Source organism: Hermetia illucens, chromosome 2 (genome assembly GCF_905115235.1).
Source record: "Hermetia illucens chromosome 2, iHerIll2.2.curated.20191125, whole genome shotgun sequence".
NCBI classification, from domain to species: domain Eukaryota; kingdom Metazoa; phylum Arthropoda; class Insecta; order Diptera; family Stratiomyidae; genus Hermetia; species Hermetia illucens.
This window is the reverse complement of record NC_051850.1, coordinates 80,023,530-80,149,230: the sequence shown is the minus strand read 5'-3', so window position 1 is coordinate 80,149,230 and position 125,701 is coordinate 80,023,530. Positions and strand designations below refer to the sequence as shown.

The 125,701-nt window shown below is 42.6% G+C and overlaps 2 protein-coding genes across 2 annotated transcripts; both read left to right on the top strand.

Annotated features, from left to right (window-relative positions):
* The first annotated feature begins 15,626 nt into the window (after nt 1-15,626).
* Nucleotides 15,627-18,389, top strand: LOC119648480. The gene has a single exon (XM_038050243.1). It carries the CDS (start codon nt 15,627-15,629, stop codon nt 18,387-18,389), a length of 2,763 nt encoding a protein of 920 aa, XP_037906171.1.
* A 24,850-nt stretch (nt 18,390-43,239) lies between these two features.
* On the top strand, nt 43,240-124,350 carry LOC119648068 (succinyl-CoA:3-ketoacid-coenzyme A transferase, mitochondrial). The gene is made up of 9 exons (XM_038049542.1): nt 43,240-43,472; nt 43,626-43,824; nt 43,877-44,050; nt 88,035-88,247; nt 88,304-88,612; nt 88,663-88,766; nt 123,645-123,818; nt 123,873-124,043; nt 124,107-124,350. The coding sequence occupies exons 1-9, from the start codon at nt 43,410-43,412 to the stop codon at nt 124,251-124,253; spliced, it is 1,554 nt and encodes a 517-aa protein (XP_037905470.1). The 5' UTR covers nt 43,240-43,409; the 3' UTR covers nt 124,254-124,350.
* Nucleotides 124,351-125,701: the final 1,351 nt, after the last annotated feature.

The following is a 125,701-nucleotide window of genomic DNA, read 5'->3' as shown; positions in this document are numbered from 1 at the left end:
TGGCTCAAAAAGTTGCGGTAGCGGGTTACTTAGTCCGTATGGGTGAGGATGATCCAACTCGGAAAGTCTATAATGGCAATATCTATGGTAGGAAAATAAGACGAGGCAGGCCCTAAAGTGTGGACATGGATTTTTTCGACAGGTTAAACTTTGCAATATGTTTGGCTCTGACAGGAAAAATTTGTTGTGTTTAGCAGCCACCTGCCATTATGGAAAGCTTGTTCTCAGTTTTTGAAAGCAGCAGTGATACTGACAGCCTAATTGCCGGTTCCGGTCCGGGCATGGGGGAAGTTGAAACTATCTTTGCCAACGTATTCGAGATTTCATTTCTCTCTATACCACATTGACCGACCGACCGAAATCAACCCAGCTTATTTGGGTTTAATATTCCTGAACGATCAAGGGACTGCTCAACGCTCTCCAAAAACCCCAATTTAAGTTTTTATTCGAGAGGTAGACACTTGCTTCAGAACTCTGTTCTGTTTTTCAACCATCGGTGTAGAAGACGTCAGTATATCCTGCACGCATTATTCCGCTTCGTTCCAGTTTTCTCTTAGTTTCAAGATAACTTCTTATTTTCTACTAAACAGATGTATTCGAGAATCAGAAGACCTTGCGAAGTCCCCATAGATCTAATCAAATTAGTCTATGAGCTGCTCTGATAGCAGCGCTCTGAACAAAGATTGCAAATTGAATAATGCATTTTGAGCTGTACTGGGTGTGCTCATGGCACCGGTAATACCCAGACACACAGTTATTTGCATTTGCAGTGTAGCTAGTTTATAGCGAAAGCTCTTTTATTTCACCTTAACACACCACACTACGGATGCATAAGCAAATGATCAAATGATAGCATTATATATCCACATTACTATCTGAGGCCTAAGTCCCTATGCCGAGGCAAAGTTTCGCTTATGAAGCCCATAAGTTGTGAGAGTTCGTTTCATCTTTACCTCTTCATGTTTATTCCAAAGAAACTTCTTGACTAAAATAACTCGCAGATATTTCACTTCTTGGGAGAGTTGAAGGTTTCCTTCTTTTTGGTTTATATGGTAATATCAGTGGGCATTTATTTGGATTTACTAAAAGTCCATGCCTGAGGCACCAATTCTCAATGAAATCAACAGCGCGTTCTGTATTTCTACACATCGTTGAGATCTCAACCAACAACTACACAGACACGTCGTCAGCATAAGCTTGAGGGTGTATTGGCAGATTTTTCAGTTCGCATAGTAGTGAGTCGATTAATATACTCCACATAAGTGGCGATAGCACACCCCCTTGAGGGCAGCCTTTCGTCGTTTCCGTTGTAGGGTACTTCAGCACAGAGCAGTCTCTGCATTAGCATAGATCCACTTAATTAAAGCTCCATCAACACCATGCCCTCTGGCGGCTTCGCGCACCATGAAACGCCCGTTGAATTTCCACAAACACTCCCATCGTAACTTCTCTTAAAGATCCATGTAAGTCGTATAAAAACATTTACAACAGCTTTTTTCTTCAGTCTTTGCCCCGTTTCGAAATGATTTTGCTTGGTCAAAATTTTCAAATGACCATCCAGCGCATCATCGTTGTTGGTCGTAAGCGTAAGCGGTTCATCAACCGAAATACTTGACTTTGGAGTGACGATGCTCAAATAAAGGTCCGTGAAAAGAAACGCCTGTACCACTAGTTTTTCTACGATAAAACACACGCCAATTTGCAAATTTATAAGAATGCCAACCGAAAAGCGAAGAAGGCGATTCCAAAGATTTCTACGATAAACTGGACACTCGGGATGGCGCAATAGATCTATATCGACTTGTCAAAAGTCGACATGAACGCGCTCAGGATATCGAACATTTCTGTTGCGTTAATGACAAGAATGGAACTTCGCTTACCGACCGAGCCTCGAAGCATAGATGCCGAGAATATTTCGAGCAGATTTCAACTAAAGAATTTCTACGAGCGTTACCGATATTTGAAGCAATTCAACCTGTCAGTGTCACTGAAGTCGTGGAAGCAATGAAACGAATGAAATCGGGGAAAGCAACAGGACCTGACGAAATCGCATCTGAGCTTTAAAAAGCGAAGAGCTGGGTCAACAATGTGGCTCAGCGAATTCTTCAATCGAACTACTGAGGAAGGTAGCACACTATCTGAGAGTGAAAAAGTATGTTCCAATATGGAAAAAGAAATGTAGTTCAGCAAAATCTTCAAATTGCCGCTCGATTAAAATGACTGTGAATTAAGCCGGGTTTGACTACTGATGCAATACACGCTGCGCGGTTACTCATCAAGAAACAGCGTGGGGAATATCACCCTCTTTATGGTACATTGCATTTCTGGATCTGGAAGAAGCGTTTGACCACGTGCCACACTAATTAGATGAATTACAGATACCAGATGGGTATGCTCTACGATAACACCTAGTGCCAGAAGAGATCGTGTGCTGAGTTCAATTACTTTACCACGATCCGAAAAGCAAGGTTAGAAGTGTGCCGGGCACAGTTAGATACTAGACAGCTACCTCACTCCCCCTTGCCCCTCAAGGGGGGAAATCAGTGCGAGTACACACGATTTCAAATTGTTTTGCCCTTGAGCATGAGCGAGATGTACCGAAAACCCGATCAGCTGTGTTTGACATACCGCCCGGACTTACCAATGTATTGGTGAGATTGGCAAGTTTTTGCTTATGTATAAGTGAATACGTGAAAAAGCTTTTTGCTATATGCGTGAGCACGCCGTAGTACCAGAATAGCAAAAGCTCACCGATCTCTCTCTTACCAATACGATTTGACGAAGATTATGCATTTTCCTTGTTTAGCGTCTCTGATGTGTACAGATAAGCTTCTACAAGCACATTTGCAAGTGGGGTAATTTTTGTAAGGGTACTGCCTATAGTAGATCTACTGTGGTGCCGGGTTTATCAAAATTGCTTCGTGTCTCTCTCGGTGTACATCAAGGAAGCGGCCTCTCACCATTCCTCTTTGTTATTCGAAATAAATTTCGAATGCCGCGAATCCTGCCGCGCCACTCATGTTTGTGTTTCGTGCGTCATATTTTGAAACATTGTTTGTATTTCCTTTCCAGCTGCTATTAAGTTTGTTCCATAATTGCTATAGATGGCTTTAAATTTTCCTCGTCTGGATAAAAATCGTTTTCCCGCTGCTATGCATGCCGACGTGAGCTCGCTGACTAACTTCAGGTGTATAGCTTTCGTCGTAATGTGCGAATTGGCAGTCTTTGCTCCCCAACCGTTTGACCTGGCTCTGCAAAATCCAACCTGGTTTCCCAAAATGTTCGATTTAGTAGCACTCTGGAGGATGGTAAGCTTCCCATCAATTGAGCTTGTGGTTGTGCGTTACTTTTGTAACAAGTGATGCATTTATGGATGCAACGTTTCACCATTTTCTGCGCATTTAAAATCCAATATTCTTGCCGTAGATTCGATAATATTAGCTGTGAAGTTCCATGTAAAGTTTGATCATGAGCATCCCGACAAAGATCTTAGTAAAATCGCATTTACCGTCCAATATAACGGGATGTTTGCTGATTTTGTCGACATTCTGTAGTCTTTCGCCCACTCTGAGGATACCGTAAGAAAATTGAATGCCCACTCTGAGGATACCGCGTGCCTGCCCTTTCTTCAATCTTTGAATCTCGGGTGAGAACGATCGGTTTTGGGCTATCCTAACGCACGCACTTCTGGCCGCCTGTAGTTCGTTCGCGGTTAGATATTCACATGATCGATAACCTTTGGCCCTAGGAAGAAGTCGTCCGCCATATGCAATTATCCGAATCTGCCTGGTATAGTTGGGGAACTTGTCGATCAGTATAGTTTTTGTTCGTTTGCTAATGAAGTGTGCAAGGTTGTTCTTTTCTCCAGTTCCGTGGGTTCGGTGCAACTCACTTTTGGGAAGTTGACAGTATCAGATATGAGAATCTTTGGGCCATCCCGCCATAACCCAAATGTGTTGAGCTATGATGGTGATAATCCTCGTGTGGCGCAGATACCATTCATGCTGGTTGCATGAATTTCACTTACTGGATCGGCAACGTAAGTCTTCCATCGAGTTGGATGGTCGGCCTACCAAGAGAGTACAATCGTTGAATCTGTCTAATAATGGGTGGCAGTATTAGTCCAACTGGCAACTGAAGTTTTAACTTGGTTCATCAGTTTGACCAGCAATACGGCGCTGTGGTTCTGGTGTGGCTTCCAATACGTCTAGATAATCTTGCAGGCATTCGTTGTATTCTCGAAGCATTTATGGATTGCTTGGCATTCTCTTTTCGTGCACTTCGTATTTCAGAATTGCAGACTTACTCGATGTGGCCAGGTTTGTCCTTGGGCCAGCCTTGAATGGGAGCTGCACTTCGAATCGTCCGTCTTCCAATCATTTGGTGGTTGCTTGATAGTGAGCTTCATATTTTTCTTCTTCATTACTGAGTTTCTCCCTGGAAACTATCTCTTCCTGAATCCAGAATTGCTCTAGTATTTTGTCCAAATCGTTCATATTTACAAAACTGATGCTAATATTGTCTCCTGGTGAAGCTGTTATCGGACCAGAGATAATACATCCGATCTTTGTTTTTTGTGGTGTTGGAGTTCCGTGAATAATTCCGTCCAATAGAATATCCCCGCGCCAATCGATTCTGCTCTTCGTCCTGTAATCTGGGTCAACTAGGTGTGCGCGGGTCAGCAAAATGTCCATCCTTGCGTATCGTCACAGAAGGAAGAAGCTTCGTGATTGTATCAATGATCAATGCGATGACCTATTTCACCATTTGATCACTTTTCTTTCATGGTTATTAGTACTTGTCCTCTACATTTCCTGGTTATAATTCCAATTCCCGTTATGGTCACTGAGGCGGGTTCCCGTTTCAACCCCAATGAATTCGCCACGTATTCTGTAATGAAGGAATTTTGGGAGCCTTGGCCAGTTACAATTGCGCAGTTTAATGAAGTCGCCCTTGACATTGCGCAGCTCAATTATTGCGGTTGCCAATAGCACCCTCCACATGTTTTCCAGAATCACGAGGTGGCTCTTGTAATGATCAGAATGATTCGTGTTTGACTATGTTGGAGCTTCAGACTTGTCAGTAGTCATAGGATGCAGCATAGAATGGTGTTTCTTTCCACCTTCGATCTGCATTCGTACACTCGATGCGTATGATTGCAGTTGAAAGACAAGTTGCTTGTTTTAACGAATTCTCTCCGCTTGTCTAGGGTGTAACCTTGGAAAGTCGGGCACTTGTATAGCCTGAGGCCCGATTTACACAATGTGCACTTTTCTTGTTCATTATGGGTAACAGAATGTGTCCCCACTTTGCTGGATTTTTTAGAGGAGGTACACGTGTTCACTTCTTCAAAGACGTGGTACTGGATTTCCGGAAATTCTAGGAACGCCTCTAACTCAAGCACGTCCGTTGTGGGGCCAATTTTGCGTTGCCATTCTGATCTGTACTCTGGATCAAGCTTGTTTTGCAGAATGAACATCATGATTGCGTCGAATGGGGCGATTTCCAGGTCTTGGAAATTCGTGATGATCCCGTTGGTCATATCGATCATTCTTTTGATGCCTTCGGCGTTTACCGCAGTTTTCATATTCCAAAACTGGGCCAAAGGTGACTGGGCAATAACGCACTTGTTGTCGTATCTCTCTGTCAAGAGATCCCAAGCTGCGAAATAGTTGGCATCCGACATATTAAGATGCTTAATTTGCTGCGACATGTCTCCTTTTACAGATGCCCGAAGATACTGTAGTTTCTGTACCCCGGACAGTCTGCCGTTGTTGTGGACAAGAGATTTGATGAGATCTCTGAATGAAATTCAATCTGAGCAAGTTCCATCGAACGTTGGAACCTTAGTCCCTTCCATCTGCTGAATCGCTGGCGTGCCCCGCTCGCCTCTTGAATTCCAAAAACCTTTAGGCAAATTCGATGCTTTATGCCTCAGCTTGTTCGTATTCGGTTATATACTGCTGCAAAAGTTCGTTGGTTTGAGCCAAGTTCTGTTTGGCTGAAAGATGGTTATCTCCGCGATGGAGTACTTCCAGCTTTGTTTGAAAGTAAAGCTCGCTGTGTCGAGTCTTGGCATCCTTTTTAAAGTTCCGTATGATCTTGAGGAACTCCTCCAAATTGTGTTTTTGAAGGGCATTGGCCGAATGCGTTCCGCTGCTGATTGGCATCACGCTGCTCTCACGGCCAAAACGGTTGCAGAATGACATGTTCTGTTGAAACCTCTAAGCGCGTAGTTACAACTTTGGTTTGATGTGCTGCAGAAGTTCCTGCTTCACGAAATGCTGCTATCCTTCCAGCTAGTTCCAATAGTGTCAACGAAGTGGTGTGTTGAAAATCCTAAGTCGTTTTTAGGATTTGCTAAGAACTTCCAATGATCCACTGAAAATGAGTCGATCCTAATGCAGAAGTTCGCAATGTAGCGTAAAAATTCTATTTCTCCAAAATGCCGGATCCAGCTCGACGGACCGAAAAATATATTGGATATCGAAGTGAAACAAAAATCCTTGGGATATTTGCTTAAGGCTCTTAGGTCATAACAAAGATTACCGACCCTTGGGACGGGTAATGGGGCTAGTAAAAACTAGTAATGGAAAACACCGCGGATTGATTATGACTAGCCTACTTTATTCGTTCCCATTTAGTTCATGCCTTTATTTTGCATTGAAACTCGATGTGGATCAATTCTTTTGATTTATATAATATAAAATGTTCGATAATCTGTTTCTCGAACAGGCACAATTACTGTTATTGGCTGTGACTTGCCCAGAACTCAACGATTTAAGTATCTTGGGTCAATGCTATTAGGTAATGGAGAATTGCGTTATGAAATTGCTTCACGCATTAACGCAACCTGGATGAAGTGGCATTCCACAACTGGTGTTTTTTGTGATCGACGTATCAAAGAATGTCTCAGATCTAAAGTTTACCGCATATAGCCCTCTACAGTTTTGAGTTCTGGTCGACTATAAAAGACAGTGGACGGAGTCTTGCGGTAATCGAGACGAAGATGCTGCGTCGGACTAGTGACCTGACACATTTTGATCACATCTGAAATGAGAATATCCGCGATCGACATGGGGTTGTACCGATCGTGGTAAAATTACGAGAGAGGCGTCTTCGGTGGTATGATTATGTAATTCGCGCTATCGATAATTCACTTGCCAAGATTGATCTGAACATTGAAGTCGAAGCGAACAAAAGCAGGTCGAAATAACTGTGGCTTGATACTTTTGATGGTGATTTAAACCCTGGTGACTGCATCTAGATCAGGCCTTTGATTGAAAAAAACGGCACAACCGATCAGGACGAGTCAACCTCGCGGACGGAAAACTCTCAAAGCCATCAGTCGGTAAACCGAGTTCATCTGCTTCCTTTTCTGAGAGTTTACAAGTGCTTCTGCTCACACAGCTGACGAGTAAAGTACCAACTTCAACTGTCACTGTGTTATTTTTCCTGCGGTTCATTATTAAGATTGCTTTCGTTTTCGCGAAGCTCAGCCCGGCTCTTCCTAGTCAGGGCCACAGTTAGATACTAGACAGCTACCTCACTCCCCCTTGCCCCGCAAGGGGGGAAATCAGTGCGAGTACACACGATTTCAAATTGTTTTGCCCTTGAGCATGAGCGAGATGTACCGAAAACCCGATCAGCTGTGTTTGACATACCGCCCGGACTTGCCAATGTATTGGTGAGATTGGCAAGTTTTTGCTTATGTATAAGTGAACACGTGAAACAACTTTTTGCTATATGGGTGAGCACGCCGTAGTACCAGAATAGCAAAAGTTCACCGATCTCTCTCTTACCAATACGATTTGACGAAGATTATGCCTTTTCTTTGTTTAACGTCTCTGATGTGTACAGATAAACTTCTGCAAGCACATTTGCAAGTGGGGTCATTTTTGTAAGGGTACTGCCTATAGTATATCTACTGTGGTCAGGGCTTTACCGCTCTCATTGTTTCCGTAACATATACCCCTACAACTTCTGGATGTTTTGATGTAATAACCACAGCTAGGTCATCAGCAAAGCCGACAACCGTAGTGTTCTCTGTGACGGGAGGAGCGAGCATCCCATTATACATGATATTCCACAACAGGGAACAAGTACCGATCTCTATAATACTCCGGCTGTGACAATGTGCTCTATGGGGACCTCATCCGTCCTCTACCAGAGAGTTCTCTCTGAGAGGTAATATTCCACCAGATTTGCTACCCGGGGACACTTATGTCAGCCAACACCTCTCTAATTCTGTTCCAGTTGGCCGAGATGAATGTGTTTTCTACATTCAGCCGAGCAAACTACCCACCAAGGAAGAGAATATTTCGAGGAGAACACGTCCCCTCACATTCGTTGTCTGGCTGCATATCTGGTCATGTCTCATGCATTATGGTCGGCCAACGTCCTCTTGCACGCAAAACCAGAGCGACAAGCATCTGCTCATACTCGGTAAGTGTAGCCCTGGGGTGAGCATAGCAACTGTAGATATGGATGCCATCCACTTGCGCTCTGATGAAGTCATTTTCCGGGTGCTCCATTATTTCCTTGAAGGCTTGTCCTTCACAGGCCCATAGTACTGCTTGACCCGTTTGGTCTTTGACGCAAATGCTACCACCGTTGTTTCGATATGGTTCACTAATTATGGCCACATCGGTATTTTTCTCGCGGTACTGGGACCGTCTAATGCGGCTCTCCTTAGTTGGTGTCTGTCTTCTATCATCTGAGAATGACCGCATGACCCTTCACCTCGTTTGGAAATGATAATCACCTCCAGTGTTATCTTCCTCCTATCGTTTCTTTTTTGGATGCCACCTTTCTCCAGGCTTCCGCACCCGCCTTTAGAGATCCGCTTCCTTTTACGGAAATCGCGGCTGCCATCGTTTCGCCAGCAGTTTCAGACATCGTTCTCATATGCTCCGTTTTTTTTGCGAGTTCAGTCCTTTTTCCTTTTCGGGGTTTGCTGACCTGTTGATTGCTTCAACTTTTCGCGCAGCCTCTTCCCCGGTTTCTCCTCCTTTGTATCTTGAACAGGCGTTACTTGTGTCACCTCGTTCATCTTTTCATTTGACGGCTTTCCCCCCTCTTTCGTCTCTTATGTTTTGGTGAATAATCCTGCGCTCCTTTACAAATTCACATAGCTCCATGAACTTTTTACACAGGGCAATAAAGGCAGTTCCTCATTAGTCGTTGCCTCCAACATCGTTCGAATGATTCGGCGTCAAGGATATTTTCTCATCGAAGACTCGAACACTCCCCACTAGGGATAGTGATCGCGGTTGCTTGTGCCCGTGTGAGCGAGGATCTGCAAAGTGTTGAACTTGTTTTGAACGGGTCCATCAATGGTACCAATTCTACTCATCTGTCGTGATTACAAAAAGTTTTCAGATGTTTGGAATTTGGGCACTTTGCCAAACATTGTAAAAATGAGGAAGATTGTTCCAAGGAAATGCGGAGGTGAAAGCCGTATAACAAAAGACTGCGATAAAACACCATCATGTAGGTTAAATATCCGCTTGGGTCGCTTATCTCCCATTTACAGTTAATTCCGAAACATTGTAAACATTATTAAGTGCACCTGCATAACGGATGCACAAACTAATAGAATCATAAACATTATTGAGTGCACCTGCATAACGGATGCACAAACCAATAGAATCATAAACATTATTAAGTGCACCTGCATAACGGATGCACAAACGAGTGAGCATCGTAAGTATTAAGGTAGCAGTAAGATAATAAAAGGAGGAGTCTAGTTGGAACTGTGGAGAGGATGAAGATCAATAAAATATATTAAATTAATAACTTCAAGTGTTATTAATTTTAGTTGTATGCTCTATAGTAAAAACTAGACAAAAGACGCTAACCACAGAACCGGCAGTAATAAATGTCTCGTGTTCAGGAGGGCTTTGAATACTACGAAATCAACATAAGAGTAAACAGATAAATGTCAACCACTGCGAGGTGGCTCAGGATCTCTTGACACAAACTGTAGTAGACGAGAGAGTGGACGTGGTTCTAGTCAGCGAACCATACAAAATATTAGATAATGCATTAACTTTTACAGCTGTTATGCAAGATCTAGTTGGACAATAAAAGAATTCCAGACAATGGCGACAGACGTAAAACTTAGAGGTCCACTAGTTATCGGCGGTGACTTCAACGCGTGGGCAACAGAGCGAGGTAGCAAGCACACTAACGTCCCAGGCTGGAGGCTATTGGAAACGTTTGCGTCTTTGGAATTAGGAATTGCAAATAACGCTTAGGCAAACATATATCGTAAAGCTGGTATGTGTTCGATCATTGACACCACTTTCGCCAATTTTTCGCTTTTGCCTAAGATGCGGTAGTGGGTTAGCGAAGAAATCACCCACAGTGATCATCAGGCGGTAGTGTTTGAAATCAAAGAGCACAAAATGGGGCAGAATCTCAAATTGACAGGTCCAAAATGGAAGGATAGGCTATTCGATAAAAATGCATTTGACTTGGTAATGAACTTCGCCAGTATGAACCTAGAATCAGCAGAAAAGTAGACCAAACAACTAATTCAGCCTGTTACCAACGCGTGCGATGCTGCAATGCGAGAAAAGTTTGCAGCAAAAGAAGCTCCCCATGCTACTTGTGGAGTGAGGAAATACTCTGAGGGCAAAGTGCCTCCAAGCCCGAAGAAGCGTCCAACGTTCGAGGAAAAGATTGGACTTTTCGAAGCTGCTTTCCATATTCAAACAATTGAGACATGATTTGCAGAGAGCCATCATACAAAGCAAAAGTAGAAGCTTTAAAAACCTCTTCAACGAAGCTGTTGTAAACCTCTGGAGCATAGGTTATAGAGTGGTGATGTCTAAAATTTAGGGGAAGAAATCACCGCAAGTACTTGTCCGACAATGCTGGCATCGGTAGTGAAGACATTGTTCCCGCAAAGATCGAACACAGTCGTCGAAGCAATCGGTGCAGCTGGTTTAGAGACCATACAGCGTATCACCGAAGACAAATGGCTGCAGGTATGCAAAAAAATAAAAGGACAAGAAAGTACCGGGGCCTGATTGTATTCCCAGTAAGGCAGTGAAAGCTGCCGCTCACGCGAGACCAGACATACTTATACAAGCAATGCCAAAATGCCTCGACGAAGGTATATTCCCTAAAAAATGGAAACAACATCGATTGATTTTGTTGCTAAGAGGAAACAAACAACCTGGCCATCGGTCGTCATATCGCCCAATATGCCTTATAGATACCATAGGAAAGATACTGGAGAGAATAATTGCTAAAAGATTGCTCGAGATAGCTGAAAATGAAAAGGCACTTTCCGATATGTAGTTTGGATTCAGGAAAGGTCGCTCCACCATCGATGTAATATAGGTGATGGTAGACACCGCTACCACTGCCATAGAAAGTGAGAGATGGCGATCGGGGTCAAAATAGGACTGCGCAGTGGTCACGTTGGACATAAAGAATGCTTTCAAGCCAGTAAACTGGTCGGCCATCAAAATGTTCCTCATCCGAATGAACACTCCACGCTATTTGAGAAACATAGTAACTAACTACTTTACAGACAGAAATACGAGAGCGACAGAAGCACAAATTACTACCGTATCTCACCTAGAATCCCTCAGTGGCCGGTGCTGGGTCCACTCTTGTGGATCTTGCATATACCAGAAGGAGTAAAAGTAGTAGATTTCGCCGACGATATTGCTGTAGTTGTAGCTGCAAATCATATTAACGAGATTGAGGCAGCAGTCAATGAAGCGATCTGGTTGATCAAGGATTGGCTGGAAACTGCCAGACTAGGGCTCGCAGATCATAAAGCAGAAGCCGTATTGATAACAAGCTGGAAGACCCTGGAGTACTTCAAAATTCGAGGTGGAAGCCAAGTTATAAGAAGCAAGGAGGCGGTAAAATACTTAGTTGTGATGTTCGATAATAGACTCAAATTCAAAGTGCATATGGAGTACATTCTCGCGAATGCTGCCCAATATTGGCAGACACAAATACGTCAGTGGAGTGTTGCTATCTCGCGCGATTAGCTCAGCCTTGCTCTATGCCGTTCCAGTATGGGCTGCAGCATTACACGATTGAAGAAATCAGGAGAAGGCTATTGTGCTCGTACAGATTATGTGCTTTGAGGGTGATTTGCAGCTTTCGAATGATATCAGACGACGCGGCGTTCGTTATAGCCGGGCTGTTGCCGGTAGACGTCTTGGTTGAAGAGATGGCACGAATGTACATCAGGAGAAAGACAACCCAGGTCGCTGTGCAATTGATCAAGAGCGAGGAAAGGGCATCACCAATGGTCAGATGGCAGACTCGATCATCCGTATGTAAGTCAATCGTCGCCACGCATGATAGGTCGAGTAGGTGCAGAAAGTGTGGAGATGAGGCCCACCTTATCAACACCTGCACGGGAGAACCACGGTGCATGTTGTGCAAAGGAAAAAAGGGAGTGGACGACCGGTACGTTGCAGGTGGTGGCAGGAGGCCGGCATATAGGAGGGCGCTGAATCGTAGAGCTAAATGAGGTTGTTGCAAATCAGCCACTACGAGGCAGCTCAAGAGTTGCTTTCGCAAACTATTCGAGAGTCTGTGGCGCATCGAAATAAATTTCGAATGTTGTTAATTCGACTGACAGATGCCACCACCGGTTCTTCGTGGTGGAGTAGGCTTGACATCTTGTTTAGAATATAATCAGAATAAGTCTTTTTAAGAAATATAATACATACTTTATCTAGAGTATAATATTAACTCGCAATAATTGCATGCAAGGTATTAGTTTCGATTGTCAACAACGATGGTAAAGAACTCGCGTTAAAAATGTATTGAACAAAATCAGCTAAAAATACATTGCATGAGAAATTGGTTGACATAGCGTTTTTTTTGTAATATTCGTACCTACGGTTTTTTAGTCTACTAAGAATTTTACCTGTAAGCAAAAATTGTGTATATAATAAGTGTTCAAATGCAATAAAATTTCAATATGGTTCAAGCACACAAGCCTTTAATTTGTTTAATGCTTAGGTGAGACTGCCTAAGCACTTGGCCATATTCAGTTTGATTTTTTTTAGAAAAGTCAACATTTTCTGCTCCATCGAGCCGGATACTGAACGAGTTGGAGAAATTGTTCTCTACCGCATTCTTTACGCTCAAAATTTTCCACCGTGTAAATTGAACAAATCAATTTGGTGCAAAAGAGTGGCAAGACTCCGGTGCTAGAGAGCTTTAAAGTACCCATCCGTCAGTATCCTTGTAGATCCGTGACGTCACAAGATGACCAAGGAGGTGATCTTAGTACAGCGGGATAATTTCGCCAGTCTGAACAGACTGAGCTGAAATCATTTGAAGGACAGCAAGGAGAGGCATTCCCTTGGCTATTTCCAAGCCAGAACACAACGTCTGGAGGAACTGTGGCAGGCTTGCCAGGAACGACATGGAGCAGTCCTGGATGACCTTTCAGGAGATTCCAGTAAACAGAAGTCCTACTTGGAAGAGTATGAGAGCGCCGAAGAAACGTATTTGGATTTGCTTACTCGTTTCAAGTCGGGCTTGGCGGCATACCAGCCAATCACGCAACATATGAACAGCAGCGGTTCAGCGGCGACGAACCGGGTGCAATTGGAAAGATTGACTATCCCGAAGTTTGATGGGAAATACAGTCAGTGGCGCATGTTCAATGACATGTTCACTTCGTTAATTCACTGTAACGAGACGCTGTCTGCGGTTGAAAAGATGCAGTACTTGAAAACTCATGTTCAAGGTGATGTTGCAAGAGTCATTCAACATCTGGATGTGAACAACGAAAATTACGAGGCAGCAAGGCACATGCTGCGAGAACGGTATGACAACAAGCGAGCCATGGCATGGAATTGCTTGCACAAGTTCCACAACTTGCCAATGGCAAAGGAAGATTCTGATTCCTCTATCAAACGAGTAATGGACGCCACCGCAGAGTTCATCGCTAATATGAATAGCATCGGCGTCAACACTGAGCATTGGGACTTATTGGTCATTTTCGAAACAACTCAGAAATTGGACCAACAATCTCGACGATTATGGGAGGCATCACTGGGTGCTAACGCAGAGTTACCCACCTTGAAAATCGTTTTTGGAGTTCCTGACGAGTCGGTTCAGGGCACTCGAGGCGTTGAACATTCCTCGGAAAACTTCTAAGGTTGACTCACTGACGACTACAACGACAAAGGCATGCAGCATTTGCACCAAGGACCACTACGTGAATCAGTGCGATAAGTTCAGAGAGATGGACGAGCAACAACGGAAAAATGAAGCAAGAAAACAAAACTTGTGCTTTAACTGCTTGAGGAAGGGACATGGCGTCAACCAATGCCCCTCGAGTGGCAGGTGCCGGACATGTTCGAAGAAGCACCATTCGTTACTACATAACAGTGAAATCACAAGCATTTCAAAAAAAATTAACAGTCGATGCTAAACCGTTCATCCCGACTACCCAAGCGTTGTTGGCTGGGGATGGAACGCTGGATCAAACAGTACTACTCGGAACCGCTCGAGTTGATGTACAGAGTGTTTCGGGCGAATTTGTGACTTTGAGAGCTTTAATAGATTCTGGGTCGCAAAGAAGTTTCATCACGGAATCAGCGGTTCAATTGCTTGGTCTACGAAGGCGATTCTCAAAGATACATATATGCGGAGTCGGAGCAGGTACAAGACTGCAGAGCAGAGGCAGTGTGGAGTTAGTGATCAAGGCAAAGTATGGAGACTTCACAACCAATGTGTCAACTTTAGTACTACCGACCAGAACGAACTTGCATTCGTCAACCGAAACCCCAGTCAAGCTACCAGCGGGACTATCAGTCTGCTAGGAGCAGACATCTACAACGAGATCGTGTTAGCAGGGTTCAAAAGGGGATCTCCTTGTGCAGTGAATACCAGATTTGGCTGGATTTTACTCGGTCCGACTTCTGCTCGAAACAATCAAGAGGGAATATTGACATTTATCGCTACTGAAGACAGCACGCATAGGCTGGTCAAGAGGTTTTGGGAAATCAACGAGATACCGAGCGAACAGCCGGTAACAAGGGACGAGCAGGCAGCTATGGAATGGTATCAGCAGACCACCAGGAGGGACGAGTCTGGCAGATACATTGTTCGGCTCCCGTTTAAGCAAAATGCGGATCCCGGAAAAACCGTGTGCAACTCGCAGCAAAAGGCGTATATTCGTTTCTCGCAATTGGAAAAACGATTGAACAACGACGATGACTTAAGGAATCAATATGTAGCATTCATGGAGGAATACCTTGAGCTAGGCCACATGGTGGAAGTGCCAGTCGCAGATAAGTTTACAAAACAGACATATTACTTGCCTCACCATGCCGTACGCAAGGATGACAGTACCGCCACAAAGCTTCGAGTCGTTTTCAATGCGTCTCAAGCAACACCAGCAGGCAAGTCACTCAACGATATCTTGCTCGTCGGTCCCAACATTCAGAATAGCATCACTCATGTATTGATATGATAGCAGCTGACATAGAAAAGATGTACCGACAGATAAGTATACATCCTCAGGATCAGGACTATCAACGAATCCTGTGGCGAAGTCATCCATCCGAACCGATTAAACATTTTAAGTTAACAACAGTTACATATGGCACGGCTCGTACTTGGCGATGCGCACTTTGCATCAGCTATCGAATGACGAAAGGATGCACCATCCAAAAGCGTGTCGAGCCATTAAAGAAGACTTTTATGTGGATGATGTCCTAACAGGCGGAGATACAATCAAGGAAGCGCAAACCCTACAGCAAGACCTTATCAAAGTGCTACAAAAGGGAGGGTTTAAATTAAGGAAATGGGCAGCAAATCACGATAGTCTGTTGGAGTCAATTCCTGTTTCCGATAGAGAAGCGAACCCACCGTTAAGCATCGACAAGGAAGATCACATCAAGACGCTAGGACTACGATGGCATCCAGCAAGGGATTGCTTCTTCTTCAAGGTTACCTTAGAGGAGATCACAGGTACTGTGCTCACGAAACGACAATTGCTTTCTGAGGTAGCCAAATTATTCGATCCAATGGGATGGTTGCAGCCGTGTATTGTCGTAGGGAAAATAATGATGCAGCAGTTGTGGTTACAACACAGAACCTGGGATGAACCAATCACAGAAGAACTTGATGCGAAATGGCGAAACTTCCGTTCACAGTTGCCGGTTCTCCAGGAAATTACTATTCCAAGGTGGCTACACTGTAGTGATACTGTAACTATTCAAGTCCATGGATTTTGTGACGCCTCAGAAGCAGCATATGCGGCAGTCATCTATGTACGCATTGAGGAACGTGACGGTTCCACAACTGTTCAACTCATAACGTCGAAGTCCAAAGTCGCACCGTTAAAGGTCCAATCGATTCCACGGTTGGAGCTGTGCAGCGCTGCGCTCTTGTGCGACCTGATGTCAACTACGTTAGAAGCCCATGGTTGGAAGGATGTCATTCCCTATTATTGGACAGATTCGATGATCGTACTACAATGGCTCCAAAGTCCAGCAGCTAAATGGAAAGTGTTTATCGCCAATAGAGTCAGCCACATTCATTCCTCCTCCGATTCCAAACAATGGCGACATATAAATAGCAAAGCAAACCCGGCAGATGTCGCATCCCGTGGAATTTTCCATAACTTTTTAAAAAATCATGTACAGTGGTGGAACGGCCCGGACTGGTTAAAGGAACATCAAGACAAATGGCCGAAATCCAGATTCATATGCAACAAAGCAGTCACCAATTTAGAAGTACGACAAAAGGCAGTATGCTTCACAACTATTAAGGCAGAAGAAAAGGAGAATTTAACGCAACGATTCTCATCATTCACGAAACTCGTAAGAGTCATCGCTTACTGCAGAAGATGGAGGTCTAACTCTCACAACCCATTTTTAAAGTCAGATGAGCTCCGACAAGCGGAAACCGCTCTCATTAGGGTGATTCAGCGAGAGGCATTTGCAGATGATATCAGTCTACTCAACACCAACAAACCCTTGGCCAAGACTAGTTCGCTGATTAGGTTAACACCGTTCCTCGATTCAGACCAGATCTTGCGGGTTGGTGGAAGGATACAGCAGAGTGCTGCAAATTTCGATACAAAACACCCTATACTACTACCCCGAGGACATATGGCTAATCTGGTCATAAAACATTACCATCATCTAATGCTGCATGGTCCCGCTCAGCTAGTACACTCGACGATTCGTACGAAGTACTGGATCATTGACGGGCTCACGGCCGTGAAACAATTCGGGAGGAAATGTACCCATTGTTTCAGAATGAACGCCAAACCGAGTCAACAACTGATGGGAATACTGCCTCAGGAACGAGTACGGCCAGGAAAACCTTTTGCTCGGACAGGAATTGATTACGCTGGGCCAATCACAATTAAATGGAGTAACGGTAGAGGGACCAAGACCACCAAAGCATACATAGTTGTGTTCGTATGTCTATCTACAAAGGCTGTACATCTTGAGCTCGCTAGCGATCTAACAGCGAAAACACGCATTGTAGCAATCAGACGGTTCATTGCAAGGAGAGGTATGTGTCACACCTTGATAAGCGACAACGGCACCAATTTTGTAGGGGCTGACAAACTGTTGCGTGAGACGGCACGAAAGATGATTGAGGAAGCACAAGGAAAATTAGCTGTAAACAACATCGACTGGAAGTTTATTCCACCGGGAAGTCCTCACTTTGGAGGGATCTGGGAGGCAGCAGTCAAAAGTATGAAGCGCCATTTGATCAAAACCATCGGTGCGCACTTGTTAAACGTGGAAGAAATGTTCACGCTGCTAGCACAGATCGAAGCATGTATGAACTCGAGGCCTTTGACACCATTGAGCATTGATCCACATGACCTTACCGCTTTGACTCCTGGACACTCCTTGACGGGGGAACATCTGTTTGAACTGCCGGATGGAAATACAGAAGACAATGTTACAAAAAAGTGGCAACTAGTACAAAGGCTCAAACAACAGTTCTGGCATCGATGGAGTTTGGAGTATTTGACACAGTTGCAACAACGAGCAAAGTGGTTTAGTGAGAATCGAAAAATAAACGTGGATGATCTAGTCCTCATTAAATGCGAAAATCAACCGTCTGGCCGATGGCCTCTAGGAAGAATTGTGGCAGTTCATCCTGGAAATGATGGACTAACTAGAGTAGTCACGCTGAAGACCGAAAATAACATAATCAAACGACCTATTTCGAAGATTTGTCCTTTGCCAAACAACGGGGAACGTACAGTAGAGCCAACGATAGCTGACATTGGTATCCACCCAAATCGGCAGAAAAGGAAACAAGAATCCCGGTCTGGGGGAAAGACATCAAAAATGCAAAATGCAAGCACCCTGAACCAGGGATATATGTCGAGCATTTGGGTCAGGTCCGACTAATAAAGGGACAATTCCGGTTAGACGTCAATATCTCTAGTCAAGACATCATGTCTGACCTAGAGCACACTCGACAGATATATCAGAATATGTCCAATATCTGTAAAGAAGGCCTACGATTACACCCAGATATACGGTGTGCGGAGCTTGTGACTCAACTTGAACATGAAGTCAACATAACAATAGACGCTATCAGTCCATGGGTTACAGTGAGGAGTCAACGCGGTCTCCTAGGAAATCTACTGCAAGGAATCTTCGGAGAAAAGACACCATGCCCGCAGCACATCATTCATGTGAAGAACATGTTGTGGAAACAGTTAATACGGCCCAACACTTGGCTGTTTCTTGCTTCCACCACGAATCCTGTCGTCCTCACTTGCAAGAGACAAAGACAAGACCTGCAACTCGAAGGCGTAGGCATCTTAGAAATGGACTTAAGTTGCAGTCTGAAGAGTTCTACCGTTATTCTTTGAACCACTCCCACCGATATCAACAACGCCATGGTCCAGTACACCTACGTGAAACCCGTCATCATCCAACGACTTGACACAATCAACACGACAGTTGTGTACGTACCATCAAAGACAATTCTCGAACGAGACGACAACTTCATTGAGGAGACTCAACATCAAGAAGCCCAACTTCGAGCCGATATGAAGACTACTACTTGGCACCATCTTAGGCATCAGACCATCGTATTAGGGTCCGGGCTCGGTTTCGGGTTCCTGATTACCAGCATCATCATCACGGCGCTCCTTTGCAAATTCTGCAAGTCACAAAGCTTTCAGTCAACTTCATCACCCAGAACATCTCCTGAATCGACGGTCCAGTGGTACGACCACGTGGTTCTTGGCTGGGCAGAATGTTTAGAATATAATCAGAATAAGTCTTTTTAAGAAATATAACACATACTTTATCTAGAGTATAATATTAACTCGTAATAATTGCATGCAAGGTATTAGTTTCGATTGTCAACAACGATGGTAAAGAACTCGCGTTAAAAATGTATTGAACAAAATCAGCTAAAAATACATTGCATGAGAAATTGGTTGACATAGCGTTTTTTTTTGTAATATTCGTACCTACGGTTTTTTAGTCTACTAAGAATTTTACCTGTAAGCAAAAATTGTGTATATAATAAGTGTTCAAATGCAATAAAATTTCAATATGGTTCAAGCACACAAGCCTTTAATTTGTTTAAAGCTTAGGTGAGACTGCCTAAGCACTTGGCCATATTCAGTTTGATTTTTTTAGAAAAGTCAACACATCTGATTAGAAAAAATTGTAAAAAAAAAATAATTAAAGTCTATAGTCAGTTCCCAACCGCTGACCGAGTCGGTGATTTTCATTTTCATTTCATTGGAATTAAATTTAAGTTGCTAATAAATAAATATAATAAAAATAAAAATATTTAAATACAGTTAATATAGTTATACTATAATTGGTGACCCCGAAGAATCCGTAGCAACTGGCCGTTCGGGCTGTTTTTTGTGTGCCGCTCGTTACGAAGACAGCGAAATGTGGTTAAATCTTGCACCAGAAGGAGCCAGACGCAGCACCGCGAATGCGGCTTCAAATGAGGCCGCCATGTAGTTGAACTCTGCCGAAGAAGTCGTGTATCGCCGACTGGAAGGTTCGTGCCGTTTACTTCGCTGGGAGAGACGTGAAAAATTCCATTGGTTTTTGTGTGCCCCCGATTCTAGTGCTGAAATCATTGATCAGTCCGACCAGACTTCGACGACGTCGCCGCAGGGAGCCGGTGCCGCCGACAAGGATCAATCAGAAGCCCCAACCCCAGAAAACGCTGTCAGTGCAAGCCGCCGCAGGGAAAATTCAAAAGAAGGTTTGTGTACTTATTATTATTATTTGTTACTTCATTTTTCATACAATAAATGTAAAACCGCCGTAAGAGACGGCGACGATATTTTTTTAAAAATTCCTCGTTGGAGTTCCGCTCTCTTGGCGAGTTTTTTATTTTGGACTGCGCTTCAAGCGTCCGCTCTGGAGTGCGTCCGTGGTTTTTCTTTTCTCTTTCGTACGAGCATTTGTGGGGTGCGGTCTGCCGTCGTCAAATTAGGGTCTTTTAAAATTCGGTACGGCCACGTCCTCGACTAAAATCGCATCGTTAAACTTAGCTATTGTCATGTCGCTAGACCCTCAAGTGACCGCCCTCGCTTTGCGCGTCCCTCCTTTTGGGCGAAGGAGCCCGGAGCTGTGGTTCGTCCATCTGGAGGCGCAACTCCAGTTGTCCGGAATCATAGCGGACGCGACCAAATTTAACTACGCCATTGTGGTCCCGGATGAGGAGTCTATCCTCCTAGTGGCTGACATTGTTTAAACGGCCTCCTACAAGTTTTATAAAAACAGAGCTGATCAAGCGTCTGTCGGTGAGTGAGTCAGCTAAGCTGGATCACTTGCTGGCAGGTTTCACATTGGGCGATCGAACTCCCAGCCAATTACTCCGCGAAATGAAGCAATTGGGTGGGAGCCAGATCGACGACGATTTGATGAAATCGCTCTGGCTGCGACGACTTCCGGAGGGCACCCAGGCTGTCTTCGCGTGCGTCTCCGGTTCTTTGGAGACGCTGGCGGCTCCGGCTGATAAGGTGCATGGGGTGCACGCGCGTCACACGATAGCAGCCTTCAGAAGAAATAGGCGAACTGAAGCGCGAAATCACTGCTCTTGTGGCCTGCATGGCGGAAATGAGGGCGACGCTGGATGCTCAGCGTTCGGGCAACAGGTCGCGAGCTCGCTCGCGGTCTACCGCCTCAAAAGGACGATAGGCTAGCAAGTCATCAGGACAGCCTATGGAGCCAAGCATTTGTTGGTATCATCGTTGATTCGGAGAAAAGGCTACCAGATGTACGCTCCAGTGTAAATTCGCGCCTACCTCAAAAAACTAGGTCCGCGGGGGGGTCCTGGCGACGGCCACAAAGAACGCAGCGCCACGTCGCCTAACAATTTATGACCCCCTCAGCGGGCGCAGTTATTTTGTTGAAACTGGTGCGGAGGTTTCTGTTCTTTCCGTACCCCGGCACCATCGCCTATTCTCTCAATCTTTGAAACTTGCGGCGTAAAATTGCTTACACATTAACACATACAGTTACAGGCAAGTGGACGTGAGTCTTGGCTTGCGTAGGACGTTTCCGTGGCGATTCATCCTGGCGGATGTCAACTTCCCCATTTTGCTAGTGGACTTGCAGAACAGGTCCCTTATAGACTCCACAACAAACCTTAATTCGTCAGGCAGAATCTTATCCCACCCCAACAATAATCTTTTCGTACTTTTGGAGGACATTACCGACTCTCGTGTACGGGCACTCTTCAAGTTCAGCCAGATTACCACCGAATGTAGTCTCTCTAAACCAGTGAAGCACAATTGGCAGCACGGCATTAACACAACGTACGTAAGGTGCGTCCTCTACCACTCCAGAAACTGGCTATTGCACGGAAAGAATTCGAACAAGTTATGCAACAGGGTATCTGCAGACCTTCGGACAGCTGTTGGTCTTCCCCACTCCATATGGTCCCTAAGCCAAAAGGCGAATGTCGCCCCTGTGGGGATTATATCCTATTCCACTCATCCACGACTTTGCGCATCATCTCGTAAACTGCCGCATCTTTTTGACCTTGGATTTAACCAAGGCGTATCACAAAATCCCTGTAGCTCCAGAAGACATTCCAAAGACGGCAGTATGCACACCCTTTGGACTCTTCGAGTTCATACGGATGACTTTCAGGTTATGCAATGGGGCGCAAACCTCTCAAAGGTTCATTCACTCGGTCCTACGAAACCTGGACTTCTGTTTCGTATATTTGCGTGCTGTATAATCGATGTAGCCGTACCTTTGGACCGGAACACTGTTGAAAAATAGCACGAAAAAATCCGGAACTACGGCCCCTTGGCAGACGATATGAAGCAGACCTGGAGACTACAGAAGATCGAAGTAGTTCCAGTAGTAATTTCAGCGACGGGATTAGTCCCGCAGAACTTACATAAAGCGCTGAAAACGCTCGATCTTAGGGCTGGACTATACATGGAGATGCAAAAAGCGGTTATCCTTGCAACCTGTGCTATAGTCCGAAGAGTCCTGTCCGGTAACAATCTGACCTAATGGGTTTCAGTCTTGATCTGCACTGTCTTCGATACAAGATCCATGTCTCTGTAGTGTAGAACCTCCGCGTCATTGGCTGAAGTGTTTGCGACAATCGGGACGTAGTAATACATTTTCGCATGGTCGCACACACTTTGCGTTAAAACGCATCATCGCTGTGATGCGGGCCTTTGGATGTTCTGTCCTGATCTAGTTCTGCTTCTGAAGGAAGAATGAATATGCTTCATAATCGATGTAGCCGCACCGTTGGACCGGAACACTGTTGAAAACAGCACAGAAATCCGGAACTACGGCCCTTTGGCGGACGATATGAAGGGACTTGGAGACTACAAAAGATCGAAGTAGTCCCAATGGTTATTTCAGCAATGGGATTAGTCCCGGAAACTTTACATAAAGCGCTGAAAACGTTCGATCTTAGGGCTGGAGTATACATGGAGTTGCAAAAAGCGGTCATCCTTGCAACCTGTGCTATAGTCCGAAGAGTCTTGTCCAGTGACAGTCTGACCTAGTGGGCTCCGGTCTTGATTCGCACTGTTTTCGATTCAAAATCTATATATTTCTGCAGTTTACTACAGTCACACGTCACTGCTTGAAGTGTTTGCGACAATCGGGATGTAGCACATCAGCAGGCAATCACCGAAGGCTCCGTACACCTTTAGGAGTAGTCCAACCTGCGCGTCGCCTGAGCTAGCTTGAACTAATTGTCCGCCTGATTTAGTTTAAGACGCGCTAATTAAGTCCCGGGCTTCGAGCGCGGACAAAAAAAATATATCCTTGATTTCCCAACACGTTGATTTAAGAGGGAGAGTTTCTTTAAAGTACTATCTAGTTTATTAATTTTCAAGTTAAACGGCAAACAACAATTATGTTTTACAGCAACTCTTAAAACGGATAATTCGCGGCACCTGGGCGAGATGTTATTGCATACTTCTATTTATGCATTCATAAATGCTGACTAAACGTCAGGCTGCTTGCACTTTTCCAGAAATGCAGCAAATTCTTTCCAGAGGCTGTCTTCTTTCTTTAGGTTTAAAGTTTCTGTACCTGGCGGAGTAGATACAGGCACGTGTACTTTACTTTTGTTAACTTCTTCCCTCTTTGACCCTGAATTCTCCTGAATTCGATTTTGAATTTGAACTTTTAGTTTTTTCTGTTTTCGAGAATATAATATTATTAACGAGATTACAATGAATAATATGAAAATTAAACTTAAATTTAGTGCAATATTTGCATTTTTATGTATTTGCAATTCTTTAATTTCTTTTGTGTTATGTACATTGTTTATAATTATATCGTCAAAGTTATTTTGTCATTAAAATTTACAGTTTTTTTTCATTAGAGTAATAGAATCTCTCGTTCCTTCTATCTTTAATGTTTGACAAGTAGTGATTTAGAAAAGAAATAGTGCAATTATTAAAATCTATCAGAAAATTTCCTGTTACAATGAGGTTTCTCGTGTCATACATTTGATTTATTGAAGTTTCTCGGCATTTTCAGTGTTCAAATTTTTAATTAGTTTACAGGTGTTACTATAGACTATTTTTGAGTTCGTTAAAATATTTATAACATTCTTATGGATTTTTATTCCAAAAATCAATACACTGTCTTCTGCATTGCATAAACCAACTTTTACATCGATATTATACATTTTTATCTTGTCATCTGTAAGAATGTAGGGTGTACAATCCCGTATCTCGCAGATGCAATGCTGTCCTGTATATGGTCAATTCTTCCTCTTAAAATTCCAATTTTTAAAATTTGGTCGTAGTATAAATTGTTTGCAAAAGTGTTATTTAAGATGCTATTCACTTTACTCGAAACGTCTCACTATAGGGTCAAAGCTCTTACTGTACAAGACAATGATCTTGCTAGTCCTCATGTCACAATAGATTTACTGTAGGCAGTACCCACACTAAAATGACCCGACTTGCGAATGGCTGCAGAAGCTTATCTGTACATATCAGAGACGCTAAACAAGGGAAAGGGATAATCTTCGTCAAATTGTATTGGTAAGAGAGAGATCGGTGAGCTTTTGCTATTTTGGAACTACTGCCGTGCTCACCCATATGTTATAACAAAAAGTTGTTTCACGTATTCACTTATACATTGCCGATTTCACCAATCCATTGGCAAGTCCGGGCGGTACGTCAAACACAGCTGATCGGATTTTCGTTACATCTCGCTCAGGCTCAAGGGCAAAACGATTTGAAATCGTGCGTACTCGCACTGATTTCCCCCCTTGAGGGGCAAAGGGGAGTGTGGTAGCTGGCTAGTATCTACCTGTGGCTTTAACTGACTGCTCAACGCTGCGCAACGTGTCCATTTCCTGTTCGGCGTAGCGCAGCCTCATGTATTCCTCGGAGACTTGGGGTCTTAGCAAGAAGAATTGCGAACTCTTGGCCGCGTTCGAGAGAAGAATCCTCCGAAGAATTTTTGGCCCCCTACATGAGGATGGACGATTCATAGCCTACACAACGATGAAATCTATGAGCGATACTATGACCGTCAGGTTGTGGATAAAATACGGCTCATAGGTTACGGTGGGCGGGTCACTTAATCCGTATGGATGAGGATGATCCTACCCGGAAAGTCGATAAGGGCAATATCTAGACCCAGACAGCTTTTAGGGATATCGATTTGGTGGACCTCGGCGCAAAACCGGGATGTCTGGAGTTCCTTATTAAGGCAGGCCTAGACCGGATACCGGTCGTTGCACCGTCGATGATGATGATGATTCACTTTACTCGTCATTGTATGTCTGGCTTTGTTAGCCAGGTCTCCAAGTCTTTTGATTGTGTTGCTAAAATTTCTATTGATTTCTACTTGTTGATTAATAGTGTGTATAAAGTTGTGCTTGTTTGTGTCAATTGGCTTGAGGTGTTCGTTTATGTTTTTTCTATCATGGTCGTTCATCGTCCCAAAAAGCCAATGCTGTGCGTTACCTACTAAGTTAATGAGTCCTCTTTTCTGTCTTTTATCAAGTGGTCAATGTATTAACTTTATTAGTTAAATGTTCAAGTTTTGTTAATATTAAGAATTTGTGTTGCTCGTTTAAATGTTCTGCGTTAATTGTAAATTACTTTATCACGTTAAGGAATATAATATGCAGAACGATGTTGGATTTCATCGATAGTTTTGCTTTGTTTAGATGTATTTGCCTAAATCCAGGACTGTCGTTAATGTTTTGTATATTTAGTTGTCCGTTGATATAGATATTATGATATGTTAATCATTTTCCCGGGATGATTCCAACTATCATTCTCTTTCGAATGTGTGATTTGAATTAGACGATGTTTAGAAATATTTTCTGCGATGCTACAGCTAAATACTTCACAGTAATTTGCATTTTCCTGCTGAGGTGTGTTCGGGGCTGCATCCCTGATAAAGGTTGATGTATCGAATGGAATTCGTCGCTTATCCATGGATTCGTTCTTTAAATACTCTTCTACAGTTTCTAAAATTGGTGAATTGGGTACTCCTAATGAGTCAGAGTATTTCATTCTTTATTTGGGAAATCAACCATGCAGATAGTCCAATGGTTTCGGTTAACCTGTATTGGTATCAGTAGAATAGCATAATCGAAAATATTTACATTCCGTGTCCATCTTTCAATGGATTGGTAACCTGAATTGAGAAGGCGTGTAACGAAAAATGTGTTCATTGCGTAGACTTTGGGTGAATTCGGAGAGTTACTTCCTTTGCTGCGTTAGACGATTAATTTCAGATAAAATTCTATAAATTTGTCGTTCAATCATTTATTATTTGTTAATGTTTTGTAATCGTGTGTAGTGATATCCATACGAAATTTAGATGTTAGCACTTCGTCATCTGGGCCAACGTTTATTGCTGTATTGATGATTGATAATTGCTCTTTATTAAGCCTCAATCTCGAAATTCTGTTCTATTATCGGGGTTGTCTCCATCATTCAGAAATATATTGAATTTTAAAGTTCTTTTAACATTACTCGGGTGAACATTTTGAAGTTTACCTTTAATGAATCTTCTTTACAAAGCCTCTTGTCCTTTTTTCGTTGTATTCTTCGCGTTTTGATTTGTTTTCTTTATCCATTTATCTTTTGTTTTCCTTAAGTTTGCTCTTACTTCGTCAAAATTATTTCTGTGTGATTGCACATCATTTAGCGTACCCTTAATTGTAGAGTGGTACCTGTCGTTATAATTTCTTACTGTTTGTTACATTATTCTTTTGGTAGAAAATTGCCGTTTTTGGTAAGAATTCTACCAATCTTTCCACGTCTGCGATTCCGGTACTATTATGTAACTTTGCTAGCTGTAATTCTACGTTTTCTGAGTTTAGAAACTCTTTCATTAAAGCGCCGTTGAATTCGTTTCCTGCCGCAATTTTTTTGTAGTTTGCTTATTCGTGCAAAATGTTCTTCAAGTATTTCAATTAGAGTTACGTGGTTCCTGCCCATTAGAAAGTAAGCTGCTCCGAATTTTGAAAAGTTTTCAATAATTGTGAGAAAGCACGGCTTCGTTACAGTGAAAATATCTATTTGAATTATCTGGTTTCGGAGAGAATACATTTTGCTTTTATTGGCCTACAGTCATATTTCACGGCTTGACACAAGTTACATTGGTTTATTACAGCATAAATGGGATCAAACAATGTTTTATAATAAAAAAATTTTCAATTTAATTTTGTTGAATGTCTCTCGAATTCCAGAGTGCAAACTTTCTTGAACGTGGTAGAGTGCAATTTGTCTGACAGCTTCTACTTCTGTTCCGACATCTAAAGCTCCGAGAGAACATTTTATGACTTTAATTTGTCTGTCATTGGAGAATAGTTCTCTTATTTTTTCAGATTTTAAACTTTTGTGTAAACACAAAACCTTATTAAAATCGGTTCAATGTCTGTCTGTCCGTTTGTCTGTCTGTCCGTCTGTCCGTCTGCCCGTCTGTCCGTCTCGTCTGTCCATCTGTCCTTCTGTCCGTTTTTTTTTGAGGAGGCGGAAATCTTCAAAAAACACTGGCCTGGACACGCCAGCGTGTGGGATTTTTACCCACTAAAACCACCCCCGACTCCCCCCAAGCTCCGTGAAACCACCGTACGGTATTACATCACGGGGCGGAGTCAGCTCATTTCAGCGTGGTCCCCTTTCGTCTCTACGCGGCGTACGTAACCGCGCTTTTCTAGTCTCCTCTGCCTTTCGCAGTTTGCTCTGGATAGATACGACCATGGAGTTGGTCGCATCCCAGTCTTCCTGACAAGCTAGCATTCTTCGCACCAGATTCTCTGGTACGAGCACCTCGCCTAGAGTCTCCTCTAGGTTCTTCCTTTTCTCCACAAACTTTGAACAGTGGAAGAATACATGCTCTGGGTCCTCTGGAACTCCATCGCAGTTTGGACAATCGGATGAGGTATCCAGTTTAAATCTGAACAGGTACTGGCGATATCCTCCATGCCCCGTGAGAAACTGAGTAAAATTATAATTAATCTCACCGTGCCGTCTCTCCAACCACTCCTTGATGGCAGGGATGAGCCTGTGTGTCCACCGACCCTTTCCCGAGCGTTCCCAACGCTCTTGCCATCTATTTAGCGATCTCTCCCTTTCGGCGTTCTTCATCTGCGATAAAGGAGAGATAGACTTTGCATTATATATATTCGTCATCTCATCTGCCAAGATGTCAATGGGCATCATTCCAGGAATGACGAATGCTGCATCATCTGAGAGAGTCCTGAATGGCGAGCACACCCTTAGCGCTGTTCTTCTGTAGACTGAACTCAGTTTGTTAGCGTTAAATGTAACCTGCAATATCTTTCCCCAAACTGGAGCTGCATAGAACAGGATAGAACTCACCACCCTAGCAATAAGCAACCTGGAAGCATGCCGTGGCCCTCCCACGTTCGGCATCATTCTTGCCAGGGCCACACTCGCAGTGGATGCTTTGTTGTTGACATACTGTACGTGTGGCTTATAGCTAAGCTTCCCATCTATCATCACTCGCAAGTATTTGATGGCAGGCTTAGAAGTGATGATATGATTCCCAATTTGAATATGGGCAAAATTTCTTTTACGGCGCTTGGTGATGAGGACCGCTTCCGTTTTTTCCTCCGCAAGTGTCAGACCAGAACTCTCTAGCCAACCCTTAACAACACTGATTGCTCCAGCGCTATATCATCGGCGTAAACCACCACCGTGGCTTCCTCCGGTAGGGGAAGATTAAGAACGTCGTTGTACATGACGTTCCACGGCAGTGGGCCCAGTACGGAGCTCTTTGGGACACCTGCGGAGACAACGTACTTCTGGGGTCCGTCATCGGTGTCATACCAAAGCTTGCGCTCTTGTAAATAGCTGTTGACAATAGCTGCAAGATAAGCGGGAATACCAATCTTCGCCAGAGATTCCCGTATTAGGTTCCAATTGGCCGAATTGAATGCATTTCTCACATCCAGGGTCACTACTATGCAAGATTTGCTAGTACTTCCCTTTCCGTGGATTGCATCTTCGGCCAACCCAGGCTTTACGGAACCCATACTGCCGATCTGAGAGACTTCCCTGGCTCTCAACAACCGGGAGTAATCTATTATAGATTACTCGCTCAAGCATTTTCCCCATAGTGTCCAAAAGACAAATAGGTCTGTAGGAGGTTGGTTCACCTGGAGGTTTGCCAGCTTTAGGCAGTAGCACGAACTTCTGTCGTTTCCATGATGCAGGAAATATCCCCTCGGACATGCACGCTCCGTCTGTCCGTCTTTCCGTCTGTCCCTCTGTTCGTCTGTTCGTCTGTCCGTCTGCCCATCTGTCCATCTGTCTGTCTATTACACCCGATTTATTCAGAAAAGGCTGAACCGATTATTACGAAATACCAACTAGGCAACAAATATTCGAAGAGGTTACACTTGAGCTCGGTCTGAAGTCACCAACTTACCCGACTGAACAAATGAGCAACACGAATACTCCACTTATAAGGCACTCCATGAACCCAGTAATCAGCAGAAGCTTAGTGACTGGGGATGTCGACCCAATTTACAATGATGCTTTGACCGCATTCCAGGTCGCATTTACAGAGTATGCTGAGATTCTCCCAGACGCTAGGCCAAAGATCCCAAAACTGAAGTTCACTTCAGCAACTACTAACATCATTGCTGCCGTTGACAGAATTTTGGCTGATCGTTTGGCTAGTGTGATTACTTCTACAGAGGTAACACACTTCAAGGCCCTGATATAACATGGATTGTTGCGCCAATGATTATTATTATTAAAAGAGTCGGAAAGTTGAGAAAGGAGATTGGTCGTGTCACGCAAGCACTCCTTAGAAATCCATCACCAAGAGTGCACAGATGCGTTGCGAACATCATTGGAAACTACCATCTGTCCAATGATATGCCAATCGAAGAAATCGTCGAGGTGCTGAAGCAGAAACTTGCGGTATGCTCCAATCGCATCGGGTCGGATCAGGCAGAAGACTTCTGGACAAGTGTTTGGAGCGTTGCAATTTAGAAGCGGCGTGACTCCCACACCTTATGCGTTCATGCGAGGCCCTCTCCGAAATGATCATGCCTGACGTAACTGAAGTCGACGTAGAAACAGCCCTTGACAAGGCAGGTAACTGGAAGGCGCCAGGAGTTGACAAGATTCACAACTTCTGGCTGAAGCTGTTCAAGAGTACTCATAGAATATTGGCAAATCAATTTAATCAGATGATTGCCGATCCTGATTTAATTCCACCATTTTTCACCAAGGGGATAACTTTCCTCATCCCCAAGGAACAGGGTATCTCTTGCCCTTCAAAATGTCGACCAATTACTTGTCTTCCTACCATCTACAAGGTCTTCACTTCAGTTCTGTGCGCGAACATCTTAAAACATCTTGATGTTCATAAATTGATAGCTGAGAAGCAAAAAGGATGCGCAAAAGGCTCCCGAGGCTGCAAAGAACAGCTTATAATCGATACGATCGCTGTAAAGCAGGCTGTCCATCAGAAACGGAATATCTCGACAGCCTACATCGATTATAAATCAGCCTTTGACTCCATATCACATTCGTGGTTACTACAAGTGTTACATAAGTGTTGTATAAAATCAACCCAAATGTCGTTCTTCTTCTGAGAACAGTAATGAAGAATTGGAGCACGAAGCTATTGATATCCTCACAAACATCAGGAGAGATACCAATCAGACGTGGCATTTTCCAAGGCGACTCTCTAAGCCCACTGTGGTTTTGTTTGGCTTTGAATCCACTATCCCATCTTTTGCATGAAAGCAAATACAGGTTCCAAGTCAAGCATGACATATTGTCGAAATGTACATTGAGCCATTTAATGTACATTGACGACATCAAATTGTATGCCAAAGACGAGAACCAACTTCATTCTTTGCTGGACATCACCAGTTACCACTAGTTGAGAACGGATATCGGCATGAAGTTGGGTTTGGAAAAATGTCGCATAAAAACAATTGTTCGGGGAAAACACACCGACAACGAAGGATACAGCCAAAATAACATCCGAATTGAGAGTATAGATTCGTACGACGTCTACAAATACCTCGGCATATTGCAAGCAACAACACCTGCTGTGGCAATAATCAAATCTAAGTTGCTGGGGGAATTTGAACGGCGTCTGGATCTTGTCCTTAAAACTGAGCTGTACGGGAAAAATAAAATCATGGCAATCAACACCTTCGCCATTCCCGACCTTCTATACACTTTCGGTGTGATACAGTGGAGTAATACTGAAACAATACATGCACAATTGAACTGCCGAAAAATTGAGGATCACTATCCCACGTCATCAGGGAGGAAGAGGGGCACTTGATTTAAAAACGGTCTCTGTAGTGCAGAACCACCAACCGAAAAATCTGTAAAAATCACAGTGGTGCATCTCTACGAAATCTAGGCCCCAAAATATATCCGGTTCTGATATCTGCACAAATAAAGTTAATAATAGTATATTTCCACAGTTTAGAAATTTATCCGGCAACCCCACTTATGTTGATACCAGAAGTACGGAAGTAAGGAGGTGAAACTTTGCCATTTTTTGTGAATTTCGTGCATTCTACAACCTGCATAACGTCATCATCACATATCAATTTGTCAATACCACAACGAAATGAGTTTTCATGAATGTGTTCGGAAAGGATTATTTTGTTTTGATTTTTTAGTCATTTTGATATGAATACCAATTACTCCAACCAAACATGTGTGTATATAAATTAAATTCTTATGTTTTGTTTAAACGAAAAAAAATGATTTTTATTTAACGACGTTTGATTTAAGACTAATTACAATTTCGTTCTTAAGTCTAATTGTCACCTTGGCGCTGACGCTGCAATTGCATTTCGCTGGGAAAATAATTTAACGTTTTCGTAGAAGAGAATTCCAATGGATCATGTTTCGATAGACACATGGATGAATTTGATGACACAGGTGTCTACGGTGGGTACGTTGCTAATGGGGTTGAGTGACCGGTGTTACAGGTCATTGGGGACGTTTGAATTAAGAATGTTGGTGCAAGTGTCCTTAACTCTTCCCCTCTTAGTTCGTATGTCCTCATACGATATTAATACCATGGCGTCCGATACAGGCTTCGATGTTCTTGTCGTAATCCTGGATCGGCACAATTTTTTGCATTCATCTCGCTCAGCTGCATGCTCACCGCTGGAACATTGACGGACGGCTTCGATGGTAAGTTCATCATTAGGTTCGGTAACGAAATTGACCAAGGATTTGACGGCGTATTTTGCGGTAAGTTTGTAGGTTTAAGTTGAGATTTTGAGGATGGTTCAATAACTACTCTTGTTTTTGTGGATCCTTTGAAAATGCTGAATAATTTTGCTACTACCAGAAATATGAAGATAATCGAAAAGGAGCTATCCACCTGTCGGTTTCCTTTTTTGCTTCAAGTAACTTTATTTATCTAGTATTATTGATATGCATTTCCTTGATCAATTCCATAGAGAGAATTTCGACTAATTCATCCTTTTCTACCCCAACATGTAACAGGGGTGGCAGGAGTTGTATGTTGGTAGTTTCCAATGATCTACAGCTTTGGTTGTTTACCGTTATCATAATGTTCTTGAATTTTATTAAGTATGTACCGCGCGCTGGGGGCAGAGGAATTTGTTATCGTGATTGGATGTCGGACACCAGTCGACTCAGCTGTGAATGAGTACCTGAGTCAATGCTGACCACATTGCCTCCCACAGTGTACTGTGGTGTACCGTTACGGTCTTGAATGAAGTGCTCTAACACACTTCAAGGCCTAGATCCAGTATGGATTGTTGCGCCAACGATTATTATTATTATTATTATGTACCGCGAAGATCCTGCTCGGTACCATTTATATCAACCTTTCCTTTAAAATCGTTAAATAGCAAAGTATCTGCTGCGATTTCCTCTACGAGTGGAACATGATGGCCATTGGTCTTGTTGCATCTTGCTTCGCTGCTTTTGAATAACCGTGGGATACACGTTGTGTGACTAATATTTCTAACATTATCATCCTTACACATTGAAAAGCTATTAAAATTTTTGCATTTTTCTACAATACCAAAATAGTCTACTCCATTTTTCAAAATGTATTCATATTCGATTCTATTTATGACATTATTTCTTTTTACTGGTTTAATTAGGAATTCTTCATAATTTACATTGTGCGTTTTGGGAACATTGATAATATAAAAATAGTGCGTACTATTATGGAAGACGGTAACATCTGCAAATTCTAGAATATCTTCTACATTTCGGTAAGGCATATCATCAAAATTTTCTATGATTGTTTCTACTTCTTCTCTTGAAAGGATATTGGAATTTACTACATTTGATTTTGCTAGTCTGATTGATTCTACTACATTTAAAAGTTCTTCCTTTACAATTCTAATTTTATATTCTGTGCTTAAGGCTTATCTTTTTTTAGCATATTCAACATTTCGTCTGTAACATTGGTGATTTTATTAATCATTTCGTTATATTCCCTATTTATTACTACCTGTTTGTTACTGTTCTCCAAGAGATCATTTAACTTTCCTTCCAATAAAACAAAATCATCGTGATCGGGATTATCTGCGATAAATTTCCAAGCAGATCCAATGAAATTTAAGGATCGTTTCGCTTTCTTCTGCTTTACCTCCATGTTTTCGATTAGACTCTTAATTTGCGAAAGCTCGTGAGATAACAACGGATGGTAGGGATTTGTTTTTGGAATGTGTTCTGTTAGTAAAGATGAGACATTATTGAAGAAGTTCGTGTATTGGTCCAATCGGAAAAAGTGTATGAGCTTTAAATTGCCATTTTGGATTCTTGCTGTTCCCGTTTTTAAAATTGCCAGTTCGGAATTCGTGTAATCTATTATTTGTATTTCAGCACCTATGGTCGTAAGGAGAAGCCTAAAAGAGAAGATTAATTACGTATATCGCTTTTGTGAATTACTCTGCCTCTTCTTGTTAACACAGTAGTTGGTTTTTTTTCTTCTACTATTTCCTTTCTATATTTAGCTGTCAATTTAGAGCCTAAACGTTTATTGATTTTCACGAAAATTTCCTGTCCTACCTCATAGTCCTTAAGAGCTTGCCTAGATTTGTTGTGGTATGCTAGATCTGTTTCCTGTTTCTTTTTCAGAATTTCTACATTATCCCTACGAGATTTCTCTAGTTTTTCGGGGCTGGTTGACACTATTCGACCATAAAAAAGCTCAAGAGGTTTCTTTCCCGTGACGGAATGGATAGTTGAGTTATATTCATACACTGATCGTTCTAGCAACTCATCGAATGTCCTTTCGACATTGTCCGCTTTGAGGCATCTCATTATCTCTGAAAGAGTCGAATGGAACCTCTCGACTTGTCCATTCACCTCACTCTTGTAAGTAGGGGTTCGGTACACCTCGATCCCCAGCTGGTCTCTCATCATGAAAAGGATAGATGCAGAGTTCAAAGATTTTTCCCCGTTTATTACGACTTGTTTAGGTACCCCGTAAAATAGTAATAATTCCCTCAATGGCTTCCGTACGTCCTCAATGGCCCTGGACTTGATGGATCTGGCTTGCGCGAGTTTACTAAATTTGTCAAGGGTTGTTAGTATCGAATGGCGTTCTGCTAGATAGATGTCAATGTGCACGGTGTGGCCTGGAAATTCGGGAATGGGTGTAGGTTTCAGGACTGGTTTGTTGGGATGTCTGTCGTACTTGTTAGCTTTGCAGGTGATACACTGCTTAACTATTCTTTTTACTTTCGCGCTCATTTTTGGGAAATAATATTTGTCGATAATTTGCAACAAGTTCTCTTTAGCATTTCGGTGCGCCCTAGTGTGATACTTGATAATAATCTCATCCTGAGCCGACTCCTCTTGGACATTCTGAACCTCTTTTTGCGTATACCTGATTTTGTAGCTACTGAAGTATAGCGGGTAAATCTCCTGTACAAGCCCCATTAATTCCTCACTTGTCCTCAATCCGTTGATGACATTAGCATTGAGGTATCGCTTAAAGATACCTATAATGTTTTCGCTAGTATACTGCGGCTCGAAGAATACATGCTTCCAATAATTAGGGAAGGGTTTTTCCAATCGGTATGCCGTTTGTTCCCCAATATTAAGAACGACCTGAGTTTTGAATACGTTTAAGGGCGTTCCGACTGTTGGTATAAGATTATGAGAGGAGCTCTCGTCACTGTGAACGCTAGCGGACATAGTGTTAACCTTGGATTCTATCGGTGGTCGTGATAGGGCGTCTGCAACTACATTCGCTTTTCCAGGCTTGTAATATAATTCGTAATCATACTCCTCCAGGAGGGACTTCCATCTTTTCATTTTCGTATTGAAGTTCTTGTTACTTAGGGCGTACGTTAAGGGCTGGTGGTCGGTATAAATTCTTACTTTTTTCGACCCGTAAAGGAAGTTTCGTAAAGATTTCAGACTCCATATTATAGCCAGCATTTCCTTTTCGTTGGTCGCATAGTTTTCCTCTGTTTTGCTCAGAGTGCGAGAAAGGAAGGTGATCGGCCTCCCGTGTTGTGAAAGAACGCCACCAATAGCGTATTGGGAAGCATCAGTCGTTAGCTCAAATGGTTCCTCAAAATTAGGATAGCATAGAATCACGTCCTGTGACATGAGAGAATTTTTAATTTTGTTAAAAGCTTTTAGCGCTTCATCGTTTAGGTGAACCTGTATTTTACTGGAAATATTCTTGGATATTCGCCCTTCTTCCCCTCTTAAGAGCTTTGTAAGGGGATTGGCTAATTTAGCATAATCGATGATGAACCGTCGGTAATATCCCGCCATGCCTAGAAACGACCGTAGTTCTTTTAAGGTCCACGGCGGAGGAAATCTCGCGATCGCTTCAACCTTCTGAGGATTGGTTTTGATACCTTCAGCGGAGACAACGAATCCAAGGAATTCCACTGGAGTCCCTCAGGAACTCGCACTTGTCTAGCTGGACCTTTAGATTCGCTTCCTCCAAGGTTTTAAATATTGTTTCCATATTTCGAAGGCATTCATCCTCATCTTCCCCGAAGATGATAATATCATCCATGTATATGAAACATATAACACCGATGTGCTTACGCAAGATATCATCAAGGGCTCTCTGGAAGATAGCGGGAGCGTTTTTCAGCCCAAACGGTAGTCTAAGAAACTCATACTTTCCGTTGTTCACGGAAAACGCCGTTTTCTCAGTATCCGATGATCTGAGTCGTATTTGATGGAAACCACTTCGAAGGTTCAATTACTGTAAAAACCTTTTTGTTTCTAAGGTTGGCCAAGATGTCATTTATCTCAGGTATGGGATAGGGATCTGAAATAGTGTTTTCGTTTAGCTTACGGAAGTCTGTAACGAGACGGTACTTTTTCTCACCTGATGCATCTGCCTTCTTAGGGACTACCCATATAGGAGAATTATATGGAGATTTGGATGGTTTTATAATTCCGTCCCGTAAAATTTTCTCGATCTCTTTATCCACGCCCTGGTGTAAATGGGACTGTCGTCCTTCGTTCGTATTTCGCCCTCTACGGTGGTGGTATATGTGAGGCTTTCATCAGGTTCACTGAAAAGGGTAGGAAATTTCCTAATGACATTGATAAGTTTTCGTTTCTGACTGTTACTTAGATGTCCCATTCTGATGTTGATGTTATTCACAGATTGAGATTCCTGTTGTTTGATGGGAATTTGGAGACTTCTTTTAATTATCATGTGGTTTTTCGCAGTGTGTATAATGGCGTCCAGCTCTTTCAAGCTGTCATTACCGATTATTCCGTGGAATGATTTTAGATACGGAAGGATAAAGAATTGTAAGGCAGGAGTATGGGGACCAAAGTGGTTTATCATGGCATGGTGTGTAATTTCGATATTACCACCTACTGAATTGGCAAAGAAAGGTCTTTCGTTAGGTGTTTGAGTTTTTACGCACCCGGGTCGGATATAGTTCTTGTTAGACCCGGTGTCGATCAAAAATCTTAGGATATTACCGCTCTTCGCCCTATATTCGATGTAAGGTAGCGAAGAGCTTGTCATTCTAAAAAATGTATATCTTAAAAATCGTTATTAACCTCCACATTTTCAGTTGTATAAATGTCCGGTTCTTGGGAAGTATCCTGTACCAAAGTTCCACTTTCTTCCGTTGCAATATAATCCGTCAAGGTTTCCTCATGTCCCTCGTCACAGTTGCGTAAAGCGTCCTCATACTGGGCTTGAGAGGTTTCAGTAAGATCCATTGTGTGGAACATGCGTTGTTGCTTATTAGGATATTGCAAGGGGGGATGCGTAGGTCTTTTGGGTAGAAGTTGAGCTGGTCTGTTGTGGGGTCTATTTTGGTAATCAACCATACGAGAGCGAAGAGACCTATCTACTTCCATTGGTTCAGGTCTCTGTGGTGGTTTTGGGAATAATCTTGGTGGAGATTGCCTGTATTGAGCAGGTGCTTGGTACTGTTGACGATAAGGATAATTTTGATTCGGTTGTTGGTAAGGGAAACTTTGTCGTGAATAGTAAGCATTTTGTTGAACTGGAGGGTGGTCTGCTCGCGTTGGCTGTTGATTAAATAATTCAGGATAAAAGGTATGCCGAGGCGCGGGAATCGGTTTTTGTCTCGGTGGAATGGGAGGTGGCGGATTGCCATTCATACGTCTCATAAAGTTACTAGTATTATTAGCGTGCTGGGTGCGGTAATTTACGTTATCCAACTTATGGCAAAGGTGCAGAGCTTGTGGAAGATCGGTTGGTTCCCTCACACTGAGAAGCTTAGGTAAGTCTCCTCTAAGACCACGAACGAACGTGTCGAGGGCCTTATCGCGATATGAGCTGACCAGTATATTCCTAGCTTCTATGCCCATTTCCATGCTGGAAATTTTATTTAGGATGAGGGAGAGATGATGATAAACCGCCTGGTAAAATTGCGGAATAGTATCGTTGCCCTGTATAAGACAGGTCATCTGATACTCGAGCGTTTGTAAATCCCGCTTGTCCGCGTAATGCAGGGTGAGGCAACGTGAGATCCGTTCCCAATTCAATGGAGTGTTATAGGACTCCAGAACGGCGTCTGCCTGACCGACGATTTTATTGCGGATGACACTTAGAATCCCAAAGTATTTGGGTGAACTTCTCTCGGCTGCGTAGATCTGTAACACCCTTTCGACGCTATAAGCTATATTCTGATGCTTGTCCGGAAAATTCGCGTAAGCTCTTCACGATATCAGGGACTTTATCCAAAGAAGACAAGTTGCCTAACTGATCTTCATTTATGTCTTGGTCCATATCAAGATTTGGGTCAGGGCTAGGATGTAAAACCCTCTGCACTAACCGGGGTACTTCCCTAGTTAGAAGTTCTGTCACTAGTGCTTCAATTTCGCGGAGTTGAATATTTGGGGGAGGAACTGGAGGCTGTTCATCGCTATTCAACCTAGGTGGTTGAATCAGGTTTTCCCGACGGGCCATAACTATTTTTCCAAAAAAAAATTTATAATTACTACTTTGAGAACTGTACTTACAGATTTTTGGCTTGTAATACTCCTTTCTTAATTTTCTCGTTAAACAATTTCTCTTTCACTTTCACTTCTTCAATTTGGCAATTTTTATTTGGAATACTACCTCTCTTTTCTTGATTAACTACCTACTGAAATTCCTTAATTAAAAAATTTTTTTTTTTTTTAATTTACTTTCCTTCTAATCATCAATCTAATTGAATCACTTTTCTCACCGATAACTTCCTTAATTTCTAGACTTTTTTTTTCTTCTCAATTTTTTAACTTTCTATCACTTAAATTTCTTCAATTTTTTATACTTTTTTTCTTTCTCAATTTTTAACTTTCTATCACTTAAATTTCCTCAATTTTTTTAACTTTTATCCTTTTACAACTTAAACTTCTTTTCAATTTCTCAGATTTTAACTTTCTTTCCTTGATCAGCTATCTAATGAAATTCCTTAACTTCCTTACATAAACACTAGAATTTCCATCGCGGGCGGTTGTCGGTACTTGCCGACTCCTTTTCGTCTATCAAATCAAAAAAATTTTTTTTTTGGTAGTTACTGGGGGGGCCCTTTTCCACGCCGATGGTTTTCGAACCTTTCCGGTTTCCCGTATTCGGACGATTATTATTTTTTTGTACCCGAACCGCGCGGAATTGCTACTCGTTCCGTATATTTTGTACTTTCGTTTCGCACATTTTAATATCTTTGCGTCGAACCTTTCGGGTTTCCTCCTTAATCGGACGATCGCGAATTATTTTGAACGATACGATACTATTCGTCGACAAAAAAACCGTACTTTTGCTTTTTTTTTTTTTTATCCGCACGATCCGGGTCCCTGCTCGGGCGCCAATTAAATTCTTGTTTTGTTTAAACGAAAAAAAATGATTTTTATTTAACGACGTTTGATTTAAGACTAATTACAATTTCGTTCGTAAGTCTAATTGTCACCTTGGCGCTGACGCTGCAATTGCATTTCGCTGAGAAAATAATTTAACGTTTTCGTAGAAGAGAATTCCAATGGATCATGTTTCGATAGACACATGGATGAATTTGATGGCACAGGTGTCTACGGTGGGTACGTTGCTAATGGGGTTGAGTGACCGGTGTTACAGGTCATTGGGGACGTTTGAATTAAGAATGTTGGTGCAAGTGTCCTTAACTTATATATGGTATATGCGTGTTAATGAAGTTCGCAGGTAGTGTATAATTTAGATAGATATATTTGTACGTTAAACCACCCTTATTTAATATACGTACTATATATGCACATATGTATGCTTTTCTGCACGAAGTAAATCAGAAATTTGGGTGCGATCAATTTATATACGTGCATATATATGTACAGTATTCGGAAATGTTTGTTTAGGGTTGGGATAATATCTATGGCTGTGATATGTACGTATATTTTGTAGTTTGGAAAACAATGAATGAATGAATGAATGATGAAGGACTGTGTTGGATTTGTAGCTATATACGGATAGAAAAATGTGCGTTGAAGTTTCTTACATAAGATGAACACAAAACTTTTATACTCGAATTGCCAACTTCCGGTATTCCGACTTGTTTCTATATTGTCTTGAACTATCAGTTTGCTGTCAGTCGTTATTTGGGTTGTCTTTGGAATTGTTACAGTAACTATTTTTCCAATTTTTATTACGATCACTCCCGAACATTCTTGACACATTTTCATTTTTCCCTTTCCTGTACTTAGGCCTAATGCACCAATTTTCAAATCTTCTGTTATTCATTCCATGAATCATTTCATCGATATCACACGTGTATACAATTTTGTCTAAGAGGATTCCCTGAGCAATTTATGTCAAGTTATTAGCTAAGATTGAATTGAATTGAATTGAAAAATTGCTCAAATCTACATGGAAAGTTTTTTTTTTAATAATATACATATTTCGTCCTTTTTACACTTTATATTTTGAATTTGTACAGCTAAATCACTTACTGTACTACATAGCTCGTAAATCGCTGATTCTTCTATAGATCTCGAACAGCTCGATATCCGCTTTGTATCGCAATCGAAATGTTTTTTTAATCATCAGGCGCCTGGATATTAATAACTACGTCCTTCGCTGCTCCCTTTTTCGAAAAATATGCGTCTAATGGCTACCCCCCTCAGGATCGTTGATGCCGTTGATATAAAACTCGGTGCTGGGGATGAATGAATTTATTGAGATATCGCCTGAACCAGTGAACGATCGATTTGGTTTTCCCTGTTTTGGTTGTTAATCAGCTGCTGGGCCACCGCTGTGAGTTGTGCGAATTCCGCTTCTTTTACTGTCAATTTTTATTGCAGCTCCTTGACTTGAGCCTTCATGTTAATTAACTCTAATTGACTTACTCTGGCAGTATTGTGTAGAATGAAACTTCCTTCTTTTCTGTTTTACATTCACTTTAGTTTTGATTATTATTACCTTTCGACTGCATTCCCAACCCAGCCGCATTGGGTGAGAAGATAATGGAGCTTTGCGAATTTATAAAGGATAAAAAGAACATCTACCAGCATAGTAGGGCTTTGATCAGAGGTATCAGAATCGCATATGTCAGAGCCTAGGAGGAGAAAGGAACGGGTAAACCAGGCAAAACCACCCAAGCAACGCAGGTGACACTTCCTCCGCAAAGGTTACTTGGCGAGAACGCTGGAAAAAGAAGCCACGAGGGGATGAGTGAAATTTCTGGATCTCCAAAAGGATGAAACGCCCTTCGTCAAAGAAACCTGAGCAATCAATGAAAACAGCCAAAGCTGTCAAAGAAAAGGCGGTAGCTGCAATGACTGCAAAGGAGGCAGAGCGTGAAGTGCGAAGCACGGAGGCATGGAGCAAGGTTGTCTCCAAGAAGAGGAAGGAGAGGAGGAAGATACGTCATTTCCAAAAAGGGGGAAGCAACTTAGGTCGACATCTTTAACCAAGTTAAGTCGGACCCAGAGCTTAGGGATCTGAGGAACAGCGTCAACCGAATTAGGCGGCCACATAAGGGGGACTTCATGTTGGTTGAAAAATCCTTTAGCCTGCAGACTGAAGTAAGAGCCAGACGGCAGGAGGTAACTCTCGAGTGCAAGGACATCGATTAGGTCACCACGAAGGATGATGTCCGCACAGCACTGGAAAAGGTGTTCGAGCTTCCGGGACTACAGGAATCGGCAATCAAATCGATGCGAAAGGCTTTTGGGGTGACGCAGACTGCAGTTATCAGTTTGCCAGCAGAGGCAGCGTCCAAAATACTAGCGGTGGGCAGAGTCAAGATAGGCTGGGTGTACTGTCGACTCGGAGAGCGAGTGGACATGAAAAGATGCTTCAGGTGGCTCGACTTTGGGCACATAGCTGCAGCATGCACCAGGGCCCACGATAGATCAAAGCGGTGCAGGAGTGCACAGCTGACCCGAAATGCGTGCTGTGCGAAGGAAAGGAGGACATTGACAACGGACATATTACTGGCAGTAGCAGATGCCCAGTGTTCAGGAGAGCGCTAAATACAAGGCCCAAATGAGATTGATTCAAATCAATCTTAACAACTGTAAGGCGGCGCAAGACCTCCTCACACAGACCATCCAATTCCGAAGGGAATTTACTTTGAAGTTGCAACTACGGTGATGGTGTCTGGACCAGGGACCAGACCGGTAAAGCAGCGATATGGGTGTGCGGCGAGCAGGCCATTTGGGAAGTTATCCAACGTCCGGAAGCTGGTTTCATGAGAGCAAAGATGGGTAGGATTCATGAATCATGACATGTCTACAGCTATTACGCTCTTCCTAGCGTAACACGTGCGCATTACGAGGAGATGCTGCACCATTTGGATGCAAGGAGTCATATTCAGAAAATCATAGCGGGTGACTTCAATGCCTGGGCCTGTGAGTGGGGTAGCCGAAGGGCAAACGAGAGAGGACGTATCCTGCTCAAGGCATTTGCCGAGTTACTCCCCAGTTAATCTTGGAAAATGGTCGGGCCAAACTACTGTGGGATTACACAATTGCCACCGACCACAGCGTTAATTACAACAGACCCGATCTAGTTCTGCCTCTCAAGGAAGAACGAGCGTGCTTTATAATTAAGCCATACCGTTGGACCGGAATGCTGTTGAACAGCGAGAAAAAATGCGTGTAAAGGACAGAGAGGCAGACAGTACACAGATTTTAATAAGGTTTTGTTTGACACAAAACCTTAAAAATTCCTAACTACGGCCCCTTAGCGGACGATATGAAGCAGACTTGAAGACTCCAAAAAATCGAAGTAGTCCCAGTCGTGATTTCAGCGAAGGGATTAGTCAGATTTGATATGATATTAATACCCTTATCATATTAGATTGTATTTAGTGTTCTTAATGTACTTAATTCATTTTGCTGTAAATTGAGTAGTAACATGTCTGGATGTATCTATAACTTGCCTAGTTTTTTTAGTTATCGTAATGTATGCATTTATGGATTAAAGTAACTGGGACTTATTTTCTAAAAATGGGCTTTACAAAAAGTATCGAAATATCCAAAAAATTCCTATTGTTTCGCTCTCATTTTTATCAAAGGTTATCTGTTTGCTTTCGAAAGCTAACAGTTCTTGTTTGCAAACACCGAGAGAAGTGAAGAAATGATTCAGATGGATCGTGGCTAATCTAGTTCGGTGAGAGAACGAAAGATACCACCGGTATCTACGCGGCGATTTTCCCCAAAGCGGGCACTGGAAATCTAAGGCAGAGCTTGTCAAAAGCTTATGAGGAATCTATTATAATTTCTATACTTGATGAACATAGAAAGATCAGAGAAAAAAGTGAGGAAGCGCTCCTAGTATCGCGGTATCCATTACAGTAATCGGCTTATCAGAGGATGGACAATTTGGTAGACGAAATGTTAGAATGTGAACTTGATCTGGAAGAGAATGAAAGTTTCGGAAAGCTTACAAGGTTTCTCTTGTTTTAAAAATCACGGATTACTTTCAGTTGGTTGCTGGACTAGATAGTGTCGACGGTGTTTTGCGCGGGGATCTGGAAGGATGCTGCGCCTCAGTTCTAATTGTCTGCTTCGTGGCTTTCGGGGTAATCAAACATTTGACCGGGTGAGTTTCACATATTTTATATATAACGTTAACATTTGCGTAGCAATGATGTACTTCCTGTTTTTTGTTACTGTGAATTCTGTAATTTATTTTTATTATTGGTGGTGAAGGACACCGATGAAAGTAATCAATGTTTTGATTGGTTGATTGCAGCTGATTATTTGTAAATATTCAACTACAAAAGGGAGTGGAAATAAAATCTATGAGTCGGCCGATGACGCTGTGCGAGACATTCCAGACGGTGCGAAAATTCTATTTGGAGGCTTCGGGCTATGCGGCATACCCGAAAATTTAATAAATTCATTAATTAAAAAAGGCACCAAAAACATAACCGCATATTCTAACAATGGAGGTAAAGCTACATAAGAGGGCATGTTGAATTTTCACTTTAAGGATTTTTTCAGGTGTCGACACTTTCGGCTTAGGTCTCATGATTAACGAAGGCCTGATCAAGCGCATGGTGGTATCCTACACTGGCGAAAATGCTGAGCTGGTCAAACAATATCTGCAGGGCCAGTTGGAGATCGAGCTGACACCTCAAGGAACCCTAGCAGAGAGAATACGAGCTGGAGGAGCTGGTGAGTAAAAGGATGTGTTTAGTTACTCAAAAGTGAAGACGAAGATTCGAAAATCGGAAGAGAGGGGAATTATGCAATTGATGGACGCTTGATGGTTATTGTAGAAACCAGCCGAGCACATCCTGTGTTAAATTTGGAATGACGTTATATCTTTTTCGTTCCCGCTTTTGAAACAAATCTAGTCATTTTATGGTGAAAAGATTTGTTCGATCCGTTTCGAAGGCGTTAGATAAAACAATATCCGATAAGCGCCATAATCATATTGAAAATGAACTTGACCTTGAATTATTTAAGCAACAGAACCAACGTGCAGGTTTAAGTTTGTAACATCTGATGTGATTTCTAATGCCATGCCATTGCCATTGCCCACACTTATTTGAATCTATTAAGATTTCGCCCACAAAAGTCACGAAAATGTGGCCGTGCCTCAAAAAGCTCGACCACGTTCAACGCACAACTTGAAAAGCTAACATTCGCACTCACTACATATCAGTGGTCTGTTGTTAGATAAGGTCTAAATATATTCGTTTTTTAAGCGGCACGTGCGTGGAGTTTGAGTGAATGGGTTGGAAAAGGGGAATTGTTTCACGCGGATAAATATCTGAAAGAGATAAACAAATATCTGAGACATGCGTATGAGTTCTGGGTCTCTAATATTAAAATAAATGTGCCAAGTAAACACTAATGTGAACACCCCTCTTCTTACGTAAATTGGCTGCGTGCGGAGGGAAAAAGTAATAAGTTCGAAAAAGTTAACTCATTAAATTGTCTACCGGCATTAAGACCGTGTGTGCAATATTGTTGAATTAATATGAAAAATTGCAGAAGCATTCGTGTATACGAGTTGAGTGTTATGTTTATACGTGCTTTAGTAGAAAACTCTGCTCAATGGACCTACACTGTGAAACAAATCTCTAGCTGGAACAATGCTTGTAGCAAACTCGCTGATGTTTGATTACTTTCGAAGTCTGATATTAGCTTCTTAATACTTACGAGACCATGGCGACCGCTTAACTTCGACATAGTTTTTTGTATTTTTTGGTAGCCATTTGCTTTCTTTGACAGCTTGGAACCTACTTGGCATCGAGTGCATCAGTTATAAAGTTGGCCATTTGAAGTTTTACGCTTCGGGCCGTTAATCTATTTGAAACAACCGGCTGTGTATACTCTTTAGACACTATTCGTAACATTTTGCTCAAGATCTGCACATACTTATACTGGCCCAAGGTTCTGTCAATGAAGTGCAAATATCCTGGACCAGTGGTTGGCATGGGTAGGTAGGTAGGTTTCAGTGGCTGCTCCGAGGAGGCCAATTAGCTCTGTGGTGCGCCACAAACTCCTAAGATCGTGACTCCTGTTATGAAAGCAGGGAGGCAGAATTCAACCGGCTCAGATCTTCAGAGCCAGCCCGTAGCATTCACGGAGGAAAGCAGCTCTCCCACCTTGCAGCTAGAAATCTATCTGAGGTCCACAAAGAATGGTTTGCCCAGTGTCCGTAGCCTGACTCTAGCTAGAGCTGGGCAATCGCAGAGAAAGTGCATATCTGCAGCTTCAGCAATGCGCATTGTAAGGTATGCCGAGCCTGGCGGCATGGGCCCCTATGGGCCAGTGCCCCGTGTATACCGCTGTAATCTTGAATGCATTTGCACACGTCTGGCACAGGAGCGGACCAAATCCTCCTTGACTTGGCACAGCGGCTGCTAAGTAGTGCGAGTAGACTCCGTCCCTGACAGCCACCAGCGAAACACGGACTGTATCTACCGAAGTGCTGCCAAGAGCAGAGCCTCGCCTGGCCAATCCATCAGCTTGCTCATTCGCCGCCTCTATGTCCCTATGCCGGGAACCCAGAGGAGGGTGACCTTGAGTGTGCCGCCCAGACGGTTAAGCGCGTCTCTGTACTGCTCCACCAGTCTGGAGGATGTCGCCGCTGAGTACAAGGCCTTGATTGCCGCGTGGCTGCCGGTCTGAATGGCTATGTTACGTTTGGCTCTAGCCATCGACAGACTTCCAATATCGTCAGTACTTCCGCTTGGAATACACTGGCGAAACCTGGGAGACCATATGGCTCGGATACACTATGTGTATCCGAGAAAACCCCCGCGTCGACTCCGCAGACCACTTTTGATCCAACGGTAAAGAATACTGAGTCATAACCTTGCAACACGCCGCTGGTCTTCCACTTTGCCCTGGTTGGAAAGTCTACAGCACAGTTTCTCATGAAGTTCAGCTTGCGTGTGGCATAATCTGTGGGGAATGCCCAGATTTCCCGAGGTACTTGGTCTAGGATGTTACTGTGGTCGTAGAACTTCGCTACCCAGCATCCGGACTCACATAGTTTGACGGCACGGTACGCTGCAACGTATTAAATGTGGAGGGCTAGGGGGAGGAGATGCAGGAGTACATTGAGAGCATTTGCTGGGCAGGTCTGCAGAGCCTCAGTAGCAACTGCACACGAGGTTCTTTGGATCCTATTAAGTTTCATCCGATTGTATTTTTGCTCAAAGCTTGCCACCATACAATAGAGCCGTACGTTAGGATCAGACGCACTACAGCGGTGTACACCCAGAGAACCATCCTCGGCCGGAGACCCCAGGTTCTCTTGCAGGTATAGACGGCTAGACAGACATTCTTAACCCTCGGTTCTATGTTCAATCTCCAATTTAGCTTTGGATCCAGAATTACACCCAGATACTTTACATTAGCGTAAAGAACCAATTTTGGTTCATTCAGCCGTGGTAGGTGGAATTCAGGTATCCGTGTCTTGCTGGTGAATAGAATCAGTTTCGTTTTGGTTGGGTTTATGACGAGTCCGCATCTGGCGGCCCACAGGCACACCTTTCACAACGCTCCTTACATGATGTCGTTCACAATGGATGGAAACATCCCTGACACTAATATTTTAGATATTCGACTTAGTGTGTACGAAACGCGCAGTCAAAGTTTGTTTTGATGCGTTGCACTGACTCCTATTCCAAATCAGTCCGGCGAATAAAATTGCTGAAGCGACTTTGTACGTTCCGACGGCACCGATTGTTGCGTGCGCCGTTTAACAAACGGCCTGAGTTGTGAATCGTTGTTCCACCCAAAATCACACGATAGCCGGATACATTCCACTGATGTAGGTTTTAGGATAGCAAAACCAAAAAGCACTTCAATTTCAAATGAAAACTTTGTTTTATTTTTTTTAAGTTTTTGTTACACAGAATAAAAGCGTATTTACTGACCGGCGGTCGATGCAGAAGAGACCGGTTCGCCTCCATGCGGTTCTTTTCTGCTCTCAACCAACGGCACATTCTCACCGCTAGCTCTCCACTCCCGTGGCGAGTTCTAAAGGCGTAGAGAGTTCCGAGCGCCATCCATCCGTTCGTATTCGCAACATTCGAAATAAATTTCGAATGCCGCGAATCCCGCTGCGCCACAATATCACCAAGTCGTCGGCATACGCCACCATCTTGCCTCCCAGATCCAACTGGATTATCTTGGTACTTAGCATGAATATAATCCAATTACCTCGTTGAGAGCGGTTTCTGTAGATTTTCCTTTGAGTTAGGCATGCTGCGATTTAGAGAAAGGCGTTCTCTCCATAATCGTCCTTAACTGGATGTCCAGGACGCGCTCTAGGGTCTTCAGCACGAAAGAGACCAGACTCATTGGTTTATAGTCCAGCTGATCTTATCCCGGTAATTACCGATTTGGTAGTTTCGCACAGCTGGGGTGGCCGCTGTGATTCACAGTTCTCCTCGCTGGCGGGAAAGTACTTTTAAGAATCCCATTGTTGACCTCCTCCCAACTGTCACAGTTCTCCGAGCTGCGAAAATGGAAGGTTGGTGTACTGCCCCTGTTACACACCGATAGGTTTGAAGTAATAATAGAATTTAAAAATGACTTACCTCTCTTGTTGATTTTCGAGTTGCCCCAAAGCGTATGCCTTGAATTGGCGTCGTAGTCTATCAACTGGTGGGCCTTCTTTGTTGCTATGGCAGAGCTGGTCGGTCGTGAACCATGTAAGCCGAGGAGATATACACGTTCTCTGCGCCTGCCTGCTCCAGTTTAACCACGACTAGTTCGCTGGAACTCTGCTCCGGGCACAGAAAAGCGTGCAGACTCTTCCTCGCGAGGATACCTGCTCTAGGCCTGTCCTGATTAGTGTCTCCTGTGCTGTAGAATAAATTAAAATATTTGCTTTGGAGCCCTTTGATTATGCGATGTCGATGTCTTCCTCTAGGAGGAGGCGCACTTCGAGTGCTGCAAATTTATCTGCGTTATCCTCATGCTGCTTGCCTGGGGGTTTCGTCAGTCCCCGTCGGACCGTCGATCCTCATCGCCTCCAACGGCTCCTTGGCGGCATCGATTGGATCTAGGTCTTCGTCCGGTTTTGCAGAGCGGGACACTTTTACCTTTGCATTCCTGACTCCGAACCGCACTTTTCCAGTGCCTCCAGGCACTCTCCGTTTATACGGAGTAGGAAAGAGTGGCTATTTGTCTGGGGTTTCTTCTCTTTGATAACAACCCAGTCTTCCATGGGAATCCTGGGGTTTTGAAGGCGTGGGGATTGGACAAGCTTGTCCTTATCCATGCGGGTCTTCGGCAACTAGATGCGAGCGGCCGGTCTGCTGGGCATCTCGTTGTAAGGGATGACATTGAGCTTTACGCCCTCCCTGACGTCGCTGATCTTAGCGACGCACGAACCGAAGAATTCCCTAGAGAATTGGTCCTCGCAAGCTATAATGTGGAACTCACGGAGCACCTGAGAGGAATTAAAGCAGGGGATGAATCCCGTGTGTTTGTCTTCGGTGTCTAGGAGATGCTCAAGGGCCATCTCCAACAGCCTGGCCTCAACACTGGTGCACACCTCCAACGTTAGTTCGCCGCTAGCGGAAATACCATCCGCCAGCGCCACATGTAAGTGGCTCCTAGTCACGTCGCTGAAGGGTTTCGCAGTTCGGCTGACTGTTGCTGCGTACTTTTCTTCAGATGTTACTTATCGTCTGGGCTCTTGCCCACTCTGTTCCGCTTGTGATCTTGCTCGACCTCGTCTTGAGTTCGATTACGTTTCAGAGCGATGGGCTTCGCCTTCTGCCCGTCTGCCAGGCGTTTGCTGTTGTATTCCTCTACAATCGCCTGGTATTTAGCAAGGTCTTTTTCATCCCGCTCGTCGACAGTACCGGCCTCCTTATTCTTAGCAATCTTGCTGAGGTTAAAATCAAAGAATAAAAAAGGTAGGGGAAAATACTACAACATGAGAATGTGGGTTTTTTTTCTCGCTAACCCACTAAATATTTTTTTACTTTTTTTTGCAAGTTGCCACAATCTCGGCAGGTGGCGGATTTTTTCTAATACTAGCAGTAAGTACCTAGCATTTAGGCTCGGAAGATCCTACCTACTTCAATTATAAAGGGGCGCTCCCGGCCGGTGGTAGGTCATTGGGAGAATCCGTCGAGAACTCCCCGGAACATCGAGCACGTATGCAGAATGCTCCTGTATGGTTTGAACCAGACTGTGGGAGAGTCCCAGGACATCAAAGGAAGCCGCGAGATAATTAGGTACAATTTATTCAGTTGACAATATTATGGGAACTACAACTACTTTCCCGAGACGCCAAATTTCTTTGATTTCCCGAGCCAGTAACTCATAGTTCACTTTTTTCTCCACACATTCAATGTTGCTATTATGGGGGATAGCAGCATCAATAATATACGCGGAGCGAGCCGTCTTGTCAACTAACAACACGTCAGGCTTGTTGTGTGGAATGTGCCGATCAGTTAGGACTTGCCGGTCCCAATACATGCTGTAAGCAGAACTGTCAAGTACTGCTTGCGGCTCATATTGGTAAACCGGATATGTTCCCATGATCAGCCCATGCTAATATGTAAGTTCTTGATGAATCACCTTACATACAGCATTATGCCTGGTGGTGTTTTGCACCGGTGCCATTACAGTGGAGCCAGAAATGAGACGGTCTAACATCTCAAACGCCGAACCACACATTCTGTACTGGTCGCTTTTTATAAGCTCGGGTGGTGACCACGCCGTTCTGAATGGCACACATGAATCCCTCCGTCTCAGCAAACAGCTCCCAGGCACACAGTCATCTGTTCGATAAATGGCTGCCAAAGACAATTCACGTGTTTACCTTGTATTGCCTTCGACTTCCATTCATCGGTCCGTTCTTGTTCGATCTTTCAAGTTAAGTGGATTCAGCCCACAGTCTGCCTTACGCCATGCAAGGAACTCGTCTGCTCTTTGCTGTAAAAATAAGCGCGAAGCGAGTCGATTTGGCGATGATGATGTGCCGCCACGTCAACCACGCCCCTACCTCCGATGTCACGAGGCAGGTTCATCCGCTCCACGGCAGAGTTTGGATGATGCATTCGGAATTTGGATATAGGTGTGCGTGTTCGCCGCTGGAGGTATTCCAGATCGGTTCTCGTCCACGGCGATATTCCGAGCCAGTGAAGGGATAGCGAATACATTCAATGCGCTTATTTTATTCTTTCCTGAGAGTTTCGATTTCAGCACCAACTTTACACGTCGAATTCGGACAGCACAGCATCGTTTAGATGTCTGGCATGTGGCTCGTTATGACATTTGTGGATGGCTTGGATTCGACACTTGTCTAATCCAAACTCCATCTGAATATCACGGCTGAACATGTCTACTATTCGCAACAGACTTCTAAGATGGTCGTCAGTACTAGCATACAACTTGATGTCATCTGAGTACATCAAGTGTGCTAGTTCGCAGTAAGCAAGTAGATCACACTTTATTGCAAAACCATGCCCTCTAGCATCATTAAGAAGCCATTTAAAATGAAAGGGGATTCAACAAATCTCCCTGAAAGATGCCTCTCTGTATATGGATAGGCTCTGGAGTATTGGCACCCTCAGTTGAAGGCACTGATAAGGTGGTGTGCAACCCTTCGGATGAATGCGATACAGATGTAGGACATTGATTAGCCAGGTATGCGGGACGCTGCCGAAAGCCTTGGCATAATCGATATAGCAACTAAAGAGGTTTCTTTCGTCTCTAGTTGCTTGTCCCACAAATACTGAGTTGATAATGAGTTGCTCTTTGCAATCCCTCGAACCGGCTCGGTAGCCCTTCTGCTCCTCGGGCAGAATGTTGTTGGCATTGACCCTGCCACTAATGATGGACGTTATGAAGTTGTAGAGGGTTGATAAGCAAGTAATCGTACTTGTGTCTGCGAGGTCCTGCACCGTGTCCTTTTTAGAAATAAGGTAGGTAATCCCCGCAGTGAGGAAGGGTGAAAATTCTTCCGGCCGGCTCATGACTTGATTTATGCTGTGTGTCAACCGACCATGCATACTGATGAACTTTTTGTACCAGAAGTTCTGCACCCGATCCTGACCTGGGCCCCTCCAATTCTTTGAGTTGTTTATGACTCGTCGAATTTCCTGTTCGGTAACATCCGCAACATTCATGCAAGGTCACGCCGAAGCTCCAGACGAATTTTCCATGGTGGAACTCTTCGGTGTCTCAAACCAATAACGTGAAAACGAATCTTCTGACCGTGCAATTTGACAACCGCAACTGCATCACAATATACTAGTGATTGTAGTTGCAACAGCGACATATCAGCACACAGTCGAGATGGAATCTCATCATTGATTTAACACAGAAGTGTCGGAGTTGCTGGAGATGTGTAGAGCCTGGGAATACCCGGTCTATGCAAACACTCCTTTTTCGAGATTTCTATACATGCTTTTTGGAATTCGTCCTGAACTTCAGCTGGACGGTGGAGAAGGGTGTTTCGGCGTGTACTGAAACTTTTGTCTGCAATGCGGCGTGGTATTGTTGATGCCGCCGCCTTTTCCCCCATCGACTCTCGCTCACTAGTTCCCGCGATGACCTCAGGTTGAACACGCTCCCTGATAATGGCCGGAAGTGTGTTGCAGCGAGTAATAAAGCGGTATTGGTCTACGACTCGCAGTACAGATATGTGCGCGAATTGCGGGAAACGCTCGACAAATCTCTGGTGCAAGAAGGGGCGGTAAGATGTTGTACCCGCCCTGCCGTTATTTCGTAGTAGGAGCGGATAATAAAGAGGTTCATTTCCCCAGTCCACTTCATCCGCGCCTATCAGTATCAAATAAAAACGCTCAAGTAGTAATTTTCGAAGCTGATGATATTTTTGATACCGAGTGAACTATAGAAGAGTGAAGCCTCAAAATCTGCGCCAATCCAACCGAAAAATCGGAAAAAAATCACAATGATGCATCCATGTGAAATCCAGGCCTCAAAATACATCCCATTCCGATATCTGTTTAAATAAAGTTAATAATAGTATATAACCATATTTTAAAAATTTACCCGAAAACCGCCCTTGTGTTCATCTTAGAAGTACAACATTTAGCACGGTCATAAGTAGTGGCATAATTCTAAATGCATTATGCTACGTTTGGCGAAAATCCAACAAGTAATGGTCATGTGGGTGAAAAGGCAGACGGTAACAGGTGCCATGGGGGAAAGGGGTTCGGAGCGCGCAATGAAGGTGGCGAGCGTATAATCGATTTTGCGGACACCCATGACCTTGTACTTATGAATACATGGTTCATCAAACGATTGTCTCATCTTCCCACATTTTATAGTGGGAACAATAAAATGCAAATCGACTATATTCTCATAAGACGCCAACATTTTACCACTGTCACTGATTGCAAAGTCGTTCCGTATGAGACCATCGCACCTCAACCAAATGAAAGACACGATCCACAAAGCGGCCTCTGCAACCCTCGGGGTCACCAAGCCGGGTAAGCGGTACATCAACCGAGATGCTTGGCTTTGGAATGATGTTGAAATGAAGGTCCGTGAAAAGAAACGCCTCTACCACAAATTTCTCGACGATAAAACGCCTGCTAATTGGCAAATTTATAAGAATGCCAATCGGGAAGCAAAGAAAGCGGTCGCTTTCACCCGAGCGAACCATTTCAAAAATCTTTACGATAAACTGGACACTCGGGATGGCGAGAGAGATCTGTATCGACTTGCTAAAAGCCGTGATGAACGCACACAGGATATCGAACACTTCTGTTGTGTTAATGACAAGAACGGTACTTTGCTTACCAACCGTCGAGCCGCAACGGATAGATGGCGAGAATACTTCGAGCAGATTTCAACTGAAGAATTTGCTCATCCTCCACTTCCACAATCATTGCCGACATTCGGAGCAGTTCCACCAGTCAGCGCAACTGAAGTCGAGGAGGCAATAAAACAAATGAAATCGGGGAAAGCAACAGGACCTGACGACATCGCATCTGAGCTCTGGAAAGCGAAGAGCTGGGACCCAACACTGTGGCTCAGTGAATTCTTTAACCGGGTTATTCAGGAAGGAAGAACACCATCTGACTGGCAAGAAAGTACCACTGTTCCAATATGGAAAAAGAAAGGTAGCCCAGCAGAATGTTCAAATTACCATTCGATCCGGTTACTTTCCCATACTATGAAGATTTTTGAACGCATTCTTGACAACCGTATTCGCGAAATCGTTGGAATAACCGTGAAACAAGCCGGATTTGTCAAGAACTGCGGAACTACTGACGCAATACACGCTGTGCGGTTACTCATGGGCAAACACTGTGAGAAACATCGCCCTCTTTACATTGCCTTTCTGGATCTAGAGAAAGCGTTTAACCGTGTACCACACGAACTCATCTGGTATGCTTTACGACAACACTTGGTGCCAGAAGAACTCGTGCGCTGGGTTCAATTGCTCCACCACGATCCGATGGCGGGTGTATCAAAACCGCTTCGTGTCTCTGTTGGAGTTCATGAAGGAAGTGCCCTCTCACCACTCCCCTTTGTTCTTGTTATGGACACCGTCACACGAGATATCCAACGTCCAGCGCCCTACACACTGCTTTATGCAGATGATGTTTTCCTAGCATTTGATAGCAAAAATGATATCGAGCAACTTGTTCAAAAATGAAATGATCGCCTCATGCAACACGGTCTGAATTTCAACAAAACTGAATTTTTGACGACCGATCGCCATGAAACAGGCACAATCACTGTCAGCGGCAGTGGTCTGCCCAGAACTGAGCGATTTAAATACCTCGGGTCAACGCTATCAGCCAATGGAGAACTGCGTTATGAAATTGCTTCACGCATTAACGCAACCTGGATGAAGTGGCGTTCCACAACTGGTGTCCTTTGTGATCGACGTATCAACGAACGTCCAGTCGCTCTCTATGGTTCTGAGTGTTGGCCGACCATAAAAGACAATGAACGGCGTCTTGCGGTAATGGAGACGAAGATGCTACGTTGGACTAGTGGCGTTACACGTTTAGACCACATCCGAAATGAGGATATCCGCGATCGTTATGGGGTTGCACCGATCGTGGAAAAGTTGCGAGAGAGGCGTCTTCGATGGTATGGTCACGCAATTCGTGCAAACGAGAATTCACTTGCAAAGATTGGTCTGAACATCGAAGTCGATGGTAAACGACCAAAAGGCAGATCTAAGCAACGGTGGCTTGATACGCTGGATGGGGATTTGAAAGCCTCGAGATTGCACCCAGATCAGGCATTCGATAGAGCCAAATGGCGAAGCCGATCACGACGAGCCGACCCCGCTTGTGAACGGGACAAAGGCTGAAGAAAAAGAAGAAGCCGGGGTTGGAGTTTGGAAATACAAATGTATATGAAGGAATATTTTAAATTGGAGGTAAACGTGAATGTGTTACGGACGTAACAACTGTGGCCCCACGGTGGCCGTCATCTCTGTTACGTACGTAACAACTGTGGCCCCATATTGGACACCAACTCTGTTACGGATGCAACAACTGTGGCCCCATTGTAGACGGCAACTCTGCTACGATTAGAATCCAGCGTTGCATTACCTTAACACCAACACGGTCACCAAGGCTGTCAACCAACCCAACTCCCCTAACAAGAACCGGACGGCACATGCTGGAGCTAACCCGAATGCTAGCAGTTCGGCGAGATGTGGGTTTTTGGTTCACACATATTATGTCCCTGGTCAGGACACAGAGATTTAATCATGTGCCTTGACTCGGGGGTCAACAAAACAAAACCCATTTGGGGTAATTACAGACGTGAAGACTCGAGGCGGAGTGATACCACCGAAAGTTTAAATCCAAAAGAAGCTAAAATTCTAAGCGGCCTAATAAGGGAGAGGACTAACTCACAAAAACCTAACGCGCGAGGAGTTTTGGTCAGAAAAATAAGTAAATGATTTGAGTCAAGATGTATTGATTGAATTATAATTACCGAATAGAAAGTGGAGCGGCAAAATAATACTTATCGATAGCGACAAAGCAACGCGGTGAACAATGTAAATTGTACCTTAAACTCCATAATAGTATTTTAAAAAATGATTGATACCTATGAAAAAGAATCATGATTTGCGATGTGTGAAGAATGTTGTTTTTTTTTTTGGGAGTAGTGTTGGAGTCCCGCAACAGCACGCTGGCGGACTACCAACTAAACACCTCCCTGTCATCCGAGAACTAGCCTGGAACCGTTTGACACATTATTTCGGGCTAGTCTTCTCGCTCTCCCGGCTTTGGTAGCCTTCAAGTCAGGGAATTCCTTTCACCAACGGGAGGGGAGGGGAGGAAGGGAGTTGTTGTTAGTTCAGGGAACTCCTTACCGTCCGATCCCCTCGCCGGTCGAGTTCAATCTTCTTCGCAATAAGAAGAATCCGAACATAATGCGCAATACGATTCCAGCTGCCAGCGCTCTTCAGCATCTCTCTGACAATGTGTCTGGAGAGAGCTCCCCTGTGTCTGCATAAAGCTGCTGATGAAAACCGTCCCAACTGTCGTAACGGAAAAAGGTGTGTTCAGCGTCGTCTGCCACTCCATTGCAGAACAGACAAACAGGAGATCGCACCTTGCCAGTCTTGTGCAGGTAAGACTGAAAACCTTCATGCTCACTTGGAAGTTGGATAAGGAAGTAATCAATATCACGGTGCGTTCTGTTTAACCGCGGGTCTAATTTGTCGATGAGTTGTGCAGTACCCCTTCGCTCATTTTGTCAAAAAAGTTGCCACTCGCTACGGGTGCGTTGACGTTCTTCACGGGCAACCGCTTATCTTAAGTTTTCGCCCTTACGGCGGTAGATAGCTTTGCACTCCTTGGCACGGAGGGCAACGGGGATCACTTCCGCGATCACCATCACAGCCGGTTCGGAGACGGTGCGATAAGCAGATGCCACTCGCAAAGCTCCCCGCCTCTGCACTTGAGCAAGGCGTTTACGATGCACCTCCTTGTCAAGGGCATCAGCCCATACTTCCGCCCTATAGAGAAGAACCGACTGCGTTGCTCCCATGAGGAGGCGTCTCCTAGTTGATATAGGGCTCCCGACATTTGCCGTTAGCCGACTCAAGGCTGCGACTCCAGCCCTGTTCGCTACTGCTTTGATTTGCTCGAAAAAGCTCATCTTCGAGTCGAACATTAAACCAAGATAATTAATCGCTGGTTTTGACTCTATAGTTAACTCGCCGATCGATATAGGACGCAGGGTCGGAATCCTCCTTCTGGTAAAGTTGACTACTTCGGGTTTTCCAGCTCAAGGCTGAAACCGTGAACAGTTATCCATCCGCTTACCCGTCGCATCAATATGCCAAGTCTCCTCTGTGCCTGTTCAACAGTACGTCCGTCAACAAGTGCCGCAACGTCGTCTGCATAATCGACCAGGCGCGACTCTTCGGGCATATCGAGTCTCAGCAGACTATCGTAGGCCCTAGAATGGATCCCTGTGCTACTCCCGACGTGATTTCCATCCTCCTTTGGCCCTCTAGCGTCACATAGAGCAGGGAGCGTTCTTTCAGATAATCCCCCAATATCCGCAAGAGATAGCTTGGCTCTTGAAAGGAGTTCTCTAGTGTGCCTAGCATATCTGTCCATCTTACGGAATTGAAGGCATTTCTGACATCAAGCGTTATGAGGAGCACTATCCGTCGAGATCGGTGGCTGTGTGCCCGGCTCGATTAATCGCGTCTACGACCTCCATAACAGCATCCACTGTTCTAAACCCGAACTGTCTTGGGGATAAGTCCCCAGCAGCACGGATCGCTTCAGCGAGTCTACCCCTGATGAGCTTCTCGAGCACTTTTCCGGCCGTGTCAAGCATACATAGCGGTCGGTATGCAGACGTGAGCTCCGGGTCTCCTTTACCCTTCCTGATCAACACGAGTCTGGCCACTTTCCAGCGACAAGGAGAAATGCTCTCCTTCACGCAGGCGTTGAACACTTCAAGCAGCAATTCTGGACGTTGGCGGAACACGAGTTTGTAAACTTCCGCCGGGATGCTATCAGGGCCTGGCGCCTTCCTGTTTTTCATAGTGAGAACCGCTTCCTCGAGCTCTCTCATTGTGAAAAAGGGGCAATCCACGACGCTTTCCGCGCTATTTACATCAACCCATTATTATTATTATTATTATTATTATTTTGTTAAGGGAAAGTCGCACCGCGTCCTTGAAGAACTATTGTGCCCCTTTTACTGGTTATAGTGTACCTGTTGATCATAGTATCTCAAGCAGGCCAGTAACCGTTAGGAACTTTAGTATGTTCCCCACTTCCAGAAGTTTCAGCTTTGCATCTGGTATTAAGTGTTCTCCCAGATGTATCGACCTACTTTGCACAAGTGCTGGACACTGTCCCAGGACGTGCATAGAGGTTTCGTCCTCCTCCTCACAGAACCTGCAGGCAGTGTCTGTAGATATCCCTAGCTTCCCTAGGTGGTAGTTCAGCCGACAATGACCAGTGAGAATTCCCACTATGATTCGGAGGTTCTTTTTGGTGAGGTTTAAGCAATCCTTTGTGCGCATGGGTTCGTATCCCCGAATAAGCACCCTGGACTGCTCCATCCCTGGTAGGCCCGCCCAATATAGTTCCCTCAACCGTTTTTCTTCGTTTCTTAGATTCATAGCCATGAAACCGTTTCCGATTCCACAGAAGGGTTCTGGCCCGTATAAAGGCATCCCTGCTCCCTTCTTGGCTAGTTCATCCGCTGCCTCATTGCCTTCCAGCCCAGCATGGCCTGGAACCCAAAGTATCCAGACCTTGTTGGACGAGCCGAGTGTATTCAGTCTCTCAAGGCATTCCCATACCAGTTTAGAGTTCACCTGGTTGGACCTAAGTGCCTTGATCGCTGCTTGGCTATCGGTGAGAATAGCTATGTTCTGCCCCCTGTAGTTCCTTTGCAGATTAAAGGAGGCACATTTGTCTATGGCGTAAATTTCCGCCTGGAATATGCTAGTGTACCTGCCCATTGGCTCAAAGTACATTTTCCTTGGACCAATGACACCGGCACCCGCTCCCTCTGCTGTGAGGGATCCGTCAGTGTACCAAGTAATCAGTTGCTGGTTTAAGCCGTATGTCGCAGCCACGCTTTCCCAGTTTGTCTTGTTACTCCAACGTGTTTCAAACTTCTTATCGAAGTGAAACCTCGTTGTCATGTTGTCCCTCGGTATCAGTAATTCGGGATACCGCCTAGAAAGGATATCAATCTTCCTTCGATTTAGGCAGCTCCCCGCCTCACTCATGCTACCGGCCATCCTGAATATTGATCTCCTTGCCTGCATCTGTATGTGCAGATGGAGAGGGGTTAATCCCAGAAGGACCTCCAGGGATGCCGTTGGGCATGTCCTCATTGCCCCACTGATACACACGCAAGCCAGCCTTTGGAGCTTATGTAATTCCCTGGCTACATCAACCCATACAGGGTGTCTGGGGAAAAATGCCCGCACAATGCAGTCCATCTGGTCGGTGCTCAGTATGCAGGGCTTCCGCAGAGCTCCGATTTTCCTTGTGACAAGCTTATAGGCAAGTCCCCACGGGTCCTCATTCACCTCGTTAACAAGATTCTTCCAGCCGCGAGTTTTGCTTTTATTTATAGCGCTGTGGAGTCTCCTTTTTGCTATCTATCTATATTGTGCCTTTATGGCACATGACTCCTCGTTGGCGTGTAAACGTTGTGGCAAACGGCGGAGCTTATGACACTCCTTCCGTAGATCGGCAATTTTTGCCGTCCCCCAGTACATAGAAGGCTTGTCGCGCCGGGGGCCTCTCCGATGATGCCAGAGATTCCGACGCAAAAGTGATGTCAGGAATGCTTCCTTCCGGTGTTTAAAACTACGAGCCCGGTTCTCGCCGCCATTTCCAGAATCCGTTTCCCTCTGGAGTCTGACTGAGGCCTGTCCCATTCAAGAGCCCTGGCATTGAAATCACCGCCAACCAGGATTCGTCCCTCCGTGCTCGAAACGGTGTTCTCCAGAGCATCAAGCCGGCGCTGAAAGTCCGACATCGTCTCATTCGGCGTCAGGTAAACGCTGAAAAACACCGGATCCAGACAAACCCGTTCCCCCGGCCTTTGGCAAGAACACGAAGTCGAACGTTGTCCCGAACCCAGATGGCAGCGGTGCCCGATAAGTCGAGATGCCATGAGGACGGGTCTTTGTTTCGGTATTGCTCGCTAATCAGCACTAGATCTTTTTTTCCTTCTTTTTACTTCCGCAGCGAACTGTGCTAGGAACTGGGGAGCGGTTGCACTCCGGTGCATGTTAGTTTGCAAAATGCGGATCATGCCGTTCGCACCCTAGCCCTCTCCAATTCCGCCCTGAAGATCGGACACCGTCCCGAGCCCCCAGTGTTTGCGACGCTTTCATCAGACGCGCCACGATGCCTGCAGAGAACGCAAGTCCTCGTTTGATGAACCACTTGGCCGCATCTCCGCAATGCTGTCCTCCTGTCCTTGCAAGTTGCTGACGTGTGTCCATAGTCCAGACACCTGTAGCACTTGGTGGGGAGTATCGGCATTCGTACCCTCAATGTGTGAAGAATGTTAATAATCAATTTTATGGACATCTACTTACTCCATTCTGTTTAAATATGACAAATATTAGATAAGTATCTCTAGCAAAAGCATAATAAAGCTGTTGGTAAATAACTGCCTGGTGCCTGAATGTATTGAAAAACAATATGATATGACTTCTCCCCCAAGCTTGGGGAAGAATTATTCAAATGTTCTAACAGTATGTCTAAACGCTACAAATACAGAAGTTGTATTGATGAACAAAAGTAACTAGAACCAATTTATATAATGGCAGCGTCACTGGCACACTCTTCCTCCACAGTTATGTACATACCCTCTTCCTCCAATGTTTCTTGGGAATACGCTCCTCAAAATATGTTTTACATATGAGATTAGCTAATGGCGTGAGTCTATATTGATGCCGAATGATTCCAATTAAACAAGCACTTTCAGCGTCTTTCTACTGGACTGAAAACACTCGTAACCGACCCGATCTCGCCTCAAAGAAGCACTTTTACGTCTCCTCTTGACGTCGTGGGTGAGATCTCGTTACTCGCTGCCACGGACTTATCGTCGACTTTCGCGTCACCACCCAATTCCCGGATGCCCAATCGAACGGTTTTAGTGCGTGAATTGTGCAAATTTTATGGATCTAACTTGATGAGTCGTTTGATAACAAACCCTTGGGAATTATTCGAAAGTTACACCGCCGTTGAAATGGAAAAAACACGCACCTCCGACACACCAACCGTTCCTCCTTTCTTCTCTTCTTCCTCCTCTTCTCTTCTTCTTTCTCTTTTTCTCAGAAAGCTCAACTTTGAATTTCAAATTGGAATATCCAAAGCTTGGAAGCGACAAGAAAAACTATATCGACGTAGCAAACCACAGGTGCTTGGCCAGCCTCACGGTGAGAAGAAGAACCTGGAGGAATGACTCAGTGGCGCTTGAGCCGAGTTTTACCTGCATCCCTGAGTAAGCATTTCGGATAGGTACTCCGTGCTCATTCGGGAACTGCCCTTGAATTTCTCCACTCGGTCCATTAACTTCAACACATCAGTCTGAATCGCCTCGAGCGACGGTTGCACCGCTGATGACGACTTTTCGGTCATCGCGGTACCAATTTCGTCAGAAACGACAGATCGATGTGCCACAATTTGGCTCCGAGGGACGTGGTGAGGTGCGAGCTGCCTAGGAATGTCCTGAGAACCAGACTTTATGTCCTATCCATGGAACACCCCACATCTCTCCTATGATTATCCGTCAACCGGTACACATGGGCGCCCAGTCGCTCCTTCTGGGCAGGAACTTCAGGTGCGGCTTATATAGCGATACAATGTTTATTAAAATCGCTTTACCGAAAGTTCCTACGGAACACCCTGTCGCCCACCTCGAAGGTAAATGGTTTTGCCCTCAAGTTGTGATGACCAGCTGCTCTCTGCTGGACCAATCGCAATTTATTTTGGATCTCCTGTTTTAGGAGCTCCGTCCTCGCATCACTAGATATGACCGAGAAAGGATCCTGAGGAAGGTTCAATTGGCACAGTAGCGAGTAGGATCCTCCGTGAGTGATCATATTCTGACCAAAAATCAAAAAATATGGGATGTGCCCGGTGGCTGAATGTACGGATGATCTCGGCGCGCAGCAGATATCAGGCACTTTGCGTCCCAGTCGCGCTGATCAGGGGAGACCTAAGCCCGTATGGCGGATATTAGGGATCGGTTAACCCGTTCGCCTGAGGAGAATACAGAGCGGTGAACACGTGTTCAATGCCCCTCAGCTTCATCACCCGACCGAAGTGAGCGGAATGGAATTGTACGTCCGTCAACACCGATTCAGGAGGGCCAAAGCCATTAAAGATCCGATCCACTAGAAATCGGTTACAACTTCAGCTATGACGCGCCGGATGGGCTCCACGAAGACAAATTTGGTGAAGTGATCAAGCACGACGATAGCTTCGAGGTTTCTCGACTTACTTCGTCGATACGGACCAATAAGGTCGATGAAAAACTTCTAAGAGTCGGAAACATAGGAGGGCGAAGTGTTTTGCACGTAGTACAGTTGTCCACATATGATTTCACTTGTTGCGCCATACGGGACCAAAAGTACATGCTTTTTAGATGATATAAGGTCTTATATTCATGAGCACATAGGGAGTGGTCATGAAGTCGCTCACTCAAACCCTCCGTCAACTTCTCTGGAACCCAAATTTTCCAACTGGAAGCTCCCTGAAGAGCATCTCCAAAGGCGTGTTCTGTTCTTTTGTAGATGTATGCGTCGACCACACGCAGATCCGGAAGTTGATGAGAATTGTCCTGAATTTGAGCGATCAAGAGGAGATATTCCGGTGATTTAAAAGTGGGAGAGTTCAAGTCGAGTTCAGTGGTTTCCTCGTCGCTGAGAGCTGGCATCTCCAAGGCATGAGTACCATATCATGGCAGCGGGTTATTGCTTTATGACTTTCATCACGCAACTTTCATTATAAATCCTATTTATAAAGGCGGGTACATAACGGAGCCAAATTACTACCGACCAATATCACTGTTGTCTAACATAGCGAAAATTTTTGAAATATGCATCAAGTCGTGTTTAGTTAAATATCTGAGAGAAAATGATATTTTAGCGACCAACCAATATGCTTTCACAAGAAGCTCGAGTACCGCTGTTGCAATTTTCGATGTAACTAAATATATTTATAATGCACTAAACGAAAATGAAAAGATTGTAACATTATTCTCGGATATCAAAAAAGCCCATAAAATTAAAGGAACAGGATTTAGGAAAGATGCTTATCCATTATTTAGATCATATTTATATAATCGAACCCAAGCTGTTAAGGTAAATGATGCAGTAAGTCCAACTAAAACACTGAAATCAGGACCCCACAAGGAAAGGTCTCAGGGCCCTTATTGTTTCTTATTTACGTTAACAGGTTGTGCAAAATATATGGCATAATGACCGATGGACATATTGTTACCTTTGCAGATGACACTGTATTGGTTTATAAGGGCAGCGATTGGAAAATAACTTTTTTAAAAGCCAGTAGTAGTCTAACCGTTGTGAACAACTGGCTTGTAAATCACGAAATGACCTTAAATTTATTTAAAGCCAAAATAATAGAATTTGGTCAATAAAATCTTCCAATACCTACCACAGCATTGTCAAGTTACATGACCCTGTACTGGAAAGTGTTAGTGAAATTAAAACTTGGTGGTAATAATCGTGGGGATAGGCATACAACATATGTCTGCGATAAGTTACGCACAACCTTGCATGCTTGCTACGTACTTGGTAACATATTGGATTTGAAACAAATGAGGTTTGTTATAATTTGGGTTATATCAAAGCATATTACAATATGGAATCATAATACGTTTACGGCTTCTTTAGTAGCTTTATCCAACCTACATAATAAAGTTATTAAGTTCTGCCTAAAAAAAAAACAAATTTTATTCGACAACTCAAGCGTTTATTGACTTTGAAATAATGAGCATTCGGCAGCTTTATAAATAAATGTTATTTATAAAATCACACGAGATATATAACTCATAATGAAGCAAAAGGAATTCAGAACAGAAATAAATTTAAAAGATCCTTAATTCAAAGCCATTCATGCATATTAGACCCAAGAGCATCTAATTATATCCCTATGAACATGTATGCAAATTGGATTAAATGTACATAATTATAGGGATCTCTTTGATAAGATTTCACACATTACAAACTAAAGTATAATAAGTTAATCCTAACCTTTTGTCCAGGCATAAATAAAGAAGTTAAGAAAATGAATTTAGAGACTGCAGATTATTGATATATGACACAAAGTCCCTTTGTATTAGGTTAATGTACTCCCCAAATCGCGATGTATCTTCAATGAATTATATTGGATCACGTCCTTCTTCAGGAATGCAGCTACAAATCATTACCACTGGTGGGTAGTGTTCACCCTTTCTTCTTCAAACATAATTTGCCACCTCAGTAACTGTCTTTAGACGACATTTGTCACTAAACATAATCTAAAAAAAATTTAAAAGAAGGAAAAACTAGAAATTCGAAAAAAAGTTGAGAAAAAAATTTTTTTCAATGTAAAATTCCTCCAATATTGTAATTCTCGCATAAGCGGGCCCATAAAAATCGCCGTTGCCGCTTCGCTTCTGTTAACTTCGGCTTTTTACCTGGTCTCCTGCATTTCAACCCATTTTAATACAAACGCCTGCGTAGTGTATAATGGTATGTCTCAACGCCAGCGTTTCTTGTGTCACACAAAATACTCTGGAAAGTTGCAGTTCGAGCCTCTTAGACTTTCGCAGAAGTAGTCGGAGTTCCCTATGTCTAGCCTCCCGTTTTCCGTTGCATTTTTTTCTGGTAGTCTGAAAAACCTATGATATGTGATGAGCAATATTAAATCTTTTCGCTATTTCAGCCACTGGTGACTTAGAAACGCCGACATTTAAGGCAATTGTTACATAGCTTGTCCTTCCCTCTTTCAAAAGAGACCAACTTGCATCCTTTATTTTACCTTAATATCTCCTTTTTTAACCATTTCCTCTTAATTTGCCATTATTATTAAAAAGCTGAGGTGTCTATGCAAAATAAAACGAAAGTTTTTACTCACGGGTATCCTTAAGCACACTGCATACCTTGCAAATAATATTCCAGGCTTAACTTCCCGATTTTCCCGAGAAACACCACAAAAGGTGCAGGAATATTGAACAAGTCGGAAAACTGGAAGCTCGGCGCTTCAGGTAAGAAAGCGTTTGTTTTTTCTGTGAGTATGTTTGTGCGCAGATTCATTCCATTTGTACGTAGCCCGTTATGTATATGCATTTAGCATGTCGGACTACTCACTTTAGTGTGATATAGATATTTAGTTGCAATGAGTTTGCAAAAAAAGTGTTACCGGAAGTGGGAAAATTGTGGTGCTAAAAACGTGGCAAAAAGGTACTAAATAGTACTTGGGTTCATGCAAAAAGGAGAGATTTTCACCTTTGTTGTTGTTGTATTTTGCATCATGTCCGTCTATGTCGAGTAATGTGGCTATTAACATCGTTGGTACTATGCGAAAAAATTGTTCTAGGCATCCAAATATGTGTGTATCAGTTGATACAATGAAAGCACCAAAACATTTATTCATGTAATACTGCTTTTCTTGTACGAAAGCAAGGGAAACGAACCCAACCAACTGCAACAAAAGTATTGACATAACAAGAACAAGTCGGGAAACCGGAAGCTTGACGCTTCAGGTATAAAAGGTTTTGTGTTTCCCTATGTGAGGAGAATAACGTAGTTCTCCATTGGTTACTGCCATTGCCAGAACTCAGCGATTTAAAAATCTCGAGTCAACGCTATCAGCCAATGGAGAACTGCGTAATGAAATTGTTTCACGCATTAATGCAACCTGGATGAAGTGGGATTCCCCAACTGACGTTCTTTGTGATCGACGTATCAGCGCACGTCCCAAATCTAAAATTTACTGCAATGTCGTCCGTCTGCCGCTCTCTATAGTTCTGAGTGTTGGCCGACTATAAAGGACAATGAACGGCGTCTTGCGGTAATGGGGACGAAGATGTTGCATTGCACTGGTGGCGTGACACGTTTCGATTACGTCTGAAATGAGAATATCCGCGATCGATATGGGTTTGCATCGATCGTGGAAAAACTGCAAGAGAGGCGTTTTCGATAGTGTGGTCACGTAATTCACGCTAACGAGAATTCAACAACCAGTATTGATCAGAACATCGAAAGCAATGGTAAGCAACCAAAAAGCCGGCCAAAACAATGGTGGCTTGATACGCTGGATGGGGATTTAAAGGTATCGCGATTACATCCTGATCAGGCATTTGATAAAATAAAATGACGAAACCGATCATCACGAGCCGACCCCGCTTGTGAACTGAAGGCTGAAGAAAAAGAAAAAGATGTGAGGAGCGACGAGTGCGCGACAGCTCCGTGTAATACAGCTAAAAATTCCATTGCCCTCTATTTTCTAGAAAGCGATTTAAATAAATCATTTGATGCAAAGCCCTGTGTTGATAATGGTCAACCTCATACGCTTCACGCTCTCAGTTTAATATTATTAGCGAATGAAAACAATTTAACGAACATCAAATATAAAAAAGGGCTAGAGAGAATTAGATTCTTCTTGAATGGAATTTTAATATTTCACTCGAATTTCAATTATTCTCGTTAATTATGACGTCAGCATCTTATTTGTATGGCTTAGGATGCTGTTAATTAGCACGAAATTGATAAGTTTGAACTGCTATAACTTTCCCAATAATAGTTGGATTTTCATGAAACCTGGCATGTGTATGTGATTGTCCTCTATGTCGGTGCAAAATTTAGTACACTTAGGATGAACTTAAGGGGAGTTTTCTATTTCTAAAAGTTGATAATATACTATTAGTAAATTTTTTGAGCAGATACCGGAATGGGACATCTCTCGAAGATTAGATTTCACATAAGTGTTTTACACAAAGCCTTAAAAAGGGCTGCAGATAAACAGATTCTTCATAAATGTGACTTTAATATTCCACGCGAATGTCAATTATTCCGGGTAATTATGACGTCAGCATCTGATTTGCATGGCTTTGGAAGCAGTAAACTCGCGCGAAATTGCTAAGTTTGAACTGCTATAACTTTGGCGTTAGTTGCCTGATTTCCATGAAATTTAGCACATATATAAATATTGTCCCCTATGCTGGTACAAAATTTGGAAGTCCTAGGATGAATTTAAGGGGGTTTTCCAGTAAATTTCTAAAAAATAGTAATATACTATTAGTAAGTTTATTTGAGAAGATATCGGAATGGGACATATTTTGAGGCCTAGATTTCATCTAGGGGCACCACCCTGATTTTTTTCGGATTTTTAGTTTGGGTAGTTTCCGAAAATGAGTCCTGTCTCACTTCAAATGCGTACACTTTGACTACTTACTCACGCACTTTGCAATTTATGCCAAAACTAGTGTCAGTTTCGGAAAGTACAAATTGAGACCTTTCATTTGATACCCTACACAACTATATCCGGTGAAAAAATTTTTTGAATCCCCCCTTTACATGTATGGGGAGCTCCCTTTTAAACTCCACCTAAATTTATGCCACTCACTGTATGCGTGGAATTTCATAGTTCCCATCTGTCCACCAAATTTCGTTCGGATCGGTTTAGCCGTTTTGGAGAAAAATGCGTGTGACAGACAGACAGACAGACAGACATTGAATCGATTTTAATAAGGTTTTGTTTTACACAAATTCTAAACAAGTCGGAATACCGGAAGCTCGCGCTTCGGGTATAAAGGTTTTGTGTTCATCTTATGTAAGAGACGCACATTTCTCTGTCCGTATATAGCTACAAATCCAACATAATCCTTCATATTTTTCCAAACTACGAGCCATACGTACATAGTAGAGCCATAGATATCACGCTCACCCTAAACAAACAAACTGCCTATTACCTGCTGTACACATATATGCACGTATCTAAATTGATCGTACCCATATTTCCGATTTACGTCTTATATCTATCTGAATTAGGCACTAGCCGCAAAGTTCATTAGCACGCATATATTATATACCTACATATACACATGTCTGGTTGACAAATAACTAAAAAACTAAAACAAAATAATTGTCTGCGACCCAATTCATAAGAATTCATTTCGTTGTGGAATTGACGAATTGATATGTGATGATGACGTCATGCGGATTGTAAAGTGCACGAAATTCACAAAAAATTGTAAAGTTTCACCCCCAATAACTTTGTTAATAATAATTGGATTTTCTTCAAACTTGACCAAACTGTGCATTATATTCTTCGTTACACTCATGCCAAATTTTGTATTTCTGGGATGAACATAAGGGGGGGTGCTGGGTAAATTTCTAAAATGTGGAAATATACTATTATTAACTTTATTTGTGCAGATATCGGAACCGGATATATTTTGAGGCCTAGATTTCGTAGAGATGCACCACTGTGATTTTTTCCAGATTTTTCGGATGGATAGGTTCTAAGAACGAGACCTGTTACACTTTTTGTGGGTCATATTTTCAACCCTTACTCCCCTATGTTTCATCTAATATCAAATATTGAACCAGATTCGAAAAGTACTAGTTGAGACCTTTCATTTGATACCCTACTTGGCTACATTCTGTGAAAAAAAAATTTGCACCCTCCATTCACATGTACGGAGAGCCCCCCTTAAACTTAACGTAAGATGGCGCCACTTACTACATGTAAAGGGATCACCAGATTACATACTCTCACAAATTTTCGTGACAATCGGTCTAGCCGTTTCCGAATAAATCGGGTGTGACAGACAGACAGACAGACAGACAGACAGACAGACAGACAGACGGACAGACGGACAGACAGACATCGTCACCATTCTAATAAGGTTTTGTTTCACACAAAACCTTAATAAAAACCAAGCGATTTCCAACTTTCATTTCAATTTTCATATGTTGGAATTACATCAATTCCACAATGCCTCCCAGAAATGATTATCCTTTTATGGACCTGAAGTTCGAGCTAATAATAGAGACGTTCAATCATGTTAGAGTTTACCGTTTGGGGAGGCATATAGAGTTGGCATGAACATTATACAATAACAATTCTTTATGATAAACGGTTACTGTATTCCTAAGATTGCGTTTTGTAACAAATTAAGACACATCACATTAAAATATACTTGCTTTTCATGCTCTAGCCTAGAAATACCAATTTACTCACTCGCTACTGGTGGCTTTGAAGTCCCAAGTTAACTGATTGTATGTATATCCCTGATTTTAAACTGCATTTTTAAGGTTTTATGTGAAACAAAACCTTATTAGAATCGAGACGGTGTCTGTCTGTCCGTGTTGGTGTCTGTCTGGCCGTCTCTAACACCCGATTTATTCGGAAACGGCTTGACCGATTGCCACCAAAATTGGTAAGAGTGTGTGATCTGCTGTTGCCTTTACATGCAGTAGGTGGCGCCGTTGTGTTAAGTTTAAGGGGGGTCTTCCCATACATGTGGATGAAGGGTGCAACATTTTTTTTATAAAATATAGCCACGTGTGGTATTGAATGAAAGGTCTCAATTAGTACTTTTCAAAACATATTTGATATTGAGTGAAACATAGGGGAGTGAGGGCTCAAAATATGACCCACATAAAGTGTAACAGGTTTCGTTCTCAGAACCTATCCAACCGAAAAATCTGGAAAAAATCACAGTGGTGCATCTCAAGCCCTCAAAATACATCCGGTTCCGATATCTGCACAAATAAAGTTAATAATAATAAATTTCCACATTTTAGAAATTTACCCGGCAACCCAACAAATAAAGCAAGTACAAAATTTGATATGTGTGTAAGGAATAGTATAACGCACAATGTGGTCAATTTTGAAAAAAATCCAACTATTATTAACAAATTTTATGGGGGGTAAAACTTTGCCATTTTTTGGGAATTTGGTGCATTCTACAACCTGTATGACGTCATCATCACACATCAATTCGGCAATCCTACAGAAATGAGTTCTTATGAATGGGGTCGCAAAGAATTATTTTGTTTTAGTTTTTTAGTCATTTGTATATGAATATCAATTACTCCAACCAGACATGTGGAATGAAGTTTGCGGGTAGTGTCTAATTCAGATAGATATATTTGTACATAAAACCATCCGTATTTAATATACGTGCTATATATATACATATTCTTTACGGACGGATCAAAGATGGCCTATGGAATCGGCGCGGGGGTTTTCTCGAATACACACGGTGTATCCAAGTCGTATGGTCTCCCAGGTTTCGCCAGTATATTCCAGGCGGAGGTACTGACGATATTGGAAGTCTGTCGATGGCTGGAGCGTGATTCGAGCCCCAAGCGTAACATAGCCATTCTGACCGACAGCCAAGCGGCCATCAAGGCCTTGTACTCAACGGCGACATCTTCCCGGCTGGTGGAGCAGTGCAGAGATGCGCTCAACCATCTAGGCGGCATGCTCAAGGTCACTCTTCTCTGGGTTCCCGGGCATAGAAACATAGAGGGGAATGAACGGGCTGACGGATTGGCCAGGCAAGGACTCTGCTCTTGGCAGTTCTTCGGCGAATACAGTCGGTGTTCCGCTGGCGGCTGTCGGGGGCGGAGCCTACTCGCACTACCTAGCAACTGCGGGCCTGAGAAGGCTTACAAGCTGTGCCAAGTCAAGGAGAATTTGGCTCGCTTATAACATAGCCCGATCACGAGAGCTCCTGTGCCAGACGCGTGCAAATGCATTCAAGATTACGGCAGTCTGCACGGGGCACTGACCCATAGGGGACCATGCCGCTAGGCTCGGCATACCCTACAACTCGTATTGCCGAAGCTGCGGAGAAGGAAGGGAAACCCTCATGCTCTTTCTCTGCGATTGCCCAGCTCTGACTAGAATCAGGCTACGGACACTGGGTAAACCATTCTTTGGGGACCTCAGAGAGATTTCTAGCTGCAGGATGGGAGAGCTGCTTCCCTTCGTGAATGCTACGGGCTGGCTCTGAAGATCCGAGCCGGCTGGACTCTGCCTCCCTGCTCCCATAACAACAGTCACGGTCTTAGGAGTTTTTGGCATCAAAACGGCGCACCAAAGCGTTAATTGGGCTCCTCGGAGCGGCCACTGATACCTACCTACCTACCCATATATATACATATGTATGCTTTTATGCACGAAGTAAATCGGAAGTATTGGTACGATCAATTTATATACGTGCATATATAGGTACAGTATTCGGAAATAACCAGTTTGTTTGTTTAGGGTGAGTATAATATCTATGGCTGTAATATGTACGTATGTTTTGTAGTTTGGAAAAATATGAAGAAATATGTTGGATTTGTAGCTATATACGGATAGAAAAATGTGCGTTGAAGTCTCATACATAAGATGAACACAAAACCTTTATACCTGAAGCGCGAAGTTCCGGTATTCCGGCTTGTTTTGCTCAAAGATAGTGAAGCGAATAGAAGTTTTAAGTGCAACAGTGCAGTATTATAAATATCACTCACTGAGCAATGTGGAAATATTATATTTTGGAATTATATTATAGAAAGAACATAAGTTTCATTTTTAAAGGAAGTTGTTTTTTAACCCCGCGCAGTAAAAGTATTTTTTTTCTGCTCGGAAACTTCAAACTCCCAGAAATGTGCAATGTAAGCTGCAACTCGCTTGCAATGTATAATGAACATTCCACGTCGGCGAAGTTCGTTCCAAGTCGGCAAGGTTCGTTCATACATTGCATTTCACACCGCTCCTTCATCTCGCACACACCCTTTGATTTTTTGCCATAAAATCGACACCCCATCGGATTGGCGACAAGCGCTAGCAAACGCACACACAAAGCCAAAAATAATCCACACATTTGCGTTGCGACTGCTTGTTGAAACTTGGCACGGGCGTGGACACGCGAGATCGCCAAACACCCTGTCCAGACGCTTGCGCTTGAGACTGACGCGGCTTAATATTTGAATTTTGAAATTTCGTTACTCACAATACTGTGCTCTAAAGCGGATCTGTCCTTCCGTGGATGCCACGACATTTTCTTCCAATGTCAAACATGTTTCGTTTTCGAACGGACTTTTTTGTCTATTGCGAATGATGTCGCGTTTTTTCGAATTGCCAGCTTGCACAGTGTGTCGTTCCAATTTATGTCGAACTCAGTGGATTGCTGTATACCTTTGATGACGTGGTGGACTGCATGTACCGAAACCGCCACTTTACTTTTGCGGTTCATGGAAAATAGAAATAAGACATGACTGCGAATTATATCGAGTGTAAATCCAGAGCTGAAAATATGTTGTTTAAGGAAGAAAGAAGAAGAAGAAACCGTAAAGTCATCTTCGCCTAACATATTTTGAAGTTTGGGTGCTAAGCCCTAAACGAGAGGTCCGTTACCAAAAGGCCTAAACAATCGGGATACCGGAAGCTGGGCGCTTCTGGTATGAAGGTTTTGTGTTCATCTTATGTAAGAAACTCTCTATGGACGAGTTTCCATTCGTACGTAGCTGAGAATACAAAATATACCATCATATTTTGCCAAACTCCAAGATAAACATATGTACATACATATTAACGGCACAAATGCTGTTTTCATCCTAAATAAACAAACATTGTCTGTTACCGCATTACGACCAACACATAAGATACATGTGCGCATCTAAATTGATGTAATGCATTTCCACTTTACTCTGTGCAGAAAAGCATACATTACATATATGCTATGTACGTAAATTAAAAACTGCTGGAAACCAGGCACACATATGCCTATTATATTGTTTAGTATCCGCAAGCTTTATTAGCAAATAATTAAATGAAACCAAGAAAGGAAAACGAAAACGTCCCCATCGACCCCGCGTTTCATATAAGTTCACTTCATATAATGATGATACCATACATGTCTTTGGGTGCAATAAATTTACCTGAACTGCGGAACTTTGACCTTATATAACTTTGTTAACAATAGTGAGATCGAGTTCAAACTTCCAGAATTGTGTCCTATATTATCGCCTATGATGATGTAAAATTGTGTACCCCTGGGATGAATTTAAGGGGGGTTTTCCACAAATTTTTAAAACATGGTAATATACTACTACTATATTTATTTGTGCAGATATCCGAACGGGATGTATTTTGAGGCCTAGATCATATAGACGCATCACTGTGATTTCTTTCAGATTTTCCGGTTGTATAGGTTCTGAGATAAAACCTGTTTCACTTTCTGGGCCACACATTTTGAACCGTATCTCTCCTACCTAATATCAGATATAAGATCAATTTCGAAAAGTACTAATCGAGTCCTTTCATTTGATACCCCACATGACCATATTTTGTGAAAAAAAAATTACACCCCTCTTTCCGCGTGTATGGGGAGCCCCCCTTCAAAGTCAAAGGGACACACAGACGACATGTTCTCACCAAGTTTCGTGACAATCCGTTCAGCCGTTTGCGAGTAAATCGGGTGTGACAGATAGAGAGACAGACATTGAATCGATTTTAATAAGGTTTTGTTTCACACAAAACCTTAAAAAGAGAGAGTAAGTTGCTCCCCGTTTGGTCCATTCCGCCATGAAGTGGATGCGGACTTAGGATTCCTCAATCCTTAAACAAAAATGATTTCACGGAAATTTTGGCCTATTTCACGAAGTGACGATAAGCGGCGTAACGTTAATAGTTCAGTTTTTCGATAATTTTGCCATTTACAGAACATGTTATCATATTATCAAATATTAACTTCGTTTCAACAGGTGTTCCGTAGTATACTGGACTGGGTTCTCTCTAGCAGCGCCAAGTTGAACCCCACAGTCCATATTGGCATTATGACGGCTTTGTAGAGCAGGCATTTGTATTCGAGTCCTAGCTTAGAGTTTTTGTTTAGAAGCCAATACATATTTTTAAGGTTTTGTGTAAAACAAAGCCGGGTGTTTTGCAAATGCCGCTCCTTTTTCGCATCGATATCATTTCTTGCCCAGCTACTGTCTGCTGATCTCAAGACCGATTTACATTGAGTGGGTCTGTTCAACTTTCTTATGGCGTTCGACAGGGGAAAATCAGTTGATGCAGTAGATGACAAACCGCGTAAGTAACTTTGTAACTATTGTTCCCGTTGATTCGCAAGGGTTTCATAAAGCGATCGACTTGCTGGCCAATTGTTTTTTAAGTTTATGGATCTGTCACCCTACCATTGTCTTCTCCACTTCCGATTTACCTGGACTAATTGTAATATGCTATGCGGTGTACTATTTTTCAGAAGATTAACGATACATGGTCGTGACCCAGAGAGCTATACAGCCACGCTCATTATTTTGTTGAATTTGAACAGGGCTTTATCTACTTCACCTCTGGTTAGACTGTTGATTTGTTTGTTAGTTTTCTGCTTGTATTGTTTGTTACAGGAGATGCGCTTGCATAATGACGAACGACGGAGTCTAAAAACAACTCATAGCTCGACTCGCTCGTTATCTACTCCCGCCGGTCCCGGATTTTTCGTCAATCTGCTGGCCAGTCAGTGGGCTGTCCAGATGAGAGGATGTCAAGTCTAGTATCTAGGGGTTGCACATCCCACAATTGTCGTCTCTTGGGAGGGATCAGTCTAGATCCCCAATGAGTGAGTCTAGATTAAAATCCTCAGCACCAAGGAATCTGTTCCCTAGTGCGTTAAAAAAATCTTTCAAGGTCTGAGAAGTCAGTTTAAACTTTGGAGAACAACAGATAACCGTGATGGATATCTCGTTGGTCCATTCTAGTAATCAAATTGAAGTTACTTGGAAGGAGTCTTTGCAGTAATCTTCTCGGAAATAACGCTTCATACGGGATCTGATAAGCATTCCGGTAGCGCCATGGACTTTTCATTCCGGATGCTTAGTGTTCTAAAAGCCTATCAATACATATCAATTTGAAATTTGTTTTTGTGAGTAAGATGCGTGTGATGTGTGAAATGCCGATTTCTTTGTCAAACAGGAAGTGCTGTATTTCCAGTTTATGTTGGCTGACGTCGTGTTACGATGCAAGTCAAGCGTTGCATCACCTTGGCACCAACACATTCACCAGGGCTGTCAAATAACCAAACTCTCCCCCAACAGGGTTGCCGTCGTGAACACCGACTGCGCGAGATAATACATGGAACTGGACGGCACGTGCTGGAGTTAACTCGAATGCTAGCAGTTCGGCGAAATGAGGGCCTGGGTTCTTGATTCAATAATATTGTTTCCCTGTCAGGATCCACAGATTCACTAGTCCCACAACTCAACCCACCCGAGGTAGACTACTCTAGAAGGAACGTAAAATCTTGAGGCGAGTTGATACCACTGAACATTTCTTTTCCAAGGAAGATAAATTGCCTAACAGCCTAAAAAGAGAGGGGACAAAACAATGAAAAAAAACGAACGCAGAGAGGGATTGACGGCGAAGGATTAGCCCCGAGCCGACTCTTGCACTTACGCGATGAGTGGTTCTCGTCTTCCTGTCCTATTCATGGGGACTGGATAGAGCATTAACGAAAAAGTTAAATTTACCGGAATATTATTTCTTTTAGTTTTGCTCTTCTATTTTAATATAATTTCAAATTATTTTAATCCCAAGCTTTTTCACTTCTTTTCTCTTTTGTTTCCTTTTTAAGGTTTTTTGTAAAACAAAACCTTTTTAAAATCGGTTTACTATCTGTCACACGCATTTTTCTCGGACACGGTTATAGCGATTGACACCAAATTTGGTGGAAAGATGGGAACTGTGAACGCTCACGTATACTGTGAGTTACATAATTGTACGTCGAATACATGCAAAAGGGGGTGTACATTTTTTTTTCATCAAATATAGTCATGTGGTGTATCAAATGAAAGGTCTTGATTAGTACTTTCCCAGGCCGGTGTTAGTTGTGACATTTGTTGGAAAGATGGGGAGTGCGGCGGCTGAAAGTTATCATTTCTTCTCAGAAACTACCCAACCGAAAAATCTGAAAAAAAAGCCACCATGTGCCTAAGCTCCGAAATACCCTCCATACCGATGTCTATTCAAATAAAGTTAATAATAGTATATTACTATAATTTTTAGTAATTGGCTGCAAAACTCCCCTTAAGTTCATTATAGTATGATACCAAAAAAGTTTGAAGCAATGTAGACTCCTCCTGTCCTAGCATCATCCGGTATATTTGTGATGTTCTAGCAGGAGCTATGAAATCATGTCATTTGGGCTTCATTGTCCGAAAACACCTTCTATTCGTATACGCACTCACAAAATATTTCAATTGATATTCAAGGCGACCGTAACAATTGCCTATGCTATTTGTGGGGATTCAAACAGTCTCTCTCCCATTAGCAGGGTGATGAGGTACAGAATTCAAAACGCTAGCATAGCTCACACCTTGCTGAGCTATGTTTTTAGAGTCGTATTTGTTTCGGCGCGGTGAATTCGTTGTTTCGGTTGCAATTTTTGCTTAATTTCAGCATAGACTGACTGTAGACTGTAGTCTGTAGTTAACCGTTTGTGGTCCATTACAATTACAGTTTTTAGCATTATCAACGATCTCAAAGTTCTAGCCTCCTATCTTTATTCTTCCCGTTTGACCAGTGCGGTTTGATGTTGGTTGGTTGGTTTTCGGTGCTGACGTTGCCACCATATATTTTGTCTTGCCTTCATTGATGTGCAGCCCAAGAGCAGTTTGTACGCCTCGGGTCGTTCTTCTCATGATGTCGATATCGCCAGCATAGGCCAGTAGTTGGGTAGACTTAAAGAGGATCGTACTCCTCGCATTTACCTCAGCATCACGGATCATTTTCTCCAGGGCCAGGCTAAAGAGGACGCATGATAGGGCATCCCCTTGTCTTAGACAGTTGTTGATGTCGAATGGTCTCGAGAGTGATCCTCCTGCTTTTATCTGGCCTCGCACATTGGTCAGGGTCAACCTAGTCAGTCTTACCAATTTCATCGGGATACCGAATTTTCTCATGACCGTGTACAGTTTTACCCTGGCTATGCTATCATAGGCGGCTTTAAAGTCGATGAAAAGATGGTGTAACTGTTGCCTACATTCCAACAGTTTTTCCATCGCTTGCGCATAGAGAAAATCTGATCTGTTGCAGATTTGCTTGGAGTGAAGCCTGTTTGGTATGGGCCAATGATATTCTGGACGTATGGGGCTATCCGGCCCAGCAAGATAGCGGAGAATATCTTATAGATACTGCTCAGGAACGTGATACTTCTATAATCGCTGCACTGTGTGATATCTCCCTTTTTATGTATGAAACAGATAATGCCTCGGGGCCGATACGTGGTAGTATTTGTCCGTCGTCTTCAGTTGGCGTGACCTCCAACTCGTCGATGTTCTGGTTATTCAATAGTTCATCAAAGTATTCAACCCATTGCTCCAATATGCCCATTTTGTCGGAAACCAGATTTCTCTTTGTCTCGGCATGGTGAGAATCGAGGTGTATAAGACTTCATCCTGCTGACTTGTTGGTAAAACTTGCGCGCCTGGTGCGGTTGCTCCCTGCACTTTTAGAGTTCACAGACCTGTTGGTTCTCCCAGGTTTCCTTTTTCCGTCTGTGAAGTCGTTTTTCCGCTCGCCGGAGTTCGTTATAAGACTCTGCCCATGCCTGCGTTCTTTGAGAATGCAACATTACTCGGTATGCAGAATTCTTCCGTTCTGCAGCTAGCTTACACTCATCGTCAAACCAGCCGTTCCGACTTTTTTTGCGGCTGGGGCTAAGTATCTTTGTGGCCATATCAATGATAATGTTGTTCAGGTGATTGTGAAGATCATTTGTTGATGCTTCATCTCGAGGATCTCTGTTGACTGCGGTTATTGCCATTTCGTGCGATACTGCTAACTGGAAAATGCGCAGTCCGGTATCATTGGTATCCCTATGTAAGCTATGGGAACCGACGTATCGCCTGAATGCGAGCTCCTTATTTACTTGGCTGTTGAAATCTCCAAATATGATTTTGATATCATACTTGGGATAGGCTTCGAAGTTCCGCTCAACTGCCTAGTAGAAGGTATCCTTCTCCGGCTCTGCAGTCTCCTCTGTAGGGGCGTGAACGTTTATGAGGCTTATATTTCTAAACTTGCCTCGCAAACGCAGAGTTCATAGCCTTTCACTTATATTTTCAAAGCCGATAACAACTGGTCTCATTTTTTTGGCTGACTAAGAAACCTACTCCGAGCACATATTTTACTGGATGACCGCTATAATATATGGTGTAGCGACTCTTCTCCAGGAAATCGGTCCCTGTCCATCGCATCTCTTGCAACGCAGTTAAATCAGCCAAAATTCAATTGTAATTAAATTATCCTTTACCCATGTTGCTGGAATATGTACTTCAAAAACCCTTTCAGGACGCTCGAATTCCGGTAGTACTAACCCAGCCCCCTATTGTGTAAGCTCGTTTATGAGTCGAAGGGGACTTAGCTGATTGTGCTTTGCCCTTATCCCTCCTATCAGTGCTTACACCTCCGTGGAGTATTCCTGCTTAAGCATCGGTATTTCCTGATTACCTATCACAGCGTTAATCTTACCATCGTCTTGGCTGTATTCAAGGTCAGTTATGTTAAGCAATTAAGCTGCGATTTTCGGCTGCTGATACTTTATGGCTGTATCTCTCGGTCTACCATTACATCCCAATACCCCATATATCCTACTGTCCCTGTTGTAAGTAAAATTGGCAGTACTTTTGCACTGAATACACACTTCGCCCCTGCTTTCAGGGCCTGACCGATGGCAAATGGAAGAAAGTCCGCGGGAGATCACTCAACCCTGCTGATCTTATAAGCAGCTACCAAGTCATGGCGAGCATTTTCAGCTTAGAGGTCTGTATCAACTTTAAAATTGAAGCAATGCTCCCGTACATCTTCCTTGGTTTGGCGTTTATAAATTTTGTCAAACTTTTCCATTTGATGAGCGATTAGCGCCAAATCCTCAATGAGATTCACGGAAGTCGCAACGGTATATTTTAAATCGAACACCTTAACTTGTACGTCATTTAGGTGAACCGCTCTTGTCTCTAATACCGGATTTATCGACCAGGCGCTAGGTGTGAGAGGCAGAAGCAGCAAACACAAAACTATGGCGACCTGTGCCGGCAACCTCCCCTGTTGGTCATTGAGCGAGTCTCCTGATTGGACGGGCGCTCTTCTGGCAGAAGAGGCCCGAATTGGTGGATTGCTCGATGCACAATGTCCCTACTAGCTGTTTAAAGCTAGACGTGTCTCACAATTCCCTCAGGGTCCGGAAATGTTTCAGTAACTCGCGCCGCCTTCTAGCTTAGTGGGCAATCATCCTTTTCCTTGATTAAGACTTAATCTCTCTGACTGATCGGACGTCCTGGATTCGTCCACATGTAGCGCTTCTGCAGATGGCCCAAGTAATCACTTTCACCCAAAGCTGCCACTGAACTGAACCCACAGCCATCGCTTTGTTGCTGGAAGTTTTTCTCGAAGTCCTTCCCCATTGGTGTTGCGAGAAGCTTGCGCTGGATGAGGAAGTGTGCTGGCGTCAGCACCTGAAGGTCATAGCAATTATCTGACTGAGGATACAATAGTCTACTGTTTATGATTGCTTCCCAAGAACATACCACAGTATGGAAGTCCTTATATGTAAGATTCGCCACTTATGGCAGTCTTCTCAAGAATCACTTAAAACCACCCACTGCTGCCTTAAAGAATCTTCCAAAATGGCTTGCCCTTGGGGGATTATGACGCCAAGCAATTCGTTTCTGCGCTAGGCATTCTTCGACTTTACACGACATTTATTGCCATGTTTCCTTTAAAATTTTAACTGTACCTACCAAGTTTGTTTTATTATCAGATCGTACTGAACTTGGTCAACTCCGTCTACCTTCGGAAAGCGGCCAGATACACCTTTGTACTAAGATCAGAACACACTTCCAGATGAATGGTCTTGGTTGCCATACATACGACAACATAAACCTTTATCGGCTTTGCATTTCGCAAGGGGCCCCCTTTAATCTGGAAGGCTCCTACGTTCTCGAACACGAGGCTTGGTGACACATGTTCGGCCGCGAGATTCACCATCCTTGGTGCAGCCAACTGTCCTTTGAAACGAATGCATTTCGTGCAACCCCTAATCCATTTTTTAATCCGTTGTTGTAAAGTAGGGATATAATATTTCTGCCGAAACAGTGCCACAGTTAAACCTACACCGCAATGATCATTTTCCTCATGCATGTGACCAATCAGAAAATCACACAGGTGCGACTTGCCTAAGATAATGGGATGCTTGTGATTATGGAGGACATAATATCTGCTTTCGGAACAGTTCCATCTGCTGACATCTGATTACTGCATACTCGGCCTGCTCCAATTCTGAGACTGTCACCAATCCAGTCGTCCTAGTTTTCCACCTCCGACACCTGGGTATAATTTTAAACAACCGCTTTAAGGACGAGAACCGACCAATTAAGTCCGCCAATTCAACCTGATCTCGGTGTTCTTGGATTACGTACCCTAGCGTAGATTCAACGCAGTGAAAGGAGTCGTGGGTAATTCTTCCTTTAGGAACGGGCACCCAGTGAATTATATCTCGTGCTTCACAAAATTTTCCTCTGGAGGCACAGTCCGCCGATTTCAGTTTTTTATGGTGAATATCGGAAGGAGCAAGGAATTTACGGATAGCCGCAACCCTGCGTTTCACGACCTTATTCTCCAGCTCCTTTTGATTCCGGATCCATACAAGAACCATCTCTGAATCGGTATATGCTATGAATCTTATGGGAATATTCCCCGTACTCCTTTTTACATCTTGATATATTATATATGCGTCACTGAAACTACTAGCTCGGCAATGTCCTCCGGTTTGCTATACCCGGTCCACCTTGGAATTCGGACCTAATTGAGACGATCCTGCGAGTGAAGCACCTTTGCTAACCTTTCTTGAGCGGTCTCTGAAATCCTATCGTTCCAGTCATGCCCATCCTGCCACAATTTTTGAATTTCATTGCGAAGTTTCATGGCTACAGGAAGTATCCATCCAATAGGATCGTACAAGGAAGCAGCTATACTAAGAATTTTCCGCTTTGTTGATTTACTTTCATACTGTATTGAAAACAATCCTCCCGTGGGTTGAAATGTAGTCCCAGCAGCTTAATGTCACTTTCACCCTTCTGAAGTCGATATAAGCTTCCACTTGTAGCATGCTATCCACATTTTCCAGCAACTTGCGCCGATTGGTAACCCACTTGGTTAAAGGTAATTTGTCTATCTCTAATGTCTCAGAGATTTGTCGGATAGTGTTCCTGGCGTCTTCTAAACTCGAGACTCCATACAGGAAATCGTCCATGTAAAAGGCATTCTTGATGATCCATTTAGTTTCCTCGTCAGGGGCGTTGTCTTCAGCTGCCTGATGGAGTGTCCGTATAGCTTGCCAGAGAGCACAATCTACGCCATAGGTGATAGTTTTTAGAAAGTATTCGGTAATAAGATTACCTCTCCACCAAATACGCATCCTTAACTGATCCTCCGGTAATAGCAAGATTTGCCAATCCATTTTTGTAATGTCGCTGGAGAAGACTTACTCAAATTTACGGATACGGGTGACGATGGCGAAGATATGGGTTTGGAATTTTGGCCCAGGAAAAATTGTTTGGTTCAGGCTGATACCATTAGAAGTGGGACTCGAGGCGTTGAGTACATTTCTGATTTTATTGTGGTGGCTTCCTTCCGGACGACATTCAGGTAAGACCCCACTAACACTGGGACATGTGATTCATACTACATTACTGGGTCGGCTAGTTTCCTACCGGGGAATAGCTGGCTGACCGTTTCAGGTAAACGAGGGAGGCTACCGAGGCTGGTAACACGCTTTACAACTAATGCTTTGGTATCTACACTTGAGCGGTCCTTTAATCGTATACTGAGGTTCACAACCCAGAATACCTCTCCTGGAGATATTCCTCCTAGCCCCGAGACTTCCACATTTGTTCTTTTTATATTGAGACGCAACTTCTAAACCAGATCTTCAGCTATGTATTAGTTACTCTGACTTCTCTGGTCTACCAAGTAGCGAACGGCGGATATGACCATCCTTAGCTTTCATCTTACTTATCGCAGTGGGTAGTGTGGTGCTTGAGTTCGCCGCAGTGGTTGAATTTTCGGCGTGGTGTGATGTTCTACCTTCCACAAATACTTTTACCTGCTGTTTTTTGACGAATTTCGCATTTGAGATCCTTCATTCTGCGGCAAGTCTCCCCCTTCCATTACTTGTGGGAAGCGCATAGCAGTCTGGGCTCTCTAGCAACTTCGGACACTGAAGGATGCGATGGTTTCCCATGCATATGAAGCACGACGTTTGCTTTTTGTGCTCCTCGTTTGTATTCGCAACTAAAGCAATTTCTCGGTGTAACTTATTTTTGTTAAAGTTGTTCTCTTTTTTGGAACCGAACTTCTCGGAAGGGTGATCTTTTGTATGTCCACTCTCCCCATCCCAACCAGGAGACATTATAATAAACAGATTCTCCAAGAATTGGTCCAAATTATCCAGACTTACAGGTAACTTAGGGTTTTTTAGTGATGAGTTGAACTCTCTTCGAGTTGTAACATCCATTTTTCTAGTCATAAACCTTTCTATTCTTCCAATATCTGACCCATCGTAGACAGAATTGAAATGATTCAAATTGGCTCAGGTCTCCATTAAACGTGGGAATGTCCAGCACTAGTGGCCATGATCGCGGCCGATACCCATGATTACAGGATGGCACTGGTGGCCATGATCTCAACCGATACCCATGAATCCAGAATGGCCATCCTCCTGTTAACTGTCGAATTGCGGAACTGGGAACTCACTGAACAAACCCGTGAGCACGCACCAAAGTGCGTGGGAGACGTCGCCGCAGCCACGCTCGCCGCCGCCTGCAGCATCGACGCCGCCGCCGCCTTCAACATCGACGACGCAGCCGTCGTTACCATCGCCGCCGCAGCAGCGAATCACAATTTTAATTAAATTTTAATTTATTTTAATTGAATTTATTTGTTGAAAAATCAATAAATATTATACCCGCTACAGGAGACGGCGCGGAGGCCTTTAAAGTGCTCGTCATCGTTGGTTGTCCGCTCTCTGGGCGAAGTTCTGGAAAGTGATTTCGGTCTGCGCTTAAAAGCGTCCGCTTCGGTGGAGATTTCTTTGTGCGTGCGTGCATTTGTGGGTTCGGCCTGCCGTGTCGACTAAAACAGTTCCACCGCGTCTTCGCTTTAACACTCGCGTCGCAAGTAGTTTTCTTTTTGTTAGTCAAGATGTCGATCGACAACAAAGACGCGGCAGGCCCATCGGACCCGCAAGTGTTCCTCCATTTTGGCGGCGGAACCCGGAGCTGTGGTTCATACATTTGGAGTTCCAAATGTCCGGAATCACATCGGACGCGACCCGCTTCAACTATGCGGTGGTCGGCCTGAATGAAGAGTCGATTCTTCTGGTGTCCGACATAGTGAAGTCGGCATCATACTCGCAGCTCAAGAGCGAGTCGGACACTCCTCCAAAAGTTCAGCCAGATTACTACCGAGTGTAGTCTCTCGAAACCAGTGAAGCACAATGTGCAGCACCACATTAACACTGCTGGTACCCCGATCTTCTCGAAGGTGCGTCCTCTACCACCCCAGAAACTGGCTATCGCGCGGAAAGAATTTGAACAACTTGTTCAACAGGATATCTGCAGGCCCTCAAACAGCTGTTGGTCTTCCCTACTGCATATGGTCCCTAAGCCAAACGGCGAATGGCGCCCCTGTGGGGATTACAGAAGGTTAAATGCACAGACTGTTCCTCACCGATATCCAATTCCACTCATCCACGACTTTGCGCATCACCTCGCGAATTGCCGCACCTTTTCGACCTTGGACTTAGCCAAGGCTTACCATCAAATCCCTGTAGCTCCAGAAGACATACCAAAGACGGCAATATGCACACCCTTTGGACTCTTTGAGTTCACTCGGGTGACTTTCGGATTGTGCAAACGTTCATTCACTCAGTCCTGCGAAACCTTGATTTCTGTTTCGCATACTTGGATGATGTTTTGGTCGCTTCTTCCACTGAGTCTGAGCACTTAGCCCATCTCGAGTGCATTTTTCAACGTCTCCTTGAGGACGGTTTAGTCCTAAACGTTGAGAAATGCATATTCTTTCAAAAACAGGTGAGATTCCTCGACCACTCCATTTCCCCTGAAGGAATACAGCCAGACCCAGACAAGGTGCAAGCGATTACAAGCTTCCCGCGTCCGAAGACAGTGAAGGAGTTGAGGAGGTTCTTGGGCATGCTAAACTTCTATCGTGCCCAAGGCCGCCCAGCACCAGTCCGTTTTGAACGCGTACTTGTCTGGCCCCAAAACTAAGGACACACAAGAGATTGTGTGGTCTGAAGAGGCTGTCCGCGCGTTCAATAAATCCCGACAGCAACTGGCTGATGCTACACTTTTGGCATTTCGTCTGCAAGATGCACCCCTAGCCGTTTTTGTTGATGCCTCTGACATCGCAGTAAATGCGGCTCTTCACCAAAAGGTGGATCAAGTCTTCCAGCCGTTGAGCTTCTTCTCTAAGCAGTTGAACCCCGCTCAACGGAACTACAGTACCTACGATCGCGAACTGCTCGCCGCGTACTTGAGCATCAAATACTTTCGTTTCTCCCTGCCTTCTAGGCAGGCCGTTCACAGTGTTCACGGACCATAAGCCTCTCACATATGCTTTGAAACAAAAGGCCGACAAAGTGTCCCCTCGTCAGCTTCGACACCTGAGGTTTATAAACCAGTTTACGTCAGACATCCAGCACGTGTCCGGCAAGGGCAACATAGTTGCTGACGCTTTGTCTCGTGTCTCCGAGGTTAACATCCCCGCCGCACTCGACTTCTCAGCTATTGCCAAGGCGCAGGAGGATGACGCAGCACTTCAGAGCCTCAAATCCAACCCGAAATACAAATTTCGGGAGTTGCCCAGCGAAGACTCGGAAAAGGGACCTCGGCCATACATTCCGGCCACCTTTCGCAAGGAAGTGTTCCACGCGGTTCACGACTTGGCGCATCCAGGCATCAGGACAACAAATCGGCTAGTCACCGAGAAATACTTCTGGCCCTCCATGAACAAGGATATCAATTCCTGGGCCAGAGAGTGCATCGCATGCCAGAAGTGTAAAGTCCCTAGGCATGTAAGGAAAGAAGTAGGCTCATTCCCCTGCACTACCAAGCGGTTCCACACGATACACCTCGACATAATAGGGCCTTTGCGAGACTCGCACGGTTACAAGTATTGCCTCACAATCATCGACAGGTTCACACGGTGGCCTGAGGCAACACCTCTGAAAGACAATACGGCGCAATCTTGTGCCGAAGCCCTCTGTCGAAAGTGGATATCTCGCTTTGGCGTCCCTGCAGTGGTCATCACTGACCAGGGAATGCAATTTGAGTCCACTCTTTTCTCGGAGTTAGGTAAACTCCTGGGTTTTAAACGCGCTAGAACGTTGGCACCGGACGCTGAAAGCCGCCATTATGGCACGCAACGATCCGTCCAGGACTCAAGTCTTGCCTTTCGTCCTACTCGGCCTACGTACAACCCGACGAGAGGAATTTGCTGCCAGCCCCGCGGAGCTGGTATACGGGGAGAACCCAAGACTCCCAAGCGATCCGTCTTCGACAAGAGATCGGGTCTCACAGAGTCGGGGTTGGTGCATCTGCTGAGGGACAATCTCTGACGCATCAAAGCCACACCACCCACCCGAAACTCGTCTACACCTGTCTGTTTGCCTAAGGAACTGGACACGTGCACGCACGTTCTGATCAGGACGGATGCTCCTCCATATGAAGGCCCGTATCGCATTCTCGAGCGGGGAGAACATTTCTTCCAGCTCGAGATCGGTGGACACAAAAAGGCGGTCTCCCTGTGCAGGTTGAAACCCGTGTGCACTCCGAAGCAGCGTCGTGTCCGCTTCGCGGATTGACGGCGAACGAAATTCCGGGATCAGTCGCCGAAACCCCCTAGGTTTCATCTGGGGGCGGAGTGATGTGGCGCGGCAGGATTCGCAGCATACGAAATTTATTTTGAATGTTGCGAATGCGAACAAATAGATGGCGCGGAACTCGCCACGGGAGTGGAGGACTAGCGGTGAGAAAGTGCCGTTGGTTGGGACAGGAAAAGACCGCATGAAAATAAGTCGATCTCTTCTGTCTCCAACCTTGCCTGCGGACAGCTGCGTTTTTTTTAAGTAGTGAAGAATTGCAAGTCATTTCATTCAACCGAAGAATGTAGAAAACGAGAAAGTTATGTTAATATAAATACGGAAATTAATCATTTCTTCGGCGAAACAGTGAGCGAGATACATTTCATTCGCTACGAAGAGATACATTTCATTCGCTACGAAGATTCTTCCAACATCACCCGTCGACGCATGGTGCTGTGGTGTTTAGACTTGATTGCTATTTTCCGGGTTTTCGTGTGGAAGTAACAAACAAAAACCAGCCGAGATGAGTTTGTACAACTTGAACAAACTAAAGAGACCCCCCTTAAATTCAACATAAACGGATGTACCTCACTGTATGTGTGAATGTTCACAGTGTCAATCGCTATAACCATCTCCGAGAAAAATGCCTTTGATGCGCAGACAAACGGACAGACAGACAGTAGAACCGATTTCAGTAAGGTTTTGTTTTACACAATCCTAAACAAACAAACATTGCTTATTACCGAATATTGTATGCTATATACATATATATAAATTGATCGTATACATATTTTCGATTTACTTCGGGCAGTAAAAATATACATATGCACATATAAAGTACGCATTTTAAATACCGCTTGTTCAATATTTAAATATATCTATTTGAATTAGGCACTACCCCAAAGCTTCATTTACATTTATACATATGTCTGTCTCGAGTAATTGATATTGATATATAAACCATTAAAAATCTAAAATCTCCCATTCACGTGAGCTCACTTTGTTTTGATATTGCCGAATTGATATCTTTTGATGACCTCACAAACTTTGTTGATAATAGTTGAATTTCCTTTAAATTTTCCAAAGTTATGCCTTATATTATCGCGTGTATCGAGTGTAGTTCTAACATGAACCTAAGGGGGGTTTCCAGCTAAATTTCTAAAATATGCTAATATAGTGTTATTAACTTTATTTGTGCGGAACAAGATGTATTTTGAGGCCTAGATTTCGTTTAGATACATCACTGTGATTTGTTTCAGATTTACACTTTTTGGGGGTCATATTTTGAGCTCTTACTCCCTTAGGTTTCACTCGATGTCAAATGTGGGGCCAGTTCTGAAAAACAGCCCTTTGATTTGATACCCCACATGACCACATTCTGTGAAAAAAAATTTTGCACCCTCCATTCACATGTATGGGGAGCCCCTCCTTAAACCTAACACAAAATAGCGCCACTTGCTGTATGTAAAGGGAATAACAGACAACACGTTCTCATCAATTTTCGTGACAATCGGTCAAGCCGTTTCTGAATAAATCGAGTGTGACAGACAGACAGGCATCGTTTCACACAAAACCTTAATAAAAGAAATTGAAACTTTCGACTATGAGTTACCACCAGGCCAAGAGATATGGAAACGATTTTTTTTACATCATCTTGGTTTTGTCTTTTATTTGAACACGAAAGCGTACAATAGTAATATTTTTTTTTCAACTAATCAAGTTTTAATTTTCATTTTTTTTCTTTCCTTTAAAATATTTGAAAGGAATAATAACAGATAAAAGAAACTATTATAGTTACATCAAATTTACATATATAATAGTATAATTGCGTTTGTTTTTTTATTATGATTATTAGATATAATAGGGGTTATGAGCTAGTAGGGATTATATTATTTCTAAATTCAATATTTTTATATTAGAATTACTTGTATTTCCGGTTTACTGTATGCACAAAAGTATACATATGTACATATATAGTACGTATAATATATTGAATACCACTGGTTTAATATACTATCATAATATATCTATCTGGATTAGCTATAGCTACAAATGACCCAAAAACTTAAAAAAAAAGTTTCTTTGTGACCCCCATTCCTGTGAGCTCACTTTGTTGTGGTATTGACGAATTGATATGATAGGGAGCGAAAATTCGGTTGTGATGGCCTGCCACAAGGATTTTGGTAGGTTGACAGTCTTGGTGACCATGTTGGTGCAAAGGTGATGCTGAATTTTCTTGTTAACATGCTACTATATAGGAGCAGTGTGGGGAAAATGCCATTGCCATTCGAAAACGCGAAGCTTCAATAAACTCATTGTGGCGTCAGGGCATCCCTTAGAACTACGCGTTGAAGAAATTGAACAAAGAATGCAAGCTCCTAGGCAAATACGGTCGCGTGTAAGCATGGCTGACGAGCCATGTCCCACATAGGCATTTAAAGCAAATATATATTATACATACACTATGTTTCCGCTTCACTCCTTTGTGGAGTGTCGGCCAGGGCATCCACGCGGTTTCGTATTATCTATTTTTGATATGGTTTTATACGTATGTTTGCTAATTCTGGAATCTAAATACATATATTTTATACATGGCTTTTAGACGAATCAACATATTCTACAACTTCAAACAGAAATTCAAATTCTGCTCCTTACTTCTGCCTCATTTGCTTATTCAATTAAAATTCATTTTCCCTAGATATGAAAATAATAGTCAGTCTTCTTCAATTAATTATTGAGTAAATTCATGTACATTTTGAAATAGGTGTTCCTGCTTTTTATACTCCAACCGGTTATGGGACTCTTATCCATAAGGGAGGCGCTCCAATTAAGTATGCGAAAAATGGGGAAGTTGAAATTGCAAGCAAACCCCGAGAAGTTAGGGAGTTCAATGGCCGCCCGTATGTGATGGAAAAAGCAATTTTCGCCGACTATGCAATTGTTAAAGCTCATAAAGCAGACGAATATGGAAACTTAAGTAGATTTTACTTTTACTCACTTACCCAGAAAAATTGTTTATTCAGAATATTTCAGTCTTTAATAAAGCAGCAAGAAATTTCAATGCGCCCATGTGTAAAGCTGCGAAAATTACAATCGCCGAAGTAGAGGAAATAGTACCTGTGGGTGCTCTTGAGCCAGATGAGATCCATATTCCAGGAATATACGTGAAGCGTATAATAAAAGGGGAACGATATATTAAACGCATTGAACGTTTACGTGTACGTGAGGAGAAAAACGGCAAAGCAAGAACAGAAGAAGATGCGGGCGCTGCTATTCGTGAAAGGATAGCCCGCCGAGTTGCGTTAGAATTTAAGGATGGCATGTATGCCAACTTAGGAATTGGTAACCTCTTGGAATTGCTCTGTTTCAAATAATAATAAGTTTGTTTCCAGGCATTCCAGTACTAGCTTCTAATTTCATACCGAAGGGGGTAACAGTATTGCTGCAATCAGAAAACGGTATTCTCGGACTTGGTCCGTTTCCAACTCCAGCAGAAGTAAGTAAAAAGTGCTTCGTTCTTTATTATACTTTTGCGCCCAAAAAAAAATGCTGACTTGTGGAAATCTTTGTGCCCTTTTTTTCCACATTTCTTAAATTTCATCAGTTTTGTTATCAATTTGTCCATTGTCATTCTTTATTCGCTAATTTTGAAAAACTACTAGTGGTTTCTAATTGAGAATTAATGTATATATATTTACATACTGTGATTCTATATTTACTTTAAAGTATATTTATGTAATATTTTATTTCTTCTCCTTATTATGTTCGTAGAGGAACATAAATCATAACATATACAAGGATGAGATTCATCATCATCAACGGTGCAACAACCGGTATTCGGGCTAGGCCTGCCTTAGTAAGGAATTCCAGGCATATCGGTTTTGCGCCGAGGTCCACCAATTCGATATTTCTAACAGCTGCCTGTTTGGATCCTGGCCTATGCCATCGCTCCAACTGAGGTAGGGCCTGCTTCGTCTTTTTTTTCTACCATAGATATTGCCCTTATAGACTTTCCAGGCTGGATCATTCTCACCCATATGGATTAGGGGACCCGCCCACCGCAACCTGTTGAGTCGGATTTTATCCAGAACTAGACACTCGTCGTATCGTTCATAAATTTCATCGTTATAGAGGTTACGGAATTGTCCATCCTCATGTTGGAGGACAAAAATTCTTCGTAGAATTTTCTCTCGAATTTGGCCAAAAGTTCGCATTTTTTTCTTGCTAAGAACCCAGGTCTCTGAGGAATACATAAGGACTGGTAGGATTATAATCTTGTACAGTAAGAGTTTTGACTTTGGTGAGACGTTTTTGTAAGCTGAAGTAGGCTCTGATGATTTCGTCGTCATAGCTGTTATCGGTTGTGATTTTTTACCCTAGATAGGAGAAATTATCAACGGTTTCGAAGTTGTAGTCTCCTATCTTAATACGATTCAATGTTTTTGGTCCTTTGATTTTTGGCGCTATACCATGTATCATATTTGGTCATGCCTTCATCAATCTGCAGTCCAAGATCTCGCGTCGCCTGCTCGATCGGTAAAGGTAGACTGCACATCTCGGGTTCTTCTTCCCACAATGTCAATATCGTCAGCGTAGGCCAGTAGTTGGGTGGACTTGAGGAGGCTGATGCCTCTTGCATTAACATCTGCATTGCGGATCACAGGGCCAGATTAAAGATGACGCATGATAGGGGATCTCCTTGTTGTAGACCGTTGTTGATGTTGAATAATTTGGAGGGTGATTCTGTTGATTTTATCTGGCGTCGTACATTAGTCAGGGTCAGTCTAGTTAGTCTTATCAATTTCGTCGGGATACCGAATTCTCTCATAGCCGTGTACGGTTTTATCCTTGCTAGGCGGCCTTAAAATCAAAGAAAAGATGGTGCGGTGCTTGCCGCGGCGAGAAATTCTGATCTGTTACTGATTTGCCTGGAGTGAAGCCAAGGATGGTATGGGCCAATGACGTTTTGGTCGTATGGGGTTATCTGATCTAGCAAGATAGCGGAAAATATTTTATAGATGGCACTCAGCAACATGATACCTCAGTCGTCAGACATTGATTCGCTGTCCCACATTTTGAGCATCAGTTAATGAACCGCTTGGTGTAATTGAAAGCCTCCATATTTAACCAATTCGGTTGTATTTCCATCGGCTCCTGGCGATTTATGGTTTTTAAGCCGATGGATTTTACAGACTCTTTTTTTCTATATTTGGCGGTGGCACTATTCATCCGTCGTCTTCAGTTGACGGGACCTCCAACTCATCGATGTTCTGGTTGTTCAGCAATTCATAAAAATACTCAACCCATTGCTCCAATATTCCCATTCTGTCGGACATCAGATTTCCCTCTTTGGTTTGGTAGGATGAGCATCAAGGTATGAAAGGCTTCATCCTGCTAACTTGCTGGTAAAACTTCCGTGCGTAGTGCGGTCGCTCCCTGTACTTCTCGAGTTCACAGTTGGTTCTTCAAAACTTCGTTTTTCTGTCTGTGAAGTCATTTCTTCACTGGACGGAGTTCGTGATAGGCCTGTACTCTGAGGGTGGAACATTGGCTCATATGCAGCATTTTTCCGATGTGTAATAATTGAGTAGTGCTGATTTTATCCTTGCATTGTGTGGAATGTGTCTGTCATCTGCCGTCTGTCGTCTATCGTGGTGGTCCAAGAACCTGGAATCCCAATGCCTGCATCCTTCAGTTGTTACGCAAAATGCAAAGTCAAGCAATTAATCAGTCTGTGTTCTTTCGATACGAACATTTTAACGCCCCACATTATATAATATATATATACATTATAAGGGCAATGTCCTAGTCAATGGCAGTAAAAGAGAATAAGTTAGAAACCGGAAACTCGACATTCCAGGTACCAAAGGCTTGATATATTTCATATGCGAGGGTATTTTGTTATAGAATGACTTTATGTCACTGTCAGGCAATTCACTTTAACGTGATACTGACATTCTATGCTGCTTTAGGGTACAGTAAATTTACACGAAATAGACGTTTTGCACCTACTATAACTTTGTTAATAATAGTAAGATTCCCTTTAAAGTTTCCAATATTATACTGTATATTGTACTTTAAATTTTTGCAAAATTATCCTATGATGAATTCAAGGTGGACTTTCCAATAAAATTGGAAAACATTGTGATTTACTATTATTAAATTAATTTAATTGATGATGGGAATGAGGTGGATTTTGAGGCATAAATTTCACATAGGCCCATCATCATGATTTTTTTCCGATTTTTGTTTGGGAAGTTTTTGCCCTCTTAACTCTCTTACCCTGCCTGCGATATCAAATCGACACCTTTCGTTTGATACTCCACAGGGCTATTTTCGCAAAATAAACTATTTTGCACGCTCTCTTCGCTTGTATGGAGACTGCACCTTTAAACTTCACATAAAATATTAATCGTTGGCCTGACAATACAATGGGATCTGAGCCTTGAAGCGTGCTACATTACATCATTCAAGACAATAATTGTATACAATGGGACTACGATATACTCTAGGAGGCAATGTTGTCAGTATTGTGCTCGCCCATGATTTGATTTAGGTACTCATTGACATCTGATCCGACATTCAACTACGGTATAAACTTATCTGCCACTATGTAGAACTGATTCGCGACCTTCCTCTATGACAGTCTAGCGTTTTAATTACTAAACCATTCGCATACGTCCACAGAATCTCATCCCAATAGATGTAACTTAACGATCATTGTCCAATAAGCAAAATATTACAAATGCACCGAAGTAATATAACCTGCAAAAAACAAATTCCGTTTTCTATGCTTCACTTTCCGAGATTTTCTGCCGTACTGGACGGCAAACAACAATAAAAACCTTCAGTTTCCTACGCTCGTCGATCCGCTTCCAAGTTCCGGATCTCAGCCAAATCTTATTCTGCAATTTCGAGACGTAGCCAATAACTTCCCTTGCGCAAGAGAAAAATTCGAAATCAACAATCTCGAGAGTCAAACAAGTAGTATTCTAAAAATGGCGAATTTGGCTATATAGTGGGTGGTCCAGCATTTTCAACTTGAATTGTTTCGGTTTCTGTACACTCTGCTTCGTAGTGAAAATATGGGTTATCTTTTCTTTAATGGTATCTCTACACATCTTCAATTTCTCCAATATCCCGATGTGCATAATAACTATTCCTTGCACCGAAAAATCAATCGAAATGATGTCTTTTAAGTCTGTGTACATATGTGCGTATTGTAACGCTAAACAAGTCGGGAATTCGGAAGCGAAACGCTTCATATATGAAATGTTTTGTGTTTCCTTATGTGGGGAAATTCGGATGGGTGTAAGTTTGGCGTGTATATAGTTAAAAATTCGATTGCACATTATATTTGAGGAGCCTTTTACGAAAATAATTTCATCTGGAAGGTATTGTCCTAATAATAGTCTGCTTCATACGTTTCCCACTAGAAGTTCAACATTATTAGCAAGTGCGAAGAAGTTCAGCTAAAACAGATACAAACAAGTCGGAATGCTGGAAACTTGGCGCAGCGGGTATAGATTTTGTTTTATATGAGAAACTTTCCATACCTAAGAATACAAAATATTTCTCCATATATTGCCAAACTCCAAAACATGTACATAAGACATAAATATTGTGCTCATCAGAAACAAACAAACAAACTGCCTATTAGCGCTTATTGATGCACACAAAACCGTCAAAAAGGTGAAAAAAGAAAACATTTTCCCATAGTCACCGCCGTTTATGTGTTTACTTTATATGACGCTGATATCATCACGTCTTAGAGTGCAATAAATCCACGTGAAATACACAATTTTGATCTTCTATGTCTTTGTTATTATTGGTTGGATTGCTTTCAAAATTTTCAGAATTATGTCGTATTTTGTTACTTATACGGGTGCCAAATTTTGTACTTCTAGAATGAACTGAGATAGGTTTTGGAGTAAACTTTTAAAATATGGTAATATGCTGTTATTAACTTTAGTTGTTTACATATCGGAACGGGATGTATTTTGAAGTTTATATTTCGTGTAGATCGGTTTCGGTTGGACAGGTTCTGAGAACGAGACCTGTTTCACTTTTGGGGCATACATTTTGAGTCCTCACTCCTTTATGTTTCACGCAATATCAGAAGTAAGATTATTTTCGAAAAGTACTAACCGTGCCCTTTGATTTGATACCCCACTTGCCTATATTCTGTGGAAAAAACATTTACACCCTCTTTTCGCCTCCTTAAATTCTACATAAAATAACTTTATTCGTTGTTAGTTGATAATATACTATAATTAACTTTATTCGAGCAGATAACGGAATGGGACATTTTTTGAGGCTTAGATTCCATATATGTAAGTGCATCGCAGTGAATTTTGTTTTAAACGAAACCACCTATTGTGTCGCAATTTTATAGTTTGGGGTGCTCTATTACTAAAGTATTCAATATCCACTATTCGTTTGTAGTAATTTTCAAAAATTAAATCTTGTACGCGGTTTGTTGGTGTTTTCGTTGTTATTAGATGCTCACAATGCTCGTCAGATCGATGTCAGGCCTTCATCTTTTTGAGACATTTTCCATTGCACCATTTTGCTCGGTCATAGTCCTTATCCCGATCGAATCGAGAAGCTCTGAAGTCACCATCTAGTTTATTAAGCCAGCCAGATTGATCGTCAGGGCGAAAACACTCCTGTAGCAATTTTTCAACGATCGGTGCTAGCTTGGGTAGGGTATGATCTTATTTTTGATGTTACAACACAGACGACTTAGGAATTTTACTATTTTGACAGTTATCTCTATTATCATTTTGTCTCAAGCAGAAAGCTTCTTTAATTTTGAATCATTAGTAATGAGTTCTGCCAATTAATTTATTACTAATTATAGTACAACGTCTGATTAACATTAAACAATTCGCACGGCGCGTCTGTTTGGACTTGCGGCAACCGAGCTGAGAAAGGCATGCGTCTGGTTCAACGCTGAAATCACTTCGGTTTCAGCTGGATCTGGTCACGTTGCTGTGGCGGAGCGAGGAATTTGCGAATCGAACGAACATCTTTGTCTATATTAACGCGAGGCATCGTTCATTGGCTTTTATAGTCGGCCAATACTCAGAACGATCGAGGTCCACAGGGCGGACGACATTGCGGTAAATTTTGGATTTGAGTTAGTAGTTGGTGCGTTGATAATAAAGAACGGAAGTTGTGCAACGGCACTTCATCGAAGTTCCGTTAACGCGTGAAGTAATTTCATAACACAGTTCACCATTGCCTGATAGCATTGATCGAAGATATTGGTCAGTTTACGATACGGCACTGCCGCTGACAGTGATACTTTTCGCTTTATTGGGGTCGATCGTAAAAAAATCTGTTTTAATCAGATCCAGTCCGAGACTATACTACCTGAATCGATCATTTTTGTTATGTGATCTTAGGAAAATAGGAAAACATCATCTGCATAGAGTGTGACAGTGTCCATAATATGGGAAGAGAGCATTTCGTTGATGAACCCCGATAGAGACAGGAAGCGGTCTTGATATACCACCCACAATTCGAAATTCAGTGAGAGAGGGCGATTCTTCTTACGATATTTCTCCATGAGTAACCTTGCAGGGTGTATACCGTTATTGGTGGTGTTTTTGACTAATCCGATAGGATAGGACGGTAATTTAAACATTTTACTGGACTGCCTTTCTTTTTCCATTTCGGAACGGTGGTGATTGTTAGTCAGTCGAATGGTGTTTTACGGTCCCCATTAACCCGATTGACGAACTCATTGAGCCAGCTAGGTTTCAATTTTACTCTTTCCAGAGCTTAACTAAAATGTCATTATTTCGTTCGTTTGATTGTGGAAGTGTAGGATGAGTAAGTTCTTTCGTTGAAAACTGCTGAAAATAGTCCTTCCATCCGTCGCGGCTCGTTGGCTGGTAAGCGGAGTGCCGTTCTTGTCATTAACGCAACAGAAGTGGTCAATATTCTGTATTTTCTGATTCCGGCTTTTGAAAATTCAAGATAGATCTCTCTCGTCGTCCCAAGTGTTCAGTTTAGTTTACTGTAAAGATCTTCCTAATAGGCTGCTCAGGTAACAGAGATCGATTTCTTTCCTCCCCGGGAATCTTGTAAATTTGTTAATTAGCCAGTGTTTAGTCGACGAAAGGGCCAAGTATCTCGATGAATTGCTTACCAGGCTTGGTGATCGCAAGGTTTGGATAGGCCTTTTTGTGGATTATATTTTAGCTTGGTTCCCCGTTTTCTCGACGCTCGTAATGGTCGGCAGTTGCGTAAGTGTAACTTCTACTTTTCTTTTCTACCCTTTTCTTACGAAATCGTCACCATTTCACGGCAGGGCATTGTGTTCCTCATATTGCTTTATCAGTAGCTTGTTTCGCAGGACAGCAATGAACGGCGGATGTTAAGGTACGACAGTCTGAAAGAAAATAGCTTTGCAGTCAGAAACGATGATAAAGTACCGGCCTTTTATGAGAATATACTTGTTTCGCGTCCTCCGGTTCTGACTACAAATTGTAAGAAGATGAGATAATCGTTTAATAAGTTGTATATTGCACAAAATCATATGACATTAAGATCGCTTGCAATCATGACATAACACGGTGGAATTGATGTTAGGCCTTTATGAAACATTTGAACATTTGTTGGACATTTCGTGCATCATGAATGATAGGTGGCACAAACTTCTAGATTAATTTGGGCTGCACATTTCGATATTGATCGGAAATAATGAATATGGAGAAATTTTTATCGAGTTATAAATTTCAAGCCAGCCACTCATCGCAAATTGATCCGACGGAACAACTAAGGGTATACAGACATTTTTATTCCATTCACCATCATGATTATTTGGTTCAGTAATTCTGTCTGTAGAGCGAAAACGGGCGTTACTTTCTGAATCTCTATTGTACAAAAACCATATTTCTTCACAATAAAGTGCATATTTATATATAGACGAGTGTCAGATATTATTCAGAACTACGTCAAATCGTTCTATATATCGTAATAGAATCCCACGAACCCTCTTTCCGTCCAACCGGACCGAAGGGCGACCACCCTAAGGATTAGTTGAAGGCAACATCCAAAGGCCCTTATTACAACGGTAATGCGTACGAAAATATATTGCTATCGATTTTCGGTTTTTAACTAAAGGGACATAGGAAACGAATCTGGAATAGAGTTCACTAGGCTAGACTGTCACCGGACAGGACTCTTCGGGCTATATCACAGGTGGCAAGGATCGCGGTTTTTTGCATCTCTGTGTATAGTTCGGCCCTTAGGTCGAGTATTTTCACCGCTGTATATAAATTTTGTGGGACTAACACCGTCGCTGACGTTGACTCTAAATGAATGTTACTCCACTTTATCACAACGAAAGTATATAGAAGGACGGAATGGCGGAGATCTTGATTGCCATGATTTTATTTTTCCCGAGCAGCTTAAGTACTTGGACCAAAATACACCTGACGCTAGAAATGGAAAGCCAAACATAAAAGGAAGCGACTTATGTACAAAAATTCTGGAGAATAAATATAATTCAGAATAAACAATTTGCTGCCAAAACAGAATTTACAATGTGAATGTTGCACTTTTTGCAAGTTATTGGAAATGAATGAATTGCAAATAATTGCAATATCTGCAATTTGCTACGTCGATAAACCCTGTGACTTAATTAAACGGTAAAATGATGCTTCACATCCGTATAAATTAATTTGTAGTCAATGCACTTTGGTGCTTATATTTCAGTGGTGTTGCCTTGCATAATTAGAGGAAATATAATGCCAAAAAAATAAAAGAGGTACTGTGAAAATCATAACACGGCTCAAAACGTTGCTTCTTAAAAGCAGTTTGACAGAGGGAAAACAGGACAGCAGCAGAAAATGCTCTCTTCGCGATATATAATATACTGTGAGACATTTGAAAATCTGTCTGTATGACGTCCACTGAAAATTTCCTTTGGTTGGCGAGCGTTCATCACGAATTCATAAATTGTATGGAGCCAATTAGATAAACTACATTCTTGTGGAGGCGTTCTCAGATTTACCTCCGGAGCAGTAGAATTAGCTACTGATGAATCGTGTGGTATATTGGTTCGATGGAATGAAGAATGAATGCTTAAGTTCCTAATTTGATCCCGAAAGAAGTGAACAATGAATGAATCCTCAAGTTTCCAATTTGATTTGCGGTTGTATATTGAATGGTATAATTTTTTGGAATTTGTAAGTTTGTAAGTGTATGTGGTTTAAAGTTAAAAGTAGTTAAAGGATCGACTCTTTTGCAGAAACTATTAGTTTATTGACATAAAGGGCACGTAAACCGTGATGCCACGTCGAATTGAAGTTTCTAATTGGATATATACGCCACTTGTATCTGCCTATATCTTGCGCGAGACCTGCAGTCGAACTAATAGAAATTAGTGGAACAGAAAGGCTTTCAGGAGTCTTCAACCAAATTAAACTCCCGAGAGTCTGTAGCAGAATGTGTCTTTATTTTTTTTTTTTCATTTCATTTTATTTACTTCCAAATAGTGTCTTACATCTAATACATTTTGCTTACGAGTAGCTTAGAATTAGCTAAGCTAGCTTAAAATTATTACAATGGGTGACTATACATTGTTTGGCCTGCCCGACCTTCTCTGTAATTAACTTTATTGTGTAAAAACAAACAGTAATTTATAATGTTTCTTGGCTTTGTATTTTATTAAAACATTATTTAACCTATTTTCAAAACTGCGTCCGCACTAATGACGCGAGAAGATTTTATTTTACTTACTTACATCTACCTTATTTCTACTTACATAACTACTTAATTCTACTATATACAATAGCACTTAATATTAATATAGTGCTTAGCCTCTTTCTACTCCTACCAGGCAAGGTGTGTCGAAGAGGGACAGGATTATTGGTTTTAGGAGGGTTCAGTATCTGGCACGGCCTAAGGAAAGTCGCTATTGGGATTATTTTGTCCTGCTCATGCAATCTTCTAATTTTTGGGTTTGGATGGTTATCAAGTTTATTGAAAAACCACTCCGTAATGCTGAGAATATATTCTCTAATGGGGTCTATATTTGCTGGCCGGTATACTATGGCGTTCTTGCCGCACTTCTTCGTATTCCAATTGTAAGACAATCCAGTGCAATATCTTAATACATGGGGTCAGAAAGACATGCATTTATCCATGGCTTTCGAAGAGCAAGTGACCCAGGAAGGGGCTCCGTAGCATATGATGGGCCTGATGAGAGTCTTATATAGGATCAGCTTAGTTTTGGTGCTGAGACCCACCTTTTTGCGAAGAAGAAAGTAGTTCTTGCGCAATGCATCATTTGCTTTGCCAATGGCGAGTTTAACATGATTGTTAAATCTTACGAATTCGTTGAAACTGATTCCTAGATATTTGATCAATTTCGACCTTCCTACTATTGTAGTCCCGATTTCCAGTTTCAGGCGTTTAGCCTTCCTGTGGATGGATCTAGATCCCAAGTATCTAGATTTCCTCCTGTAGATGCACTTGTGTCTTGGTTGAGTTAATGTTAATACCCCAGCTCTGGTAGTAGTAGCAGAGGTCAACCAAGTAATCTTCTATATCGCTAACTGCCTTGTCTGGTCGAAAATTGGAGGAGTAGACGAGTGTGTCGTCGGCATACTGCATAAGTTCTGTACCGAGGGGAGGAGACATCTGCAGTGAAAATGTTGTATGAAGTAGGACCAGAAATGGATCCCTGCGGCACCCTAGAAGCAACCGGCAAGAGATCGGAAATCTCATTCCCAACACTGACGTAAAAATGTCTATCCTCGAAGAAATTGATGGCAAGTCTGATCGTCGAGATTGGGAATTCGTATTTGATCAGTTTATAGATTAGCCCGTTTATCCAGACGGAATCAAAGACCTTTTCTAAATCCAGACCGCAAGCTACCGTGGGTTTATTATTGACGTTAAGTCTGCTGGCCACAGTATCGTGGTAGTAGCTCAAGGCGTGCTGTGTTCTGTGTTTAGCACGGAAACCGAACTGATGGTCTGGAATAATGTTGTGAAGATTTCAGTATTGGACCAGCCCTACGGTCCATGCTCTCTCAAAAAGCTTCCCCAGGTTAGATAGAAGTGAAACGGGTCTGAAGTTACCAGGTTCACAGGAGACACCTCTTTTCGGAATGGCTATAATTTTGGCTATTTTCCAGGTGGATGGAAAGTAGCCATTATTAATGCAGCTATTAAAAACCGCAAGCAGGAACTTAATGGGAGGCTATAATTTTGGCTATTTTCCAGGTGGATGAGAAGTAGCTATTATTAATGCAGTTATTAAAAACCGCAAGCAGGAACTTAATGGGAGGCTACTGGAAGATTTTTTAAGACGAAATTCGTAATTCCATCTGGGCCTGCTGACTTTTTGCCGTTAAGGTTATGGGTAATAGCAGTGAGTTGTGATAAACTCAGAAATTTGCTCGAATCAGTAGGCTTGTTTGAAGGGTTCTGGGCAGGAAAAGACGTGATTCTGTAGCAGTTCCTAGAAGTGAAATCTCTGACTGCTGAATCGACACTCTTAGTGAGAGCTGTTCTGTTGTTCGGAGGTGTCGCGTGGAGCTGCCCCTGGAAGAATTCCCCAAGTGTTTTTGCTTTCTCAGCATCACTGCAGACTCGCACTTTGTTTTGGGTTAGAACAAAGTTGCGGGCTTTGTATTTCCCCGTTAGCCTGTTGATATTTTGGAACATATTATCTCCAGGCTTAATGTCTGCAAGTTTGCGGGTTAATTCCTTGCTATGACAGGTCGCCACCATAATACGGATTAGCGTACTGAGACAGTTAATCCGGGAGAGTAATGCTTTATATTCCACATTTACTTTATTCCCGTGCTCGTGAAATTTGCGCTTGAGATTACGTCTCCAAATCTGCCTAACTTTCAAGTGGAGCATTATCTCATGTGGAAGAGAATTGAATTCAAACTCATCGACTTTTATCAGCTTAGAGTTCCTGCGTGTAGCAGTGTCAATAGCGTCAGACGCCAAGTTAATAGCCTCGTTGATTTCTTTGTTCGACAAATTGCGATTATTTGAGAGTTTTTTCAAGTTGAGTTTTGGTGCTAACTCAGCCCTGAATTTACCCCAGTCAGTGTGGGGGAAAGACCTAATTGTGGTGGTGGTGAGGACAGTTTGAGATTGACCGCGAAATGGTCGGACATGCCTGGTAAGATATCACATGATATTACATGAAAGCTTTGCTTCATTTTCATACACAGAAGGAAATAGTATAATATAGGTTGACTACTGATTACTGACGGAGAATTTGGCAAGACTATCACGAGATTGGTATGCGAGAAAGGGTCGTGGATCCATTTGAGCAGGGCTCCAGTGAGTTCCAGTGAGTGCGCCTGGAGTTGAAGTCGCCTCCAAAGACAAGGTAATTAGATTTCAACTGGAGATCGCTCAAGCCATTTAAGTTATGGCCTAGTTCCTCATTTCTAGATTGGCACCTAATATAAACGGAAACAATGAGAATTCGTTTATTGCCAGCCGTTTTAATGAAAGCCGCCGCAGCGGAACAAGTTAGCAGGTTGTTTATGGCGACTTCCTAGAATTTATAATCTTTTTTGATTAATAAGGCGGAGCCGGTGTTGTTATCGTCCCGGATGGTATTATATTCGGTGAAGTTCAAGTTATGCCGCTTTTAAGATGGGTCTCCGAAACGCAATAAATGTCTGCTTTCAGAGAGTCGTTCAACACCTGGGCAGTGGCACGTTGGCCGTGAGATACAAAGGACACGGAGTTAAAAGTAATGACACTTAACTCCATAAATTAAGAATAAGCTTGATGGCAGAGCAAGGTCCCCAAAATTTTGACAATTGAAACATTGAATCTGTCCCAACGGTCTTATTTTTTCTAAGGTAACCTTCTGGTGTAGAATGTATTTCACCTTGAAGGCGTCGTTGAGCTCTTGAGAGGGCTGGTAGGTCATTATAAAAAGTCCCGATTGAGACTTCATTGGGAGAGAAGGATTCTCCTTATGTAGAGCTTTGTCCTGATTTGTCAGGAAGTTGGCTACAGACCGGGTTTTAAGCTGCGGATGCTCAGCTTTGAGCTCCGCCAGAATTTCTGCAGCATCGGTTTCCCGATGTAGTCCTCGAATAATGAGGGAGTGCGTCCTCAGGAATTGAGGGGTGCTCGTTGTGGCATTTAAGCCTTGCTCTTGAATTAGAGCGAAGATTTGGCCGTGATCCTCGATGGATTCGGCGAAAATGAGGGTCTTATCCGCCCTCGTGTTCTTGAAAGTTGCCCTTATCCCTCTTGCCTTAAGGGACCTTAGCAGAACAGGGACATTTAATGAATATCCGGTGATTACCGGTATCTTTTGTTTCTTTGGTTTCTGAGCGGTGGTTGGGGTAATATTTGCCTAATTTTTACACTTTTGGCACTAACCTTACTCCTTTTTGGTTTAAGTCTTGTGAAGAAGTTGATTGGGGCTTCGTCCTCCGATGTTGCTGGTTACAGTCTTGTTGGCTCCAACGTTGTTGGCTTCAATGTTGCCGGCTACGATGTTACTGGCTTCTATTTTGTTCGGCTCTACCAAGGCAGCTTTGGCGAAAGCAGACGCACATCCCACGATGTCGTCCACTTCAATGGGCTGTCGGGCTTGCATGTTTTCCTTCTCCTGCCGTTTTTCACGTTCTGCTCTGAGCTCTGCCCGGAGCTCCGCGAATCCCTTCCTTCAGCATTTTAATTATTTCGAGCAGATTTGCTCGATTCTCGTGTCCGGAGCTCGGGCCCCCTCGTCGTCAGAGGGGCCTCCGGTCTTCGGCCTCTTGGCGGACATCCTCTCCCCAAGCTCGTCCTGCGTGGATGTCAGGAATTCGGTTCACTAAAAGAAAACAGAAAAAACACAATCGCATGTAAATTATACTTTAATATACGGTGTCTCCATAATATTGAGATCCACTGTATATTGTTAACAGAACGATACTTCCTTTGTGTAATTGTTCTACAGAGCACTCCGCTTAACACTTCCGTCACTTTCTGATTTTTCGCTCCCAGAACACTCGGATTGCTCCGCAACACGTGCGTTCACAACGAGATCTCGAAGCGAGCTGATGTGTGTCTTTATTTCATATTGCTCTTCCTTAAATAATATTAAATTTTACTACTATTCACATGTTGAACAAGCAAACAACACAAAATCGTTCCCACACAAGAACTCCATATGTCCCTAATTGATATAATTTCTTTTTGTCTATGCCGCTAATACATGTACTGAACATTTCTCATCTTTTAGGTGTTAGTTAATTGTAGCTGTAAAAAGGGATACACGTGCAAATGAATTGCAATTTTATTGCTTTTGTGTAATATCCTTTGATGTTTTGTTTTATGATGGGAAAAAACAATGCCAGATGTCTGATGCGAAACACAAAGACTCAGTACATGTAGTAGGGAAGAGAAAAAGAGAACACATGTAAAATTTTCAATTATTACTAATTCCGTGGCACGTCCTTCCGATGTTTGTGTTCAATGTTCGAGTCAGTATTTGTCGGTGATGAGTGGAGTCAAACGATTAATAGGCCTGGTTAAGATATTGGAAGCAGTTTTGATGTCAACGACTCGTACTAGACTGTCGTTGCCTGAATAGGTGCGAATGACCCGACCGAGTGGACATTTCATGGCCAGTAAGTTGCCATCCTTGATGATGATAATTATGTCGATGGGAATGTTTGGCATTGCTTTCTTCCAGTCATAGCAGTGTTGTAGAAGGTGCAAATACTCATTGGACCAACGTTGTCAGAATTTTCGCTTGATGTTCTTTAATTGACGTCAACCTGTTGTTAAACTCGTTTTCCTTGGTGGGTTCCCCAAGTGAAGTGAGCTGTTGTTAAATCTGCTAATTCGTTTGGATTTGAGGGTAGTGGCGTCAAAGGTCTCGAATTAACTATTGCTTCAATTTCAACTAGAACCGTTTCTAGCATTTCATGGGTCAAGGTGGCTGGGTCTATAGTTTCCTTCAGCCGACTTTTAGCACTTTTAACTGCAGCTTCCCACAGTCCTCCGAAATGGCTGGTATGAACTGGAAGTCTATTCCTTTTTCGCCACATTATGAAAAGATGTTATTTTGAGCCAACTCTAAATGAAGTGACTCCTTGATCCTCTGCAGTTGATTTCTTGCCCCTAAGAAGTTTGTCGCTTTACCACAGAAGATTTTCTTGCAATGACCCCAACGCGGCTCATCGGTCGGTAAGTAAAATACCGTTCTTGTCATTAAGCAACAGAAAGGTTCAATATCCTGTGTGCGTCCGTGTCGGCTTTTAACAAGTCGATATAGATTTCTTTCGCCATCCCGAGTTTATCGTATAGATCTTTATATTAGAGCGCTTGGGTAACAGCGATGGCTTTCTTTGCTTCCCAGTTGGCATTGTTGTAAATTTGCCAATTGGCCATCTTTTTTTCGTTGAGAAACTTGTAGTAGAGGGCTTTCTTTTCTTTATTTCAACATCGTCATCGTCAGTTGACGAACCACTTACCTGGTTTGGTGGTTGTTTGCGTAGGCCGCTTTGTGGACGGTATCTTAAACTTAGTTCCACGATTCTTCCTTCTTTATTAAAAAAGACAAGCTTTGTTAGAAGATCCGCGGAGTTTAAAAAGCGGAGTGGAAAAGAGATTTGATGAATTTAAATCAAACCACTATTCGCTACTTTCTAAGATCGTGTTCATGGAATATTCGAAGTACTTTGAGAGCAACTATTTCGATTTTCGAAAAGAGCTAGGTATTGCTCCTTATACTGTAAATTTTTTTATTTTTCTTTCACATACAATTGTTTTGGAGACCATGTGCCTCCTTCATCAATGCTAGTACCCAATTAATTAATCTGTCTTAAACTATCCCTATTTATACGGTAACTTTTAATTTTACTAATTACTTTGTAATTGTTTTTCATTTTTCCCATCCTTCCTATTTTTTTCTTATTTTTAAGGTTTTGTGTGAAACAAAACCTTATTAGAATCGAGACGGTGTCTGTCTGTCCGTCTGTCCGTCTGTCTGTCTGTCTGTCTGTCTGTCTGTCTGTCTGTCTGTCTGTCTGTCACACCCGATTTATTCGGTAACGACTAGACCGATTGTCACGAAAATTGGTGAGAGTATGTAATCTGGTGATCCCTTTACATGCGGTAAGTGGCGCCACCTTGTGTTAAGTTTAGGGGGGGCTCCCCATACATGTGAATGGAGGGTGCAAATTTTTTTTTCATAGAATGTAGCCATGTGGGATATCAAATGAAAGGTCTCAATTAGTACTTTTCGAATCTGGTTCAATATTTGATATTAGATGAAACATAGGGGAGTGAGGGTTCAAAATATGACCCACAAAAAGTGTAACAGGTCTCGTTCTCAGAACCTATCCAACCGAAAAATCTGAAAAAAATCACAGTGGTACATCTCTACGAAATCTAAGCCTCAAAATATATCCGGTTCCGATATCTGCGCAAATAAAGTTAATAATAGTATATTTCCACATTTTAGAAATTTACCCAGCACCCCCCCTTATATTCATCCCAGAAGTATAAAATTTGGCATGCATGTAATGAAGAACATAATGCACAGTTTGGTCAAGTTTGAAGAAAATCCAACAATTATTAACAAAGTTATAGGGGGTGAAACTTTACAATTTTTTGTGAATTTCGTGCACTCTACAACCTGCATGACGTCATCATCACATATAAATTCGTCAATACCACAACGAAATGAGTTCTTATGAATTGGGTCGCAGAGAATTACTTTGTTTTAGTTTTTTAGATATTTGTCAGGCAGACATGTGTGTATGTAGGTATATAATATATGCGTGCTAATGAACTTTGCGGGTAGTGCCTAATTCAAATAGATATAAGAAGTAAATCGGAAATATGGGTACGATCAATTTATATACGTGCATATATGTGTACAGTATTCGGTAATAGGCAGTTTGTTTGTTTAGGGTGAGCGTGATATCTATGGCTGTAATGGCTGTTTGGAAAAATATGAAGGATTATGTTGGATTTGTAGCTATATACGGACAGAAAAATGTGCGTTGAAGTTTCTCACATAAGATGAACACAAAACCTTTATACCCGAAGCGCGGGCTTCCGGTATTCCGACTTGTTTATTACCTGCATACCTTTTTTACCAAGCTCGCTGCGTAGTTTCCTTCATCGTGATTTAAGGTTACCTGCCTCCCTCCTTTAATGATACATATGCTTTCCGCTGCATCCAAAAGGTATTTTTCGCACCCGCTTTATTATATCCACGTTGTTCATCGTTATGGTGTGTCCCTCTTCCACCATATGCCTTGCTACCATTGACATGATGTTTCGAGGGTCATCGCTTTTTCGTTTGGTGTACTCTCTTATGTGTTCCTCGAATCTTGTGGTCACTAGCCTTTTAGTCTGACCAATATATACTTTTTCACATGCTGGGCAGCTGACTTTATAAACTCCCCTCACTATGTACAGTTTGAAAAAATTATGGGGATAGATTTGCAACTTCTTCAAGGTACGAAGAAAATAGTACTGGATACAATTGTGTTTGAGGAAATGAAATCCTACAACGTTCTTCAGATGACAATTCTCGTATTTAAGGGAAACTATTCCAAATGGGTATCACTTAAGCATATCTTTTGCGAAGTATTTATTTCCAAAAATAGTGGAAATATTCATAAAATGGCAGCCTTAAAGTCTTATTTACGTGGGCAAGCACTAGGGTTAGTGGATTGCTTGGGTATCAGCGGAAATAATTTCGCTGTTGCATGCAAAATTTTGGAGGAAAGGTATGACCAGAAACGCTTACTATTGTTCAAATACTTTAAAAAAATAATAGATTCAACAGAAATGCCACAAATAGCAACTCTTTTAAAATTCTTACAAAGACAATTCAAGTCGTTTGAAGGACCAGAAAATGCTTCATATAAGACGATAACATTTCAAAATCTAAAACAAATCTTCTTTTTCTTCAGCCTTTGTCCCGTTCACAAGCGGAGTCGGCTCCGCGTGATCGGTTTCGCCATTTGGCTCTTCCGAATGGCTGATATGGGTGCAAACTCCCTATCCAGTGTATCAAAATCGAAAACAAATGTCTCTTTAAAAACAAGCTTTAAAGACGAAAAGCACATATTGGTGGCAGCAGCCCTAATATATGCTAAAAATAGTAAGGGTAGAAATGTTGTTGCCAGGGCAGTACTTGATAACTGTTCACAAGGTAATTTTATTACAAATTCACGTCGAAAGAAGTTAGGTTTGAAAGTAAGACGTATGGATAGTGTTGTTGACGGTATATACCGTCAACCGTATTCAAAAATAATTGGTCAAGTCCAAGTGGGAATTGGTTCGCTTTTAAGGGGGTCATCCTGTGTGAAGCCTGTTTTTTTAGATCTTTTTGTGAAGAACTGAATAAAGATACAAATACGAATTTATCACCATTGATTTATTAATATCTTGGGCGTTCATAGTAATTTTTCTAGCCCGATCGCATAGTTCTTATTGAAATACAGAGCAAGTTGTACACCCATCTCTAAAAAAAGGTGTTTTTCTTTAAATACAGAGCAAGTTGTACACCCATCTCTAAAAAAAGGTGTTTTTCTGCTGCCACGCTAGAGGGGTACGAGTTTTATTACGGCGATCAACATAAATCTGGCATGTGACTTATCACGTGTTTAACACTATAATTTCCGAACGACTCCGAATAAATAAAATTACTTTGCCCATATATTCTACACTAAATATACTGTGAGCGTCAAAAATAAGTAAACACTTAATTTTTTCGTATTTAAGCTTTAATTTCATAGCAGTTACTGATAAAAATTAACATGCTTCATCACCGGTTAAAAGTATTATATAATAGAAGTTTAAATCTGAAAAAAAAGTTAAACAAAACAAAATACCGTTTCAAAAAATTATTAATGCTTCAAAATACTGCTGATTTTACGCGTCAAAAGAAAGTATACAGAATTTACTTCTCTAAGAAATAATATCCAATAATTAATTAGAAATAATTTTTAATATTTAGTTTGTTTTCCATGTGACTTTAGAACAGCATTCAGTCTTTTAGGCATTGATTTGACAAGATTTTTCGTAATATCTGGAGAAATGTTGTTACATTCTTCGATTAAAGCCCTTTTTAGGTCGTCCTTGTTGGAAATGCTTCTTTGTCTGATTTTCCTGTCAAGGTGCTCCCACAAATGCTCGATAGGATTAAGGTCTGGGGACTGCGGTGGGTGATCAAGGGTTTTTGGCGTTCGGTATAACAACCATTCCTTAACAATGTGGGACGTATGTTTCGGATCGTTATCGTGCTGAAAGATCCAGTTTCCCGACAGCCCCAATTTGTCAGCACTAGGAGTGATATTGTCCCTCAGTATATTTAAATAGTCTATTTTAGTCATTTTAGACTCGATGAAAACTAGATTTCCAACTCCGGATGCCGCCATACATCCCCAGACCATAACTGAGCCTCCACCGTGCTTTATGGTGCTTGTAACGCACTTGTCGAGAAATGCTTCATTTTTCGCTCGCCATATTTTTGGTGGCTTTTTCGCCCCAAATATTTCAAATTTACTCTCATCGGAGTATAAAATGTTTTCCCAAAAGTGTGGAGCCTCATTTTGGTACTTTCTGGCGAATTTTATACGCTTCTTTTGATTCGCTTTAGAAATATAGGGTTTCTTACGTGGCACTCTGCCATGTAGACCATTTTTGTGGATCGCTCTTCGAATTGTGCTTGCACTCACTGATTTGCCTGAAGTCTCAGCTATTTTCTTTGACATGTTTACTGCACTTGAAACTGGATTATTCCTTACTTCTCGTACAATTGTCCGCACTTCGGAGTCAGTAAGCTTCTTAGGTCGCCCAGACCGCGGTAAATTTTCAATAGTATGACGAGTCGTATATTTATCTATAATTTTTTTTATCGTACAATGATTCCTTCTAACGATTTTTCCAATTTCACGTAAAGATTTCTTTTCTTTATGTAAATATAAAATTATTTTTCGTGTTTCGTTTGTGGTTTGCTTACCCATTATCTTAAATGTTATACTTTTGCACTTATTCAAACAAAAACAAAGAAAATCTACGAAAAATATTAGTGCACTATATTTGCTTACTTCACTTATAAACAGTTTCAAAGAAATTTGTGTGATTCCCGGAAATAATTAAAAACAAAACGAGAAGTGTTGCCACTGTATACTTTCTTTTGACGCGTAAATTCATGAGTATTTTAAGACAAGATGAATTATTTTTGAAAATGTTTTGTTTTGTTTAAGTGTTTGTGCTGACATAAACTTCTATTATATGAGCCTATCAATAAACATTGTGCAATAAAAGTTTAAATACAAAAAAGATGGGTGTTTACTTATTTTTGACGCTCACAGTAGATACAATTGATGCAAAAAAAACTCGAATCCGCGGATCCGACATACGGCATGACGCCCTTAAATAATTTCGGTGCAACAATTGATACTGTTGTCTTAGACCAAATTACACCCAATATGCCTGGAGAAAATATCGATATTTCTTGTTTTCCAGAAGTGAATCCGTTAGCAGATCTCATATTTCATATTCCTAGTGGAATAGATATGTTATTAGGTACGGAAATTATAGGATCAATTTTAATGAATCAGAAGAAAATATGTATATATTGAAAAAAAAATTTACATGAAAAATACTGTTTTCGGTTGGGCAGTTATTAGTCCAGCTCCATATAAAGCAACAAAGTTCTATTGCGGCATTATGAAGAAATAGAAATAGATTAGAAAGTCCAGAAAGTTTGGGATTGTGAGTAAGTAAATAGCAATCAAATTCTGACAAAAGATGAAAAATGTGAGTTGAAGATGGTATATTTATTTTGAAACTTCCCCTTGAAGTTTCATCAGAACCTTTAGGAAATTCTAGGCATATCGCACTGAAGCGGTTTGATAATTTAGAATAGAATAAATAGATTTAGGTCATATGGAAGAAATTAATCAAAATTCTCTTCCAAATAAGAATATAAGACAGCGAATATTGAAAAAATGTATAGGCAAATTTGTGTTTCTGTAGAGATGGAATCCAGATGAAGAGCTCAAAATATTCAAATTAAAAACAGTCACTTACGGGACTTCTCCCGCTCCATAATAATAATAATGGCACAACAATCCAGTGTGTGTGTTAGAGTATTTAATTGAAGACCGTAACGGTACACTGTAGGAGGCAATGTGGTCAGCATTGCGCTCGCTCGAGATTATTACCCTGATTTGACTCAGGTACTCATTCACTGAGTCGGCTGGTATCCGACGTCAAATCACGATACAAATCCCACTGCAACCAGTGGAATTTGAACCGCGCTCTAACCACTCAGCTATCGGGACGCAGCAATAAAATGCCTTCAACAAATAGCTACTTTCTATAAAAATGATTTTCTAGCTACGGTTAAAATATGATAATAAAACAAGTCGGAATACCGGAAGCTGGACGTTTCGGGTATAAAGATTTTGTGTTTATCCTGTGTGAGAACTTTTTTGTGCACGTTTTCCCATTCGTACATACCTAAAAGTTCTAAATATTCCTAGATATGCCTCCGAATTCCAATGAGGTCACTTTACATGATGATGACGTCAGTCTCGTCTTAGAGTGCGATAAATTGCATAAATTGCACAATTTTAGCCTTCTATAACTTGTTAATAATACTTCGATTTTTTTCAGACTTTCCAAAATTATGTATTATATTATTGCCAATAACGGTACTGGGTGGGTTTCTATGGTAAATTTCTAAAATATGGTAGTATGCTATTATTAACCCTTTTTAAACGGATATATGCATGACATGTGTTTTGAGGCCTAGATTTAGTATAGATAAATTTTTTTCAGATTTTTCGGTTGGGTAGGTTCTGAGAACGAGACCAGTTAAACTTTTTGAGGCACACATTTTTAGCCCTCACTCTCCTTTGTTTCCCCCAGTATCAAAAAATATCATCAGTTTCGAAAAGTACTAATCAAGCCCTTTCATTTGATACCCTACTTGACTATATTTTGTGAAAAAAAAATACACTTCCCTTTTACATATATGGTGAGCCGCCCTCAAACTCAAAATAAAATGACGCCACTTGGTATATGTAAAGGGATTCATAGATTACATCTTCTCACCAAATCTCAAAACCTGAAAAACATGTTTACATGAATGATTTAGTGACTGGAGGTAATATTTTGCAAAAACTTAAAGAACTCAAAATGCAATTATTGAATTGCTGTCTAGACATGGGTTTATTCTTAGGAAATGGGTTTCAAATCATTCCGCACTTATTGATGATATTGATATAAGGGACCAAGAAGTACGAATACATGTCCGTAACTCAGATGATGAATGTATAAAGGCTCTGGGTTCATACTGGTCATGTAGTTCGTTCCAAGATTTATGGAGAGTGAAATTAGGTTGGAATGAAGAGGTGTACGACAAGGTTAAAACTAAAGGATGAAATATGAATGAGATTTATCTTCTTTGAATGAGGTAAAAACTTGAAGACTTATACTTTGTCAAAATGCATCAAAATACGAGTTAGATGGATTTTGTGGCATTTCGATGAAAGCATATGGAGCAGTAGTATATTTGCAATCAATTAATGACAAAGACGAAGTAAAAACCACCCCTTTAAGTACTAAGTGGAAAGTAGCTCAAAAGAATAACTATACTTCGGTTAGAATTGTGTGCCGCTGCAAAATTCAAGAACTTCTTACATATCTTCCAGATTTGTAAGGAGTCACAAACAGATTTTATCTTTACGAATTTGATTCTGAATATGCTGTAGATAACAGTGTTCTCTTCTAAACGATCGATTACACTTTGAGGAATCCTTCAATATAGAAGTAAATTGGCAAGGAGGATAGGAATAACAGTATGTACACTTCATTGCACATTTATGAAATCTGTAATTGGTGATATTGTCGCAATAATTACCGGCATATTTCCTATTAAAAAGGCTGTAAGTGATTTTATAATGTATAATAGTAATGGTTTTATAGTTATATTACAGGTACATTTTTAATTTCGGTCATAAAAAAGAAACTTCAGCTATGACTTTATCTATTAAATTAGCCTCTACACATTTCCACATTATCTCGTTTGCTTTGGTGACCCCGCGATTACTTGAATCAGGAGGAGAGAATAAAGCAATGCCGTGAAATCAATTGAACCATCTTTATTGCTTATCTCGAAAGTCATCAAAATCTAGTATAATTCTCAAGGCTCACGTTTTGTTCTCTTCTTACCACTTTTCTCAAATGATTCGCCGGCAAATCTTTTCGGTCTCATTTTTTAAGGTTTTGTGTAAACACAAAACCTTATTAGAATCGATTCGATGTCTGTCTGTCCGTCTGTCTGTCTGTCTGTCTGTCTGTCTGTCTGTCTGTCCGTCTGTCTGTCTGTCTGTCTGTCTGTCTGTCTGTCACAGCCGATTTATTCGGAAACGGCTGGACCGATTGTCACGAAAATTGGCAGAAGTATGTGATCTACCGTTCCCTTTACATGCAGCAACTGACGCCATTTTGTGTTAAGTTTAAGGGGGGCTCCCCATACATGTGAAAAGAGGGTGCAAAATTTTTTTTCATAGAATGCGGCCATGTGGGGTATCAAATGAAAGGTCTCCATTAGTACTTTTTGAAACTGGTTCAATATTTGATATTGGGTGAAACGTAGTGGAGTGAGGGCTCAAAATATGACCATCAAAAAGTGTAACAGGTCTCGTTCTCAGAACCTATCCAACCGAAAAATCTGAAAAAATTCGCAGTAGTGCATCTCTACGAAATCTAGGCCTCAAAATATATCCGGTTCCGATATCTGCAGAAATAAAGTCAATAATAGTATATTTCCACATTTTAGAAATTTATCCGGCACCCCCCTTATGTTCATCGCAGAAGTACAAAATTTAGCATAAGTATAGTGAAGAATATGGTGCACAATTTGGTCAAGTTTGAAGAAAATCAAACTATTATTAACAAAGTTATAGGGGGTAAAACTTTACAATTTTTCGTGAATTTCGTGCCCTCTTCAACCTGCATGACGTCATCATCACATATTAATTTGTCAATCCCACAACGAAGTAAGTTCGTATGAATTGGGTGGAAAAGGATTATTTTGTTGTAGTTTTTTAGTCATTTGTATATGAATATCAATTATTCCAACGATACATGTGTGTATGTAGGTATATAGTATATGCGTGCTAATGGACTTTGTGGGTAGTGCGTAATTCAGATAGATATAAGAAGTAAATCGGAAATATGGGTACGATCAATCTATATATGTGCCTATATGTTACAGTATTCGAAAATAGGCAGTTTGTTTGTTTAGGGTGAGTGTAACATCTACGGCTGTAATATGTACGTATGTCTCGTAGTTTTGTAGCTGTATACGGGTACAAAAATGTGCGTTGATAAGATGAACACAAAACCTTTATACCCGAAGCACGAGCTTCTGATATTCCGACTTGTTTTGTGCTGGCAATGCTACTTCTGTAATTCCCACACACAATTTACAATCTTGGTAATATATTTCGAAAAATGTGGTTGTGTGTTATCAGGTTTTTAACTGAACTATTGCTTAGACATGCATGCTTCGAACAACTCAGGGAACATGTCCGGTCTGGATTTTACGGCAAGCTTCGGCACGCCATCCATATCCGGAGCTTTGTTATCTCCTATCCTAGCGCAGATCTCCAGCAGCTGGTCACTGGTGACCTGCGGTGATGGCAATACCATTCAGAGGCGGCTGGAAGCTGTTTGTGCTCTCCTCTTGCTGGGAGAATAACCCCTGGATAATTTTTTAATAAGATTGAAGGGCCGTAGAGGCGCCTGCTTTATTAGGTTGGTCTAACCACACCTAAAGGTGTGGTCTGTTCATCCAGAGCTTTAGCAGACCAGCCTGACATCTTTCTTGGTTTTGGACATGGTGGTCTTCTGCCCGGTGAATTCACTCATAGCCCAAAGAAGATTGCGTGGTGATCGCTATGGGTTTAGTCCTTACTGACGCACCAGGACATACCATGTGGCAGTGCAAGGCTGACAAAAGTTAGGTCTACGATTGAGGCAGACCTCCTTTCTGAAAGGTGTTTACATAACCTTTGTTGGCCAAAATTATATCCAACTGTGCAAAAGCGTCTAATAGACTGCGGCTCCTTGCATTTGTCTCTCTGCTACACCACTCACGGGCCCGAGCATTGAAGTCACCAGCAATCACTCTTGGACTGCGACCCCTTGCGTCCAGAACAAGACTGTTAAGCATTTCCTCGAATTCGGACAGTGTCAGACTTGGTGCGCGCCTTCCTAAATTCTGGGCAATTAGCACTTCTGGTACTCCCGTCCCTCACTTCCTCCGCACAATAAGCATTTGTGGTCCCTATGCGTTTCTCCCCCTTCTGCATTGATCGGACCGATCAATGCCATTAGTGCATGCCTTCGCGAAATTACCAAACCCGCGGCACTTGAAGCGCCTCTTTAGAGAAATCTGCTCTCTCAGACGGCAAACAACCCATCCGATTCGAACCTTCTCGGCCGCCAATAACTTCTACGCTGCAACCGCTGGTAATCGCAATGTGGCCATTTGAGTATTGCCATAGGCTTTCTCCAAACTCACAATGGACTCCTCGGCAAGTTCCTCCAACTTGAACTGTTCCATCAAGGCAGTGCAAATTTCTCCTTTGGATGTCACTTCATCGAGATCCTTGCACTGTATATAGACCTTAAGTTTTGGGGTCCGTACTGTGACATTCTCCCCAAGTGAGAAGTTAAGAACCTGAGTTCGAAAGCCATAAGTTTTCCTCAAGCTGGTTTTTTTCAGCTCAAACATAAGGTCACCCTTCTGGGTCCTTCGAATCTTGCAGACATTTCTGGTTAGGTCTTTTAGGTCGGGGTCAGCTTTGACCTTTTTCAGTATCTGCGTTTTTTTTTGGGGGTAGGGTAGGTGAATGCATTTACGCACACAGTGTTGGACTCCCGATTCGGTACGTCGTCGGACTACCAACTAAACACCTCCCCATCGTCAGAGAGCTAGCCCAGAACCGTTTGTCACATTACTTCGGGCCAGCCCCCGAACTCTCCCGCCTTGCGGAGCCTTCAAATCAGGGAATTCCTTTCATCAACGAGAGGGCAGAGGAGGAAGCGAACTGTCAGTTCAAGGAACCCCTTGCCATCCGGCTCCTCCACCGGTCGAGTTCACTGTGTTGCCGTTCTTCGCGAGCAACCACCTCCATTGGCTCATCTCCCTTGCGCTTGTATATGGCCTGACGCTCCCTAGCAAGAAGGGCAACGGGGATAACTCCCGCGATCACCATCACGGCCGGTTCAGAGACAGTGCGGTACGCATACGCCACCCGTAAAGGTCCCCGTCTCTGTACTTGCGCGAGGCGTCTACGATATACCTCCTTGCTAAGAGCGCCTGCCCATACCTCTGCGCCGTAGAGCAGGGCAGACTGCGTTGAGCTCATCAGGAGGCGTCGCCTACTAAACGTACGACCCCCAATGTTTGCCATTAGCCTACTTAACGCCGAAACTCCAGCCGCAGCCTTGTTCGCTGCTGCTTGGATTTGCTCAGAAAAGCTCATCTTTGAGTCAAGAGTCAACCCGAGGTACTTTACCGCTGATTTTGACTCGATTATCGACTCGCCGAACGATATGGGACGCAGGGTCGGAATTCTCTTCTTAGTCAGGATGACTACTTCGGTTTTTTCCAGTGCAAGGTTGAAACCATGAGTAGTCATCCATCCGCTTACCCGTCGCATCAATATGCCGAGTCTGCTTTGCGCCTGTTCGACAGTGCGTCCAGCAACAAGCGCTGCGACATCATCTGCGTAGCCGACCAGGCACGACTCTTCTGGCATGTCGAGTTTAAGCAGACTGTCCTAGGTAGCGTTCCAGAGGTCCGGCCCTAGGATGGATCCCTGTGCTACCCCCAACGTGACCTCCATCGACCTTTGACCCCCTAGTGTTTCATAGAGCAGGGAGCGGTTCCTAATATAGTCCCTCAAAATCCGTAAGAGACAGTTCGGCACGTTGAAGGTATTGTCTAGTGTGCCTAGAATGTCTTTCCATCTTACGGAATTGAAGGCGTTTCTGACGTCAAGCGTTGCGAGGAGCACCACCCGTCGAGTTCGGCGGCTATGTGCCTCTGCTCGTCGAACGGCGTCCACGACCTGCATGACAGCATCAATTGTCGATCTCCCTGCCCTAAAACCAAACTGCCGGGGAGATAAATCTCCGGCAGCGCGTATCGCTTCAGCGAGTCTACTTCTGATGAGCTTTTCGAGCACTTTCCCAGCAGTATCAAGCATACATAGTGGGCGATATGAAGACGGCAATTCGGGATCGCCTTTTCCTTTATGGATCAGCGCAAGCCTCGCAACTTTCCAACGAGCAGGGAAAATGCCCTCTTTCAGGCAAGCGTTGAATGCGCCGAGCAGTAGGTCTGGCCGGTGTTGGAATACCAGTTTGTACACCTCTGCTGGAATACCATCGGGTCCTGGCGCCTTCTTGTTTTTCATAGAGACGACTGCCTGTTCTAACTCTTTTACAGAGAAAAGTGGACAGTCCTCTGCGCTCTCCGCGTCGACGTCACCATCCCATACGGGGTGCGCAGGGAAGAGTGCCCTCACAATGCAGTCCATATGCTCGGCCTTAAGTGAACAGGGTTTCCGCAGAGCCCCGATTTTTCGGGTTACAAGTTTGTAACCGAGTCCCCACGGATCCCCATTCACCACGTCGATCAGATCTTGCCAGCAGCGAGCTTTGTTCTTGTTTATTGCGCTGCGGAGTCTCCTTTTGGCTGATTTGTACTCCATCATTATGGTACATGCCTCCTCCCGGTCGCCTAGACGTTGTGTCAAGCGGTGGAGCTTGTGACACTCCTTCCGGAGCTCTGCGATTTCCACTGTCCACCAATACATGGAAGGTTTGCCGCGCCCCGATGTCTTCCTGGGCATGGCGGCTCCGCAGACCGTCGTTATCAGGTTCATAACTGAATTTACGACAGTGTCAGCAGCGGCGCCACCCCCCCAGGAGTACCCTTCAGCGTGGCCCCACCTGTTGCCAGAGTTTCGACAAACTTCCCGGTGTTCACTTTCGCGATGTTCCATACACAGAAAGATCGCTGGGGTGGCGCTCATCGAGAGTTTGTGTCCACCACTTCGAAAGCAATGTATTGGTGGTCACTTGCCGAAAAGTCTTCCAGAACTCGCCACCCGTCCACCAGCGACACCAGTGATTCCGATGCGAAGGTTACGTCTGGAATGCTTCCTTCGCAGCCCGGGCGCCGGAACGTTTGGGTGGATCCGGTGTTTAGAACTACCAGTCCTGTTCTCGCCGCCATTTCCAGAATTCGTTTCCCTCTGGAATCTGTGTGAGGCATGCCCCATTCAAGTGCCCTAGCATTGAAGTCACCCCCGACCAGGATCCGTCCATCCGCGCTTAAGATAGCGTCCTCCAAAGCCTCAAGCCTCCGACGAAAGTCCGGCATCGTCTCATTCGGCGTAAAATAGACACTAAAAAACGTTATCCCTGAACACCGAATCCAGACAAAGCCATCCCCTCAGCTTTGGGCAAGAACCCCCAGGAGGGTGCCATCCCGAACCCAGATGGCAGCGGTACCTGATATGTCTGGGTGCCATGAAACTGGGCCCTTGTTTCGGTACTGCTCATTGATGAGTACTAAATCAGCTTTGGTCTCCGCAGCGAACTGCGCTAGCAACTCGTGAGCGGTTGCACTCCGGTGCATATTGATTTGTAGGATGCGAATCATGTTGACCGTATCCTAGCTCTTTCCAGTTCTGCTCTGAAAACTGGACACCGCAATGCTCTCATCATTCGCGCCACGGTCCCTGCATAGGACGCAGCTTTCCTTTTCATTGCAGCTGTTCGCTTTATGGCCTGCCTGACCGCATTTACGGCATGTTGCCGGTCCCCGACAGTTTGCAGATGTGATCCAAACATCTGTAACATTTGGTTGGGGCGGCCCGAATTCGTATCCTACACACTACCCAACCAATTCTTATTTTCCCGCTGTTTAGAAGCTTCCTCGCGTATTGCTCGGCTACTTCGACCACAGCGAGTTTTTGGCCTCGGGAGTTTGCGGAGATGATACCAATCCGGACATTGGTTACCTCCGGGCATTCGCGTTTGATGGCCTCTTCTACCTCGTTCTTTTCCGTGAGACAGTCAAGGTCTCGGATTTCTAAAGCACACGTGGGTTCCAGGCTAGAAACCAAAGCTTTTTCTCCTAGAAGCCCCTTGACTGCTTCACAGAACGTGACTTTATTTATAGTCTTCGGGCCTAGTTCGACTAAGACTCCACCACCCTTCGTTTTACGTATGGAAGACACCTCCGCTCCGTTGTCTTCGGGTTTGATTTTGTAACGGATTTCGCTGAGGACTTCCGCAAAAGTCTTGCCTTCCGTCGGCTTAATAAGCAAAGCTGGCGGTCTAGTCCTCCTTCGTCTCCCCACCTTTTCTTTTGGCACTCCGTCCTTCGTGTCCGCCTTAGTTTTAGGCAGAGGTTTTTCTGATGGCGCGACGTGTTGTTGTCTTTTGATCCTCTTCGCCTTCTTCTTTTCAGCCTTGGAGAGTACCTGAGTGAAGTCTCCTTCAGATGTCCCTTCCTCCTTTCGTTTTTTACCAAGTTCGCTCTGCAATGGGCTGTCAGCGATCCGTTTGGTACTCGTGGTGTTCTCCTCGGGAAGCGCAGTTGTTTCTGCTTCCTGCGGATTTTGTCTTACTTTCCATGTTCGCCTATAGTATGAAATCCTGTCCAGGAGCTCTTCCAGTTCCATTAGCCCGTTTTTCACCCCCTTACCGACGTTTTTCTGAAGGAACGTCGAAGATCGCATGTGCTTCACAACTGCTGTGCATTTTTTAATAAGTCTTTCCTCTTCCGCTTGCGCCAGAGTAATCGACAGTCCTTCCACTCGGCATATATTCGAAACCATTTTATTAGTTTCGGCAGTTTCCACTGTGCCTCTTTCCCCAATTACAGCACTGTGCGGTATGGTCTGGGTTCCTATCTGTGTTGCAGGTGCCGCATCACTTTCCGAGTGTTTCTCTCCGTCTGCGCGTCCCGATGTCTCGTCGGGTATTTCAGAACCTTGTTGCGTCCTTCGCTGGGCGCTGGGGCGAACGGCGCATTTTCGTACTGCGAATAAACGCAGCCAGTTCGCTCCTGATACACGCCACAACTACCACCTTGGCAGAACTAGGCTTACATCACCCCATCCACGTCGACAGGGAGCTGTCGACGGCTCCGGGGACTCCCAGTGTGTCCCGGCGTGTATCGGTCATTAGCAGTTCGCTCTTCACCGAGAAACTTTCTCGAGCCTACTACCTAGGATGCAAGTATTATGCCAGCTAGGGGGTCAGAACTACTTGCTCGGGCGCCTCGGGGACGCCACTCCCCGTATCGTAAACGACCCATGAAGGATCGTTGACGATCCCTGAGAAAATCTCTGTGTGGGATAAACTTCCATTGCTGGAGATCACAATTGCTTCTAGGCGAATTCGTGCTTTTGCCGTTTTCTTCACCTTTTTATTAATCACCTTGGTCCATCCCCCGTTTTCATTCCCCTTGGATTTTGTCGATTCGATTGCCGGAGCTCACACTTCGGGGACCTGCTTTCTCTCTTCGGTGCTTTTAGTTCCGTTTTTCGTTTTTCTCGCACCAAGCTGTGTGAAGGGTAATTTCTCTCCTTCAGGGCTCTGCTCTCCATGATTCCTAACCGAATTAATACTTTTAAATATCCCTTCACATTTTGCATTCATTGACCTTCCCTCCGTTTTATTTTTTTTTTTTGTTTAGCATTGGCGGAGATCTCAAAGTTGACGAACTTCTTCTGAATGGGTTTTTTTCCTGGTCCTGGAGGACCTCCTGCTGCTGCTCCTCTTGAATATGTGCGGTCGGTGTTTTTGTTATTTTTATCGTCCAGCGATCTGTTTTCAATTCATCCTTCTTCGATTTTGTTACTGGTGTTCTTGATAGAGTAGTACTTTGCTCGACCACTTCCTTTCCCAAATCAAAAACACTGGTAGCATTCGATGCCACGGTGGCCGAGTTGTCCAACACCGAGGCACTGCGGTCGAGGGATATCGATGACCGGGAGCCCGCTTGCTCACTTCCAAAAGCCGTCGGTACTGGGGTTCCAAGCCCCTGCACCTTAAGTTTCCTCCTTTTCACGTCTTTCATAGTGGTTTTATGTTCCGGGTATCCTTCCCATAGCCATTTTGGCCCCTGCACCAGAAATGAGCAAACACTAGCCCATGCACAATCAGAAAAGAAAAGTGTATGAGCACATATTTACACATCAATAGGTATGCCCCAATCCGCCAACTGAGGTCCCGCCTGATGGGAGATCTGGCCACTCCTCACGGGTTTGTCTATCTGTTCGTCTGTCCTTCACACGCATTTTTCTCGGAGCGGGTTATAACGATTGTCACCAATTTTAGGGGGGGGGGGCCTTACATGCAAAAGTGGTGTGTATTTTTTTTTCATCAAATATTGTCATGTGGTGCCCCCGTTAGTACTTTCCGACATTTGGTGAAAAATTAAGGAGTGCGGGGGGTCGAAAGTGATCATTTCTTTAACGGGCCCATTCTCAGAAACTATCGAACCAAAAAATCTGAAAAAAAAAAAATCTAAAAGCTGCTACCATATGGTGCCTTGGCTTCGAAATACCCTCCATACCGATATCCTTTCAAATAAAGTTAATAATAGTATATTACTATAATTTTTAGCAATTTGCTGCAAAACCCCCCTTAAGTCCATCCTAGTACCACGTAATGTAGATTATAACATAGAGCATAATTTTACCAATTTTGCACGCACTATTATTAACAAAGTTATAATAGGTCAAAGTTGTCGTTTCAAGTCTATAAATGTCAATATCACCGGAAAGTGGATACTCTCACATAATATAAGCATATATTACGTGCTACGAACTAATGGGGCAAATGCACACTCAAATATCTTTATATAAAAAATATATAAAATCTTTCATACCTAAAGCCCCAGCTTCCGATTTCCTGACTTGTTCAAATTTGCCTGGGCGGCGCCAATAAAGAATGCAGCTCTTCAGCGTTAATTGTAGAAAGATTTAACCGTACACTAAAACATTTAACGTGGAAAGAATTCAGTACGAACGGGAACTACCGTTGGATCAATTTGCTCGGCAAATTAATTAAGGAATACAATGTGACCAACATTGTTCCATTAAAATGAAGGCAGTAGATGTTGGTCCATCAAATGAAGTCAAGTTATTATCAACTGTGTATAACGTTAACGTAACTTCAAAACCGAAATTAAAAAAAGGCGATTATGTAAGAATTAGCAATCATAAACATGCCTTTGAAAAGGGCGACACTCCAAATGTCTACAGAAATATTCAGGGTACATCAGATAAAAATTACACAACCGCGTACTTATACCCTTAAAGATTATCAAAGAAATTTATTAAAAGGGGGAACTGAGTTCTTGTCCAGTGGCTTGGTTTTACATCCGACTACAAATCCTGGATTAATATGAGAGACGTTATTTAAAGTGGAAACTCACAGTCAAAATGTTAAACTTAAAAAGTAGATACCTTCTTCTGAAAACTTTCAGCAATCTAAACATTGACAATAGAAAGGCGCAAAAATTGGCAAAAAATAGATTTTTTTACACAAATTTAGAAGACTATGTTAAGTGCTATCTCTGTGCGTTAGAAATCAACGCATTCAACACTCCCTCAGATATTGAAGCTGAACATCTGCGTCTATCACCAACATGTCTTTTCGTTAACGGGGAAGATGTTTGCGGACATCCGACCGAGTAGTAAATCAATTAATGAAACCCATAGCGCCAGTAGTATACACCCTGGAATTTCATCATCATCAGCGGCGCACACACGCACCAAAAGATATTTACCCCAGAAAAGTACCAAAAAGAGCTTAAAATCCCCAAGGCATAAACCACCAACTCAAGATGCAACCCCCCGCCACCCCATACTCAAGGTTCAACAACCCTGCCAAGCCCCAACCCAAAGGCACACACCCCATACTCAAAACACAAACATGAAAACTCGCAGTGCGAAAGAGTCGGAGCGGGCGAGATAGTAAGAAAGTTTAAAAGCTTGGTCGTGCTATCCCGCTCTAACACACAGAACCTATTGGGTGTCCCACTTAGTACTTACGTGCAAATGAAGCAGTTATATACTGAAATGTTCATACAGAAGAAATATCCGAATCCTTTCGTACCTAGAGTCCCGAGATTCCGGTTTTCGGCTTGTTTGTATCTCCTTAAAGTGCTCCACTTGGACTATTATCAATCCAGTGCTTTCCAAAACGAAATATTTGTGTAAAAAGATCTTGAAAAATAGTGCACAATTGAATTTTCTACTATATACAAGTGAAGCTGCTGTGCATTTAAGGGGGTCATCCCGTGTGTCGGATCCGACGCATCAATTGTGTCTATATATAGTGTAGAATATATTAGCAAAGTGATTTTTTGATATTCGGAGTAGTTCGGGAATTATAGTGTGAAACACGTGATAAGTCACATGCCACATTTATGTCGATCGCCGTAATAAAGCTCGTATTTATCGGTCCGAATGACGTTCGAATGACTTCGCTAAAAGAACAAGAATTGAACCCAAGGCTGTACATGTGTCTCTTGAAGACACTTAAGGTTTATGGAATAGGTGTAGCAGATTAATGGTCAGTTAAGATTTTATGGCCAAAAATCGCATTCTACTTTTTAAATGCGTTCTTCTCGAAACTGCATGTTGAAAATCGGCTGCCACCATAGCCCAAAATCTATCCAACCAAATTCTTTGAAATTTTCACAACTTATTCAGAACATATTTCTACGGTCCGCAAACTAGTATAATTGCGATTCATTCGCTATTTTTTTTTTTGTATTCATTGAAGAAGCCATGAAAAAACACCAAAATTCACAACAAAAAAGTTTAACAAGGCCCAAAAATTTATCTTTCAATATTTTTTAATAATCCTAGTTTGCGGACTGTAGTTAAGTCTTTAGATTAAAATGCCGTTAATTTTTTTTCTTTACGATGATCGCAGCATGCGTGGCAGCAGAAAACACCTTTTTTGGAAATTGGTATATAAATTCCTCTGTATTTCAATATCGAATCTATGGTGGAATTCGTATTTGTATCTTTATTCAGTTCTTCACAAAATGTTTCTAAAAAAAGCGGCCGTCACGCGGGTTGACCCGCTTAAAATTCATCACATAAGAAAACATAAAATCTCTAATACTTAAAATGTTCATGTTGTACCTGCCCTTGATAAACTCGGCCAGGTATTCTGTTTTTCCTCAAAGCTGCATGAAAAGCAATTCCTGGAGATCGGGGCTCGGCTTCTTATGAGTTTATCTTCTGGGGCCTCTGGCGTTAGGGGAGATCTCAGAACTGACTAGTTTTTCAGAACTAACGAGCTTCCTTGCATACCTACTACAGATGCGTCTCATGAACAAATGCAATGGGTACGTTTTCGCTCACTGATTTTCTTTCAGCTTGCTTTTTTTCGCCTTTGCTGGGAGTGCTCCTAGTGAGGTTGAACTTAATTTGAACACATCCTTCTCTAAATTACTTGCAACAGTAGACACCACCACGGCCGAGTTATCTACCATTGAATCATTGCGGGCGAAGAGCATCGATGGTCGAAAAAACGTTTGCTTATTCTTAAAAGCCGTCGGGATTTGGGTTCCAAGTTACAACCTAAGTTTTCTTCTTCTCTTTCATTTTGGTTTTATGTTTGGGTATCCCTCAACTTCATCTTTGATTTATAAAATTTTATAAAATATAGGTTGTATAGAGCACGATACTGGGAAATTTGACGGAAATTCTAATATTGTTAGCAAGGTTATAATGGGTGAAAGCTTACCTTTTTGGGTAGTTTTATTGCACCCTAAGATGTTGAAGAATGTCAATATTACATTATTGGTCTATACATATGAAACTGTCGCGTACTCAAATAGTACTACATAAGAAATACGCAGACAACTTCATACCTGAAGCTCCGAACTTCCGCTTTCCAAATTTTTCCATACATTTGATGAGCCGCGACTCGAAAACTGCCGCGGATATTTACAGTAGTGGAACAAGGTGGTTGTTCGTGGCGAATAAAAAAGGAAAGGAAAAGGAATGAAGGAAAATAGGAATTATTAGCTTGTTTCTCTACTCGTGACTCCTTTTAGTCAATTGAGAACCTTTCTCGAATGAATTTCCTTTTTTTCATTCAAATTTCAAATGGCCAATAGTTCTGCGAGCACTGTTAAGCCGAAAATCCTTTGAATTATTTATTTTCCTCTGACTTCCTCTGAGTTTTTTTTATTTTCTAAACCCTTATATTTTCATTCTTGTGATTCTACTTATTTTTTATTAACAACGTTTTTTTATTTAATTAGGTCGACCCCGACTTGATAAATGCTGGTAAAGAGACCGTTACTGTCGTCCCAGGGGCATCATTTTTCGGCTCTGAGGAGAGCTTTGCGATGATTCGTGGGGGTCATGTGGATTTAACAATTCTTGGAGCAATGCAAGTGTCGCAAGGTGGAGATTTAGCCAACTGGATGATTCCCGTAGGTATTTGTGTTTTTAATCTTATTCTATTCTAAAATACTTTGTACCTGAAGGGAAAAATGGTGAAAGGAATGGGTGGTGCTATGGATTTAGTTGCCGCGCCAGGAACTGAAGTTATCGTCACAATGGAACATAATGCGAGAGATGGATCACCTAAGATTTTGAAAGAATGTAAACTTCCATTAACTGGGAAGAAATGTGTCGACATGATCATCACTGAAAAGGTTAGATTTCTACAAATAGATCGACTTTGATTAGCTTTTCATATTGTTTTTTTCAATTCACAGGCGGTGTTTACCGTTAACAAAGAGAAGGGTGTCCTAAATTTGGTTGAGGTTGCGGAGGGTTTCTCAGTCGATGATATACGGGTTTGTACTGGGTGCGATTTTGAAGTTTCGTCAAACTTGAAGAAAATGGGCCAAGTTGAAATTTGAACAAGTCTGAGAATTAAGACGATAAACATGCATTTATTATTACACTAGAGTCTTAAGAAGTTTTTCATTTCAGTAAACTTTTTCTGAAAGGTTAAAAGTGTTTTTTCTTTAGATTTTGTGAAAAACAAATCTCAGAACCTACCTAGTGAACAAATGAATAATAGTACGTTACTGATTTTGTCCAAAACCTCCCTCAAGTTCATTCTAGAATAAAAAAAATTGAAAATTGAAAAAATGTATGGCTTTAATCTGTACATGCAAATTGGAAATTTATGAAGGACTACCTTGAATTTTTAGCTACGTAAGAATGGAAAAACGTACCGGAAGTGTCGGGTTTCCGGCGTTCCGACTTGTATAGCTTGTATAGATTTTAAAATTTTATTAAAATCGATGCACTCTCTGACTGTCACACGCACTTTTCTCCAAAACGGCTAAATGAAACCAAACGAAATTTGGTGTACATATGGGAACTATGAAATCCCATGCATACAGTGAGTGACATACATTTACATGGAGTTTAAAAGGGGCTCCCCCCCCGCTCAAAGGGAGGATGTAAATTTATTTTCACCGAATATAGTTATGTGGGGTGTCATACGCGCATACGCATGCCAAGTTTGATGGAAATCCAGTTGTTAGTGTCAACGTTATATCAGTTCAAATTTATCAATTTCATTCGAATAAGATGCTGACGTCATAATTAACGAGAATAATTGAGATTCGAGTGAAATATTAAAGTCCAATATGTGAAAAAGCTACAATTTGCCGCTTTTAGTGTTTTGTTTTCAACGAAAGGTTATTAAAATCGGTTTACTATGTGTCTGTCCGTCTGTCTGACACATGCACGTTTCTCAGAAACGGTTGTTCCGATTGAGGAAGGTGGGAACCGTGAACGTTCTCGCATGCAGTGAGTTACGTCGGTCTTTTTGAGAGGGTCGTTCTATGTGGAATGGGATCCCCATATGTGCAAAAGAAGTATAGAAGCCATTCTCAGAAACTATGATAATGCTTCTATATGACATCTGGGCTCCGAAATGCCCTCCATACTGATATCTAGGTAGTTGAGCGACCCTCGAATCCTGTCCCAACTATGATATCAAAATCATACTTGAAGATTTCAATAGTCAAGTAGGGACGGAGCTTCACGGTTTCATGGCTATGGATCTAAGAAACGAAGAGAAACGGTTGAGGGAACTATATTGGGCGGGCCTACCAGGGATGGAGCAGTCCAGGGTGCTTATTGGGGGATACGAACCCATGCGCACAAAGGATTGCTTAAACCTCACCAAAAAGAACCTCCGAATCATAGTGGGAATTCTCACTGGTCATTGTCGGCTGAACTACCACCTAGGCAAGCTAGGGATATCTACGGACATTGCCTGCAGGTTCTGTGAGGAGGAGGACGAAACCTCTATGCACGTCCTGGGACAGTGTCCGGCACTTGTGCAAAG

What these genes read in the sequence shown, in the direction of transcription:
- LOC119648480 (XM_038050243.1), top strand. Translation starts at nt 15,627, where the DNA reads ATGCGCACTTTGCATCAGCTATCGAATGACGAAAGGATGCACCATCCA.
- LOC119648068 (XM_038049542.1), top strand. Translation starts at nt 43,410, where the DNA reads ATGCTGCGCCTCAGTTCTAATTGTCTGCTTCGTGGCTTTCGGGGTAAT. An exon ending in CGCATATTCTAACAATGGAG is followed by an intron (nt 43,825 to 43,876) that starts GTAAAGCTACAT and finishes GGATTTTTTCAG; the next exon opens with GTGTCGACACTTTCGGCTTA. An exon ending in AATACGAGCTGGAGGAGCTG is followed by an intron (nt 44,051 to 88,034) that starts GTGAGTAAAAGG and finishes ATTTTGAAATAG; the next exon opens with GTGTTCCTGCTTTTTATACT.